Here is a 144,179-nt window from a genome sequence, read left to right as displayed (position 1 = left end):
TCACTAGCTGTTAAAAACACTTCTGTAAAGCTGAGTGTAACTGCAGTCAGGTGATATTTCATCACAAGCTGTCACATACACACAGGCATTTCATCAATAGTTAATATAAAAATATGGATTAGAGCAGCTTTAAAATGTCTGTCATTACAATGGAGGTGTAATTAACTTTGCAAAGACAGCATTCGAGTTCCTCTGGAAAACTTTACGGTCGATTTCTGCAGAGACATTTTTGATTTATCTCCAAAAAAAAACCCTCCCTAAAACCACAAACTGTTGTTTTTACATTTCTGTTTCCACACAAGTTAAACAAAATAGACACAACGTGCTAATCAGTCAGCTTCTGAGGTGCTGAGAAATACCGATATCAATCATCTCTGAGAGAAAGAAAGGTGGCAAATACAAGTGTGCGTGGATGGGACTGTCTTTTAAAGGTAACGAAGCAGATGTAAATCAAACACTGACCTCAATCCATGCTGTTCAGCCATTATCTGCTGTCAAAGGGGCCATATCCTGCTGGAGGACAGTGTATATGTGTGTGGCTCAGGGTCGAGGGGTACCAACATGCTACCGTGATGATTAAGCTCCTCTTTCAAACGTAGGTCTCATCTGAAGGTGGGCCTTCCCTTTGAAACACAGGCTCTTGGCTTGTGTCAAACCACTACAAGGGTCTCAGTGCTGGCTCAAACACCCACCGATGACAGTTGCTGTTAGGAGATGAGCCGTCCCGCTGCAGAGGACATTGACCCGACAGACCCAGCTCTCCCATGGGAACCTATGGAAGCCCTTTGTGTGCCCCTGAAACTCTTCCATCCAGTGAGTCCTTTGATGTCCTGGGATCTGGGCAGCCGTGGACATGGAGGCCTGCAGGAGGAGATAGCTTGGAAAACCACCAATGGACACATGGAGAGAGACAGTCCATATCTATGTATAATCCATTCATTCATTCATCTTCAACCGCTTGTCCCTGTCGGGGTTGCAGGGTACACCCTGGACAGGACGCCAGTCTATCACAGGGCACATAGAGACAAACAGAGACAGAAAACCATTCACACCTAGGGGCAATCCTAGAGTCATCAATGAACCGAACACCTGCACGTCTTTGGACTGTGGGAGGAAACCGGAGAACCCGGAGAAAACTCACGCAGACACGGGGAGAACATGCAAACTCCACACAGAAGGGCTCCAGTCAGGATTTGAACCAGGAACCCTCTTGCTGTGAGGCAACAGTGCTAACCACCTTTTAAATTAAAGGTCCAATATTATGCTTATTTTCAGGTTCATAGCTATACCACTGCTGTACTAGCACTACTACTACTACTACCAAGGCACTTCAACAAAAAGCTTTATTTTGTGAAAAAAAACAGTAACAACTGTGTCATAAGAGAAGGTTTCAACAGTGTTTTTTAGGGCTATAGGATGCAGAAATGAGCAGGAAGTGTAGAGGCCACAGCTTTGAATGACTTCAGCACGTCTGCGCCCACAGGACATCACTAGTATCTCACACTGCTCTGGTTTGATCTGCGTCCGTTCTTCTTCAGTCTCTTCCACAGTTCAGTAACTGTAGTGGGTTTCTTAGACATGACTTTGTTGACAAGGACTTTTCCAGAGATTCTCTGTGGGGTTTAGATCCTCTGGGAGTGATTGTAATGGCACTCTCTACCTATATATAGTATAGTTGTGACATCATAACTGTACAGAAGTCCTAACGGCTTGTTTAAATACACAGTTTCTGAATACAGGCTGTGTGCATTTCTCTGTGCATTGAGTGTTTTGATACTTTTACAGTATTTATACAGCACCTCGACCCGCTTTATAATAACAAAGCCATGGAAATCTCACTTTATATAACATAGGGCCTTTAAGGTACCAAGCACAGACAGAGAACAAAGAAATATCAGACATCAGACATGGAGGTAGACACAGAAATGGACATCCTGCGCAGTGATGGGAGACAGACAGAGTCAGACACACAGACAGTCGAAGATTATCAAAGGTTTCACCGGTCTGACCTGTAATATGGTTGAGATGGAGGGACAAGGACGCCGTTTGTTCTTTAATCTGCTTCTCATACTGAGTAACGGCGGCCCTCGTGGGAATCAGCTTCACCCCGTCACAGCCTGACTGTGGGACCCAACACACAACTCAGTCACAGAGACGCAAACACAGAGGGGAATATCAGCTTCAAGGTACAATTTCAGCTCCTCAGGACACACTGATTACTGTGAGATGCACAATCTTAGTCGTCATAGAAACACTCATGTGAATGCTGTGTTTTTATTCTGTCTATCAGGTCTTATATTGTATCCATCACAGCACTATGGTCACTTTATTTTTCAGTATTCATCCGTTACACAGAGCTAGCATAAACTTAGACTGCTGTTTTCCTGCCATGCACCACTATCACTTTATTATTCAGCTTATAGTTATATATTATATTTATACTCTATCACTGCACTATAGTTCTGTTTACGTCTGCTCATTACACACATGTATCATGTCTGACCCCATCTGAATCCGATCACTGTCCACTTATATCTTTTCTGCACTACAGTTCTGTTCATACCTGTTTTAACAGTCTACTGCATGTTTACATTGTTTACATCATATACACCCGTTCACATGTCTGCTTACATCTGATACACGCATGTCTTTCTACATCTCACGCCGACGATGTTCTCCGTATCTAACCTGTACTAACACACTAACATCCTGACACTTATTCTAACCTGTACAAACACACTAACATCCTGACACTTATTCTAACCTGTACAAACACACTAACATCCTGACACTTATTCTACCTGTACTAACACACTAACATCCTGACACTTACTCTACCTGTACTAACACACTAACATCCTGACACTTATTCTACCTGTACTAACACACTAACATCCTGACACTTATTCTAACCTGTACAAACACACTAACATCCTGACACTTATTCTACCTGTACTAACACACTAACATCCTGACACTTATTCTACCTGTACTAACACACTAACATCCTGACACTTATTCTACCTGTACTAACACACTAACATCCTGACACTTATTCTACCTGTACTAACACACTAACATCCTGACACTTATTCTAACCTGTACAAACACACTAACATCCTGACACTTATTCTACCTGTACTAACACACTAACATCCTGACACTTACTCTACCTGTACTAACACACTAACATCCTGACACTTATTCTACCTGTACTAACACACTAACATCCTGACACTTACTCTACCTGTACTAACACACTAACATCCTGACACTTACTCTACCTGTACTAACACACTAACATCCTGACACTTACTCTACCTGTACTAACACACTAACATCCTGACACTTATTCTACCTGTACTAACACACTAACATCCTGACACTTATTCTAAACTGTACTAACACACTAACATCCTGACACTTATTCTAACCTGTACTAACACACTAACATCCTGACTCTTATTCTACCTGTACTAACACACTAACATCCTGACACTTATTCTACCTGTACTAACACACTAACATCCTGACACTTATTCTAACCTGTACTAACACACTAACATCCTGACACTTATTCTACCTGTACTAACACACTAACATCCTGACACTTATTCTACCTGTACTAACACACTAACATCCTGACACTCTTCTTTTACACTTTATTCTTGTGTTAGGTTAAAATGTTTTTTGTATAGTTGCAGTGTCGTTATTTGTTGCTCTGTGTGCCCTGAATTGCCCCCCGGGGTCAAATAAAGTTTTTTGAATTTGAATTTGAATTTGTGTTCCCTTGTGACAAATCATTTAAATCAACATGGACACAATGACAAAGGTGACTCAGCAATAAAGAGACAGTTTTCACTTTCTTATGCTTTTATTATAATGAGAAACGTGCCATAACCATATTTAATTTAAAGACCCGTCAACAGTGTAGCGTTTATGTATATCCGTACAAAATTAAGTATTTTTAGGTAATAAAAGTAGTTGATTTGTCTGCCTTTAAAAGAAGATCTGCTTTTTGAAAAAGGAAATGTTTAAATAAGTGCAAAATCAGTGTTAAAATAATGCTTTTGAAGCTAAGAAGAATTACATGCTTCTTAATGAAATGTCATCAGGAAAAGGAAAAAAGGAAAAGTGCGCTTGGTTGTATTGTGCGTTTCTATCTGATGCATCCCTTCCACCCTCTAGTGGTAGTCGATGGCTATTGGAGGGGCAGTGGACGTGTTTGCGGAGCCATCACATGTGCTCTGGGTGGCTCTGCAGACAGGTGATGAACTCTTTCACCTCTTTGCCCTCAAAGCAGATCAGGTAGACTGCAGAGAACAACGGAAACCTGCAGAAGAAAACACACATTTCACTCAGATTTATAGGGTTAAATAATAATATTAATAATATTAATGTTGCCTCCTTGTCTTGGGCTTTATCGGGCTGCAGTTAAATCCTAATTATGAAAATAAGAGAGAGAGAGAAAGTGTATTTTATGGGGGGACACTAATGTTAACTAATACATATAACCATGAAACCTCCCCAGTTGATTACTTACATTACGACAATATTTGTTTCATTTATCAGTTTTCAGAAATGCAATGTTTAAATGTGCAAATGAGGCATTATCAAATAATAATTGACAGACTCAAACAGATGAAGTGTAACAAATGAAACACCTAAATGTGTATTTTGGATGTTTCCTTTCCACTAAAAAGAATTTTTTATGGAAACAAAAAAGCCCAAAATCTGAAACTTTGTCCCACATCACTGCGTAAGTATGAATTCTAGCTGAGTTTGAACTGGTCCAGTTTGAATTGTGTGGTTTTGTTAGCGTGATGGGTCTTTATTTAACAATATTTGGTTGCCTTAAAACCATAAAAGTTATTATAGAAGTGAATGGACTCACTTGTCGATCATGTCCTTCTTCTGTAGGAGCTTGTAGACTTCCGCTGAGGTCTGTGGGCCCTGCAGCTTCTGCCCGTTCAGCATTTCTGCCTCCAGCTCAGCAATGGACTGGATCAAAACACACACAAATTAGTCTGAATGTTTTTTTTAATATATACTGTATGTCTTCATTTCCTCATCAAATTGCCATATGTTCTCATATTGCTGTTAAAGGACTACACAAAGCATTCATTAGTGTGTCCTATTAAATGGAGGAAGGGATAATAAGGGATAATGTCAGACGAGGTGTTCATTATCAGGAATTAATGAATTAATAACGGACACCTTGTTGGACATTATCCCTAACTTGAGGTTTTCTGAAACAGTGAACAAGTAGAGGTGGATAGAGTTAACCCTAAGGTCGATGATGTGATGTTTCAATGTGACTCACCTTGGACGTTTTAACAAAGGCCTCCGCGACTTTGCGGTTTCGTCCTCCGTAGCACGTAGTGATGAGATCGGCGACGCCGCAGCTTTCCAGGAAAGTGTCAGAGATCACTTGGCCTTTGCAGAACAACTTGGCGAAGGCCACCATTTCCATCAGACCCAGCCTGATCACTGCCGCCTTGGTGTTGTCACCAAAACCCAGGCCGTCGCAGAATCCGGCACCTACCGCCACTATATTCTGTCATGCAACATTTTTTTCTTTCGATCAGCACCTTGAGAGAAGGTTTGAAATCTGGAACCTACAGGAATAATTACTTAATATTCACAAAATGCAGCATTTGTTACCTTTAGCGCGCCGCACAGCTCCACTGTGTCGCTCTCCTGTACAACGGTGATGCGGAAATTTGGAGTCTGCAGCAGCTCTTTGAAGACGTGGCCATGCGCTTCATTTTTCGCCCCTGTATTTTAAACAGTTCATTAACTAAGTATTCATAAAAGAAGGTGACATTTGGTGCAGCTGAATAAAAAAAAAAGTGTCTAACCGATGGTGGTTTCGCAGAACTTCTCATCTGCCACCTCGCTGGCGATGTTGGCCCCCATTAGCACGCTGACCTCAATCTCTAGCTTCTCTCGGATGATGTCGGAGATGAGCTTGAGTCCGTCTGGTCCCTCATCTATACCCTGGAGGACAATAACCGATAAGTGCGTGGTGGCCTTGAGGGTACTGTAGGTTTCACTGTGGTTTGTGTTGCTGAACTACCCGGTCCCGTGATGTCTTGGCCACAGAATATAAAGTTAAGTCCGGTGACAATATTGACTTATTTCCCCTTTTTGCGGTGAGGAAATGTGACACGAGGAACAATAACAGGATCTTACTTTGATGAGCGATATCCCGATGGTTCCCTCCGTGACGTGAGGTTTCATCTGATCGCAGAGTTTGCCAATGAACTGGTGTGGGATCACAAAGACCAGGATCTTTGCTCCTTTGACAGCTTCTGTGATGTCTGGAACGGCAACCTAGTGAGGCAAAGTTATTCCTTAAATAGTGTCGGATAAAAAGTTTCCCAGGTGATATATTCACCCCCATTTATTACATATGGATATAGGGGTGATTGCAGTTAAATGACTCAATGTCTAAGGCTGTTAAAAGGCAAGTCAAAATAAATAAAATGCATATTGTTTTAACTGTGTATTTGTTTGTTTGCTTGTTTATTCCTGAACAAAAATACTAGTAACTCACATGGTAAATGAACTTGAACTTATATAGCACCTTTCAAGTCTTCTAACTACTCAAGGCGCTTTCACAGTGCTTGTCACATTCACACTGATGGCAGTGGACATCTACAGACCATCTAATGTAACCATTCACACCACATTTACACACCCATGTGCAGCACGAGGAGCAATTTGGGGTTCAGTGTCTTGCCCAAGGACACTTCGACATGTGGACGGGGGAGGTGGGGATCGAAACGCCATTCTCTTGAATGGAGGACGACCCACTGAGCCACATTCAAATCACTTTCAAGTGATATGGTTCCAAGTATTGCGCAACTTCTGGAACGGCAAACTAGTGAGGCAAAGTTAGTACTCTTTACATTAGTCCGTAAATAGTGTCAGATAATAGAGTAGAGAGTTCTTTTGCACTTAAAAGTGATTTGATTTGATTGAGGTAAGCAAACTATGTCCAATGACATAGCCATGGTAGATAAACCTGACATATGTGTCAAAGTTATCTTATCAGTGTCACATCTCACTGTAAAATGAAAGCATGTTGCAGTACATTGCATCACCTGTTGACACAAGATGGGCCTCTTATAAAACAGTGGAGCACTTACCACATTCCTGGGCAGCTTATGACCTGGTAGATATTTGACATTTTGATGCTCTGTGTTGATGATCTCAGTCAGCTTCTTCCCATCGATCATTTCTTCATAAACCCACATGTTCACCATCGGGTCGAAGCGGTTGGACGCTTTGACATTGTGCCCGATTATTTTGGCAATCGAAGAGCCCCTGAAGAACAGCAGACAGTGTGAAAACAACATTCACCAGAGAGAGAGAAAGTCTCATCCATCAGCCTCCTAACACACTGCAGATCCAGACTCCTAACCCCCTCATGCACTAAAGTCTTAAACACAGAACACCTATGAAACAATGCAACTGAAATGAATTCAATCAGCTGCAAGTAACATGTAGGTAAAGCAAACACCAAAGGTCAATCCAGAAAAAAGGGCGTATTTGAAGTGCATTTCAGAATATACACATGGAACAGTGTGATCTGATCCCTCAGGATGGATTAAAGCAGGGGTGCCCAGTCCTGCTCCTGGAGAGCCACGGCCCTGCATGTTTAAGGTGTCCCCCTGCTCTAATGCTGCGTTCCAGTGCCGTGGGAGGTCAGAACTTCGGACCACTAACTCGGAAAAGTGCACTGTCAAATGGGAACCTCCAACTCGCGAACTCGGGGGAGCTCAACCCCGACCTCACCGAGATAAGTCGGAGAACAATGGAGGCGCCCGTGGAGACACAGTTAGTGAGAGATAACACGTCAAAGAACAGGCTATGGACGCTACTTCCCTGCATGTAGTGTTGTATTAGATACTGACATTTTAACACAACTTGTCGGAGTGGAACCTCCAACTCGCTAACTCGGGGGAATTGTTGGGTCTGTGTAAATCATAAATAAGTCATATAGTGTGGTCTTTACCTACTCTGTAAAGTGTCCTGAGATAACCTTTGTTAGGATTTGGCACTATAATTAAAATTGAATTGAATTGTTTTGAATATTCTGGCATGAAAATAATCTCTTAGCATATATATATTTATATTATAGGATACATTAGTTTGCAGACTCTTATAATTTACTATTACAGTATATTTTTTCTACACACATTAATGTTTCATTTTTAGGAAATAAAAATCTAAAGCTCAAGTGTCACAGCAAAACTGAGGCTCTTTGTAATAGTGTACCCAGGTCCATTTCATATCCATATACAGAGCTTTTACATAAACGGCTCCAGATCAGTGTATGAAGATGTTTTCGCTGAATACCGCTCTAATGTCAATCAATGTTATCCACTGCTGGACAATATGTTATGAACGCATTTGATGGCAGTCGTCCATGTTTCTGTTTACGTTCGACTTAAATGGTGGGGAACGCTCTGAAGTCCATGTAGGAGCAGTCTCATGTCCCAGTGCTTAGGAATGCAGCGTAACACACCTGACTTTAATGATTTAATGATTTTTAATGAAACCTGTGACGAGCTTCAGCTGCTTGATAACGAGCACATCATCAGGCTCAGGTGTGCTGGAGCAGGGAGAAACCTAAAACATGCAGCGCAGCAGCTCTCCAGGAGCAGGATCGGGCGCCCTGGATTAAAGGAACAGGTCTCAACAGGTCCAGACACAAACATATCAAACGTATTTCACTCCTAGCGCATACACAGGCGAAATAAAACAGGGCTTCTGATGCAATAAGATGCAGATAAAATGAAACTATGGGCACAATTCTGAAAAACTTGGCGCTTGTGTAGCCATATCAGGTACTCCAGACTAAATATGTAGAAATATATGAATTGTAACTCTATGTTGCACACCGCTAAAGCACAATTAAATTGTTTTTACTCACACAGAAAATCTAAAACAACCTGGATTGAAATCTTAAGGATCTGAAAACTGACCCTCTGGGGGCGGCACTATCTCAGTCTATAAGTGACTCGTCTGGGAACCGGAGGGTCGCCAGTTAGAGTCCCTGTGTGGACCATGAATGGAGTGTGGACTGGTGGCTGGAGAGGTGCCAGTTCATCTCCTGGGCACTGCCGAGGTGCTGTTGAGCAAGGCAGCGAACCCCCAACTGCTCGGGGCGCTGATCCATTGGCAGCCCCCTCGCTCTGACATCTCTATTAATTGCATGTATATAGGTCCTGTTTGTGCATGTGTGTGTATTTCGGGCCTGTGTGTGTGTAACATGTAAAATAACAGAGTGCAAAAATTTAATAAAGTAATTCTTCTTCTTCTGAGTACCACGGCCCCCAGAGGGGTCCCCGGACCTCACTTTGAGCATCCCTACTCTAATGAATCACGCAGATGAATGGGCAAATGTTTGTAACAGAGCTGAGCAGGCTGAAAAGCATGCATTCAACATTATAATCACACTAAAGACGCTTTTGACTTGCAGGAAAAGTGCGAACTTTCCTACACATGCGCAGTGAAAAACAACAACAATGTAAAGTAATAACGTTGGTACATTAGATCTTTGATAAAGTATCCAAGCATCATTGTCACTCGGGCACCAGAATAACCAGTTTGCTGTTTAACTGAGCCGGTTTGAACAAAGTGTCCATGATGCAGCTTCAGGTTGGCAGATGTGGTCCGCAGTCACAGGAGGAGGCGGGCTTTATCCTCACCCTAACCCGGCTGGATGTTTTTATTATAAACAGCTTTAATACACTGACACACCTATAGATCTAGGTGTGGTGTGCAAGCACCGTACTGGCGTCCATATGGGTCTAAATCTTAGGTTACAAAACCCGCGTTTAGTCTTTATTTTTTAACATTTTTAAAAGAGTGAATGGGTCTCACAAAGGAAGCTAGAAGAGCTCATAGGCGGGGACCCCATGGTTCAGGAAAAGTTAGTGGTACAGTCCAAAATATACACAGTTACCACCTGTGAGCAAAAGAATGAGTAAATGCACGCAAGAGCGCACCGGAACATACATGAATACATGACATGCACATACAACCACACGCATACATCCCAGCTGTCCGTGAGTTGCGCCCTTGCACGCCACTAAAGAACAAATAGGTGTTGTTTCTGAATGATGCACAGAAAGAGACAAGATGACAAAGTTACCAGTTGCCGGATCCGACGATGCACACTTTCTTTGCGGGCATTTTCAGGGTGGATACTGCTGCTGCTGCTCGGCTGAACTTAAAGCACCCTGTTGTGTCTCTTATTCACCGTCTATAACTTCCTCATACGCCCTGAAGCTTTCCCCCGCAGATCAGCCCTCCCCTCTTCTCTGTCTGCAGGATACACCTCTTTATTTTCAAAGGTGCAAAGCACGCAATTACGTTATTTATATATACATTATAATAATATAATTATGATATAAAATATAATACATATAACTTTTTGTGAATTTGTGTAACTTAATGTATTGTCAATGGAGCCATGTCGTTTTGAATATTTTTGTACAGTAAGTATTACAGTACTCATATACTATATACATTTTTACTGGTGTATCTGTATATTTACATTAAATATATATATATATATATATTTTTTAAATAATATAATTATAATAAAAAATAATATATATATTATTTTTTTATTATAATTATAGAATTATAATACTCACTCACTCATCTTCAACACCGCTTGTCCCTTTATTTTATTATAATAATATAATTTTAATTAAAATATTATATTTTTTTATTATAATTATTGTTTCGCAATCAGAGACATATATGTATTATATATATATATATATATATTAAAATAATACAATTATAACAAATATAATATAAATGTATATATATATATTAATTATAATTATATTATTATAATAATATAATTTTAATTAAAATATTATATTTTTTTATTATAATTATTGTTTCGGAATCAGAGACATATATGTATTATATATATATATATATATATATATATATATATATTAAAATAATACAATTATAACAAATATAATATAAATATATATATATTAATTATAATTATATTATTATAATAATATAATTATAATAAATATATACATTTTTTAAATTATAATTATAGTATAACAAATACATATATATATTATATTTTTTTAATTATTATTATTATTATTTCGGAATCAGAACCAAACTCCGAGTGTCTATTATTAATGTTTTTTCTATTTTTTATTAATATTACGCATCGATACACCGGAAGCTTGTGCCTGCGCTCGTGAGTCACGTGACCGGCTTCCTGCCAGCAGCAGTAAATATCAGGAGAGCTAGCAGCAGCCACAAGCTATCTGGCTACTCCTGCACTGTGTTAGCCAGCCTCAGCCCGCGTCTAAGGGAGGTTTCTCGTCGCCAGTGACTATGCAAGGGGAAACCGCGGCCGTACGGGCCCCGGAAAACGAAGGCAAGCTGGAGGTTTTACCCCAGAATAGGACCCCAAGCTCGGGGAGAGCCAGTGCCAAGAGCTGGCAGTATAGGTGGGTGGCTAAATGATGCTAACGCTCATGCATTTAAGCTGATTTAAGTCGTGTTTTGTTTACCTAGCCAATGAGCATTATGTTTGTATGATGTTTTTAATCAATGTGTGTACACTGCCGACTGGTTTGCTCTCACCATTATGATGAAATTATCTTTTTAATCAGGCAGCACCAGTGCCCTTTGAGCAAATCTGTCACCAGGCATTTGCTCTATGATTGATTTGTGCTTTCACCTTTGTGTGTTCATGGGTGTGTCCTCAAGTATGTTAACAACAAAGTGTCCTTTTGTCTTCTTTTGCCTGATAACCTCCCATTGCCAGTGACCACATGGAGAATATTGATGGCTACTTGATGAAATACACCAACCTTGTGACAGGCTGGCAATACAGGTGAGTTTAATACCTGTGTTTAATGTTATGCCAACTTAACAATGTCTAATCAGTATTCACCACCCACTTTGAACCGAGTTCGTTACTGTAATCCAGTCTAATCCAATCCAAGTAATGCCGTGGTGGTTCGTACAGGAGACTGACAGTGTTGTTTTCAGGTTCTTTGTCCTAAACAATGAGGCGGGCTTGCTGGAGTACTTTGTCAATGAGCAGTTGCGGCCCCAGAAGCCCCGTGGCATGCTTCCCCTGGCAGGGGCCGTCATCTCCCCCAGCGACGAGGATTCGCATACCTTCACTGTCAACGCCATCAGCGGGGAGCAGTACAAGCTCAGGGGTTGGTACCTGAATACACACGCTGACTTCTTGACGTTTATGTTTCACTGTCACCAGTTCATTTGGTTTCTTTTGGCGCTCGCTCAAGACCAAAGCGCATCACGTTAGCTTGTTGTTCAGCACTTTACTGTGAGCTTTCACTACCAGGAACCGGGCTGATCACCTTATCCATTTCTACCTCTAGGCCTAGTCATCACCATCCATCAGCTTCATAAAATATTGATCTGGATGTTTTCCATTTTCTGCTGTCAGTGGAGTAGAAGTGCACAGGAATCAATGCTGAGTAATCTCATCTCGTGGAGTAACTGTAACATAGTTCTGCTTTCTTCTTTTATGTGTCTCTCAGCCACTGACGCCAAAGAGAGACAGCACTGGGTGAGCCGACTGCAGATTTGCACACAACACCACACAGAGGCCATGGGGAAGGTAAGATGGCATGCGTAATATTGCCTGCACGCAAATAATGCAAAGATTTTTTAAACATAATTGCTTGATTGCTCCTTTGGCATAATTCCAACAAAGTCAGCAGCAGTGCAAAAATCTGGAGAGCTGTGAAATATTAATGTTTATCTAAAAATGTATCCTGTGTGTATGCACGGTAATCACTAGTATTGATCTGAATATTGATCTACGATGCTTCCCATATGCTATTTTAATGGTCTTGCGATAGACAAGGACAAAAAAACACAGAAGTCCCTGAGGCTCTCTTTGTAGCAGTGGTTGGAAGTAGTCAGGAGCTACGTGTAAAGGTTGTAAATTCTCTTTGAAAATGACAAAAATGAACATGTTTCACTGCACAGAGTAATCCCCCGCCCAAGTCCCGGAGCTACTCTATGGCATCTCAAGGCAGCGGCAGCTCACCCATGTCCATGCGCCGGCCCAGCCAAACCCCGGCCAATTTATTTGGCTGGTCCCAGATCAACAAGGGCTCGTCGCTCTACTCCAGCAAGAGGTCCCTGCTGACAGACCACCTGATGGACGCCAGAGAGGTACAGCAAGCTGCAGACACAAGTGTGTTGTCTTGTGTGTGTGTGTGTGTTTGGACACAAACCCTATGAAAATACTTTTATGTAATGGACGCAAGCAATTCAATTAAGGACATCCTGACAAGTATTTACTCTGCTGTTTGGCAGAAATTGACAGAAGCTGCATCTGATCCAATCAAACTTCTGTTAGATTTGGGAAGTTTGACGAGATGAGATAATCTTTTATTAGTCCCACAGCCCCAGAAAGATTTTCAAAATCCTGCCATGGTCGCTAGAAGTCCCCACCCCTGTAGCATAGATGCACACAAACATACAGAGGGAATTGAATAATACAGTTCTAAATGATAGATTATATTTCTACAAGACTTGCGATGCAAATGTAAAATCTTTAAGATTTACCTTGGGTATGTTTTTTTATGTCCACTTTAACCCATGTGTGTGATGCAGTTACTCCACAAGAGGGCGCTGTTGCCTAGAGACCACAACAGCACAGCTCAGCACAGTTTGCATCAATTGTGCATTTTGTTCGTCTCAGCTCCCTTATAACATGTATGTGTCCCATTAACTAATCAACTAACTAATTCAGGAGCAGTTAGTTCAAGGGATTTCTAATGCAACAGCTGACACGAGATGATGTGTTTTGTAACGTCGCCCTATGTGTTCGATGCGGCTCTTCTCAGTTCCAATTTATTTATTTTTAAAAAGTAGAAGATCCATCATGCAGTGTAAAATATCTCAACTAATTTCAACTAATTCAACATCTGTATCTGCACGTTTTTTGTTTTTTTTTAACCAAACAATCCTGATGACCTCTCTCCAGATGATGACCCAGGCCCAGGGCCAGCACAGAGACCTGATCCAGAGCATCGAAGGCCTGCCTGCAGCCCCCGGATTCTCCCCTCTGGACCAGGATCTGCTGATGTTAAAGGCCACTTCAATGGCCACCATGAACTGCCTCAATGAGTGCCTGCACATCCTGCACCTGCAGCAAGTGGCCAGGCAGAGAGGCTCTCTGGGAGGTCAGTGGGGGGGTTTGGTGTGTATATAATGGGTCTGAATATGGTGATCAATTATATGTCTTTGTCTCTGCTGCCTCTGTGCTGTAAGTGAAGCGCATTGTATGTTAAGTGAGGCTACATGCAGTCCTGATGACAAATCATAGTCTTGTACATGCAGGCCTGCACCCAATCTAACAGTTTGGCCCGACAGTGGAATTATTTTGCATTATTGATGGGGAACCGTACCTATTCTTACCACCTGCCTCAAAGGTAATGAGATCTCAGATGGTTAAAATATCAATCAGCAACACTTTGAGGACAGAATTCAGCTCTAAATCAGCTTCATATTGGAAAAAAACGTGCATTCCTGTTCCCAAAGAACCCAAAGTGAAGTTTCTCACTCGCTGATATCTCGACACTTTCTATTAAGGAAGATTTGAAATTGGGAAAGCGACCGGCTAATGCCCCACTTTTTCACAGCAGATCTCCTTACTTGATGTATATTTCATTAGGCCAGAGTTGTTGCAGCAGCCAATCAGATTAAGTTGTGCGACGACGCACAAGGTGAATTTGAATGAGATCTGCCCACCTCTAAACATGCATAAAAAAGATGCCCACGCCATACCGGGAGGGTGTAGCCAATCAGAGGGACGGGATGTTTCCTGTCAGCGGGGCCAAAGTATCCTGATACCTGGCTTGTTGGCAGGGTTTGGTTACACTCTCTTGGTCTACGGCAGCCGTCAAAGGAAAAGCCATCTGTCCAGGCAGCAGCCAGGCAGTCGCAGGGTGTTGTGTGGCGAACGGTAGAACAAGTGTAGAGCTACGCCTGTGTGTCTGCGGCTGTGAGTGTCAGGGGGATTTGGGTGGGAGGGGGTATAGTACCATGAGTACCTCTGACCCTGCGGCTGTGCACTCCCCATCCACGGCAGGACCCACCATCGAGTGGTTGGAGCCGAAGCTTCCCGACATCCTGAAGAACGGCAGCAGCTCCCTTGGCAGCTTCACGACAGGAGAGGGCCTGCTGGAGGGCAGCCGCCTGGAGCTCAGCAGCCCCGAGTCCTGCAGCTTCTCTGGGGTAAGCCAAAGGGGACGACACCCACTCTCACCCAGGTAGCAGCTAAGGTCTACTCTGGAAATCCTGTTGGTTATCAGGAGGTTGATTTGACTTAATTTATTTCCCTTAATGCTGACTAATCCAGCCATAAACCATACCGTATTATTAGTTTTTGTCTCCCACAACATAAACAAACCCTTACTTTCCACCTGTGCAGAGTCATGTAAGCCGGTTGTTGAATAAATCACATTCACCTCCCTTCCCTCTCAGGAACAGGAAGAAATCGATGCAGAGGATGAGGCGGAGGACTCCTTCACTGACAAGGAAGAGGACCTGGGTGCTGTGGAGGAGGAGCGCAGCGTCATCCTACACCTGCTGTCCCAGCTAAAGCTGGGCATGGACCTCACGCGGGTAGGTCGAGTTCCATGTACCTAACTCTTCCCACACTTTGCCTTTTCATACGTTTTTTGTGTCATTATTAGAAGAAGATTCTGGATTTCTTTGGCTTAGTGTAAGGTGGGAAACACATTTTCCAGATGTTAAGGATCCATACTGTGGGCTGACCATGACCATGGGGTTCATAGAATTTATTCCAGTTTGTAACACATTGTGTAGTCTATGGACCACAAAGGGGTTACTGGGATTATTAATTTTACCCTCATTTAATTTTTCATGTTTTATCTCTTTGTCAACGTCCACTTAAAAGTCAACCAAAGTCAGTTTTTCAATGAAATCTTGAAAAAGCATTGTGTTTGAGCCTGGAACAAGTTTATAGTGACCCTGATGAATGCACCCATCTTAGATCAGGTTGGTAGGTCTTTTTATTCAATATGCTGATTTGCAGTGGTGGAGAAAGTATTCAGATCCTTTACTTAAGTTAAAGTACTAACACCACACTAAAATACTCTGTTACATGTACAATTCATGAATTTGAAAATGGTGCTTAAGTAAATGCATGTATGTCTATGCACTGTGATGTATAATCAGAAAAATGTGCATATTGTAAACTATTAAAGTAAAAATACCCAATGCGGAAAAATCTAGAAAACTCAACTAATTATAGTTTAAATATGATTAAAATAAATAAATAAATCAAATGTTTTTTCTACTGTTTGCATAAAAAGTGACTTAAAAGTTGCCAATTCATTCAGTCGACTGCGTAAATGACTTCAGCTGTACTTGTGCCACATGTTGAGTAGTTTAATCAATGACAAAACATCAGATTTTCTAAGCTCTTCAAATGTTCTGTGTGCAAAAATGTTAATTTGTAAAGTAACCAAAGCTGTTAATTTAATGACGTAAAAAGTAGAATACATCCTTCTGAGATGTGCTGAAGTGAAAGTTTAAAAGACAACAGGCCCAGTTAAGCACTTCTTGCTTTGTAAATACAACTCCTTTCCTGGAAACACGCACGCTTAAAATCAGTCGAGTCCTAGATATCCTATCTCCTCGTGTCAGTTTGTTCCAGTGTTTGGATAGCGTCCTCTTGGGTTTCTGATTTATCACAGTCATCTGGTGGATCCACTGGCTCACCTCAGATGGAGATCTAGTAGACACTGTGTGCCCGGCGTACGTCACATCGTCACTTGCTTGATTAACTGATGGTAATTAGTGCGATAACGCATCAAATGGAGAAAAAAAAAGGCATTGAAACCTCCTGCAGCCTGTGTCATTCCAACTAAAACATTGATACCATATTTGCTTGGGCTCTTCCTCCAGGTGGTGCTCCCCACTTTCATCCTTGAGAAGCGCTCTCTGCTGGAGATGTACGCTGACTTCATGTCACACCCGGACCTCTTTGTGACCATCACCGACGGCAGCAGCCCGGAGGACCGCATGGTTCGGTTTGTGGAGTACTACCTCACTTCCTTCCATGAGGGCCGCAAGGGGGCCATTGCCAAGAAGCCCTACAACCCCATCATTGGTGAGACTTTCCACTGCTCCTGGAAGGTACCCAGGAAACCAGAGGCCCCCAAGGAGCCCTCGCAGGGAAGCCCAGACCCGGCTGCCTCCCAGGACCCTTACCAAGTGCGCTTTGTGGCGGAGCAGGTGTCCCACCACCCTCCTGTGTCTGGCTTCTACGCTGAGTGCCAGGAGAGGCGTATGTGTGTGAACACACATGTGTGGACCAAGAGCAAGTTCATGGGAATGTCGATTGGAGTGTCCATGATAGGAGAAGGTAAACAAGCACTATTTTGGTATGTTGTGTATTTATGTGATGCATCAGAAACAAAGGGGCAAGGTTTCTTCCTTCTGACCTTAATAGCCCGAATCACTAACAAGTATAAAGTATCTGCTACCTGACGGGACTCCACACTAATGAGCTTATTAATAAGGACAAAATGTCCAACAAGACAGTCTGGTAAATACGTGAGTTGCAATGAAAACTGTTTAAGTTACACTTGTTTCTGTTTCAGGTTGTCTGTATCTGCTAGAGCACGATGAAGAGTACACGTTCACGCTACCTTGTGCATATGCACGCTCCATCCTCACTGTTCCCTGGGTGGAGCTGGGCGGTAAAATCAATATCAACTGCGCAAAGTCGGGCTACTCGGCGGTCATAACTTTCCAGACTAAACCATTTTACGGTGGAAAATTACACAAGTGAGTTCCTCCCTGGGTACAGGTTGATATTAATGTTATGTTTGTTGCTCTGTTCTGAATCCTGCCTGTTCTTCTCATTGTCCTGCCTAAATGTAGGGTAACAGGAGAGGTGAAGCACAACGCCACCAACGTGGTAGTGTGTCGTGTGCAGGGCGAGTGGAACGGTGTTCTGGAGTTCAGCTACACCAGCGGAGAGACGAGGGTGGTCGACGTCACCAAGCTGCCTGTAACGAAGAAGAGCGTTCGGCCCGTTGAGAAGCAGGGACCAACTGAATCCAGGTCAGAAGAGAAGTCCAGCCCTCGGGCTCGTGCTCACTCAGAAGTTGCGTACATTTGCGCCGTCTTACTCATTTCACCCCATTTCAGGCGCCTGTGGCAGCACGTGACGGAGTCCTTACGGCAGAAGGACATCGAAAAAGCCACGGAGCACAAGAGGATTCTGGAGGAGAGGCAGAGGACGGAGGAGAGGCACCGGGTTGAGACTGAAACCGCTTGGAGGACCAGATACTTTGACAGAGAGGCAAGTTGACCACACGGGAAAACAACTTTGGTGTGATTTATTTTACTGTCTTGAAGGTTTGATGACACAGCAGACACCATTTATACATTTAAGACTGCAATTTAATGTTTTTGAGCTGAAATGAAAATGGATAGAGAAAAGGTAATCAGGAGGCTGCTTTATTAAACAAATACTTTATTAGAGAATATTTAACATATACATTGTCAACCAATGAAATAACTGAACACTGAGAAAATAAAGAATCAATAAAAAACAGAATAAATAGCTAGATAAACATCATGTTCAGAAGAAGAAGAAGAATTCCTTTATTAGTCCCGCGAATGGGGAAATTCAATTTTCACTCTGTTGTTATTCATGTTACACACACAGGCCCGAAATACACACACATGCACAGACAGGACCTACAGTATATACATGCAATTAAGGAGAGATGTCAGAGCAAGGGGGCTGCCAGTGACCGGCGCCCCGAGCAGTTGGGGGTTCGGTACCTTGCTCAACAGCACCGCTGCAGTGCTCAGGAGATGAACTGGCACCTCTCCAGCCTCCAGTCCACGCTCCATTCATGGTCCACACAGGGACTCGAATCAGCAACCCTCCGGTTCCCAGCACAGTCACCTACGGACTGAGCTACTACCGCAAATCACCCCAAGCACCGTTTCCTGCCTTCTATGTTTGGTTAAAAACAATATTATAGATATTTCATATCTTAACACATATACACCGATATGAAGGCCACTTGATATATCGATCTGTCTCTCCTAAACCCAATGTTATCCGTCAATCAGATAATATTCAATCTGCTCATCATATCACTCGCACACAAACTCTGGGTTAAAGTCAGGATTGTGCAAAGTGTTCCTTCTCTTCGACCTGTTTTAACCTCAAATTCCAACTCTGAACCCTTATGGGATTAAACAATGATGCTATGTCACTGCAGAAAATAACATGTGAAGACCTGAGTCATGAATGATCTTTTGACACTCGTCTCTTCTTCTCCCCCCAGGGTGAAGGATGGGTCTATCACAAACCGCTTTGGAAAAGCTCTGCATTCAAATCCTAGTTTCTTCAGGCCGTATCCTGGGTGTACATATTCTACATACAGTAATGTGAGCGTGTGTGCCTGAGCGTGTGTGTGTGGTTGTTTGTGAGAGTGTGTTTTTGTGTGTGTGTGTGTGTGGTCGTGTGTCAGAGCGCGCACGTAGTCGTGAGAGAACCTGCACTGACGTTCAGGTGAATGCAACGCGGGGGAGAAGGACTGAGAGACGGCACGACTGAAGGTGTTCACGGAGCCTCCGAGTACAAGCGTTTGTACTGCTGATCAGTTGTTTTTTTATGATCCAATGTCAATGAAAACATATTCTTGTACAGATAATGGTACTCTATTTACACAGCCTTAAGATAGTCTGATGAACGTTCGGGAGTCTGCCGATTCACCTGGATACGGTTCTTTTCTTCTTCTTTTTCCAAACCGTGCCGTCACACTACGGTCAAGTTACTTTAGGGGAGTTTCTAACTAAAATAAGAGAAGCAACGTTAATAATTGGAATAATGCCTGATAAATGTAACGCTGTGAAAATGGTGTAATTTGGATTTAGCTGGAGTGTAAAGTTGCCGTTTATGATCTTAACCGTAACCAAATTGACTTCAACTCATAATATTTAACATAATCATGACTAAATCAACAATCAAAGTTAAAAAACAAACCTTTTTAAGTACAGGCTTTTGAGTTTCATCGCATTTGATTGGCTAATCAAACAAACCAACTGTAATCAGTGAGTCAAATGTTGCGTAATCCTGATTGGTGCATGAAAGAATGTGACATAACCTTTTTCTAAATTCGACCCAAAATACACGGGTATTTTTTTAAAAAGCTTTTTCTTGTTTTGGCCTTTTGCATTTTCAGAAACAGTGTTGTTTTTGATTTTGACCATTCAGAGTCGACAAAGCTCCTCCAGAGCAACCAAGGTTAACTGGATGTTTTCACAGGGTTAGGTATGTGTGAAATTAGTGGAATGACCCTTTAACCGGTAGTGCTAGTGTTGTTCTAATTTGGTCCATAGCAGATGGATTGTGTGCATTCAGGTATACTTATTGATCTGAAATCATGCAGTTTGTCTCTCAATAGTCATTAATTCTGACTTAAACACAACGGCATGTTGTAGACTAGCTGACAATTCACCAAATTTTAAATACTGATCGAGTCCTATTGCTTCTCCTCTCTCTTCTTTTTAGTCCTGTGGTTTTGCAGAGAATGGAAAAAAAAATTCTACAAGCACGACGGCCAAGTCTCTCAGTGACTGCAGCACGCACACTACTCGTGTCTGCGTAACTTGCATTTAGAAACGTCTGTCGTGAAGCTTTTAAACCAAATTTGTTTTGTAACGCAAATAAAAATTCTATGAATGCGTCTTGATCCCCATCTTTGCGCTTTAATTGCTCTCATTTTTAGAGCCACTTTTTGTATAGAAACGTTAACATTTCAGTGTTTTTGTTGTGTTTTCTTTCCTCTTGGGAAGTCCCATCTAATATACTGTGATGTACATGTTGTGAACCTTACTTTGTCCCCCCCCCCTCCTCCCTTTTAGCATCACATCCTCAAAGCATCCCACTATCAAGTACAGTTCTTACTCTCTACAGAAAGAGGAGTCCACCCTGCCATTGATAAGCTACTCCCTCCACGTCTCGGTGCCTTAAGCAAACTATTTCTGTGTGTGTCTTCCAGCTGAGCAGCATTTTCATCAGTTAGTTACTGGACCTGTTTCTTTTTTTGAGTGGGGGTGTTCATTTTTCTTGTAATAACCAGTGCTTCATGTTGAGAGAAGATTAAGCACTTTTATTGTAGGTTTTGACTTTTTCTTATGTGTGTTTTGGGGTTTTTTTTTGGACTCTACCGGTTGTCTCGCTGTCCCATGAAATGCACTGACATTGAAGGAAACCGGATGTAGAAAAATGGACGATGTGTGGAAAAGAATCAAATAAATTGCTTATCAGTTGTATTCCGCATTATAAGTCTTTTTCTTTACCAAAGTTCAAACTCTTTTACGGGTGTAAATAATATTACATTAGTTATTAAAAGCTCAGAGATGCTGCATCTCACCACTGATTAAATAATACAGATTACACAGCCCACTATAATCCCATACATATTCACATGTTCATGAATATGTTCCCTCCCATTTTTAATAATAAATAAATAGGTTGTTGTTGGTGTAAATGAACAGCATGGAATGTCACTGTCAGGCTTTCAAAGTCGTAAATAAGGTTCCCCCAGAGCCATGACCAGACTTTTTGAAAAACCAGTTTTACCAATGGCATTTGTGAGCACAGGGGCGCAGGACTAAGCTGGGGATGAGTAGAGAGTCAGTCACAGTTTACTCAACGATGGCTCTCTACGTGGCCGGTCTGATAATGATGGTGGCCTTCTACTTGCTTGTCTTGGGGATTGGCATCTGGGCTTCTGTGAGATCTAAGAAGATGAAGAAAACCTCACAGGTGGAGGTCTCTTTTTTGGCCAATCGGAGTGTCAGCTTGGCAGTGGGAGTCTTCACAATGACAGGTGAGTTTTAATTTTAATACACAATAAGTCTATTAAAATTATATGTTTATTTTTATGCAATATGATTTGTCTTTTCTGCTGCAGCTACGTGGGTTGGAGGTGCCTTTATCATTGGGATTGCAGAGTCAGTTTATGACCCCACCAGGGGTCTGATCTGGGCTCTTGTTCCTCTGCAAATGTCCATTTCCTTCATCCTCGGTAAGTCTTTCTTCCGTCAAAATAATGTAACTATTAAGTAATGCTTTGGAGTTTGAGATGTTTTTTTTTCAGCAATATAGTCTGTGTCAACTGTCAGGGACCTTATAGAGCCATGAGCTCCTTTTAAATACATATTTGTATGGGAGCAGTTAGTGAACTTTGCACAATCCCACCTCACTTTGTCACTTCTGTGTCTTTCTTTTATCTACAAATGTATTTAACGCATGTGCTAATGCTTTGAGTCCTATATTTCATGGGGAAAAAAATAAAAACACAGCTGATAATTTAAATCACACTTAGAAAATGGATCATCAGAATATTTTTTTCTCAAACGGTTTTGTGAGTGACCAAAAATAGCATTAAATCAATAACAGCTGCAAGCAACAGCACACTGGAAGACAACTGTAAGTTCTAAGACGTGAAGGAATGTATGATTTATGCATTTGTTGGCCACAATTAGGTATTTTCAGAAGCCTCATAGTCCTTCACTCTTCAGCTCTTCTCTGCACTGGCTGCCTGTAAAATCTAGACTAGAATTTAAAATCCTTCTCCTCACCTACAAAGCTCTTATTGGTCAGGCTCCGTCGTCTCTTAAAGAGCTCATAGTACCGCATCACCCGACTAGATCGCTGCGCTCTGAGAATGCAGGGCTACTCGTCGTTCCTGGACGCTCCAAAAGTAGAAGTGGAGGCAGAGCCTTCAGCTACCAAGCTCCTCCCATCTGGAACCAACTCCCAAGTGTTATTGTGGAGGCAGACACTGTCCCCTTATATAAGAGTAAACTTAAAACTGTCCTCCTTGATAAAGCTTACAGCTAGGGCTTACGAGCCCTGAGCTATGTTGTTGTTATTGGCATTCAATTTCTCTTAGAACCTGCATGTACGGGGCCTAAGCTGATTTTTTATGTTTAATGATGCTGCTATAGATAATACTTTTCCTGATGCTCTGAGCTTCTACCCTCTCTACCTGTATCATCCATGTCTCACAGCCAGCAGTTCAACATCCGGGCTACAGAGCTGTTCTTTATTAGTGATATGACCAGGATTACACCATCTGCTGTTTACTAGAATGGCAAGTAAATGATAAATGGACTTGTACTTATAAAGCGCCTTTCTAGTCTCCTGACTCACTGACTTCACAGTGTTTGTCACATTCACAAGATTCGGTGTCTTGCCCAAGGACACTTTGACATGTGGACCTGGGGAGGTGGGGATTGAACCGCTGATCGAATGGAGGACGACCCACTCTTCAGCCACAGACCCCCTCCTTTCGGCTTACCACTCTCGATCCTTTCCCGGTCAGCCGGAATTGTGTGGAAGCCATCCACGGAGACGTTCTGGTCCGTAATGTCCCTGTGCAGCCATGTCTCCGTGAAACATACCAGACTGCACTCACTGTACTCCGGATGGCTTCACGTTAGTTAGCGCCGTCATAACAACAGAGGGGCGACACAGCTTAACCCCGTCTCGACCCTCCTCTATAGCCCCGACGTTGCTCCCCACTTCTGCGTCCCCGGTGTGTTTCTCCAGAGTTCGGGTCGAATCTGAGCAGGTCTGGCCGCTATGCCAGCCTGCATTAGCACGATCAGCTCAAAGACCGGAGCAGTAACAGGCAGCATGCATGCGCACTAACACGCAGTGTCATTTCTCCTCTACTCTTATTGAAGCCCCTCTTTCTCTAGGCTTCTTCTATCCTGACTGCTGTGAAGACAATGCATTCATCAAGCAGCTACTACCATTACTTTACAACTCGAAAGTCAAAAACAAGCAGAACAGCATGCCTGGACCTTGAGTCAACTTCAAAAATGCCTTACAGTATCATATTGCATATTGAAAGTGTTGAGTTTTCGCTCTTTTTTTTTTAAAGGTGGACTGTTCTTTGCGAAGCCAATGAGGGACAACAAATACATCAGTATGATGGATCCATTTCAGAGAAAGTATGGAAAAGCACTGACTGCGTTTTTGGCCATTGTTCCAGTCGTGACTGAACTCGTCTGGATCCCCACGTTATTCATTGCCTTGGGTAAACACATGCAAGACCACTCAAATGAACAGATTTACTTTCTGAGCCCCTCGCCTGTTTTCTCACTCTGACTTTTTCTCCATTCTTTGTGCTGTTTGCACGCTACAGGAGCCGCTATGAGGGTGGTTTTGAATATTCCCTTCAGCGTGTGCGTTTGGATCTCTGCTGTAGTGGCAATCGTGTACACCGTTCTTGGAGGTCTCTACTCAGTTGCTTACACTGATGTCATCCAGATATCACTGGTGTTGCTTAGCTTGGTGAGTTATGCACTTAAAGGGCCCTCATTTATCAATCTTGCGTGAAAACGGGCGCAGAGGTGAGCGCAGAATTGGTCGTAGGAAAGGACCCACGTTTGATTTATGAAACATTCGTATCTGACCAATCTCAGCGTACGAATGAGCGGGCCTTGATAAAAAAATAAAAAAAATAAATGCTGCGGCTGAATTTGATCGTCTTTAACATGTTACGCCCCTAAATATTCCTGGTTCGAGTCCTCGCCCACTGAGGTCAAACACGGAGAGAAGGAACGCTGATTAGAAAATAAACTTTTCCGACACACAGATCGGCATCCTGACATCCGACATGGAGCAAAATAAAGATGTGCTTTTTGTCTTATGAGTGGAATAAAAGGGGCCCATCATAAAAACGCTGTATGGTAAAGAATAACGTACGCAGTCAACCCGAAGCAGCGCTCCACTGTGACCCGTGTGCGTGTGTGCGCACTGCTGAACCTGCGCTCCTGCTCTGTAGCGGGGTTTGCCAGCGGGGTTATTAGGTATTCCGTTAGACCTTTGTCACCTAGAAGAACCATACCAAGATGTTAATCATCTGATACTTTGTTTGATTTAATGCAATTTATCGAGGGTAGCCGCCAACTGAGGAGATGACTTCGGCTCTGCAGTGCGCTTTCCTTTTCATTCATACATCTTCTTGCGATTGATGAATGCGTAATCATTCATGGATGGTGCCTTCAGACGCACATGAGTACAATCAATCGCTCCAACCACAATTTTTATTTTTTTTTGTCGTTTAAAGAATCTGTTTTGATCTGTTCTCAATATGTGACTGCTTATGCTTATTGACAGCTGAGGTTTGTTCATTATTTTCAGACAGGTTTTTCTGTGCTGCACTGTAAATACACAGGCTCAAATGTGCGACACGATCTCAGACCTGACGTGAGATTTGATCGTAGCTCCCGCCCACGTCCAAATTGATAAATGCCGAAGTTTGCCAGGAAATGGTCGTACGCACGTTTTTCTGCCGTACGTTTGTTTGATAAATGATAAGTGTGTTTCGGATGTGTTCTTTATTTAGATCGAGTGATTTCCTCTTTTCACAGTGGCTGTGCGTCCCCTTTGTTCTCACAAGTGACAGTTATACTGACATCACTCAAACAGTGTTCAACCACACGCATCAGGCCTCCTGGCTAGGCCATCTAAAGTCTGAAAGCGTGGGGCGATGGATTGATACTTTTCTAGTGATGGTAAGATGAAAACTTAAATGCTACTTAAATGGTCATTTAGATACCCATATGCAGATGAATGTGGCTTGGTTTGTCTCACGTGTTTCTTTTTCTAGTCTCTGGGCAATTTGGCCGTTCAGGACTTTCATCAGAGGACACTCTCCTCAAACTCCACAGCCACAGCCAGAATCATCTGTTTCATAGCGGCAGGATTAGTCATCATCGTTGGAATCCCGTCTATCATCATCGGAGCTGTTGCAGCTTCAATAGGTAACCTTGACTGTTCACCTGTTGGGTGTCTACATCGTCGTGGTGACCATGTTGTGCCGTCTCCGACAATCCAGGTTGGTAAATCAGCATCTAATGTTATCTGTTTTTGGCTCCTACACTTCAGACTGGAACGCCACCTCGTATGGCTCTCCTTCTCCGTATGAGCGAGGAGAGGCGGCCATGGTGCTGCCGATCGCCCTTCAGAATTTGACCCCAACCTACATTTCCGCTTTTGGTATCGGCGCTATTGCTGCTGCAGTGATGTCATCCGCTGACTCTGTCCTCCTGTCTGCAACCACCATCTTCACCACCAACATCTACCAGACCATCAGGAGCCAGGTACAGTACAATGAACTCAGGTGTCGTACATTATCATATACTACGTGAGCTACTCTAGTATTATGGTCTCTGCTTTCTAGGCATCAGATAGAGAGTTGCAGTGGGTGATTCGCCTCTCCATAGTGGTTGTTGGGCTTGTGGGAACTTCCCTCACCTACGTGGACAACAGCATCATGGGGTTCTGGATCCTGGGCTCAGACCTGACTTACACCATTTTATTTCCCCAACTGATCTGCGTTCTCTTCATTGAGGTTTCCAACGGCTACGGGTCGATCATGGGCTACATCGTTTCCGTGGTGATGAGACTGCTGTGTGGAGAGCCTGTGATAGGCCTCCCCATTGTCCTGCAATTCCCATGTTGCGTTTTAGAGGATGGAGTTTATATTCAGTGCTTTCCTGTCAAGACCTTTTGCATGCTGTGTGCTCAGGTCTCCATTCCCTTGTTTTCATATGTGGCTCTACTCCTGTTCAACAAGGAGATCCTCCCAGAGAGGTGGGATGTGTTCAAGGTGAAATCACAGAAAAGACCAGCAGATGGCGCCACAGAGGGCGAACATGATGAGACTGATGATAAATTGGCCTCTGAGCCAATGCTGGAGGCAAAATGTTAAGTTTTTTTCATGCTGTTTGGTAGATAGATAGATAGATAGATAGATAGATAGATAGATAGATAGATAGATAGATAGAGAGATAGATAATATGCTATGTGGTTAAAGCACTGTATTACAATACACTATGTGGATGTGAATATACTATGTGGTTTGATACTATTGTCGGGTTCCTCCTGCTGGTGTTGGCGTTGGTGCTTACATCTTTAGGTCACATGGATGGAAATTGTAAACGGTCATTCTAATGATATCTATTAATTCATACTTGCATAGGTAATATTTCTGATGATCTGTTTAACACATAATGTTTGGTGCTTGGGTTGTTTGTTCCTATGATTCTGCTGTGTTTCAGTCGTTCATGTCAGTTGTCTCTTTATTCGTCACACCTTTAGATTTGTCATTCTTATTTTTTGGGGTGTGTGTTTGAGTTTGTGCTCCGATGATACGTCTCCTGGTGAATGAGTTCAGAATTAAAATGTTTTTATTGTTAAACTTGGTCAAAGAAATTAAACATTTTAAAATGAGCTAATGTTTTCATGTCGTTCTTGAGACGTGTGTGTTGTGAAACCTGTGAAACCTCAGGGGTGCTTGTCCTCTGTGCTGGAAACGGTTAAAGTCCAGCATCAGTATTTGGATCAAAGGACAGCGTTGGTTCTCAGAGAAGGACGTTCAGAAGTCGCAACTTAGTTGCACAAAGGGCAGAAAGTGTGCCCCGGTTTGAATGACGACAAGGTAACTCCTTAGAAGAGATATGTCAAGGACACTTTAGTCTTTTGTAAGAAGTGCAAAGACTTGCTCTGGACTCTTGCCTCTAGTTTGTGTGTATATTCAGTCCAGATCATTAGCATTTGTAGTTTTTTGTTTTACAAGTTAGCTTCTTCATCCTCTTCTTCCTTTTTCAATTTGTACATCCCTTCTTCTTTATATCTGGACTTGAATGTATCCAGTTTAGTGCAAGAGCGAAACACTGACACTGACTGCAGCTCCCTGTTACACAGCACACTGAATCGCTCTGTTTATTCATGTACCAGATCTGATGATGATGGTGGTGCTGCTTGTTCGTGTTGGGAGTCGTGACATCTAATAAGATGGAGAGACACGCGCTGGGTGGTCAACTTGGCAGTGGGCGTGTTCACAACGGGTGAGTTTGGGTAAAGCAGATACATACTTGAACATTTCCCAAGCTTTGAATGGTTCATTGGTCTAGAAATTTGATTATATACAATACTCATCATATTAATCTGATGCTTACTACCTGAACCCAGTGCTACCAAGGTCAGTAAATATCCAACCATCTAACTTTAACTATTCTTGGTCAATGCCTCGGATGTGCTGAATGGTAGTTCGTTCTTTATCTCTGTGTTTGGAAATGATTCATATCAAAGCATCTGTGTTTGGATGGAAGCATGATAAAGGGCAGGACATATCAAGGGCAAGTCGCTTTATCAAAGGGAGAGTTGAATGTCCACTCTTGAATACGGGGACGGGGTCTGCCTCCGCAACAACAACTGGGAGTTGGTTCCATCAGAGAGGAGTTTGGTAGCTGAAGGCTCTGCCTCCCATTCTGCTCACGGCGACTCGAGGAACCACAAGTCGCCCTGTATTGTCAGAGTGCAGCGTTCTCGTCAGGTAATACGGATATATAAGCTTTTTAAGACAGGGAGCCTGACCAATGAGAGCTTTGCTGATGAGAAGAAGGATTTAAAATCTTTTCTGGATTTAAAGTTGACTGCAGCTTCCTGCTAGATTATGGATCTTTCATATGACACGGCATTGCTCTGTGTTATTGATTGTTTTGAGCTCGGCGTGTCCTGATAACTTGCATGTGTTTGTCCCTAACTAGAAAACCCTCCACAATGGCCGTGCATATACCAGGTCTGATAATGATGGTCGTGTTCTACATATTTGTGTTGGGAATCGGCATTTGGGCGTCCGTTAAATCTAAGAAGATGGAGAAAAATACACTGCGTGGACAGGTGGAAGTCTCTTTTTTGGCGAACAGGAGGGTCAACTTGGTAGTGGGTGTCTTCACCATGACAGGTGAGTTTGGATTAAGCAGATACGTAACGTAACATATCATTATATACAACACTCATGACATTTATCTGACACCAAGCAGTGCATTAATGTGTGCATATGTGTTCCCTGCTGCAGCCACGTGGGTCGGAGGGGCCTTCATCATTGGACTTGCAGAGACGGTTTATGACCCCACAAAGGGACTAATCTGGGCTCTTTTCCCTCTGCAAATGTCAGTTTCCTTCATTATTGGTAAGATCCCCTTTAAAAATCCTATGAGTATCGTATGAAATCTGTCCAAATGAATGTCTTGACCTTGACTTTACCAATCGCAGTTGTTCACCAAATATTATGCAACATAGTAAGCAAAAAAAAAAAGGAAAGGAACAAAATAAAGCGTGAGAAGCAAAGCCCTAAAAAGCTTGATGTTTGCCTCTGAACCCTGATACTTGAGTGTAAAGCATGCACCACTATGCTTTCTGGCTTTTTAAAGGTGGACTGTTTTTTGCGAAGCCAATGCGTGATGAAAACTACATCACCATGATGGATCCATTTCAGAGGAAGTATGGGAAAACGCTGACTGCGGCTCTTGCCATTGTTCCATTCATAAGTGAAGTGATGTGGGTTCCTGTCACACTGATTTCTCTGGGTAATACAAAGCACATTTTTCTCCTGAGGTGTTAAACAGACGTTAGTTATGGCATCTACTGTGTATTAAGTTCATGGGTGGCTGTGTTTGGTGTCCAACAGGGGTCACTGTTAGGGCCTTTTCTGATCTGCCCCTGAGTCTCTGCATCTGGATCTCGGCTGCAGTTACCGTCACCTACACTGTTCTTGGAGGTCTCTATTCAGTCATTTTCACCGATGTCGTCCAGCTAACACTGGTGTTTTGCAGCTTGGTGAGTTGGTTAAGCATGGTTGTATGAGATTCTTATCCGTAGTCAGTGTGTTACCTACAGTAGATGACGGTCAGTGGACACAGAAGCTAAGAAATGTACTGCTGTGGGTGGGGAGCAGCAGCTAAATGTCTTTTAAGCACCTTAAAACCCTTTATCACAGGGAAAAGAAGCTGTTCTGCTCTAGCCAAGCCACGACTCCACTGACAAAACCAGTCATTTTGCCAGTTGCTCGTCTCGTCTACTGCTGCCTCAATGATCGAAACACAACAATGTCACAATGTGTTGATTTCTGCATTTTCTTGTAAAGGTTTCACTGCGGTTTGCTCTTTTCACAGTGGCTGTGTGCCCCCTTCGTTCTGGCTAGTGACGTGTATACTGACATCTCTCAAACAGCATTCAACCACACACACGGGGCCGCCTGGCTCGGCCACCTGGAGTCTGATGAAGTGTGGAGATGGATTGATCATTTCTTAGCAATGGTAAGATGAGGTAGAATAACAAGTTTGAAAAGAGGGATCGTTTGCATATTCATTTTTCAATACAGGAGAAGAAATAGACATAATTTGAAGAATGTGTGGCCAAGTCTCTGAGTTTTTCACAAGCCATATAAATAGGTATTTTATTTACTGTTTCAGAAGTTGAATGAAAAAAGTAGTTTAAAGTCTTTTGTGGCTCCAAAGAGAGCTGTGTAAAGCACTGATGCTGCCTCAACTGATGGCACTTTGGATGAATTGCATTGTGGGTAATGTGGCGCCAGGTTTTGTTTTTTTTAAACTTATACATTGGTGAAGTATTCTTTTAAATGTAACACCAAAATATGGTTATGTTTTCCCAGAGTGTTGGAAATTTGGCATTTCAAGATTTCCACCAAAGGACCCTCTCCTCCAGCTCCACGTCTACAGCCAGAAGGATCTGTTTCATCGCAGCGGGTCTCGTCCTGGTCCTTGGAGTCCCACCCGTGCTGATCGGTGCTGTGGCAGCCTCAACAGGTGCGTCTGTTTCTGACAAACGTCACCTAATGTTCAGCAGCTACTGACCAATATCTGTCATAAGAGAAGCAAGAGAAATGAAAATATCATGGCAGATTAAAGGTAAACTAAGCATACATGGTAATAATTGGGGCGGCAGTTGTTCAGTCCATAGGTGACTCGGCTCGAGTCCCTGTGGGGACCATGAATGGAGAGTTGACTGGGGGCTGGAGAGGTGCCAGTTCATCTCCTGGGCACTGCTGAGGTGCTGTTGAGCAAGGCACCGAACCCCCAACTGCTCGGGGCGCCGGTCATTGGCTGCCCCCTCGCTCTGACATCTCTCCATTAATTGCATGTATATAGGTCCTGTCTGTGCATGTGTGTGTATTTCGGGCCTGTGTGTGTGTAACATGTATAATAACAGAGTGAAAAATTTAATTTCCCCTTCTTCTTCTTCTTCTTCTTAATAATGATACATGAAAGGGATGGCTCTGTTTTTTTAAGGTGGCGGTGTATGAGGTACTGATACATAGTCAGCATAGTCAGTGTGTTAGCCACAGCAGATGGTGGTCGCTGCACACATCCCCATCATTCACGGGGGGCTGGAGCCGATCCCAGCTGACATCGGGCGTGAGGCGGGGTCCACCCTGGACAGGACACCAGTCTATCACAGGACACATAGAGACGAACAGAGACAGACAACCATTCACACCTTCTCCATAAGAAATGAAGCCTAAATCACTTCACTTGTTAGTCAGTTGTGTTAGTTCCTAACCTTTTAAAGCACCAACGTCACTATGACATAATGACAGAAACAAACTGATCGAGGCAGCAGTAGACCAGCAGCCCCGGCGTGCTGTGATGTAAAATTACAGTTCTTCTCAATGGAGTCTGGTGGCTTTGACGAGAGCCTAGAACATCTTCAGTTCCCCTGTTTGTAAACTTGTAAACGTGGCTCATTCAGCAGCTTCCTCTGATGTTTCAGATTGGAACTTGACCTCATACGGGTTGCCTTCTCCGTATGAGCGAGGAGAGGCGGCTATGGTGCTGCCCATCATCCTTCTGAATCTCACCCCAACTGCCATTTTCGTCATCGGCATGGGAGCTATCGCCGGTGCTGCGATGTCGTCGACCGACTCGTGCATGTTGGCAGCCACCTCCATCTTCACCACCAATATCTACAACATCATTAGACGCCAGGTACAAAGAAATTTGGTGGCGAGGAAAATATGAACATTTTGACATTTCCACTGAAATAACTGTTTGCTCTCTACAGGCATCAGAGAGAGAGCTGCAGTGGTTGATCCGCGTCTGCATAGTGGTTATCGGGGTCGTGGGAACATCTCTCACCTACCTGGACAGCAGCATCTTGGCGTTCTGGATCCTGAGCTCGGACTTGACTTACACCATAATGCTCCCCCAGCTGATCTGCGTCCTCTTTATCAGGGTTTCCAACGGCTACGGGGCGGTCGCAGGCTACGCCGTTGCTTTTGTGATGAGAGTCTTGTGTGGAGAGCCGGTGTTCAATCTTCCCGTCATTCTACATTTCCCCGGTTGCACTTTAGAGGATGGTGTTTACGTCCAGCGCTGGCCTTTCAAGACCATATGCATGTTGTCTTCCCTGCTCTCCATTCTGGTGTTTTCCTGCGTGGCCTCGCTCCTGTTTAACAAGGGGATCCTTCCTGAGAGCTGGGACACGTTCAAGGTGAAATCACAGGGGGCGCCAGCACCGGTAGGGGGCGTCAGAAAGGCAGAGAGGGAAAAGGCTGACGCTACAAACGAAAGTGAACCGATGCTTGACACAGGCTGCTAATTCAGTTTCTATTGACTTTATGTCTTATCTTCTTTTTTACAATGATGTTCTAATGACAAAGCCAAGGAAACAGAAGAACTTGTAAGAAATGATTTTAGTATTTTTAATTTCTTCTTCTTCCACATGTGATTATCAATGAAGTTCATTATATATGCATACCAATTTTAATACACATTAATGATGCCAATGTGTCTGATTATAGAAAAAACATAGCAATCTAATTGTTTTATTGATTCTTTGAATAAATGTTGTGTTCCTTAAGCTGTGGAAAATGTCAAATTGCAGCTAATTGCAGTTCTTCAGACATCAAAAGGTGCACAACACCTGCATCAAGTGTTTTCATTGCAAGTCATCTCAAAAACTGCCCTTTTGTATGAAATGTGCTTTATGTTTTTATTTCATCTTTAAAAAAAAAAAAAAAACTTTTACGTACCTGCCTCGTCTCCCTTCTGATTCATTTCTGGTATTTATGCATTTATTTATTTATTATTGTATATATTTATTTAGACTTTTATTTATGAAATGTATTATTGTATATATTTATTTAGACATTTATTTATGTATTTATGGGTTAATTTCTATTCATAATATATTTCTTTTATATTTGTTTTATTGAGACTAAAGTCATTTTAGGCACATGTCAGGTTAGCAGGATTGCATTCAAGCAGTACTTCCGGTTACATCCTACAAAATAATATTCCTAAAACCTTTTCATAACGACATTATACTACGCTTTTGTCGGGCTTCATGGTACTGGCGTCAACTTGATGAAGAATTATAGAAACGTTTTTAATCTTCTTGTACTGGAGAAAAAGTAGATACGTGTTAATGCTTCCGTTAGCTTCGGCTAATGTTGCAAGCTAACTACGGTGGCCCTACGAGCTCAACGCACTGAAAACACACGCGGCTAATATTTAAGCTAACTAATTATAATCAATTTTAGTATATCATATATCAGTATAGAAGTATGTAGAATCTCCATTAAATACTATATTTAAAATAATAAAAATAAAAATAATAATACACCCACGGGGCGTTTTGAGGGGTTTGGCCATAGACATATAAAGAGTAGATGCCGCATCGAACGTTGGGCCGCGAGAAATGCGGCCGCCATCTTGGACCGGTCATCCTACCAGATAAGTTCTATGAGTGACTCGTTGAGCCTATGAGTTGAGCAGCAGAAGGAACAAGATGCCAGAGCACTGAGCAGCGTATTCCTGCTCTAATCTAATATTACAATATTACAATTCATAATCAGTACGGTACAGTACAATTTTAAACAATTATACATAAATCCATGCATTTTTGAATGTTATAGTGAGTCCCTCAGGCTGTGGCAGGTAGATACATATTTAGCTGCCAGAGGAGCTGCTGTCCCTTATTTTATTATTATTATCTTGTCACAGTAGAGGCATGGAGACTAGCCTCTGTGGGAATCTTAGTTAATTTACCCCCCGCCAGATGTGTGTGTGCAAGCCTGTGTAGATATGAAAGGAGAAGCAGGGAGGAGAGGGGTTGTCGTACATGTGGTCTAGTGTAAATGGATTGCACATTTCCAGCAGTAGGTCAGCGGAGGATGTGCTGTGGTTTCATGAGAGGAAGACACTTCAGAGACAGTTCATCTCAGGTCACCTCAGATATTCTCAGTTTTGTTTTTTTAAATATTGAACATGACATTGAGATGAATTATGAGATAATTTTTCATGTCATGTCACTTTTTTTTTTTTAAAGTTTAGACTATCAAAGGAGAAGTGGCAGAATCTGACCAATATCCTTTGCTGTTAAACTGTTTCATCAAACAGGAGCAACATGATGTGGGCTTTATTATAAAGAATGAATTAGAGATTTACGAGGCAAGCGTGAACATGTATTTCCACTCTGTGCCCGATATTCTCACAGCTGAACAAAATGTTCCATACATTTTTACTTGGTTCTCCACATCTCCACTTAAAGCAGGACCAACGTCACATGTTTGTAAAGCAGAACTGATGAGTCCAGGCTTTTTTAGTTCAGTTGTACCAGAGAAGTTGAAACAGTATGAAAAGAAAAAATCATACATTTATTTAATTAAGGAAAAATCTTAAATCGTTTGTATAATTTAAAATGGATATTACTGAACTATGCCCCGTGTTTTTGTTTGCACATTAAATACAATTACTACATAATTAAAATATGTAATAAAGAAGACATTCACATAATTAGACCTTGCCTAAAAACAAAGGACACAGTCATTTTAGATACTATACAAAGTACTCCTACAACATCACTTTCTTTACCAATTAGAGCTACACTCAAATTGGTAACTGTGCAAGAACAAAACAGTGTGAAAATGATCGATTTAACAAAATTTTATATATATTTTTATACCACACACACTCGCTCAAATGTGGACCCTCCCTCTCCTCTCCACTACCACGACTATGCGACTGGCAGAGCATGGATCATTTCTGAATATTTATAAACATATAGGGTTCGGCTCTTGGTTTTTTTAGTGCTTTAAATGAAAGTGTGTCTGTTTGACTTGTATTTAGATGTGTCCAAAATGTCATCTCTCTCTCTCTGACCTAATTGTATTGATACTCTTGATTTATATGTATTCTAATTTTCTCTGTGGGTGTGTGTGTGTGTGTGTGCATGCGTGTGTTTGTGTGTGTGTGTGTGTGTGTGTGTGTGTGTGTGAGAGAGAGAGAGAGAAAGAGAGAGGTGTATGTATTCATGTATGAAATATAGCCTATTAATACTCTATAAATGATTTCTATTGTTGTGTTTATATTTATAGTGTTTGCAAAACATCTATCATACATCACATATATCATATATCAGAATATTCTATTACTGTTAATCCCACTGTGAATATTAAAATACGCTGAACCGTGTCCTGTCCTTACACTGAGTGGAGCGGGCGACCGGGCCAAGATGGCGGCTCCACCGCTCGTCAGCGCCAATAGGCCCAACGTTCGATGAGGCGTCTACTCTTTATGTCTATGGGTTTGGCAATGACTTTCTGTGCCGTTGTGTTTCCATGGTAGCAGCCAATAGCGTTTGGAATGGCGGGTTGCCATGGTTGTGTGTTGTTTAGCGGTGCAGCTACTGTAAGCTGCACTGGGTGTAATGGAGTTTACCGATCCTGCAGCTGCTTTTTTGTCCCAGCAGCTGAGTGAGCGGAGACGGGCAACAACCAGAGTCGATGTAGGCCGAGCATTCACTCCATGGACTGAGAGAAAGGAGAGAAACGCCATTCAAACACACGCCCAAATGGCTACGCTTCTCCTTGATCGGTAAGCTAACTTCCATGTTTACTTAGCTGGTACGGCTAACGCTAACGGCTAACGCTAGCTGTCAGTCAAACTCCTCTGCAATACTTGTTTTTATGGAGTGATTTGCCGGACGGGAGTAGCTTTCTGGGACCTTTCTGTGGTGAGTAACGACAACGACCACTTACTATAGATGTTATTATAGTTACTGAAAGTGTGTCTGTCTCTGTCTTTGTGTCTGTCTTTGTCTCTCTCTGTCCATCTGTCCGTCTTTTCTCTCTCTCTCTCTCCTTTTCTTCCTCTCTCCGGTGCAGACAGATGTGCGTCCTCCACAGAGCTGGGTCTGTCTGACGTTCCTGTCTGTTATAGTGAAGGTTTTCGTCTCCACCGTACTCTACGGGGGAATTGTTGGGTCTATGTAAATCATAAATAAGTCATAGAGTGTGTTTTTTACCTACTCTGTAAAGTGTCCTGAGATCACTTCTGTTATGATTTGGCACTGTAAATAAAATTGGATTGAATTAAACTGCATCAACTTCAAGTTAGCGATACTTTCAGCGACATCCTTTCTAAGTTAGCTTGAGCGCCCTCGTGTGGTTACGGTGAGTTACTACAGCTGCTTTACCGTCAAGTTAGAGGAATTGCACATAAGCAATACTTCCGGCGATATCCTTCAAAATAATATATATCTAATGTAGTTTGAGCGCCCTCGTGTGGCCACGGTGAGTTACTACAACTACAGTAACGTCAAGTTAGAGGAATTTTATATAAACAATACTTCCGGCGACATTCTACAAAATAATACATATTTAAATTAATTTGAGCGCCCTCGTGTGGCCGCAGCGAGTTACTACAACTACGGTAACGTCAAGTTAGAGGTATTGCACATAAGCAATACTTCCGGCGATATCCTTCAAAATAATATATATTTAAAGTAGTCTGAGCGCCCTCGTGTGGCCGCAGCGAGTTACTACAACTACGGTAACGTCAAGTTAGAGGTATTGCACATAAGCAATACTTCCGGCGATATCCTTCAAAATAATATATATTTAAAGTAGTTTGAGCGCCCTCGTGTGGCCGCAGGAGTTATTACAATTACAGTTGCGCTAAATGAGAAGAATTGCATATAAGCAATACTTCCAACATTTACTTTCAGATAATATCATTTATTTTGACAGAAAATCTTCAAAAATGAATTGAAATAAAAATACTGAAATTTTGTACTCTATTCCCTTATTATCAAGGACTGATATGAGCACGTGGTGAAAACAACAATCAAATATCCCTAAAATGGGGGGACCCAGTGGTGTAGAGGTAGCACCGTCGCTTTCGATGCGAAGGTTGCAGGTTCGCATCCCTTGTCTGCATGGCCACAAAAGTTTGTCTTTATGTCCAGAGTGCACCCCGCCCGTCTCCAATCAGGCGGACCCAGCCCCCACCCGTCCCCCCCGACCAGGGTCCCGCACAAGACGAATGAGGATGAATGACTGGACCGTCCCTGTTCCTGACAGGCTCCCCGGCGACAGCCCCTCGCTTGTCCCCCCAACAGGGGGGCAAGCTTGGGGCTGGGGCCGCAACAAGATGAAGATGAATGAATGAACTAACATAAATGAGTAAAAAAAATGTATTTATTTGTTTTAAGATTTACATTTAGTGTTAGACACAGACAATAATATATATTGCAATATCAGACAGTGGGAAGCAACCAGGGAAAACCCACACAGAGACAAGGAGAACATGCAAGCTTCTCACAGAAGTGCCTCAGCCAGGAGTTGAACTTGTAGCCCTCATGTTGTGAGGCAACAGTGTTGACCACCACACCACTGTGTCACTGCAGAATTAACCCTGATCGACATATTCAAAGTTAGAAATGGACGGTGGTTGAAACACATTGTAAACGATCCATTTATTTCCAGAAATATTGCGATATGCTGTAATTTATTGTAACTTTACACACATAATTGGACAGACACATTACATTTAAAGGGAACAGTTCAATGAGCCACCGTTGCTTCTTCATAGTTCTTCACAGACTAAAACCTTGAGCTTGTGTTGTGTATTGGGTGCCTTTTATGAATTAGAAAGTTATATTTTGCACTGTGAAAAACTAAAGAAGATCTCAGGTGGACATGGATACAGAGTACTGGACAAGGATGCGTTACAGAAACATACGGTTCTAAATCAGGTAGAAAAGAAAGAGTAATGTGCGCTTTTATTAAATATGTGTTGACAAAAGTGCATAAAGACACCCCATCAAGCCTGCATCATTTCCTCTGTATTCACACTGCACAAGAACGTGTGTCAGTCAATTATGCAACAAATGTGACATAATACATAAACTATATACTGTATAAATATATGACATATAGTGGAGAGAAGCAGCCAGTGACAAAACACTCAGTGCATTGGTGTGAATTATGGCACATATTGATCCTGTATCATGTGATGAAACATCATTATTATTGAGGAAAAGGGGAAAGACTTATTTTCCATATAAAATGTGTTTAAAATTCACAATTTGCCCAGTTATGCAACTATACGATCTCCTCAAAAGTGGGCATTTAGGAGGTATGAGGTTTCACAATAAACACATTTTAAAACAGACGGACAGACATATTCATATTTCTCTGTTAAGGCATGAAATGAGCAGCAAGGTCACGGCCGTCATCGCAGTCGCAATAGAAGCATGTTTGCTGTTGCTGAGCATGAGAGCACGTCACAAAACAACAAACACAAAACATCAGGACAGGTGTCTTTCGTAAATGCTAGGTTCTGTTTTTCAGATTTGACAGTTTAAGAGAAAGATACCGTCTTTGGTCACAAATAAGATACTCTGCTGAGACACTGAGCAGCACGATAACACACTGTAGAAACAGGTTATGGGATATATGATGGACATGTAATGATGAGAGCTGTCAAAACATCGTTCTCACTGGATCGTATACCTCTGGCTTCATCTAACTAAAAGGCCCGTAGCTGTAGAATGGCTCTTAATATACTGTTTATACACGTCTCCTCCTGTATAGCCTTTGTAACACTTTGTACAATATAGCATCTCCTTAAGTTTATTTACAGTACATCTCTGCAATAAAGACATTCAAATCTAGAGTATTAGACGTTTGTTAAATATCAATCCTTTAAACATTTATGATAGATTAATAATCGAGTATTCATTTCAAATAAAATAAAAAAATTAATATTTATCTGGGGACAGAATGGACCACACGTAACAATCCAGCCTGATTTCTATGAAGGAGACGAGCGATAAGGTAGATATACATTCATCCCTCCGTAAGCCATAAGAACACAGAGTACAATAATGCTTTTCGTTTTGATATTTAACACTAACACAACAGGAGACCTACAGGGGGGGACCGGGGTTATAGGAGAGAGCAGGTTAGTTTCAGGGCACAGCTGAAGGGAGAACAGAAATGGCTTTTAGGATTCGGGACTACAGACGGGGTAGATCATGTCCTGAAGGTATGTTTCAGACACTTGAGATGGGGGTAAGTGTGGAAAAACAGAAGAAGCAACACATCTCTGTTCATTCCCTGTCTTTAAAACAGTGTACTTTGAGATCGTCAGTCAGTAAAATCCAAACTTACCCGTTCTGTTTTTTTAAAGTATGAGGCACAGCCTCCCTGTTATCCGTACCCTGCAGGTATTTGTATGGCATTTGGCTTGGGCTACAGATAGAAAAATACAGTCACCCCTCTTAAACGTGGGACTCATCCAGGTCCAGGTCGACAGGGGAGAGGGGAAGGGGCAACCGGCGGGGTGACCGGTGGGGTGAGGGAGGGGACAGCAGCGGGGTGAGGAGGGGGTTCACCGTGCCGTCGTCCTCACTGAGCTGCAGTAGGGTATCGCTGCGCGGCAGGAGCGCCGTTGTGTCCTCGTCCCCGGGGCTCTCTCTCATTCTGGGCGGATGCAGGAGAGCGGCTGGTGGCAGAGGTGGAGGCGGCGGGGGGCCCGGCGCCGGCGTGGAGCCCAGCACTGGGAGCGGTGGAGGGAGAGGAGAGGAGGTGCGAGACAAGGGGAGAGGGGAGCAGGTCCGGGAGAGGGGCAGCGGGGAGCGGGTTCGGGATGGGGGTGTTGGGGTGGAGGGGCGGGAGATGGAGGGGGGAGGGGAGAGGCTGCTGCGGAGGCCCCACTGCTCTCTCTTTTCCTTGCTGCTTACGACTGGAGGCACCTGCCGAGAATCCAAGTAGTTCATAACGTTATTTCTGTATTAAGTTTATACATTAATTCATTATATCTTTTTTATTGAGACCTGGGTCCTTCAACCCACCCCACCTGTGTTTTAGCAGGGCTGTGCAGGTCAGCAGTGACTGTGGCTGAGGAGACAGAGGGCACTTCCAGAGTCGGGGACTTGGAGAGGGAAGGACTGTCCGTAGTGCTGGGAGTCTGGGGCACGCTGGCCCCCTGCTGGCTTTGATTCTCTGTAAAGGTGACTGACCTCTTTTGGTCTCCATGTGCTGTGGGCACACACGCATGCGCACGTGGTCAAAACAGGGACAACAGCGCCAGCTAGCGACTCTCTCTTAACACATTAGCAGCGCCAAAAAGAGTGGAGGCAGGGATGGGACAGGGGGGGGGGAGGCAGGGGACTGGGAGGGGGATGCAAGACAGACATGCAGAGCGCCCTATTGGGTGAGGTTGCAGATAAGAGGGGCGAGCCGTTGCAGGGTGGAGAGGAAGGGTTAAGGGTTGTGTCTCACCTTCACAGTCCAATAAAGTTTCTTTATTTCGAAACATAAGGCATGAGACAGAACAGAGTGAGAAGAGTCAGTTTGGTGACAAGTGGAACAACAAACAGCATTGGAACAAAGACGGAGGGTCTGAATGAGGAGGATGGCTCAGTTCAAGTCAACACACAGATACACTATTTGAATTACTTCAGTTTAACCGTTTGGTCGTGTGTTGATCTGAAGTGCAGGGTGGGACTGGTTGTTCATTTTTCAGTGGGATTTTATTCCCCAGACAAACAGAAACATGCGTTCATCATCACTTAGCCTCAGACACATCCACATCCACATTCAGTCACCCACACCCACGCAGAATAAAGCGCGCAGCCGTTACCCAGAGGCTTGTTCTTGGGCTGGATGCTCCTGCGGGTCGTAGAAAGCCTTGCTCCCGATCGACTGCGTGGTTCATTCTTTGGAATTGAGAGCAGCGGGCGGCGCAGCTGCAGGGAAGTCACATTATGGAGTATTAGCTGACTTTCTATTTGTGCATTTTTATGCAAACTTTTAGAATATTTTTGATACAAAACCTCATAAAGATTGAACACACAGTATGATGAACAGTGCATATGTCAAAAATATTACATACATGCACTTGTCTATACATTAGGGGATAAAGAAAGGACAAATACATTAAAAGCTTTTAGAAAGCCTTCTAATGTCCTGTGCATACATTTTCATGATTCAACATTTGTAGCTGTTACAGTTGGAGGAATAGTGTTTCCTATAAAGTGCTAAAATCATCAAAAACATGTTTTTAATAATACTTTGAGTTTCTTCTTCCCATTTTTGAAAACTCCTCTCAGATAAAAATCACTTATTTTGTATTTCCCATGTCGTATTCATAATTTCATAACAAATGAAAGACACAGTTGACACCTGTCTGAGGCCTCTCTTCCTTCCTAACGGAGGCTGGATCAGGAGGTTCTGCTGGCCCGGTTCACTCTGCACACTGGCGACCCTGGTACAATCAATCAGACACACATGCAGACAAAAAACACGGAACTACATCCCCATGAGAAGACCAAAACGCCACAGCACCCCCAGCTGCGCTCGCTGACCTTAAACCACAAGAAGATAGTGCTGCTATTCTACCCATTCATTCACAAACAGCATGATAAAAGACACCCAGCAACAGTGCTGCCACGACCCATACACTGAAAACACAACAAGGGATAGTAGGGGCTGGAGTAGCAACGCTGACGGAAGAAAGTTAGGATTCTTCCCCTTCATACTTTAAACCCACCCCACCTGTTTTTGACATCATTCAATTATTATGGCATCCAAACAGATTTGAAGTTCTCAAAAGCAAAATTGGACAAAACTGGACAGAAAAAAACAATTACGCATTATGGTTGCCACGCCAGTTCCCCCTTGCCCCTACAGATTGGTATCATCCAGAGAAGGACGCCCAATTTGATCAGCGAGAAGCCTGATACACACGTAAACGGTATGAAACACCATGGCACCAATGGAGAGAGGCTGACGATAGTGATGGCACATCAACTGTAAAGACCCACAGCTAACACAGAAGAAACAGAGGCAGAGCTCCCTGGCCCCGGGGGCCCTCCTTAGTGGGTTTTTTTAGGGTATAGGGGCCCGGTTAGGAGAGCAGATGAGCTGAAAAGATGAGGGTCAGTGTGGAGCTCAAAAGGAAGTGGGGGAGGTAGGGGACAGAGACAAGGCACACTGGACCCACACAGAGAGAGATAGAGACAGGTAAGCGGGGAGGAGGTGCGGCGTGGTGGGCCAAGACGATTTGATTGGATGCGGATGAGTGATCAACGGCCAATAGAGGAGGCCGTCCCGAGGCAATGCCCCTCCCACTGGCAGACAGACGCAAGAACGCACCAACGGGACACAGAGACAGAGAGGGCCACTGTACCTAGAGAGGTTACCCTCCTGCAGAAGGCCCTGGGACTCATCTAGCACATTGGGTTCACTGTAAAAAGGGGCGGAGGGGGAGAACGGGAGTTTAGGGAGTGTAGTCGAGATCCGCCACCAGCCAAGTCCCTGTGCGCACACAGCCGGGTGGGAAGCCGGGGTTCTGACCACAACAAACGTTCTTACCAAGATACAGTCTTAGATACTTCAATATGCTGATCTGAGACTGTTGAACAAAAAACATCATAGTAGATCAACAGAGATATACACAGAAAAAAAATGGCTGTGGTTGTGGGTGATTCAACATATTTTCACACATTTTTTTAAGGCTGATCTGAAAACAGAAATAATCTCAGTGGCTGAGTTCGTAAATGCAGGAATACTTTGTGTGAATAATGTGTTTTTCTGTGCATCCAGGTGTGGACATAACCAAAACGTCCCATCTATAAAAGAAACTACCGATTCTTCTCGCTTGTCTCGCCAGTGTTTCAGTGTGTATTTGCGTGCATGCACGTGTGTCGGGAAGGCTACCTGTGGCTGGGCAGCATGGTGGCGCGGGGGGCCTCTGGCTGCGAGGGCGCTGAGCCGGTGGCGTGGCTGGAGAAACGGCGCTGCGTTATTATCCTGGGCAAAAAGGCTTCGTGCTCGCTCACCACACTGGGAATACTCATGGAGTCAACTGCAGGGAGGAGGACATGGGACGGTGAGTTCAGCTGGAATTTCTACAAATGTGAAATGTGAAGGAAACACAGGAACGGTTTCTGACTCTCTTCGTCATCCTCGTCAGTGCGGCTGAGTGTGTCTTGGGAGGGCTGGCGTGACGGTTGGCTGTCCTGCTCCCAAACTGTGCCCGTGCCCGTGTTGGAGCGCGACATTGTGGCCAAACTGAGGCGATATGCTGACGTAGAGGTGCCCACTGTGCTGATGGAAGTCTTGCCCTGGTAGGCTGTTGGGTGAGGCCAAACAGAAACACACAGGCTTAAATGTAAGTTCACAAAACGAGGAATCATCTGATAAATGAAGACATGTTTCGGTGTCTGACCGGAGCCGCTGTGCACAGCCTCCTTGAGGATCTTCAGCTCATTATTGAACTCTGCAAACAGGGAGCTCTTGCAGAGAGGTCGAGGGATGAATCGTCGCTCCAGCTGGTCGGCGATGTGGTGACGGGCTGTGATCTCCTCCTGGGAGTCGGCAGGCTGCGTCAACAGCTGGACAAACATACATGGACCAGTGAGGAAGACAAACAGTACACATGTGCAGGCACCATTAACGTGAATGAACAAATGAGCAGAAATCATTTCACTGGTTCTTTACCTTGCACTGTATGAAGGGTCTCAGCAGGACAAAGATAGGGATGCGGGTTCGGACAATGAAGTCGATGAAGTCCCAGAAGGCCAAGCCGCCCACCTTTCTCAGAGCCATCTCCTTCACCTGCAGGCTGAGACGGTACCACTGGTTTCCCAACGAGCGCTCGAAGCAAACCAACACCACCTTCAGAGCTGAAGAGGGAAAGAGAGAGGAGGATGAGATGTGGTCGGAACAAGAGAAGCTATTGAATGTTGTCATTCATACCCAGATACGCAGCCTGGCTGGTGGACTCTGCTAATCCCTCTCTGCGCAGATCCTTCCCTGTGTCTCCCGGGGTGGAGCAGTGAGCCGGGGAAGCGTCCAGCATGAAGTTCTTTGTGCGGGAGGTGGAGATGATCCGGGGGGGAAGGAGGATGTTGATGACCGTCTGGAGGAGCAGGAAGATCTCAGGCGGCTCCAGGTGGGGGCTGTCTGCAAGGGGAGAAACAAACATGAGAGACAAATATGGTTCATACAGATTTTTAAGGGGAAAAATTCAAACACTTTCAAACCTGAAATTTCCAGACTCCCCAAATCTCATCACAACTAAATTGTTACTATTAATGCAACAGCAAAGGAAATAAAGTTTATAGACACTTTGTTGTTGTTACCAGCTGTTCATATTAAGTTTGATTGATCATAATTATTAAATGCTTGCTAATTTCCAAAGTAAGGGTTCAACAGAGGACTAATCTATCCATGAATGACTAGGGAACAGGACGAAAGATTTTAGTGCTCAAACAACAAAATAAAAGAGTCGATAAGCTCTTACCTTTACTTCCGGAGCCCACAGTGAGCACAAAGGGAATGAGCAGGTTCAGCAGCATCCCCTCTCGCCTCTCCTGATTGGTGAACGGTGAGATCACATGGCTGAGAGGAAAGTCCTCCTTCAAGGCCTAGGGCGGGGGGGGAAACATAAAGTATAAAGAAATTAGACAATGGATGATGAACGGAAGTCCAGTGGAAGTTTAAGTGACGCCTACTTGGATCTGCAGGGCAACCAGTCGGACCACTGCTGTGCTGAAGGGCAGCGGAGGGGACAAGTAGGGGCTGAGGTGGAGAAGAGGAAGGCCGTCAGCAACACTGGAGGGACCAACCACGCCCATCACCTGGCAACACACAGGGAGAAATAAACGGCATCACTCAAAACACGATACAGAGGGATTTGTGCAGTCTTCTGTGTGCGTCTGTGTTTCCATACCAGGTTGACACACACGTTGATCAGCGAGCGAAGGTGTGGGAGGAAGGAGATGATTGGCTGTCGCTGCAGGGTCAGGCAGATCCCCTCAATCAGGCTGCTGGCCGCCTCCCACTCCACCTGTCTCCTGGAGAACACCCACCCATACAACACCACCCCGCACCCAGATAAAAGCACATTTCTATGAATTTAAAAATAGACTTAAACACAAATGCCAAATCCATGTTATGTTAACGAAGCCAATCATCTTATTTCTTTCTCATAGGCTTCTTATAAAATGAATTGAATGTGGCGTAAGATCAGTATTCAATGTACAAATCTTTAAATCAGAGGAGAAAACCATCAGAGCAACACTGGATAAAAGACTTTTAACATTATCACCTTCATGACTGTAGTAACGGCCATATTGACACCAAATATTGCAAAGCTCACAAACATAGCCAGCTTAACACTGCAGCAGCAGACCCTGGTGTGAAGTTCACTCCTGTGAGCGGCGTCCCCTCTCAGTCAGCAGAGCTCAGTCTTATGGCACGAGAGAGGACACAGGTGTTGCACTGGAGCTGCATTTGTGCTACAGTTGAATGTGTTGAAATATTTTATAATAAAAAGTTCCTGAATAGTTTTGCACCTTCATAAAAGTAAGTGTCTCTCCTTCTTTACTCTATTATCATGCTGCCTTCATGTGCTACGGAAAAGACGGCCCTTTCCATTGTGGACTGGAAATTACCCGTGCGTTGTGTTCAATGTGAATGTGAATGTCAAATCAAACATGCCGGACCCACAAATCCTGATCTGTAACTTGGGGTACGCCATTTTAGAGTGCCTAACTCATCAGATACAGTGAGTAACGATAAATAATAGGCTGCATTTTTTCATAGATCATAAATAGTAGATTTTTTTTAAAGGACAAAAGATCGCTAATATTTATCTTTTAGCTACATAAACGTGGTCTACCCTCATCTGAAGCACATAATCTTCCCTACCAGCTCAAAAACAGTGTTGTTGTAATAAAGCAGACTCTTGCGTTGTGTTCTGCCATGTTGAAAAGGTCAAAGGTTATCTCATCTCTGCAACTTTTGCATCAAAATAATCTACGAGCTTCCCAGTGGAAATGACCACATGAGGGGGCGTTCATGTGATATTTTCATGTCGGCTTTTGGTATTCACCATATTTTCCATAGAACGAAAAGGCTCCATTAGTATCACAGCATTTAAATATATAAAAGAGCGACAAAACATAGGATTGAGAGGCAGCCATGGACAAAAACTGTGCAATATTTTTTTAGTCTGACTAAACCAAGGGGTAGGACCAGAGCAGTGTACACTTCTTTCTACTCCTTCTTTTTTAATCTTGTTCACATAAATTGTTACGTTTTTCTTTCATTTTCACTTTCACTTTATTTGTTTAAACGTTAATTACATTTCAACTGATTAGATGAAATTAGCTAATCTGATGCATTAGATCTTAGTCACTCGCTATAAACTGCAAAACTTCCGTGTTGTAAAACTTTAAAAACAAGAATTAAAAGAACATTATTCAGTATCAACATCTCTGCATGAGTAAGGCGTTAATTAAGTGTGTTTGTTTGTGCGTTACATTACACAAACAAAGTTGGGTAAACAAATAAAAAAACACTAATACTACTTATAAAAGCAACACATTTAAGTGCATTACTCCAGTGACTTCCTGCAGACACCACCAGTCAAATCTGAGAGGGTTGTGTTTGAAATGAAAACCACCTGCATCATCGATCACGACACAAGACTGGGCGCTGGCTGAGAGGGACCACTGCTAGTGATCCATTGTAGTACACACATCCTCACGCACTCACATGTGCATTTAACTCCTCTCACACGGCCACAAGTACCTGCACGAAAACACGTCACAGCAGCACTTACGGTACAGCACCCACCAAGGCAGCGCTACAGAGGACAGTGCCAAGAAGCCGTCTATCTACTGTACACACCACGGCATCGGCACAGCACGATACAATCACAGGGAGACAGAAAGAAGAGGGATTGTATCCAACAGACCTGCTGCATAATGCCTGTGGGCGAGCGCACCTGAGCGTAGGCATCTTGTGGATCTTGTTGAACATGCGGTCCAGCCTCTTGAGGATGAGGATGAGGGCGGGGCGGACGGCCTCGGATGACCAGTCGGTGATGGGCAGCATCTCCATGATGTAGCGCCGCAGCCCGCGGCTCTCCATGGTCAGGGTGTCGTAGGGGGCTAACTTCAGCAGGGCATGAGCGATCTCTGCTAGCCTGGGAAAGAGGCAAAAGGCAAAAAGGGACCTTCCATCTGTATTTTTGATTACAGAACACAAACACAGTTGGATAGACACCATATACACCCCCCCTGTTTCTACTCAAATTAAGAATTCCCAGAGAAAAGCGTCTTTGAGTACTGAGCACTATATAAAATAGATCTATTATTATTATTATTATTATTATTGATTATATCCTCACCTCATGTGGGACTTGATGTCCAGCAGCTCCAGGGCCGTGACCCGCGGCTCACCAGCGACGTTTTGTAGGATTTTGAGTCGAGGCCCGCAGTGTTTGTAAAACTCGGTGCAGATGTTTAACAGGGACTCCCGGGGCCGGCGGAACTCCTCCCTGGCGATGCGCTCGTCCAGCTCCTCCCTCGGCATGCCCTGTCCCTCCTCCAACAGGTGGAGGTTGTCCCTGGGCACAAACAGTACACACAAGACCTCAGTGTTGTCTGTCAGACTGCAGAACGGCTGTCTATTCTTGGACAGACACAAGGTGACTTATTAATCGCCTACATTTAATCATGTTATAGTCAACGTCACCTAACCTGGTGTTGACCCCTCCTGACATGGCGTGGTTAGCTGTAGTGCCTCCCTTATGGCCCTGATCACAGCGAGACATCTGGGGTGCTGTCATGGGCCTGTGTGGGAGGTGTGGATAATGTTAAGAGGATTGTAAGCAGCTAGACAGATATCAAATCCCTATACACCCAAAAAAAAAAAAAAAACAAGAGCTCAGAATTGTTTTGTTGTTCTCTTTGTTGCATGGGTGAGAGTCAGACCTTGTGAGGGTCTCTGAGCTGTAGAGGAGGGCCTGCAGGGAAGTGGCCAGAGCGGCGATGGCTGCAATCTCGTCCCTGGCAGCAGAGGCCGACTCCATTATAACAGTGTTGCTCTTCAGCTTCTGGAGGTGGCAGGGCACCAAGGCCTCCAGCACCATCAGCATCTGGAGACTGGAGAGAAACATGCAGACCATAAGGAGGAAAAAAAACAAAAGCTGTAGAAAAGATGCAAGAAAAAGAGGAGGAAGAAGAAAAGATCATTGTTGAAGCCTCTTGTATTTTTCCATACCTCCGAAAGGATTCAGGGGCATAGGCAACCACAGTGACACAGAGCTTGATGGCCTCGCTGATGGAAAAGGCCAAGTCCTCGTTACCATAACAAAAATCTGAAACAAAAAAGTACAGTTTCTCTAAGGGCTCAGAGCTCCTGACACACTCACAGAATGTAGCTGAAACCCCCACAAATGATCACAAATCACCAAAAATGACCACAAAAACAGGCAAAATGAAAACCAACATTAAAAATGGCAAGTACAGTAGAGTTTTTGAGACTTTAGATTTTAGTTTGGGTGTCTTGTTCCTATAAATAGGTGTGTGAAAGTAAGTGACAGTTTACCTAAAGAGCGTAGAGGTTTCTCAGCCCTAACCAGCTCCAGAGCATCCAGGGCGTCCGGGGTTTCACCCTCCAGAGAGACCAGCAGGTCAAACAGACACTGAGCAGACACTCCTTTAGACAGACCAGTACTGGTGCTGGTCTGAGAGATGAAGACAGAGAAATTCACAAATTGCAGGTGTGCAGAAATATTAAAAAAAAAAAAAAAAAAGGTGTGTGTGTGTGTGTGTATTAAGGATGCAAAACTTAAAATGCCCATGAATTTGCATATGTGGATGTTTCAGTAATCTTACTGTGAATTCCAGCAGCGGAGCAACACTGGCAAACAGCTGCAGGATGAAGGGTTTGCGGTGAAGGATGTAGAACTGCCGGCAGCAGAACTCGATGCCCTGCCTCAGTAAAGGGTCGCTCTCATAGTCAGCATAGACCTGTCATAACAATACAGAGAGGACGCCTTAGGAAGGTAGGCAATCACCAATGTATGGTGTCGGACAGGACGTGGTTGCTTTGGGTGTGCGTGCTATGCAAGTTAAATAGCCTGTCATTACATTCTTTAATCAATACCAGCTGCTGCAGGACAAATGTATCCGTACCTGTAGCATGGTTGGCAGGATCCACTGGTAACCGCTCAGGGAGAACAGATGGTTGAAGTGAACGGCTGTGTTGATGGCGGTGGCTGTGTACTGCCTGAGGAGGGAGCTGTCCTCCGGGTGCAGCAGCAGAGCCCCATTGAAGACGTTGAGGAACAGCATCATCTCGTCGCCCCATGGGTACTCGCTGGGCATGCCCAGAAACATTTCCTCGAGCAGCTTGATCCACAGCACCTTGTGGAGGGTGTCCAATCCAAACAGCTCCTTTCCTGGGAGATGGCGGAGGAGGAGATGATGGTAAAAGAAAAAAGTATGTAAACTAGATATTTATTAAAGTGCCTGATGATACAGTTGGAGTCTGTCTCACCTTGTGGCTCATTGAACAAGGAGAACTCTGCATCGATGGCAGTTCTTGGGAACGACGGCAGGCGGAGTAGGTCTTCCTGCAGCAGGGAGACGTGGGACTGCTTGTGCACAGCCGGCATGTGCTGTGTGAGCGAGATGAGGAAAAGTACCCGACCAACTTCCTCTAGTTTACGGGAAAACACCTGCAAAGAGAACAGAGAAGGAAAATGAAATGGCATAGGGCTATTTTTAGTTTCAAGGAGCCTTAATTATCATATTTGAACTCTTCAATACCTGTTTCTGGATAAGCTCCTGTCCTTTGTCAGGCAGCATGTGGACCAGGTTGAGCTGGGGAGAGACTGATCTCCGGAAGGGGTAGATGTCTCTTACATATGTCTGGAGGAGGTAGACAACAACATTTTGTTGAGAGAGGAGACAGAAAATGTTCCAACCCAGCTCCTTCTCTGCTACTGTTGTTGGATCACATAACAACATACAGTATATCTTCTAACGACACTTATACAAAGATAAACCATTGTGTCCACCTTGCTATAATGGATGAGGTTCCATCGTTTGTCCATGAGGAAGTAGTGTGCGGACCTGGCCTCGGGAATGTTGAAGAATTCCAGGCACTCCTTGTTGGGGGGAGAGAAAAGATCATGAACATCTTCCAGAGGTTGTTTATCGATTTTCTGTAGAGTGAGTTCATTTTGCTGATTTACAGATAAAGATTAGGATACACCAATATTGGTGTTATATTGATTGTAGAATAAGAAAAGCGATGTTTGCGTAGAACTGTTCCCAACTCAAATTCATTGAAAAAGATTCAAGATCCAAAATTCACAACATGTTTTTATCTCATAAAATATTCTGCTTAAATCCTTATTTACTGCCGTTTACCCTCTCAAAAACACTTTTGCCTTGTTGTGCTGGTTCTTTTACTTAAAGGAATACTTTGTTCACTCAAATCCACCCCTGTGTGAGGAGTCAAACTCCTGACATCTGCACACACTGCCCACTGGTGTCCTGACCTTGAGCAGAGCTTCAAACTGAGTGTCTTCATGGACTGGAAGCTGTGTAGGGATGTCACATTCGTTCTGCCCGTGCACCACCAGTGTTTTGGTTCCTGCATCAACAGTGCACAAAGAAAATGTTTTTCATATATTGCACATATCATCGACATCATCTGTCTCAGCTGTGTCTCCATTATAAATGGATTTTAAACGAATCAAGTTCACCTGGCATGGATGCGGTGACCAGCAGTTTGACCTCACACTGCTCCTTCTTCATGGTCTGCTTGAGGTCTTTGAAGAAGAGCCCCTCTACATAGCCCACCACCTCCCACAGGAAGGTCAACGTGGCCGAGATGGCGTCCATTCCCCACTCACAAGGAGTCCGCACAAAATACATGATCAGTCCCACCTAGGAGGAGGACATTCGGTTGAGACAATTGAAGAGAGTTTAAAGAATGCAGTAGATAAAAAAAACAACAAACAAAGATAAAAGTAAAGGTCAAGTCTCATTGCTTCACCAGGTAGTTGAAGAGGATATGGGAGGTCTGGGCTGGCAGATCTCCAATGTTGAGCAGGAGCTTCCTCAGCATGTACATCAGCTCATCCTGACATAACACAGAGGATACAAGTCATGTCACATTTTACATTTCAAGCCTTGAGCGTCTGATTGATCTGAGGCTCTGTTTGTTCACCTACCTGTCGGTTGCTCACTGTGAGTTTTTCCAGGAAGTGGCGGAGAACCAGGGCCGGGTCTTCAATCAGACAGTTCCACAGGATTTGTTGGGCGACAGCACTCACTAAAGAAACATTGAAGGAAATGTTTGTACTTGCAAATACAGTAAGGGACCTGTAGGCCTCGTATTTGTAGAGGAGGCCCACGCAAATAACCTGCAAAAATGTTCATGTAAATGCGTTTTATGGAAACGTTTTGATGACATAATGCAAGAGAATCTATATTTTTTGTGTTGGTCCAACACTGTGCGTATAAAACATTTGAGAGTGCCATTAATAAAGAAAATGACACCTACCAGCCACGCCATCCTCTCTAACCTCCCCGTCCTCCATGAGATGAACTATCGGTAGGACTGCAGCACAGATGCATGCAGGGAAGACGGCTTGGGGCGGCTGTAACATGTGGTGAGTAGGAGTGTGTTCTGTTGTGTTCTCTTCATCTGGTACATAAAGGAAAGATAAGTTAAGTTGAATTTAAAAAGAACGAAAAAAGGACTGGGATTGTTTATTTTCATACCTTCAGCACTGGCCAACGAGCGCACAGACCACACGGAGCCCCGACGGAAAGAGTAGTTCCTGTGGGAGTTACTGGAGGCGCAGGATGGGCTGACAGACAGACGGCGTGATGCCAGGTTCACCACTTCTTCTGCTGGCGGGATCAATGCCCGTCATGACCAGTACAGACACAGGAAAAACAGTATACTATCAGGGCACAGAGCTGCCAGCAGATTGCCAATTCACACCAGATTTTTGTATTTCTACGTAAAGGCGAGGTAACTTTCCTCCTATTCTTGTGAACCACCAAGGGACCTTATTCTGTCGACGTCCACTAATGTACATACGGTATTTTTTTTTAAATAATGTCCCATGGTGGTCCACAGGAAGGGGTGGGTCTTCTCCTCTCTATATAATGTATGCTTGTGTTCCTGGCAGCCCCACCTTCTTCCTCCTGCTCAGGCGGAGGGCTGCACGTGGGCTCGTAGCAGGACTCCTGAGCCACCGGGATGGCGGTGATGATGCTGGCCTCGCGGCCCAGGCGCCGCTTCTCTTCCTCCTGCTGCAGGTTCTTCAGGATGTGCTCGGCTCGTTGGTGGGACCGCGACACCGCCCGTGCTGAGAAGGATTTCTGGAAAAAAGGGGCGGCATGGAGGGTGGCGTTGGATCAAACAGCGCGGAGGTAGAACAGCAGGTGCAGACATACAAAAGGTTCAGAATGAGGGTTGCACAAAATAACTAAATTGACAGTTTAAATCTTTCAGGAACGTGTGTGCACAGCTATTCTAGGCTCACTGTTACATCAGAGGAGCATTTTTGTAATGTAAAATGACCGGACAACACATTAATACAGTAACTCTCCTCCAGCACATTGATCTCATGCTCTAATGCCGTCCCGAGCATCATGAAGGAGACTGTTGAAGTATTGAATAGGAAAGATTTCAATCATGACAAATTGTGGCACAAATATTCAGACTGGAATTTGGAGAATTTACTGTATCTTGTGTACAGTAAATGCCTCACAGCATTCGCACGAGTGCTCATACACATCCAAATAGGCTGAACGCATGATATGAAAAACATACACGGCAAAGTCATTCTCATCCAATGACCATGCATAAACAGCACAACACACACAAAATGTCTGAATGTCTGATGCATGCTGTTATTTTTTTATTTTTTTCTGACACCTCCTTGAGTGTGTATCACTGATCAAGATGCAACTATCTGAAATGACCCATGAAACTGCCCCCAGCTTCTGATCCATGATGAAAACCTACAGCTGCCAATGGGCTAAAAACACTCAATGGGTAAAATTTGCCCTCCTGTCATTAATGATCTGAGGTAACAAGATGCATCAGCACAAACATCCGGACAGAAATACCAACTTACTATGGTATGGACTGACTGAATTAATGTGGAGTACTAAAAACAAAGACAGTCGATAGATAAATTATAGAACAGGTGCTCGCAGGTCGTCATCAAAATCTATTAAACATATTTTGAGAATCATGCTTTTCAACAAAAAATGACAAGAAAGTAAAAGGAAACACAGAGAAATCTGATTTTACTGCTTTAAATGGCCATTCTGACCTCAAAGGTGTATTTATACATAGGTGTTTTTCTTGGATCAGCAGATTTCTTGGTGCAGTTGTCCGCATTACACTTGCATAACAATAACAAATGTGTTTTAAAGCAGCCTAAAGTGCATTGTCTCTGCTTTGAGCTTAAGGAGTCCATACAAAATGTCAAAATAGAGTACCCACTATTAAAAACTGACATGTTTTTACAGGTTATTGGATTTTAAAAAGGGTCAGTTCACCTAAATTATGAACTAAAATATTTTCTCACTTACCAAGTTGTGTCTAATAATGCTGACATTTTGAGACACCAATTTTTAAGAGGTCTGCCTCTGCCCCAATACAATGGAGGGGATTTACGTCGAACTAGTGCCTAATGTTGACCATGCTCACCATCTTAGTTTGGCGTGAGCATGTAAACAGTTTCATATACACAAACCAAACTAAATGTATTTGTGCAAAAGTTTTAATTTCAAATTCACAAATGTCAACATTATGGAGGCACTAGTCCAGGGGTGGGCAATTCCGGTCCTGGAGGGTCACTGTCCTGCATGTTTTAGGTTTCTCCCTACCCTAACACGCCTGAGTCTAACAATAATCCAACTGTGACGAGCATCAGCCGCTTGATAACGAGCAGAGCATTAGAATCAGGTGTGTTAGAGCAGAGAGAAACCTAAAACATGCAGGACAGTGGCTCTCCAGGACCGGAAATGCCTACCCCTGCCCTAGAGCAAAAGTCAGGGGATTAAGGCTGGACTAAATATATCTAACTGTAATTATTTTTGACTGCTATTGTGATATGATATTTGTTCATCATTATTCTCTAAGCATGCATTTTTAGCATGTCTTAAAGCAATGTGTCTTTCCCCACTATTCCAGGTAATTATATCACATACTATTCTGCAAGGCTAGATACCATGAAAGGTAGGTGATAAACTATGAAATTAAATTAAATAGAATCTAAAGAAACCTGACGAGCCAACCCAGGTCAGTGTGTTTGTTATGTCACATCCACCCGAGGTCAGAATGATTTACATCAAATGTGTTTATTACGTATTAAAAGTGATTCAAAAGCATGTGCCTGCATTGCTAAAAAAATAAAATAGACTTGTTATACAACTTAAACATAGGCATATTAGGCAACCCACTTGAACAACGGCTCAGACTTACAGACTGGTCTTCATTGATCGGGTCCTGGACGCTGCCTGTGTTCTGGGGCACCCAGGGAGGGTCGAATATGGGGACACAGGGCATGCCCAGTATGGGGGAAGGCAGAGTGAAGTTGATGCTGGGCGGTGGGATCTAAAACAAAAGGTAAATATAACAGAAAGTGGGTCAAAGTAGCCTCGTTTTGTGGGACAACATAGTAAGAACCACTTGAACCTTTTGGAGGCACCTTAAAGATCTGCTGGGCTCCTTCCTCCATGCGAGGCCACACCTGGTAGCGAAAACGCCACAGTGTGTAAAACTTCAGGATGGAGTTAATGCGCTGGCAGGCCTCCTGGTGCTGGAACTCCGCCATCATCATTTCGGTCACTGCGTCGGGGACCTTTACCGCGCACAGAAGGAACATGGCAGCTGGAGGGGATTCAGAGAGGGCAGAGGAATGAGGAGAGGAAGGAATAAAAAAGCCATATGGAGTGAAGGGGGTAGGAGAGAACGAGGCAGAGATGGAAAGGGCGGGATAGAGGAAGGAAAAAGTGGTTGAAGCCAAAAGAAAGGAGGAATATTAAGATGAAGAAACATAGGAAGGAAAGAAAGAAAGTAATGGATATGGTCTAATCAAGCATCTGAATATCAAAGGCTTTAAGAGAGTAAAACAAAGTTAAAGTAAGTATTTTATACATCATTTCAGTGTGGGAACCACTCTCTGTGTGAACCTCTCCTTTGTGACCTTGCATTTCTTCTTCCCCCCTTTTATCATCTATTTACTCACACGTGAGAGCGAAGTGAGATGAGGAGTTTTAGCACCTTGTTCCCCTGCGTAGGATTAAACAAAAGTGCATTCCAGGCCCCCCCAGGTGTGTAAAACATCCAGACGCCCTATTCACATCTGACCGCTAACTGAACTGAAAGCCTGTCCCTTCCAAGGAGGCAAAGCGACCCCCAGTGGAGGGACTGCGTAATGACAAGGGAAAGACTTTTAATTAAGGAACGAATTCAAAAGGACTCCTGGTGAATTCAAAAACAGTTACGTTCCCTGTTTCATTGCAACTGGCTTCTCAAAGACACTCTCCTAAAATTGTAACTGTTTATGAGTTTGTATTATCTGTGTTTCCAGAACCACAAAGTCTATCTGTTAAACTGCATTTCTAAAGATTTGGGTTAAACTGGGTATGAGAAAGATGAATAATGTAAAATCGCCCAGAGGAGGTAAGATTTGTTAATACATTACCTTAAATTGCTAAAGGTATTCTTCTACATTAAAAGGTATTAAACCTTCACCAAGTTTAATAAACATCCTGTATCAGATGGTGTGGTGTCCTCGATGGTGTCGAGCTATGTTAAATTCTTAAAGTTAATTTATTTAAGCCATAATACGTGTAGATTTCCTGCAGAGGAGACCCACGCATCACTGACGCACAGCTGGGGACTCACCAGCAGCAGCAGCCATATGTTCATCCACACTGAGCAAGAGTTCCCAGGCTGCTGGCTGGATGTCTCCGTACATGTCGTCAGTCAAGATGGGAGCTGCCTTGATCAGCAGTGAAAGAGGAGCTGGAGACAGGCTCATCACCTGAGACAAGCACGAACCAATGATGAAATCTGATTAACAGCAGGTTTGGTTTATGGAGATTTATTTTAGTACCATTTGAACTCATACGTTACTTTTCAGATATCTGAATAATTCACTCAGAAAACGTCTTCACCTGGTTGCGGATGTACTTGAGCATGCCGGTGTCCTTCTTCCCTTCTGTGTTGGAGTCCGTGGGTCTTCTCTTCATGGACGGGGTCCTCAGGCAGGACTTGTCTGAACACTGAGGGCGCATAGATCTCCATAAACCACCACAAAAACCACAAGATTTAAACCAGATGGATCGTTTGTGAAACCCACCTCTTTAGTCTTCTTGGCGCGTGCCCCAATGTTACCGGAAGAGGCGCTGTCCTCCCTCAGGCTGTCCACCGTCTCACCGTACACAAGCTTGATGGCGCGGACCAAGCGGGCACAGGAGCGGCTGTGGTGCTGGTAGCAGCGTGGGTGGCAGAAGTCTATATGGGTACAGATGAAACTCTGCTGGTTGCATAGCAGGATCATTATCTGTGCCGAGAGAGAGGAGGGGAGGGTTATTCTCTAGGAAGGAAGACACAGACATGCACACATACTCTTCCACATATACTAAAGGGCCCTTACGTGGAGCCAGGACATGTTGCGGTGGTAATTGTCCTCTGCTCCTCCTGAGCCCTGGCCCTCTGGTTCTATGCTGGGTTCACTGGTGCTAAAGGGACTGCCTGCACCAGGAAACAAGAACATGCACATTTCTAAAACATACCATTTAATCTCTTACAACAGCGGGAAATGTATATTAAATGTAACTTTTGTACCTATGTCAGTAACCGTGTCCCTGCTGTGCGTTTGTGATAGCAGCCCTTCTTCATTCTCTGACTCAGAGTCCTGCCGGGACATCTTGGTGCTCTTGAGGCTCCCGGCTCGGCGTATGGACGACAGAGAGCCACCTTTCTTTACACGGAAACTGCGAGCCCCTTTGATCTGAAGCAGCCGGGAACCTCCAATGCGAATTTTACGGATAGGTGCTGGATGAGAGGGAAGTGGGGCGAGGTTATCTGATTTGTTTATAGTTATAAGCAGAAATAAACCAAATGGCCTCGTCTGTAGGACACCAGATCTTACCTTGAACTTCTTGGGGCTTCTTCTCATCGCAGGTGGTGTCAGACTTCAGCGTGTGGCTGCTGCTGTTGAGAGAATCGTGTCCATCCTCGTCATCAAGGATGCCTGCAAAGCTGATCTTCCTCTCATAGCGATGGCGGCCGAGCTCCGGGTCCAGGCGCAGGCGGCAGCTGTCCAGATCCTGCAGCCAACATGTTTCCAGTAAACCGTAAAATCAACAAACTTCCACAAAGAATCCCGAAATTTCATGATACAGAGAAAGAAAGAAAATGCACAGATTGATTGACGACTGACCACGAGGGGCTCGGTGCGCGGGCGAGGTAAGCAAGGGAAGGTCTCTCGCAGGAAAGTGGTGATTTCCAACAACAGCTGGCAGGCAGCCATCTTCAGAGCAAAGGGGCAGCCACATTTCGTTGGATTGACTGTGTCTTCAAAATAAAACACGGTGGTTAGAAAATTAAAATAATTCTTAGTGAGAAAAACTTAACTTAAGGTCCAATTACGAGCTTCTTCAACAGCTTTCAACTACATCTTTTGGTTATCCTTGAGCTCAAACAATCTGCTGAGGAAGACTGGTTGAAAGCACCAGAAAAAAGCTAATAAGTGGACCTTGAGTTGTGTCACAGCTCTTTACGAATGATCACATTTGGATGAAGCCGACACCACGTGTGTGCAAAATCTAATACTGAAAACTTGAGAATGCTGTTAAGGAATCAAACAGTCATCTGACTCACTGTCGTCTAAATAATCCTCTTCCTCGTCTTCTTTTCTCATCCTCCGTTTGGTCTCTTCATCAAAAATGTAACCCAGGATGTTTGCGGGGCTCTCGCTGTCAGAGTGACATAGTTCACTGAGCCTTGTGCCGATTGCCTGAGTAGATCAAACGCATAAAGAAACACATGTTTGCAGCCATAAAAGTGTCACTCTAGATAACTTATTGGCATGTAACTCACGTCTCCCCACTGGCAGAAATGTTTGGCAGCGTTCCACTGGAGTTTCTGGTTTCTTTTGTTGCCCACAATAGGTGATCGACCCCTGGACAGGCCTCTCTTGGTGATGTTCACGTGGTGGCCCTTCATCCACTCAGGCCAGTTGCCACGGTTACAGCGGTGGACAAATCGGGCACATTCAAGGAAGAGGGAGGCCCGAGCCACGACTGGAGCTTCCTGGAAGAACCAGAACATAGTCAGAGATTTAAAATTTCAGCAATTTACAAAAAAGAAAAAGGAGTGAATTCTAAAAAGGTACCAGGTCCAGAGCAGCAGCGAGGATGGAGGCGTCTGGGATGGTTCCCGGCTCGCAGCAGTTCAGCAGGAACTGGAAGCGTTTCATGCCCTGTCGAATCGCACCCAAATTCACCACGTTCTTGTTCTTCATGGCCTCCTGACTGGCTGCTAGGCGCTCTTGAAAACCGTGCGGTCCTGAAGGTGAGCATGAACAAATAACAAGAGGAGAGGAAGAGAAAGAGAAGAGGAAGAAAGGACAAGAAAAGAGAGAAAGAGAAAGTATGACAGGACAGTGAAGATAATTCCTTTGAAAACCACCATATTTGTGTGTAATGGTTTGTAAAGACTGCACTGAAGGTCAAATGTAGACATTGCATGAAGCAACATCACCATCCAGGACGTTTGACAAAAAGCACCGAAGAGCCACCGACAAATGAAGCTGAGTGAGAGATGGACACAGCCATCAGCGCTGGTTACACCTGGATTTCAATTTACTACAGTAAGAGAAGGGGGGGGATGCAGATTTGATGGCCTTTTTCAGGTCTTTTTCTCATGATGGGATCTCATAAATCACATTGAAGGGACAAGTGTAACCACAGCCGTACAGAGGAAAGCTGTATGTGGACCATTGTGTTTTATCACTTCATTGAAACTCAGGCATTGGAAAATACCCCCAGACACCACCACAGAAGAGACGGAGAGAGCACCGACGGCGTCATGCGTGAGCACAGAGATGCGCTCTACAGTAGAAAGATGGTTTGGTAGATATGAGTTACTCCCACACACCTCCTTTCCTCTCTTTCCGCCAGTAGGGAACAGAAAGAGGAGGGGGTTCGTTGTTGAAGAGAGCAGGACGTGCATAGTTGGAAAAAAGGGAATGTTGAAATTGTAATAGAAAACAGTTATGCCAATCATTCTGAAAAAACAACATGTACTTTAAAAAAAAAATAGACTGATGGGTTGAAAATTAGACATTCAGGCTAACAGAGTGTGGCAGGCAGCTGTCCGGGTGAGCTGACATGGAGGATGGCGGACTGGCAGAAGACAATAGACCACGACTTGTAAGGCGAGACAAGACACCACACCACACCACACGGACAAACAGAGGCAAGGGCAAAAAGAGTGAGAGGAATAGACAAGAGGACGATGTGGTGTGGGTGGGCAAGGGGCATCCCGGCTTGGGGGAGGTCTACCATCTTTCTCTTCTGTGTGGTGAAGCTTGGATGGATTCCTCCTGCCAGACCTCCATTTACCGAGCCGCTTGAAGAAATTCTCCTCCTCGTCCCTGGCGAATTCCGGCCCCACCGCGCCCCCTTCTGACAGCTTCACCGCGCTGGTGAACTTCACCTAAGACACACAAACACACACACGGAGACACACATCATATAGCCACGCTAAGAAAGACAGGCAGAGGCCAGTTCAATTGTCAACATATACATTTTCTTGTAGACAACCAACCGAAGGTTCTTTCATATTTTAGGGATTTTATTTTCTGTTATTTCAGTCTAAATGCTTTGTTGTGAGCCTTTTTCACACTTTTTTAATTTTATTTATAGGCTCAACCTGAGCTGTATGGTGTGGCTGGTTCAACATGCTACGTTAGCACCACTGTTGTTGAGCGGACAGTGTTATAGTATCTGTCAACCCCCCTGACCTTTGAACTCTGACGTATGAATGAGAGTCGATCGACTGAGCTGATATCCAGCAGGTCCTCCACACCGTCAGTCAGTCCAGAGAGAGAGGAGCGCTTCAGCCAGTTGCCTGGAGACACGTGAATTTAAAAAAGTGCATATGAACATCAAACATTCAAGACTAAAGGAAGGTATAGTATAATGTACACACTGGGTTATGAAGGCAGTTACACATGCACACACACACACAAACAGAGCATTCCCTCATCAGTCTGGGTACGACAAACAAATCACAGACTGAGGTTCATTCAAAAATGATACAAAAAAGGTACAAAACTAACTTTTTATAATGCTTTTTAAAGACACGTTAAACAAAAGACCTTGGACGAGTGGTATTTGCAAATACACTAAAGTATGTTCTGATGGTAAAGGTTTCAATTACTGATCATAGCTTTGGAAAAAGTAAACATTTAGCTTTAGTTAAGTCTGGCCACGGCTATCTCATCTGCTACTTTTCACCTGATCTAACACATTTATCTTCGCTGAGCCGTTGGCTGTTAGTGTTTGCTTTTGGAGGGCTGTATACGCCAGAGACAAAAGCCCATACGCTTCATCTGATACACTTTGCAAATACAAATTGACCCAGGCCTGTAACACTGTACACATTAGGAGAGATGACCAACACAAACAGACATGACAAAAAGTACTGTATGAAGATGGTTCCACATCCACATACGTAAGACAGAGAGAGTGAGTGGTAGGCGAACAGTCCCACGGCATGCTAAGACACAAAAAGGAACACAAAACAGACCAAAGAGATGAAGTGACTTGGCCTCGTGGCAGGCAGTGTTGCAATGTTAGACATACAAAACATATCATGTTAGAATAAATACCAAGGTGACAGCTGGGACAGAAAATGCAATGAGGTATGGTCAAGGGAAAACATCATTTTACCAGATCTGAAGAATGATTTGGAAGCTTTGTTAGGTACTGAAGTACATCAGTATTTTCCTGTCTGATTAAGAAAAGTCTAAAAGCAGAGGAGCACCTTCAACCCACTCAGTTTATTTTTATTGTCCAGCTGGGAGGAGGCCTCGGGGAAGTCCCAGGACCAGGTGGAGAGATTAGATCTCCACACTGGCCTGGGAACGCCTCAGGATCCCCCAGTTAGAGCTGGTTAATGTGGCTGGGGAAAGGGAAGTTTGGGGCCCCCTGCTAAAGCTGCTGCCCCCGAGACCTGACCCCGGATAAGAGGCTGAAGATGAGATGAGATGAATATGAAATTTGGTTTTATTGATGGTTGTGATCGTTTGTATTCCCAACCCGAAATAAAAAGCTGTTCTTAAAAGCCTTTTGATTACAGTCATGATCCTGTCCTCTGAAAGGAAACTCTTTAATTTTTATTGTCTAAAGACTTGTTGCATAACATCTGTTCTTACCAATTGGTAGCTTCAGTTTCTTGCGAAGTGAAATGCGCCGTGATCTGGAGCGGGAGCGCCGGTCAGTGGTGGTGCCAGAGTGGGCCGTGGTGCACTCCGAGGTGTCCTGCTCTGACTGGCTGCTCGTGTCACTGGCGGCACTCTGCGACTTGAACATCTTCCTCCAAAAGTCCTTCCTGCCCAGCAGAGCACCCGGGATCTGTTCTTCACTGGAGGGACAGAGAGGGAGTGAAGGAAGGTCAGACCTGAAGCTTTACAAAAGGATAAAAACTTCAGCTTATACAAAATTTGCAATTTTTTTTGTGTAACTTGAATGTTTAGCCCTGTGACTTGTTCTTTATTAAAGGGGGGGAGGGAGCAACCGGTGAGTTTGAAACATTTTGCTGTTTTGGGCAGAGAAATGGCAGCTGGGCTCGACATAGATGGTGCTATATGGAGATGCTGTGAGGTGCACACTCACTGTTCGGGTGTCTGGGGGGGTCTGCTGGAGATGTAGCTGCGACACTCATCTGCAGCACTGGACACCTGACCCTTCTCCCCGGACACACCCGCCTCTGACCTGTGCACACACACCCCAACACACAGACAGAGCGCTCAGGCCACCTGATTCAGACGCTGACTGAACTCTTGTGATGCGGTAAACCCTTTTTTTATTCATTGAAAAGAAGTTTAGCGTAGTTTCAATGGGACATGAAGGGCCTCACTGAAGCTTTACATGTTTAGCAACTGAGCAAATTTAGAATCCGTTCCAAATCGACCTTTAAAATAAAGAAGATTTGCAGATGTTATACTTTAATCATCCCTGGGGGGGAAATCAACCACTGCATATACATTTCTAATCGCTTACCATGGAAATCTTTTGTGCAGTAAAAAATAAAGTACAGGAAAAGTTTATTACATATACTAAATTAGTCCATTTAAATATTCCTTCCATCCATTACGTGGACTATTTCTTACGACTGCACTGTTATGATATTAACCCTACAAGTACATGTGCCAAAGCTGAATTAAATGTCCTCAAAGGATCATTCCCAACACCTGACATGCATGTCCTTCAGGAAGGACGATACTCCGGCTAAACATGCAAACCCTCACACATAAGCCATCATGCTGCCCAAATACTGGAATCTGCAATCATATCAGCGTCTCATCTCTAAACAAATACTTCACCCTCATATATATAGGTATATATATATACCTATATATATATTACTCACCCTGTGTTACCTTGAATTCTTGAAGATAAAGGAAAGAAGAAGAAAAAACAATGTGTTTTTCCTCCCAATTTTCTCAGTTTTTGGATTCTTTGTTCAGCGCGGAGGCATACGAGAAAAACACATTTTTCTTCAAGAATTCAGGCAAACAAGGAGCAAATAACTGAAATACAAGTGATAACTTTACGGGGTTCAGTATTAATTTAGCCCAGCGCTTTGAACTGGCTTCTAACTCACTACAGTGTCACACATGTCAGCCTTGTAACGCCGTCATGTGACTGTAATTTCTAGTTTGGTCGTCACATGATGAGGCGACAATGACAGGGCTGCCCCACGTGAAGGACATCAAATCAGTCACTCAAGCAGAAAAAAAACAGATGCAGACAGGACAGAAAAGAAACATTAAAATAAAATAAAATCGGCAAGCAGTGATGAGAAGCGTTGCTCTGATAGGTCATGAAAGGAAAAAGCAAGACCTTCTTATCAGACCTTATTTTGGAAAGGGGAGGGGCATTTAAGGTCTATGCTCAAGGTTGCTTCACCAGTAATCGACAAATGATCATTAAAAGATATTTTTAGTAGATTTAACTTGAATATATGATGTCATTAAGGCCATTTCTGGCCACTGATTAGCCAGTACCTCCTGGGTCCAGGCTGTTTAGTCTCTTCCTTCTCTTCGGGTTTCTTGGTGGTGGTGACCTTCTCGGCGCTGTCCAGGAGCGCGCTCAGTGCCACCCTGCGGAACACATTTCCATGGGCCTCCTTAATGAACTGCACCAGCTGGCGGATGTCACAGTACAGACCCTGAGAGGGAAGAAGGAGTGTGGCAAATAAGTGAGAGAGACGGATGTGTGAGCGGAATGGTGCGCGAACGAGAAAGTGTGAAGAGAAAGACAAAGAAATTCAAGTGTTAGGACCTAGAATCAGGCAGATATTACTGTGGAGTTGAAAACATCAAAACAGTGCACGTCTGCATGTATGAGTACATGTGTGAGCATTGCTCGGTTAAATCAAGACAACAGCTCCAGCTTGTGAGTGGGTGGCCTCTGATCCTGTGCCACAGTAAAGCCTGCCCCGAACACTGTGTCATCTACCGCCAACGTACAGCAGTCACGCAAGCCGCGAGGCTTTCTCGGCTCCATGAGCAGTCATGGTACCTCAGTGCTTGAGAGGAGGGATATGAAGATAGGGTTCATTTATTATCAAAATAAAAAATTGATTATAACACCACTTATAGAAGACTGTGGGCCAAAGACCTCTTTTATTTGCTTTATTAAATGTGTTATTGCTGCACTACAACTGCGATGACACTGTACACCTTGATTATTATTTTTGTGGTTAATTCCCCTCTTGATTATGTTTCAAATGTTGTCGTATAAAACACTTTGACTTGCCCCTGTGTTTGAAGGCTGCTGTACAAACGAGCTGGCTTTGGCTTTAAATACTAAAAAATAAGCTCTTTTGAAGGAAAACTCTAAGACACTCAGCAGCCATTATTATTATTGTTATTATTATTATTAGTATTACTCTATTATTACAGCCGAGCAGCTCAAAGGATCTTTAACACTCGGGCATACATCATGTTAAAAACAAGTAGAGCGTGCTAGCATCAGTCAGATGACTAATAAACAGTTGTCTGCTCAAGGTCAGTTACTATAGAGATCATTTTCCCATTCATTTATTCTTCATTTAAAATATCTGTTCTAGCAAAAGGGCTGAGAATAGGTCAAGTTAATGTCTTCAAGTCCCCCTCATTCATCGTGTATGACGAGACATTATTAACAAAGGCGACATAAGTGATTGTTCGTCTTTAGGCTCAACACAAAATGAGCCATTAATAATTCAACTACAGCATCCTGCAAAAGGAAACGCGAGTGTCTGGATCTAGTGGGAGTACAACTGATACGCGAGGTGCAGACTGAATCAAAGAGAAGCAACAGAGAGGGACGGGGAAAATGAAAGAGAGGCAGATGGACTGGTGATTTCACACAGCACTCACCAGGTTCTCGGGGCTGTGCAGCTCGTGAGTGGTCGAGGCGCAGCGGGTGATGAGAGACTTGAACATGCAGCCCACCACCACCGCCTCCATCGTCTGGGCCATGGACTTGTTGTCCCCTGTGGTGAAGTTGTTCCCGAAGCCCGCCTTGTCTGGAAGGAAGAGGGAGGCGGGAGAAACCACAGATCACACAGGGGGTGGTTTAGTCAGCGGGGGGGAGAACATTATTGACAGCTGACCAGCTCGAGTATAAAACAGTGAGACCGTACAACAGGGGGGGAGGGGGGGGGGGGGGGGGGGGGCAAAGGAAAGGTGTCCATAAAGCATATGGGGGAGAAGCAAACTGAAAAGGATTCTGGGTAGGGGATAAGGGATACATGCAAGTGACTAAGGCCTGCTATAATACCATAGAGTGTGGGCCTTATTCTCTTGGTCCAGTTAAACGTATTGTCTATGCAAAATACGTAAATAAGCTCTATAAGTATAATATAAATATCAGATTTAATCACACAAGTCTAAATGTTGTTGCAGGCGAGTTTCGGAGAGAGTGAAGGGTGCAGCAATGGAAGCGGTGCCTAGGGAAGGGTCGGATCGGGTGAGTGTATTAATCTTATTGCTATTATTAGGATTGACTGTTAATCATGTGTATCTACCGATGTTTCTTTTTTTCGCCCTCCTGGACCTCTCACCTGCACTGCCGTACTCTGCAAGAGAAAAGAGGCGGGGCACAAGTTGATTGACATCAGGCCAGCACAGACATGTATGCGGTGTCAGAAAGGACGCCGGCGCCCCACCTCTGGAAGGAGGTGAACTCGAGACGCACACACACACACACAGATTGCCACGCGCAAAAACAACGCGCGCACACACACATACACACACAGACATACACACACAGACACACACCAAAAAACTAAACAGGGTGCCCAATTCACTTTGAGAATCAAAACACTCATCGGTTCAGTAACTTGCCAATTGCACAGTTTTTTCTATATTATGATTTTGCTGATTGCATTTACAGTAAAACAACAAAAAGGCTTCAAATTTCAGTGCAAAACTGAATTGGCATGTACAATGTGTCTCAATGCTCAGCAATAAAGCCACTGATTGAGCAGACATGTAATGGGTAAAGCTTTGGCTTGGCAAGTGTACAGAATGGATGAGTGAGTAAGGAAAGGTAGGTAGGATTCAGCTCATTGGAGTGAATGAGGAAACAGAGGGAAGATGTAAGCAGAAGGAGGGCAGAAGGAGGACAAAAAGGGACACAGACAAGCAGAGACGAGTGGAAGGAGGAAGGGAAAAACACGGATATATAAACGGTGATAGCGCTGGAATGCGAGGTCGAAGTGCGGGGTGAGACAGTGGCAGTACAATTCAGCTTTGTCAACCACATTAGAACGTGCTTATAATGAACTTTTGAGTCTATACTGCTCCGTAATGTAGCACCCACGTTAGACCTTTGAGTGTGACATGGATTTGAATGGTTATAATATAATTGTATAATAAACATAACAAAGCTTGCTTGCGCGTACACGTCTGAACAGTAGTACTCAAACTATTAGTGCATTAATTGACAATTACAAAACTTCGGCTTGAGTTAAATGAAAAGTCGGCATAGCAACATGCTCACAATGAGAACGCTAACATGTTGATGTAACATTATAGTAATGTTACGATATTCAGTATTTTAGACGGTTTTGTTTAGCCTGCAGTTAGCCTCAGAGCTGCTAGCGTGGCTGTAGATGTCTTTATTCAAAAATGATTAAACACTTAATTGAAAATAATAATTGCCTGATAAACCTGTAAAAAAATAAACATTAGTTGCAGCCCTACTGCACAGAATATTGACTTTTTCCTGACCTAAATCATATCAGCATTCAAAACCAATGTCTGTCAAACTCCTGAAGCATCCTATTTAAGCATCAGCGCGTATGCAGCACCTGGTCCCACTCACACCAGCACACTTACTGTCAGTAATGGGCTCCATGCAGAAGCCCAGCAGTGCATGCAGGAAGTCCACAATGTTATTGAGAGAGTCTTTGTTGACGTACTCGCGCATTGTCTGTCGAAACTGCACCTTGTCCAGTTTATAAAGGCTGGTCAGGCAGTTCTGGGCCTGGAAGGAAACAATGTGGATTAGAAATAAAGTAGCCATCTTTGCAGAGTGCTCTACTTTCATCACTTTTCATTGATTCTCATGAAATATACAGTACATATATATATAATTCTATTCCCCCAAAACGTCTTTATCTATGATAAATAACTATTGATCCGCACTGAAACAGAACTGCTTCTCACTAGAGATAGAAACTCAGCTCAGGGCCCTTGCAGGATGAATTACGGTTTCACACAAATGGAGCAATACGGCATCAGCATCACAAACTGCACACGTGCACAAGGGAGGGTCAACTAAGGCAGAGGAAAGAGTCTGACCTGCATCCTGAGGCGATCTCCAGAAAGTCCGCGGTGACCCTCGCCACAGCCGTAAGCACAGCCTAGAGACTTGACTATCTTTATCAGCATGGTCAGAGCAAGGCGGTGAGCGCTGAAGCCAGAGCCCTCTTCCTGTTTCCATGGTGAAGAAGTGAAGGACACACACATTAACGTACAGGACTTTAATGATGATATAATAAGATATCCGGCGTACATACTCAGAACCTACCTTTTTATCATTATCCTTATTGTTCTTCACATCATCCTTGCTACCTTGCCCACTCCCTCCACCACTTCCCCCTCCTCCACCTCCGCCTCCATCTCCCCCTCCACCTGCTCCTGCACCTGGGGCTGCCCCACCTCCCTGGGCACCCCCTCCGAGGCCCTGTGCGGATGCGTCTTTGGCTCGTGCCTCCTGGTTCTCCTTGTTGTCGGGCTTGGACAGCTTCTTGCCCATGCCGGGCACCACGCCCAGCTGCAGCAGGCAGTCGATGATGTTGAGGGCAACATCGCAGATCCTGGAACTGATGTCACGGCTGAGGACAGCATAGAGAGCCCGGAGGACAGCCTGAAATACAAAAAGAAATCGCCTATTTTGTCCAATCAACGGTGGAAACCAGAGGAAAAAAAAGTACCAAAGCAACTGGAAAGCAATGTTGAGCTGGTAATAAGCTGGAATATTGTTATATCGTATTAAATCTGCAAAAATAATCAGAAAATTTGCAATTTTTTTACACTTTGTAGGACAAAGACTGAGAGAAGAAAGTATTAAATTCAGTTTGGACTCCCTTTGGTGTTGTTGTTGGTTGGTAGAACCATTCATTCATTACATCCATTATATGCATTTACCCACAGGGATCATTCACTGAAGGTTTCTTTGAATGCCCAAACACTCACAGTGAGGTCCAGCATGCCGTTCTTCAGCACAAAGTTGTTGGTCCCCTCGATGTTCTCCCCTTCCTCCAGACAGGAGTAGTTGATGCAGGAGTCGGTAAAGCTGCGAGGCAGGTTGGCGCAGGCCAGGGGCTCCACGGGCATCTCAGGGACAATGACAGGATTACAAAGTTTCTTCATGTGCTCTGTGAAGAAGTCGGCGTAGCCAACATTAAAGGACGCCACCGTGGTGTTGAACGCCGCCATCGTAATGGTGGAGATCTGAGATCGAACTGCGGGTGGCAAAGGAAAGCAGTGAGGTCCAGCTTGATGAATGTTTTCATGCATTGTTATTACAGGAGGCATCAAATGTTTTCTCTATTTTCACCTCCACAGCATCTTTCTCTCTACCTGTACTCAAAGTCTTTACATCGCTGACGGATTAAATAGTCAACCATGTCAGGACTCTTCTATAGTTATCTTTTGTTCTCAGTAAACCTAATAGCATGCATGTGCTGCAGTGTGGAGCAGGGCCTGAAGGCACCACTGTTATGTGTATGTAAATTAGCATTGTCACAGGAATATTACTGTTATATAATCCGGTCCTATTTTCGCTCAGCAGGTCTCAGTTGAGTCGGCAGCGTCTGCTGTTTGTTTTAGCTGATGGATGGGAATATAATTGTAGTTTTCATCTTTTTATGTTTTCATAAAACATGTTTGTTTACTTTACTTACCTCTATGAGCTTTAATAATAATAATAATAATAATAGTTATTATTATAATAACTTCCATTTCCTGTTGTTAGATATTGAAAGGTTGACAGATGAGTAAATAGTGCGTCTGCAAATCTGTTTAAGAAACCGATCATGGTCTTAAGATCAATTCAATTCAATTTTATTTATAGTGCCAAATCATAACAAAAGTTTCCCAGGACACTTTACAGAGTAGGTACAGACCACACTCAGCTCTGTCTTCTGCTTACCCTCTTTGACGGTGTTATCGCTGTGGCTGTTGGAGTGGTCGGGCATGTCTCTGAGCAGAGAGTGGTGGGAATGAGAATGTTTGGCGCCCAGGCTGTCGGCGTCTGTAGCTGTGTCTGAACTGCCCCTCCGTGTGAATCTGCCTAGAAAGTGATGCAGGCACAGATAGATGTATCAGGTTGAACTAAACACACACACACACTCATGACCGAAAGAACGAGGTCGCGGGTACAAGCGGCTGAAATGGGGTTTCAGAAGGGTGGCTGGAGTCTCCCTTAGAGAGAGGGGGAGAAGTTCAGCATCCGTGAGGAACTCGGAGTAGAGCCGCTGCTCCTTTGTGTTGAAAGGAGCCAGTTGAGGTGGTTCGGGCATCTAGGATGAACCCTGGGCGCCTCCCTAGGGAGGTGTTCCAGGCACGTCCAGCTGGGAGGGGGCCTCGGGGAAGACCCAGGACCAGGTGGAGAGATTAGATCTCCACACTGGCCTGGGAACGCCTCAGGATCGCCCAGTTAGAGCTGGTTAATGAGGCCCGGGAAAGGGAAGTTTGGGGTCCCGTGCTAAAGCTGCTGCCCCTGCGACCCGACCTCAGATAAGCGGTTGAAGATGAGATGAAACAAACACACACAAACAGATCCAAACTCACACACAGTAGCTAAGTGGATATATAACAGGCCTACAGCAAATTCTAATCACACTTCTCAACGAGAGTTAATAAGAAACACCAATGTTAATGAACTGACCTAATTCACTAGCTGACAGCCAGATCCAGACAGACTCATCTGACTCACCAAATGGGAGCTTAGGGGAGAGGAAGCAAGACTGCAAATGACGGTGACGTGCAATCTATTCTCATTATGAACTGCCTACCCATGATGGTGGCCTGCCAGCCCCCGCGATCCAGGGCCCGCCGATCGTCACCCAGGCCTGAGAAGCTCCCGAAGGAGAAGGTGCTGCGGGTAGGAGAGACGTCCAGATGGTCCTCGTGGAGCAGGAAAGGGACCCCCATACGGCGCTGGCGCTTCTTCCCTGCCTGATGGTAGGGGATGGAGCCCTTTCTCTCACGGTCATCACGCCGGTTCTTAAACTTAAACACATCAGATGGAAGAGATCCTCCCATCAGAACCACATCCCTCTAAGTCCTGATGCACATGTGTATCTTTAGTTTTTTCTTTTGCCTGGATCATAAAGTAAACTCACTCCTAACACAGTCGATAGCAGAACATCAAACACAAAATGAATGTAGGAAAGTGATACATGTTGCAGGTTTTGTATGCAATGACCTAGTGTGACATTGACGTTGTCAATCATGATGTCTCACCCCATTTTGATAGCATCAAAAAGCTGATCATAAACAAACTTAGCAGAAAAATGAATACTTGAACATCTAAATTGTCAGAAACTGAAATTATTTAAGATGTGGAGGGGGCGGGACTAGCCACCAGAGGATGATCGAGGTGTTTTGGCTTCACTTTAAGCGATGGAGGTGATTAACTCGCCCGGGTACGCATCGCTTACTCATATGTCTCCCATTTCTGATCATCGCTTCATCGCGTCTATCGCAAGTAGCAGCCGAGGCGGCTAGCTAACTGAAGCTAACCCCGGCTCAGCCTACTCTGCCGTTGTGCTAAATGAAAGTTATGCTAGCTCTAACCAGGGGTCTGAATGCTTTTAAAAGAACATAATGAGCTCTCAGAGGAAGTGTGTGGCTCTGTATTGTAGTGAGATCAGGCCGTCAGTGATTTAACCTCCGTAGGTGTACAGGTGCTGCCGGTCTCCGGTAGATCAGACCGGGGTACGCTTCACTCTGCACTAACGGCTTTCTTCTTCTTCTTCTTCTACTTCTGGATTTCCGGCAGACTAGACGCCTAAAGGCACGTCGCTGCCATCCACAGTTCATAGTTATATCCATTAGATTATATCCATTATATTACATCCATAGGAACAGTCTGGTTTACCCCAAGCACTGCGACATTGGCGGCTGTGGTGATCCCGGTGAGCCGCTGGATGTTTCACGGAAAACTTCGATGACGCTTACTGCGATCTCAACGCTGATTGGCTGTCGCGGCGCAGCATCACGCGATATCGCGATGTCGCAACGGACGCGATTTACGCTTCATCGCGTCATCGCGTCGCTCTTGTCGCTCAGAAGGCGTCGTCCGAAGCGACACCGCGTCTCATCGCGTCATTTACAGTGATGTTGAACGGCAGCTTGACGCTTTCATCGCCTCCATCGCTTCTGATGTGAATGCAGGGTCAGTTTTTATATACAATCTATGATTTTAATCTGTTTAAGATGAAATCAGCATGTTAGCATGAACAACATCTGAATGTCCGGCTCTAACCTTCTTGAAAATGTTCATGCCCAGGTCGGAGGCGAGGTCAGGGACTGCCTGTCGTCGGAGGTTGGTCAGAGACACCTTTGTAAACGTCTCTGTGCTAAGAGATTTCTCCTCCTCGTTGCATTTCAGACTCATATCCTGCAAAACAGAGCAGTGCATATGAATGCATTTCTGCATCTTTCAAATTTGTCAATTACAGTACCAACCAAAAAAAACAGCCTCTTCAATGAAATCCTCCGTCCTCCTGCCTTTACCTGAGTCTTGTGGGTGTTGACCAACGAAGGCGTGGTAGCCACCATGGAGCTGCTGCGTGGGCGTGGCAGAGGCGTGACCAAGGGTTCTGGTGTGCGTTCAGGTCTCTCTTCCAGGATCTGCCTCAGGCGCTGCAGGTAGTACATCAGGGCCCAGTGCACGCCTTCCTCCGTCCAGTGTGGCTGCAGCAAGCAGCGCAGCACTGCCACGTCAAAGTAAGTGGCGTAACGCGCTCGTTGGGCCAGGGAGGTTGGCAGGCCGGCAGGGGCTGATGTCCTTGAAGACAAGGGAAGACATAAGGCTGTTTATAAACATCAAATATGTGCTGCTAGAATCAGCAAATCTTCACTGATGGTCAGGCAACTGATAATAAATGCATCCCACAACTAACAGACAAAACACATGGGGCATGGACACGCCGCTGATCACTGTGTGCAGAGTTACCTGTTGGTAATGCAGGGTTTGGAAGCGTAGATTATATTAACTGGTACTGAATTTATTAATTGGATTGTTTCACTGATAAAAAATGAAGAGGTACGGAAAGAAAGTGACATTACAGAAATCTGGCAGTTGCCTTATCAATAGTTAAATAATGGATCATGAAAAATGCCAAAATTCAACACGAAGTTGAGAGTTTTGCACGTTTTTAGCCTTTTCCAGCAACGTCATAAAACTAACAAGATACACAACAATTACATTATGTCATGGACTTCCCAGTTATATTAGCCTGTCATCAACTCCCGCCACACTGCTTCATTAATTATGCATCAAAGGAGGATGGTAAACAAGGGCAGAGCCCCCCTTCAGCATCATTGGGAGAGCAGCGGGGAGAGAGGGAGCCTTAGCCTACGTGTTTCCACTATAAATAAGCTGGAATGAAGGTCAGCGGTTGGTGAGCGGCAGAGCCTATAGAGCGCCACACACTGTGGAGGAACATATTGATACAGTAAGGGAAGGAGAGAGAGAGACAGAGGACGGCATTTAATCTTTGCTGTTGTAATAAATGGAGCAGGAAGAGATAGTCGATATCTACATGAATCACTCTGAGAGCGGGCAGCAGAGGGAGGCTGTATCATGTTTCACTGTCTAGCCGACACACACACACACACACACACACACACACACGCACACACACACACTCTCTGCCTACTGCTGTTGTGTCAGGTTGTCATGGAGACCGAGTGACGACAGCCACCCCAGGCCCTCCGAGAGGCAGCGGGCCCAGCCCCCGACTCCATGCGGTAGGAGAGATGCAGTAGCCAGCAGTTGCCATGGAAACTGCCTCAGCATCAGCAGCAGTGCTCCAAGTGGAGCGCGATGCGGCTGCAGATGAGTAAGCTGCATTAATCACAGGGTGCTGATGGGGGGAATGATTTTAACAGGGCAGCGTGGTGCATGTGTGTGTGTGTACAAGAGGACTCTGACAGCGCCTCTGAGCCTACGGAGAAAAAGGAACGATTTGGATTCAGATTCGATCCTGGGATTAAAAATCTTCTGATGTGAGCCACACCCCTTTTGTAGGAATCCAACAACTTGAGGGCATGAAATAAATAACTTCTCACAATCAAACGTCGTATTTCTCTCTTGCAGTTTCTCTAATTTACATTCAACTCACTCTCCTCCATAACCTCGCTCTCATCCTGTTCAAGCACAACAGCTTAACATCCCCACTACCAACACTTAGAGAAAGCAATTAATCAGTCATTGTTGAGTGTGGGCTATGAAACAATAGGGGCAAATCTCCCCCTTCCTGCGTTGCCATGTGAGTGCTCAAAAATCCTTTGGTGTATGAGGATATAATTAGCTTGGGGGGGGGGCTTATTGTGACTTCCAGTCAGTTGCTGGCTGTCAGAGTGATCACAAGAAGCACTGGAGTGACTTATTTGGTTGTCAGAACGAGTTGAGTTGAGCAACGGGATGATGATAATATGATGATGGCCTCTCTGTGCCTTCTCCCACATCACTCTGTCAGCCCACTGGTTGGGTGATTCAGGATGATGACGGAGCAGCCACGATGAACTTCAAAACAGAAAACACCCACATAGGATGTGCTGAATGCAAATGTTCTCAAGTGTTTTTCTGGGGACTCTCTGCAGAGAAGATTTGGTGTTTTCTGGTCTCACAGTGCAGCATATCTATGTTTCCCCAAATTCAAACTAGCAATCATAGGTCACAAACACTGAATCTTGCTTTTTAAACTATTACGTCATTCAGCATTTGCATATGCACAACTAGTAGAGGCCAGCTTACTGGGTGTAATATATTGTTTGCCACAAAGAGTGCTACTCTTGGGGTAGGCTGTGAATGTATTGCGAGGGGACCCCTATTAACTGCATACCTCTCTTTAATAGGGCAGAACACCATGGCACAACAATTTGTGACAAACACTTTGTAATTATTGTACATTTACAAAATGACACTCTATGTCCTTCTGACAGCAGAATATGCCACTGTAAACCTATAATATATACAGTGAAACCACCATCTTTTGTCACCCAGCACCAAGCAAACTCTCATGATCTCAAGTTATCGTTTGCTGCCGGCCAAGCTGGTCAAACCTGCCTCGTCTGTGCCAAAGAAGGCACAGATTAAGCCTTAGTCTGGCAGAGAAAACCAAACAATGGCAGACTTGCCGTGGCCAGAGCCAGGCCATGTCATGCCGGGCCAGGGACACTGCCAGCATTAGACATGTAGCACATTACTTCAGCATAATTACCCTGTTTATGTGGACAAACGTCAGATGGGTCTGCTCATGCTCAAGCAAGACAAGGATCTGTGTGTGTGTGTGTGTGTGTGCGCGTGTGTGTGTGTGTGTGCTGACTGAGGAGACAGCACTGCTTAGAGCAACACATTACACAGGGGAAGGAGGAGCTATTCATATACGCTAGCTCTCACGAGCTAGTGAAGCGAGCTGTGCCGTGCAGTGTGTACGACCAGCGGCGCCGCAGGGCCAGATGTTTAGCCATCAACAAGATGATGGCACCAGCTCTGTGTCAGCGCGGCTCACTGCGCTGCTCCAACCCGTAACTGGCTTTTTGAGTACATCACAAATATCACACTATTCAGATATGAAAGCATACAGTATATTGATCATTATGAATCGGCACCCATGATTAATATATGGTTTAACTGCAGGATTTCACACATTTGAGAGTGTGCATGTGACATGAGAACACCTCTCAGTGTCTCATATCTGTGTTGTAGATAAATAGCACCAGAGTTTTTTCGCTCGGCCCTCTTCTGGACATTATTCTCAAACATCTACAGGGTCACCAAAACCAAATCACAAAGGTTTTCTGATGTCTGTGGACGGATGGTTGCTTTCTTTCATCGCTCATGCATCATTACCACCTTTGAGAAACAGAGGGAACATTACAGCAGAGGATGTTCTTATTTTAAATTGTGGTAGTTCTGCTTCCAGCTCTGCTACATACTGTTTTTTTTCTTGTATAATGTAGCGTTGCCCCTTCCTGTTGCTCTTGCTGAGGTTTAACCCAAAGTATTTGAATGAATGAATTCTTTATTTGAAACATGTGGAAAATACATTAAACTTGAAGCACTAGTCATTAAAACCCTTTGTATGTTTGAAAAGGAGCAGGAAGAAGCATTAGCTTATTAATTCCTACCCCTTCTCCTCTTAGTACCTAGCACTGTAGGTTTTCTTACTTCCTGTGTATCCTGTTTTTTTGTTGTTGTGTTTTTTGTTTTTTTAATACACTCAACAAAACAAACAATAACAACAACAACTTGCACATTAAAATCCACATAGCATATTGTAATACAGTGTTTATCTGCGATACTGTACTTTTATTTTATTGTTGTTCATATTTTATATTTTATCTTATTTTTAGTACTTCTGATTGTTTTGTACCGCTGCTACGATGACCTCATTTACCCTCGGGGATATATAAAATTATCTATCTATCTATCTATCTATCTATCTATCTATCTATCTATCTATCTATCTATCTATCTATCTATCTATCTATCTATCTATCTATCTATCTATCTATCTATCTATCTATCTATCTATCTATCTATCTATCTATCTATCTATCTATCTATCTATCTATCTATCTATCTATCTATCTATCTATCTATCTATCTATCTATCTATCTATCTATCCATCCATCCATCAATCCATCCATCCATCCATCCATCCATCCATCTATCTATCTAACACAATAACCGCTTGGGTAAAACTAAATAAATGACAAGTATGGTAAAATGTGAGAACCCTAGTGTTTGTCATAACCCTCTACTTCCCTCTACCTTGTGAACACTGCCCGTTTGTACTGTTGTTTGAATTTGCTCATGGTTGGACATCGTCTGAGCTCCTCCGCTCGTCTGTTCCACACTTTCACTCCACATATTGAAATGCAAAAGGTTTTTAAAGTTGAGCGTGCACACGGATGTTTTAGATTCAGTTCCCTCCTTCTCTTGGGAAAAACATGCTTGAATAATTACTGGAAACATGTTGTTTGTTGCTCTATACGTGACTTGTGCTGTTTGGAAACTCAGCAGATCAGTGAGCTTCAGTATTTTTGATTTAGAGAATAAGGCGTTAGTGTGTTCTCTGTACCCAGTGTGATGAATGATCCTGATTGTTGATTGATTATTTACCTGACATGATCTGAATTGAGGGTCTAGATGGATGGATTGTAAAGCCATCTGTGGGCTAAATGAATAAGCCTGACTAGAGTTATTGGGATTTGTTTTGAATCCCTCCGGTACATACTGTAACTACAGTTTGCCAACCCCCCAAGAGGCAAGCGTTTTGATAAGACATTGCAGCACGGTGGTGCATTTGCTTTCAAGTGAATCCAAGGCAAATGATAAATATCAAAGTTTCTCTTGTTCCCAGCACAAGCTCAGAAGAAAAACAATGGTAGAGGAAATGGTCTATCATGTCCACACTTCCCATGTGGGGCGACCTTGTTACATTTACCCTTTTTATGACACTTCTTCCTCCTCCTGCTTAACAACAAGCCATGAAGCTTCAACAACCTCTGAATCAAAAATCAATGAGACCCACATGACCAAATGCTCCCTATCTATCTGCTACTTGAGGTTAAACTGATTAACTGCGCTCACTTTTTCTTGGAAGGACCTTTCACCGGTGGGGGTTGTTGGGAAGGGCCGCCTTTCTCGACCGAGTTACCACGACGACAGCTCCTCTCTCCAGCTGCGGGGGAGGAGGAATCTGGTTGGGCGGCTTCGCAAACCACCTGGAAGCCCTGTGGGTGGGAGGAGAGATGGACAAATACTGTGGATGGGTGGGCAAACAGGCAAAAAGACAGAGACAGCTCCTGATAATTAAAGGCTCTGAGGTGGGAGGGAGGTTACTGTCGTGACCCTGGGCAACCACGCTAACGCTCCCGGATGGCTGGTGCTAATGAATATTAGCCGCCAGCCTCTGGGGATGTTGAAAGGGGGAGGGGAAAAGGCTCAGACGCTTGCCTGAACACATTCAATCAACTCGGTAGGCAGGATCAGACACAATCAGAGCTTAAAATGCACACTCACCATGGGACCCGGGTTGCCAGAGCCACAGGGGCTGCACTGGTTGTTGACTGGGGAGTTTCTCTTTGCTGTTGAGACAGGCGTAGCAGATTACATGTCAAAACAATACAAAACAATAGATTACATGGGATCTATAGGGTCGTAAGTTAGGATTTTTTCCCCCACCTGTCACAATGTTTCTGACAGGTTTGATGAGTGCAGTAAAGGCAGAGATGTCAGGCTGACGGTGCTCCCACATCGGCTGCCATATTACCAGACCACTCGCCAATCGGAAGGTCAGGTCCGACTCCTTAAATATAAGAAACATATTGAGAATGTCATCGACGGAGGAAACAGTTTTTGCACTACTTTCAATCAAAGCAAGAAGCAAAGATGCATAAAACTAGCTTTATTACTTGAATTGCTTATATATTATCATGTTGTTGGATTATTACCTGTACTGCTAATATGATATGCTAATATAATAATATATTGATAATATGATAACACCATGTCACACTTACAAGATACAGTAATTAATTGTTCATTTGGGGGAACACACGCACAGTGCAATCCCAAGAGTGTTGTAACCTGACCCCCCTATCTGTTTGCACACACAGATCAATAGCCATAGGGTGACCCTGTGTTGGAGGGATGATCTTTTTCTTCATATAATACAGAATATTAAAACTTCACAGTAACAATGGTCGTGACTGTTTGTGTCAACAGGTACAGACCTTAATCCGATGAATAAGCGGAGCAAACAGGAACACGAACAGCTCCACTGTGGCCATGCTCTTGTGGAACAGCTTGGTGCGAGCATTCTCGTCCTCCTCGGGCAGGGAGCCGCTGTGCTGGGGCCCTGACCCCCCTAGGGCAGAGCCGGAGCATGAGCCAGGAGCCCCTGGGGACGATCCCTGGTTGCCCATCGGCTGGAGGAAGGCGCTGCTGCTGCTGCCCCCAGACCAGCCGTGGCCCAGGCTGGGCTCGTGGTTGCACTCCTGGGCAGCATCCAGCAGCATCCAGTGCAGCGTGTGGAGCAGTTTGGTCTCAGCCACGCCCAGTTTGTCCTGGTGGCCTGTTGGAAATCAGAGGTCCTTAGTTAATGTTGAATGCTGCTTAGTGAGGCGATGAATGGGCAGCAAGACGTTGCTTTGGTGGGATCTGGTGTGTATGAAACATCTTAACCTCTGGGGATTTTCCGGCTCTGGGCCGTCACAAGACCTTTAGTAAAAATCATATCAAATCTGCCATATTTTTTGCTGATATTGTGAAGATCCAGTTTTTTCAACATGATCCAGCAGAAATAATAAAGGCAGAGAGGAAAATGATTGATAGTGTGAGTCATTTTCAAGCAAACTTCATTTGGCTGCTTTAAATAGTCTATATACCATATATAAATAGTATATATTAATTCCCGTAGATATTAATAATCCGGACCTGTGATGAACTGTAAAGTTACTCTGTCCTTTATCTGCCCTGTGGTTGATAGAACATCAGTGTTTTATTTTGTTGAATGAGGATAATCTGGATAAAGCTGTCAATTCAATAACTCAGTATCTAACGTGTGGGTAATTTGTGTGTTGCGTGTCCTCACCCAGCCTGTTCCTGTTCGACAGCAGGATGGAGGTGCAGTGGAGTACATGAGGCAGGGCTGCCTGGACCAGCTCCCAGCGGGAGATGCTCTGGATGGCCTCTGACAGGGCCGGTGACAGCCCATGGAGCTTATTTTCCACGAGCACTCGCTCAAAGGACTGGGGATACAGCCAAGAAAAAAAGAGGAGAGAGACATCAGCCAGGATCTTAAGCCTCTTTCTTTGACTATCGAAAAGGCCCTCATGGCCCCAGGCCTGGCAATGCCTGTGGGAGAGACAGTGGCAGCTCTGTTTAGATCCAGAGGGATCTGGAGAAGCGTCATTATGGATATGAGTTTCCGAAGGTCTGACTCCCGGGTAATAGGAGGAAGCAAGGGCAAAAACTAATTTGCTTAATGTAAAATCAAGAGCCCACTTGATTTGCAGGTGCATTAAGGTAAAAACAGATTACTGAGAAGGGAGCGATTATTCCCCCTCACCACGCACATGACATTACGAAATGACTTACCACACAAGATGCTTCATACTGCTTTCCCAACTTCGGACGCAGAAACGCACTGAAAACACACAGAAAACATGCTTGTATAAGATATTAAAAATGGTAAATGTAGGTTACACCATTAAACCTCCAATGTCAGAAACACACTGTGAATGACATGCTGCACACATGAGCAGTCACTTCACTGCAGCCGACACACACTTATTTTCTTTGGCCCACTTTGGGTATTTGCTGTACAGGTGTGACATCATGCAGCCTGCATCTATCTCCATTCACAGTTAACACCTCGCACAAACAGGCAGCCTCCCTCCCTCGTTTAACACCATTAAAAACATTCATTGAAACCAGTGAACGGACACACTCAGTGGCACTGGGATCCGTTCATGGGTTGAATTATAATGAGGCAATACATCTATTTTGACGCTGATCAGGGTAAAAAAAAAAATGCGGGTGCCTTTTCATGTGTCAAGCAGTGACTTTGACACGGCTGTCAAATCCCTGATCCTCCTTAATCTCACCAATGGCTGACACCTGTTATCAATTTCCACTGAAGCACGCACTGACCTGGTCTGCCTCCATAGGAAGGTCTGGATGGGGAACGGTATTCCTTTCCCGCACTCCGGCTCGTTGTCGTCCAGGCTTTTCCTCTTCACCATCTTGGCCGGACCTGCCTGCCTGCCTGCCTGCCTGCCCGGCTCTGTGCGACCACCGGGACGCGCGGCGGCTGCTGGCTCTGCCCAGGTGACCAGAGAGCCTCCCTCACGACATGATTGGGTTCGTCCTGCGTAAAATGGCTGCAAGTGTCGGTCGGTAGGCGGCAATAGAAATAGAGAGAGAGAGAGAGAGAGAGAGAGAGAGAGAGAGAGAGAGAGAGAGAGAGAGAGAGAGAGAGAGAGAGAGGGTGGGGGAGCAGGAGCAGGAGCAGGAGCGCGCTCTGATTTCAGCACCTCCCTCGCCGGACAGCGACAGTTGATCGACGTGCTAATGTCTCGGCGGCGCAGCTTAAAGACGCAGTGTGCAGCTGCGCCAGATGTTTCCCTTCTACACCCTCTTATCTGCCCTGTGCATCTTCATTACAGGAAATGACAATGAAACATCCTGTGACTGAGAACACAAACACACGGTGCATTCACACCGGGGATAATCCTCCAAGTGAATATCAACAGGTTGCTTGACAACCCAGGTGGACAAGAGTGGGCTGGGAAAGACGACGACGTACACACACACACACACACACACACACACACACACACACACACACACACACACACACACACACACACACACACACACACACACACACACACACACACACATCAGAATCAGGTTTATTGCCAGGCAATTTTCATTGCAAGGAATTTGACTTGATTTGACAGTGCCTACATAAATATAACCATGAACACAAGCAAACTAAACATATGGCATTGAATTATATACATGAAATATAAGTGACTGTATTTGTATGACCAGTGCAGGTGGTAGTGTGCAAGTTAAAGTGTCCAGTGAAAAAAAAGGGGGGCGTGTTAATATAACACTTGTGATATTTGGGAACGTATAACGTACATACTTACATTTATATATATATATACACTGTGTATATATACATATACTGTATATCATAACTAATATAAATAGAAATAATACAAAATGAATAAATGAATGAATGAATAAAATTGCATTAGCACCCCTCAATACATTATTTTTCACAAACCCAATCCAACATGTTTGCGTTTCTCTTCACCGGCTGAAGACCAGGCATGCTTGAGATAAATTGCTCACCAAATTTTGGAGAATTCATACAAGATACAAGAGTGAATCTGTTTTTATTTTCTTTATTTCTGTTGTCATCATCCTGTAGGAGCATTTGTCATCAGTACGTCTCAAACATCAGAAAGTGTGCACACATCTACATGGTCTTTTAAATACACTTACACAGGCAAAGAGGGGCCGGGGAGGAGAGAGGCGAGAATATAGGGAGCACAGAAAAACACTGGAGGGGTAACTGACACCAGGGGACGAGGCAAAAGGGGGTAGAGCAGTTTTACAATGGTGAGCAGAGAATATGCTAGAACAGTTTTGTTTTTTATTCCTTTTTTTTAATGACGTCTAACAGTTGCAAGTTGAGGGTTACTCCCATTCTTCTTCTTCTTCTTCCGTTCTGCTTTCATTTCCTCTGAAGTTACGGGTTCAATCGCACAAAAGGGCCGGGTAGCTGCTCTATTCATGGAATGTTTTCATGTAAAGCTTAATACTTTCCACTTCAGACGCAAACTTTTACCCAGTCAAAGACGTCGTACACCTCAGTCTCTGTGCAAAAAGGAGAAAGATCACAGGAGCACGAGGGGCCGTTTCAGGATCTGAGCTTCTGACCTCGAAGTGGAGACACGAGAATGCATCCTGGCCGTTTACGCTCACACTGAAAAGTTTAAGATTGCTCCAAACGGATCTGATTTATTTATCATTTGCCATGCCAGCATTAAAAGCATTGTTGAAGCCTGATAAAACCACAGAGCTAATATAAAACCAAACAATAAGAGCAGCCCGTTGGTTTGTGAAAAAGAAAAGATCTATTGGGAAGCTAGCCTTTTTAGCATTTGACTCGACATAACTGCAGTGGCTATCCACATTTACAGTAAGTGCTAATAAGCCAGTGCAGCCACAGGGAACATACACACACAACGGGAACAACTTCCACTACAGTGACATATATAAAAAAGAAAACAAGAGAACACAATTTGTCCAACGATTCAGCACATATCAGGAAATCATACAATTAAAATCAACCAACGGACAAACAAACGTCATGTCCTTCTGTTGCAGACATGCTCATCAGCCATTCTCTTGCAGGTTCAGTTACAAGCTTCTGTAAGTCTGTAAGTTACGTCTCTCACACGGTTGTCTTATCTTTTAGACTAGAATCTAGTAGCTATGTCTTGCATTCAGTACCCTATAAATTCTGAATGAACATTACGCATGAGTTCACCTCACCGTTCACCCCCATACAAGTGGAATGTGATGCTTTTCACGCTAAAACTCACTGTACAATCGAAAAAACGGTCAGTGCCTTCTTGAACAAACACATCCACTCAAACGTTAGCATTCAGCCTATCTAGAACACAACGGAGAAAATGTCCATATTTGAGTGACAATGAATGAGAAACAAATAAAGAGCGACAGGGTGAGTGAATGAAGAGTAATCGTATAATTCAGTTTTTAAAATCCCACTGAGAGGGCTGGAAGGGCGGTTGACAGACGAGACAGTCAATCAACTACAACTGTAAAACCTGTGGGGTCAAGTGTGTGGGCGGTCATGTCGCAGTGAAGGATCTCGGGAGAATGCTTATTAGTGAATGAGACTGAAGGGGAGAGGAGCAATGATACAGATTTTGGAGGGGTATCTGAAGAGGAGGCAGCCTGATCCTGCTTACAAGCCCTGCTTGGCCAGGGCAGCGGTGACATCCTGGGCCAGCGTGGAGAGCTGGGGCGACTCTACGTTGATGCTACCGGAGGAGGACAGGCGTGGGGACGTGCCTCCCGTCTCGACCCCGGGGGAGTGGGTGATGACTATTTCGGCGCCGTGATCCACCCGAGCTTTGGCGGATTCCCGGAAGGTCAGCTTGTGGCTCTCGATCTGACAGGTGCAAAACAAAAAAGCTCAGGGGTGTTTTCACTTCTTTTATTTTCACAGACGTGATGCTCGATTTGTGTGCTTCCTTTTTTTTACCATAATATTCCCCCCTCCAGGAGTGTGGCTGGTGTTGCCCATGGAGCCGATCTTGGCATGGGCCTTGTCTTTAAAGTCCAGCTTCACATTGTCGATGCGCACATTACCTCCCCCTGAGAACAAGACAGAAGGAGGAGAAAGGGATTAAACTAATGGGGCATCACTCGCATGCAGGCTTCTCCTGAGGACACTGCATTTAAAAAGAACAGCTTCATCCATTTACCGTATTGATACAGTATATGCTGATGATCTCTAGACAGATGTCAATGTATGTGTAGAAGACGTAGAGCAAGTCCATGTTAACCTCAAAAGTTCCTCAAATCAAAGCAAAACAACTGCAGTACCTGGTCTGTGGCGGATGTTGGACATGGAGCCACATTTGGAGGTGATGTGGCTAAGGTCGATCTTCTTGGTCTGGATTTGAATCTGCGGGAAGCAGCAGAAAGCACATATTAACATATGTTTAAAAAAACTACAAAGGTGAAAGCTGATATGATATTTTATGTGGTTACATGAAGTCAATCAAGAGTCACAGAGATGCTGTTGTCATTTCAACGAAATGAATGAAAACGAGCACAGACATCAAACAAACGCGCAACACAGGCACTATGTGACGCTACAGGGAGTAGGCGCTTCAATTAAACTTTATTGTCCATGGTTGAGATCAATTAGTGTGAGCACAAACATTACAGGTCGCGGGTACAAGGGGTCGAAATGGGTTTTCTCAGGAGGGGGGCTGGAGTCTCCCTTAGAGAGAGGGGGAGAAGTTCAGCATCCGTGAGGAACTCGGAGTAGAGCCGCTGCTCCTTTGCGTTGAAAGGAGCCAGTTGAGGTGGTTCAGGGTCATCTGGTAAGGATGAACCCTGGGCGCCTCCCTAGGGAGGTGTTCCAGGTACGTCCAGCTGGGAGGAGGCCTCGGGGAAGACCCAGGACCAGGTGGAGAGATTAGATCTCCACACTGGCCTGGGAACGCCTCAGGATCCCCCAGTTAGAGCTGGTTAATGTGGCCCGGGAAAGGGAAGTTTGGGGTCCCCTGCTAAAGCTGCTGCCCCCGCGACCCGACCCCGGATAAGCGGATGAAGACGAGATGAGATGAGGTGAGACAAACATTACACCAAGACAACAAGAGTACAACAAGACACAGAGCTAACCCTGCATGCTGTAAAGAGATGTTTGCAGTAAGACTGTATGCACTCTGCAGAGATACTGTGTGTGCTTGGTGCAAATATTAAATATGATGTTCAGAGGCACAAAAACACAGTTGATACAGATGAAGACTATGCTAAATGTATAGGTTGAATGTGTTTTTTCTGCAGAGTCACTCACGTTTCCACCGCCTGCTGCATGCTGGATTTTGTCCATGGAGCCACATTTAGCCTGAACGTGGCTAAAGTCCAGTTTAACACTTGGAATCATGACCTGAGAACGACAGGGGGACTTATTTTTATAAAAACAGCAAACACTGAGTGCAAACAGGATGGGGGGCTTAAAAATGCTCCCCTCCCTTCCTGCTCCAAATAATCCTGGGAAAAGTGTCCCAATTTTAAATCCACCAACTGTCGGTCTGTCGACACTCACTTCAGCGCCGGGGAATTGGATTTCCAGCTGATCTAAACCACAGACAACGAACCGAAGTCTTTTATTGATCGAGTTTACTTTTTATGGAGGGATAAAGGCTTTTTTCAGGGAGCAGAAGCTGCACTTTTAGTGCTGTAACCCATCAAGTCTTGAACTTGCGCCTGTTTTGAAGAGAGTTGTTACCGCAGAAGCACGTTTAAAGGGGTTTAGTGCAACAATCAATGTACTCCACAAATACTGAAGAAATACAAACCAAAAATATCACTTGAAAGTTGGGAACTTTACTTTTTGGTTAACAAAAGAGTAGAATGGATGTATTGCACTTTAGATGGATAGATTAGTCTCAGTATTCTCCGTCTGTAGATGTGTGTAATCTGTAAATACAGTAAATACAAATGTGTAAACTATATATTTATCTATATTTTTGGGGTAAATATAGATCTGCAAATACACAAAGTTTACAAATAAAAAATATCTTTCCAGTTCTTTCAAGTTTTCAATTTTTTTTGTCATGACCGAAAGAACGAGGTCGCGGGTCCAAGTGGCGGAAATGTGTTTCCTCAGGAGGGGGGCTGGAGTCTCCCTTAGAGAGAGGGGGAGAAGTTCAGCATCCGTGAGGAACTCGGAGTAGAGCCGCTGCTCCTTTGCGTTGAAAGGAGCCAGTTGAGGTGGTTCAGGATCATCTGGTAAGGATGAACCCTGGGCGCCTCCCTAGGGAGGTGTTCCAGGCAGGTCCAGCTGGGAGGAGGCCTCGGGGAAGACCCAGGACCAGCTGGAGAGATTAGATCTCCACACTGGCCTGGGAACGCCTCAGGATCCCCCAGTTAGAGCTGGTTAATGTGGCCTGGGAAAGGGAAGTTTGGGGTCCCCTGCTAAAGCTGCTGCCCCCACGACCCGACCCCGGATAAGAGGCTGAAGATGAGATGAGATTTACTGAAGGTGTTACGATTTTCCAAATTCTTTATTATTATTTTTTTTACATTTAGGGTAATGATTCGAATGTATTTTCCATTTAAACTTTAAAACTAAATAACTGACCTTCAAATCTCATTTCGATTGATTTCGATGTGGAACTGAAATTGTGCCCCTGATATTCACAGATTACACGTTCACCGCTCGTCAATTTGTTCACACAAACAATATCGAGACGTATCTATCTCCATATAAATCATGTTGACTGCAGCAAGCAAATGGCAGACAAACAGATACAAATAGCGTGAGAGTGCTACATCAACCCCAGCAGAAGAGAGAAAGAAAGGAAGGAGAAGTAGAGGAAGACAAAGAGAAAGGCATACGTACGTTGCCTCCTTTGGGCGCGTGCTTCAGATTGTCCATGGAGTGGCACTTTGACTGAACATGACTGAAGTCCAGCTTCTCGTGTGCAATTTGAACCTAAAACGAAAACCGAATAAAAAAAACAAACACTATATGTTCCTTATTTAGTTAAGTCAAGCGTGCAATGAGTGATCCATGTGAACAGATTGATTTTCTTAGTGTTACAAATATTTCTCAGAGCTGCTCTGGAGGTCAAATATTGTAATTGGCCAGTTAAACCCTGGATAAATGCTTTACTGACGCTAAATCAGAAATGCAAAAGGTAACAGAGGTGGTTATTGATATCACGAAGCACACAAAAGGACGAGCAATCAAATCAATAAACATAGATAGAAAGGAGCCAGTTGAGGTGGTTCAGGATCATCTGGTAAGGATGAACCCTGGGCGCCTCCCTAGGGAGGTGTTTCAGGCACGTCCAGCTGGGAGGAGGCCTCAGGGAAGACCCAGGACCAGGTGGAGAGATTAGATCTCCACACTGGCCTGGGAACGCCTCAGGATCCCCCAGTTAGAGCTGGTTAATGTGGCCCGGGAAAGGGAAGTTTGGGGTCCCTGCTAAAGCTGCTGCCCCCGCGACCCGACCCCGGATAAGAGGCTGAAGATGAGATGAGAGATAGATACATATACATATATAATATATAAAAATAATATGTATATATAGAACTTAATTGATTGTCAGTTGTGCTTTAATATAACCAATGACAGTATTTCTGCCCTGTGCTCCATTCTGTGTTGTTTTGTAAAATAGAACGAATGAAAGGAAAAAAACAATTCTGCGTTGTTCAAAGAGCCAAAAGTGAACAAAGGGAGAGGAAGGATGAGAGGAGAGAGGCGTTCAGGGACAACACGCAAGCGCCCCGACAGCAAGCCTCCGTCACCGGTCCACACTGGGCTGACCTGGATTCTCTTGACAGCTCTTCCTCACACTCTCACACGCACACACATGCACACACACGCACACACACACACACACACACACACACACGTATGCACGCAAGCAGGCACACACACACACGTACACTGTTGCATCACAAGACAGCTACAAGGTCAACCAATGACAATGCACCTGCACTAAATCCAACGCCAATCCAGTCAAACAAAGAACATTTATATTTTAAAATCTAATACACGAGAGCTCAAACAATTTGTCAATTAATGAAATCAATCATTTGAATGATCGATTATCAATGTTTATATGAAAATACCAAACTTCACTGGTCCAGCCTCTGAAATGTGGATATTTGCTGCTTTTCTTTATCTTCTATAATAGTAATAATAATAATAATAATAGTAATAATAATAATAATATTTGGGGGGTTTTGTATGATGTTCAGATGAAACAAGCAATACGAGCACGTCAGCTTGGGCTTCAAGAGACAATGATGGGCATTTAAGGGAAATATTATTACCAGAGAAAAATATTTCAATACTGAAAATATGATTAAAATAATTTGTGGCAGCCCTATTTAATACATTATGCTCTATTTAATGATTTAAATCTCTGTTAAGGTGGTGCAGAACTATCACAATTACACACAGTTACAGCCACATATAACCCAAACACCGAGGCTGCAGTCTTCATAATGAACATTTGTTTTTACTGGGAACATTAAGACTGTCTGTTGCCGGGGTGATGTGATTACACATTTGCAGTCTATGAGTCGACCAGACATCTGTTACATCACAGATAAAGATGAGAAGAGCGTGTGTGTGAGTGTGTGTGCATGTAACCATTTTCACAGCAAGTGTGTAAATGATAAAAGGTCATATTCATGAGAGTTTGAACGTTGCACCTCTTTTTTTTATTATTTTCTATTACGCAATTCTCATTTCAAGAGAATCAGAAATCACATTTTCATGATCTAGCGAGCGACTGCTGTGTCTGCTGGAAGTGATGCGAGGTGTTGTTTTCATTCTGTGTCTTGATGCAACTTCTCAATAAGTAATTCCGTACGCTTGCAATTATTAATACTCAGAGCCGGAGGGGAACTCCTGCACGGCGATGACGAAAGCAGACCCCAAGGGTAAAGGATTCTGTAGGTTGACTGCTCCTGGGACGCAGCTAGAGCACATTTTCACACGAGAATAGCTGATTTAAATACGCTCCTCAGATGAACAGCTAAAGCTGGTTTGCGTCCTACTGCAATATTGAGACATTTGACAGAGGTAAGGAAAAGGAAGACAAAGGGAAAGTCAGGGGAAGAGGCCGGAGGCAGCCGATGACGGAGAGGACAGCAGACAGGGAGAGGACAGTCGCAGGAAGTGATGGAAGGCGTTTAGAGGCGGTGAGTGATGAAGAAGATGTGGTGAGAGAGATTTAACGACATTTCAACAACTCGCAGAGACAAAGAAGAGGGAAAACACTAATAACTTAATATCCAGCAACAACGACTCTTTTTTAAAGCCAGATAAAGCCAGATGAATATGTGATTTCTCATAAGTTAAAAAAAATGATTTTTTGCATCTGTATTATTTAACCCTGTAACAGCTCATTGTATTACATCTTATATGTGTGGATATTCCTGTCCACAGCTACAACTTATATAAAGTGTAAACAGCATTTTCAAAATGTTATATAACTCTTAACCTTTACTGTCAGGAGTTAATTGTAACACAAGTATTAGTCTTGCCTTAATTGCAGCACATAGTGTTTTTGTTTGTTTGTTTTTTAACAGTGTATTTATTTTAAGGTTTACCTTTACTGCCCCCATGAGGCCGAAACTGGTAAATGCACGACTTTTGAAAGTTTCAAGGACTTCATCACCCAAAAATAGGATCAGATAAGGACGTCTTTTATGGATTTCTCTCTGCTGTTTATAGAATATGTCTTGTGTCTTTTGATTTTTGTTAAAGTCCCAAACACAGTAGAATTTGACACTTTTTTCAGATTCTGGGTGTGACTCGTTACTCGGTGTGTCATGTTCCAGCCAGGCCTGTTACCTGTCCGCCTTTCGGCTGGTGCTTGAGGTTGGAGGTGGAGCCGATCTTGGACTTTACATTCTTCAGGTCAGGCAGCGGCTGATTAAGGACCTTCAGCTGCCGCTGGACAGAGGATGGTGACTTGGGCGGGGTTCGGATCACTGCCACCTTCTTCTCCTGGAGGACGCTGAAGGACTTGGGCGTGTGGCTGCCGGGGGTACGTGAGCCAGGGGTGCGGCAGGAGTAGGTGGGCGGTGTGCCGGGCGTGACAGCAGTGGAGCCGGGGGTAGAGGCACCGCTACGGACTGATCGGGAACGGGCAGACTCTGTACCTTGAGAGAAGAAGCGATATCTCTGGATTACAATGATGAAGAGTAGAAAGAGGGTGGGACAGAGATATGAAATGAAAGAAATCTTCCTGGAGACACTTTGGACAAAAAGGGGAAAGCACAGACAAAACCATTAGAGCAACAGATGGATTGGAGTGTCTCCATCTGGTTCTGATGAAGATGATAAGGACACAACACTCATGGAGCTGTCAACACTGCCCTGTTGGTGCCAAATTTGCTCAGTTTCCACAAAACAAACAGCCCAGGTCAAACAAGAGTGTTGCACAAGGAAGCCGTGAAAGCACACGCAGGCAAATTTATCTGTTTGACGCTGGCAGCTTGTTGCTGGGATACTGGTGCAATAGGATTTTAGTGGACGGCATCCTGATTAGGGTCAAAAAGTAACAACCTGTTGTCATGGATCCCACCTCTGATAGGGTCACTGCAGGTTTGACAAAGCCAAAGTTAAAATCAAATACGGAATCATCCCAAATGTGGGAACAAAACTAAACAAGCTTTCAAATTCACCTTCTTTCAGACTGGAAAAAGAAGGTCGTGGGCAGGAAATAGAGGTTTGGGCAAATACAGTAAATACACGCATGCTTTGCATACTGCAAGGAGGGCATGGTGTTGCCTACAACATCCTAGTATGATATGTATCATGACACAGAGGCCATGATATGATACGTGCAATAGAGTTTAAATTTGAATGAGGACCATGAGGACAGAATTCACCACAGCATCAGCCGTGTGTATTGCCTTGGCTGCCACCTGTTGGCTGTATTGTGCACTGCACCATAGGTGATGTATCGACACAGTAGCACCTGCATTGGTATGTGTATCAGCAAAGAGTGCGTCACAATATACTGCCCTCTTGATACTTTGAGCGCAGCCCTAATTGCAACCCTGTTATGTATTAAAAGGGGAATGCAGTGCAAGAAGACGTGAATAATAAATGATTGAAAGGCTCTTTGAAACCTGCAGACATCCTCCAGAGTAATGTGTGACCACGATGGATGATGCTCGCTACTACACAGGTTACTTCTAAACAGAACAAGATGTCATATGTGGATGAGGAGGGTGTCGTGGGTCTAACAGGATCTACTAGGTGGTCTACCTGCCATACCAGGGGCTCTTCCAGACCTGGTGTCCGCTCTGGACTGGATCGCTTTGAGAGGGAAGAGGTAAAAGAACAAGGAGGAAAAAAGGACAAGTTTGAAGAAGGAGGTGAAGGGGAATAAGGAGAAGAGAAGAGCAGGAAAGGTAGTGTAAGGTGGTAGGAGTTAGAATTGTAAAAAGAAAGTAATTGAGGAGTCACAGGCATAAGTGCAAGAGATTAAACAGGCAATCTGCTGTGTGAGAGATGAGTTTCTTTGGGAGGCAAACAAGCTGGAACATATACTCTACGTGTGTGTGTGTTTTCTTACAGGTTGGCCTGGAGGGGGTGCTGTCGTCTTGTTCAGCAGCAGGGATGTGGCGTGTCAGAGACTTGGCAGGCCTGGGCAGAGACGACCTCTTCTCTGGGCTGCGGTATGCTCTCTCCTGTATGAACACACGGACACACACACACACACACACACACACACACACACGTGCACACACACGCACGCACACACACACACGCACACGCACACACACCAAAGAGTCAAAACACGGGTCTGATCACATGCAGTGTGCATGGACAAAGGATCCCTATCACTCCCTGTTTTCTTTTCGTTTTACCTTCTCTGCCCATTTTTTTGGCAGAGGGGACGGACGGGAACATGCGGAGGAAGGGCGAGCCTCATTGAGCTCTGCCTGCACCAGGGGGCTCCGTTTAAGGCTACAGGCAGAGCCAGGCCGGGGGGGCGGGTGATCAGATGCCCGGCGCTGAATTGCCATCTTTAACAGAAGGGCCCGTGTGGGGCTCTGGACCAATGCCCCGACAAGAGACAGGAAAGCATGCAGCATTGTGAGGATGATGTGCGGGTAGGGGTGACAAACAGATGGAGAGATGCAGAAGTCAAATGAGATGGAGTGGAGATGAAAGGAGTACATGCAAGGGTATTGTATGTCTTGTATTACACAGCATCTTTTTGATCTTCTCAGCTGAAATGAAGGTCTCAGAAACAACTTACAGTACAAAATAAGTTGCACAATGCTAAAGAAAATAAGGTAATTTATTCATAAATCAAGTAACTAACACACGTGATGCTTTGATTTTCTTTGAAGAAAAACCTTGCATGGATGAAGATGTTAATACAAAGGATAGGAGACAAAGTAAGACAGGTAGAAAATGCTTTTTGCAAGACTGGTTAGAGGTGACAGATTGAATTTTAAGATATTTGCGAGAGCCCCTTTGCTACTGTATTATAAGTGTTGTTGGTAAAACAGTAAAAGCTGCACATGACTTTCTGCCTACTAGTATTTGATATCTGTACTCACAGATGTTCTGTGTCGAGGCTGCTACAAGGACAGAGGCAGGCATGAAGGGCAAAACGAACATGCACACAGAGAGAATTAAAAAAGACATGCAGAAAATTTAGAAAAAGGAAGAAAATATGGAGTTTGTCATGCGAACAATCAGCCCCATGAATGTGAAACATACAAACACAACAAACAAACAATATAGCACAGGATGTGTGTTATTTGAGAGAAAATGATTAAAGAACTACTGGAAGTAACGTCATCCCATGAAATTGAATTAATGTGCACGTGTCCTTTTGATGATCACAGCCATTGCAAATGTGTGCGCATGTGACTGCGTGTGTGACATGATGGTACTTACAGTGGGCCTCTCCCTGGACTGGTGGGCCACGCTGAGAGGCTGATGGCTTTCCATGCCTGTAAAGAAAGAGTCGTGCTGTAATGATCAGCGTGAACCAGCGAGGGGAAGACATTTGCGAGTGTGAATTTTCACACACAACACACAAACACATCCATAAATGAGTCCAGACGCAATCGCAAACCATCATTGGGAGCAAATGGAGACCAGCGAAACACCCTACACATGTTAAGCAGTACATCACAGCATTTCAGTCACCCTACAGTCATAAACCTTTTCACACCAGCCGACCAAACACACAACCTCAGACATGCAGCCATTTACAGCAAACATATACAAGTGACATTTGATGATCAGAGAAAGAATGAAACCAGAGTTGCTATGATTATACATTCAATACATTTAGTGAGGAATCAGTGAGCAGAAATAAATATGAATATGAGGTCAAAGCAGGAGCAAATACTCCATTTTTGACAACATGAGAAAATAAAAGACAAAGCAGTTGAGCTTATAAAATAAAAGACCGCAGCACATGATGTTTGCCAGCTACATTGCACCTGCTTGATTCCTCAAAGGGCCATCAATAGAGAGAGAGCAAAGCTTCGACTGTCTCTGCAGTTGAAAAGGGCTGAATAATGAATTCAGCATCTGTCAGGTCTTGTGGAAATTAGTGAGCAATATTTACATATTTGTTATTGTTGATTGGAGACGGTATAAAAAATAATGTAGGGGAGATTGCAGAGTGTACATTAGGATTTGGTTGCACTCTCTCTATCCACAGCACTGATCCCCGGTGAAGAGTCTTCACCTGTGGCCTTGCGTCTAGCAGAGCCGTGAAGCGGAGCGGGCCTAGGATGTCTGGCTGCCGCTTTGGCTACACTCTTTCGAGATGGAGAGCGACTTTGGAGGGCTGACACCTTACTCTGGTCAGCCCTCCTCACCGCTACTAGCAAAGAGGAGAGATAGGATTATACCAACATGCAAACCTTGGTCAAATGTACTGCAGAGAGGCAAATCCGTGCTTAACATCAAGTTACACATTGCTATTGAATTTGCCAAGTATAAAAAGTGTAAATGCAAACGTACATATCTGTTTTTAGCTAAACAACACTTCTTGAATAGAGAATTGGAACCTTTTTTCTTCTTCATCTCGTCTCTTGTTGGATGGTGGCTGGTTACTTTGCGGGACACCTTACTCTCAGTGGTGCCAGGGTGGCCCCTTCCTCTGCCAGGGGCCCGTTTAGCGGGTCTGTCCACCACAGGTGTAGGCCTACTGGTAGGACTCTGGACCTGAGGAAGGGCTTCGATTTGCTCAGTCATGATACTTTTGTCATCATCTGCAGTGGAGAGGGATTAAAAGAGGGCTAAATCCCCACATGCTTAGCTAGCTGGAAGCTAGCTTAGTACAAAATACACATTAAAATGTACTTTCAAACATAGTGTAAGCTAATTTTTGGTATAAAAAATTTGTTAGCTGTTAATGAAGTGTCTTAAATATTTATTTTAAAAGTGATCAATTAATTAATTTCACAAGCTCTGGGTACCTTGTGAGTCCATCCAGCCACTGTCTGTCTCTAGGATGGAGACGTCCATGCAGGTTTCATCGTTAGCTGCCTGACTGATTTGGCAGAGCACATCAGAGGTCTCTTCCACCTCCTGACAAATTTCAATGTCTTTCTCCGCCGACTCCTCTACACCTATCCTCTTCTGCTCCTCACCCTCCATTGTTTTCTTCTCTTTCTCTTCACCTAACCCATCACCACCAACTTCCTCCACTTGCTCCTCCAATGTTAGGTCTTTCTTTTCAACTTTGTCCTCCTCTTTTGTCCCTTCGTTCCTATTTATTTGCGTTTCTTCTTTATCTTTATCCTCCCTTATCCCATCATCTCTGCCACCTTCATCTGGATGCTGTGGTAGATCGTGGTCAGAGCATGGAGATAAGTGTGAACTGTCCGTCGCAGGGTCCCCATCATCACTGTTTTGCGCACTGTGACTCCATTCTTCTGCTCCAGACTTGGGATCTTCCTCCACCATCTCATCGCCTACCATAAGCCTCACCTTAATTAGACTCTCAGGTACTTCAGCTTCCTCCATTACCTCTTGAGGCTCTTCAGCAATCTCAATATCATCCTCTTCATCTGCGTCTTCCTCTACTTGTGCTTGAGGTATAATGATGACTGGGGAGGATAATTGTGGCTTTGGTGCAACTGTATTCAAAGTCAGCTCCTGTGCCTGGATTTGGACATCTTTCTCAACTGAGGGCTTTTTAGTGCTTAAATCCTGAACAGCTTTTGAGGTATCTTGCTTTTCTATTATTTCTAATCTTGTAGTTGTCACATGCTCACTCTGAATCTTCTTGCCATCTTTTTCTGTGCTCTTTCCTGAAGACTGTGATGACTCTGAAGTTATGATTGTCATCTCTGGTTCATCCCTTCTTTCTTCTGATTCCTCCTGCTCAGATTTTTGGATTTCTTTGTCCGACGGTTTATGATCAATTCTCTCAGGCTCTGGATCATTCTCTGCCTTCTCTCCAGTGACTTGGGTTTCTGGGGGTGTATCATCTGGGGACTTGGGGGTGGTGGGAGTTGGGGGAACCTTGCTTCCAGGTATAGGAGAGAAAGTAAAGGAACTGTCAGGAGGTATTGGAGAAGCCTCTCTGGAAGGATCCTTTTCAATGTCTACCTCAGGGATTGCCTGGATCTTTAGGTCACCCGGAAGGCCACTCTCCAAACGAAACTCAGTCAGTCTGTCTTTTGAAGAAGTGATTGGGATTCTTAGGCGATCCGGTTTTACTCCACTTGTCACAGCTCTTTCAAGAATCAGGGTACTCTTTACTGGTGCGTCTTTCTTTTCAAACACTGTTTTTCGAGACATCTCAGGGATCTTTTCTTTATGATCTTGCTGTTGAGTTCCTTTTTCAAAACCTTCAATTTCTGTGGCACCAAGCTCCTCCTCAACTTCACTCTCCATAGAGGGGAAACGCTGGTGCGGAGAGTCCCCAGGACTCGGTACGTCAGCAGGAGAAGGCATGGGCCCTGGGTACTCACTGAAGACACAGTAGCCCAGTTCCTCCAGCTGGCTTTCCCCTCCCACCACTCTTGAGGTCTGATCTCCCAAGGCGAGCTTGGCCAAAGAACTCCCCACCAGAGCTGATACATTGGAGGGCACAGACCTTCGCCTCATGTGGTCAAGCTCTATTCTCTCTACTGATGGTCGAGGCAGGTCTCCAGCCAGGTCCAACATCTCAGAGAGGCTGCCTGAATGTTCAAAGCGTTTGTGCTTATCAGAGGGCAAAGGTGTGCCTGCCTCGGTGGGGGCTACTTCAGGTGATTCAGTGGTAGTTGGGATAACGGAGACAGCTGCAGGCAACTGGTGTTGGCTCTTCACAGATAGTGTCGAAGGGTAAACCTCAGATTCATCAAAGCTTCCACTAATTGGACACAAGGTCCTTGAATCCTCTCCCTTCACTATCTGGGCTGCCAAAGACCCAACAGTAATGTTTAGGGAGAGGCTTCGTTGTTCTAGTGACATCTTACCAGGAGATGCTCTGTCTTTTCTCTCTTGGTGTTCCTCGAGCTTCTGCACGATACTTTCTGTTTCCTCACTTAATTTTTTCTCCGCTGCCGTGCTGAGTTCATAATAACTCTGGGTTTGTGAGGACTCCTCTTCTTTGCTTTTTGAGGATGTCTCAAAGTAGGTTTTTGCTCCGGATTCATGTTCTACAAAAATATCTGATATTGCTTTCAACTCTGTGCCAGGTTCTAAACTTGACTTGACTGTTTCTTGCCTTTGGTCCCCTTTTTGAACGTCAGTCACTGTCGTCTCATCCACTCTAATGTCACTGCCACTATCTTGGTCCTCCTTATTTATCCCCTCAACCTGCCCTGGCTTTTCCTTACTTTCATTCTCAGGGGCTCCTGACTGGCTTGGTAAGATAACCTCCTCTTTGTCTTCCTTCTCTTTTTTTGCTTCTTTTTCTTCAGACTGTACAAGTTGGTGGCTCTCAGCAACCTCTTCCACTACATCCTTTCTGTTTTGGTTACCCTGCTCAATTGAGGAGGTGTCAGAAACCTTTTTCTCCTTCATACACGGAGGGTGAGGTACAATCGAGGCAAGTTCTGCACCTTCAGGTGTTGGTCCTTCAACTGCCAACTGCTCCTCATGTAGCGACGTCACTTGAGGTTCATCTTCTTTCATAGCAGACTCACAAGGTGCCTGACTGATACATTCTTCTGGCTGGGCTGTGAGTTTGAAGGATACTGTACAATTTGTGCCACTAATCATAGCTAAAAGCTTAAGTCGAAGCATCCACAAAAGCTAGCCAATACATTCAAGCCGAGGCCTTTCTGCACATAGATACAGTAGCTCTCCATCAAGCAAAACACACAGCACAGTGTATTTTGCAGCAGGCCACAACAGCACAGAGGGGGTCACAGCACCTAAGATAGCGTGCAGAACTGGAATGAAGGAATGAGTTGCATGATTTTAGATGACAAGAAATAAATGAAAACAAATATATTGAATTCCTATTGCAATGCACAAGGATTGACGAAAACGGTCAACCTGCTGATATAGACTTTTTTTTTAGACTGCTAGTACATGAATACTGGGGATGTGAAGGAGTCTCCATATTGCTTGGATCAAATGTTTAAATTTATTCGAGGTATGTTTGTCTTAATTCAATTAACCTTCTAGATAAGGATGATGATACATGTCCAATGAGGGTGGATTGTAACGCCCAAACTGTGTCCTCAGTGACAATAGGAAAACAGAATTATCCTTTGCATTGGGATGAAATGAAAACAACATTGAAACTCAAAGCAAGTGATAAACAACCTACTTAAAATACACTTAGGACTGATTCATGAAGAACCCATACGAGTGGGTGTTCTCAGAAGCACATTTGCACACAATATTCCAGCAAAACCCACATAAAAATATACAGACAACTAGTTCTAGCAACACTTGACATTATAGACAGTGATCGCATTTGCAATGTAGCTGGCAATACAACAGTACAGAAATGATCAACTGCAATATGGTTGATCAGGTGTTTTAATGTTGCTCCAATGAAAAGCAAAATGGTTATGTTTTGCATGAAAAAGCACGGAATCAAAATGCTACGTCACATAATTTTGCACAAGGCAACTTCAGGTACTGAAGCGGAAGCTTAAGGATTTGAGAGCAACAAAGCTGCAGGAAGGTTGGGAGCAAAGCCTGAGTTGCATCACAATTTATAAATCAAGGGCGGAAAACCTTGAGCACCCATTGACAGAGCACAAGAGGATCATGCAAAATAGGTAATGAATAGACATTCACTCCGACACGCTTTCATAAAAAGGGATGTACAGTTGCTCACACATACAGTGTACACTATGCACTCGAACTAAACCCCACAAAAACCAAACACACCTTTTTGTGACGGGCTGTGGTCACCTTGATGACTTCCTCCATTGAGGACCTCAGATGTCTGGGCTTGCTGGCAGCCCAAAGCCTGGGGCTCTGTTAAATAATCTGTCTGCTCTAAGAGCAAGTCTCCATGCTGCTCATATGCCACCTCCTCCTGGTAACTGTTGGGCTCTACTTTATCTTCTTTGAGCAGGGAAAGGAGACACATGGATGAGACATGGAGGACAACAAAACTGGGGTTACATGGGTTACTGTCAGCGTTGATGGGGATGCATGGGATGCAATTGACACACCTTCTAGCCTAGTCTTGACACATACATATCTAACATGAAAGTTTGAGCTTGCACATTTGGATTAGAAATAATAATCAGAGCACCCTGCATGTACAGTTTTAATAATTTAACCCTATCATGAATGCATTTAGTCTTGTTTTAGAATACATCCAATTTTAAAGGGAAATCTAAAAAAGTACGAGAAAAATACCTGTTCAAATGAGAGTTTGTTCTTTTTATTAATGAATAATTGACCTTAAACCATGCAGGGGGACTATATGGTTCTATACTTTGGTGACTGCATTCAACATGCAATAAGGACCTGATTAGAAAACCAAATGTGCTGCTCTCTGTTAGTAAAGAGCTGAAAACCAATCTGCAATATACTGTTTGAGAAAAACAATAGATACAATGAGCAAACGGACAGTGGAGCTGGTGTATGGGGTGAAAGCAGATAAGTGAGATAAAGGGCCCAAGTGGCAGGTTATGTAATAGCATGAAGGTAGGAAGAATGCTTGTGTGTGTGTGGCCAGTAACATACTGGTATATGTAGGAAAACTAATATTGAACTAACCAAAGTGTGAAGAGGACAGGACAGTGTGGCAAATGCTGCAGACTAAAGGTGATATGACGATTAGCTGGCATGCATGTCATGTGAGAACCCTGACATTAAAACACTAAAGGGATCAGAAGAAAGAGGAGTTTTTCTAATCATGCAAGTGGCCGCCACCTTTTGAGAACCCGAAATCCTCGAGACAGGTGTCTTCTTTTAGAGATATTTTGTTTAACCACTCCCACAACCATTCACACTTTCATCCTAAATGGTCTGAGCGGTTAGAGGTGTGAGGGGGTGTACCTTGTGCCACAGGCCCAATCTGCTCAGCGGATGGAGAGGGGGGAGGGGAGGGAGGCAAATTGGCTGAGTCATCCACTGTGAAGGGAGAGAGAGAGAGAGAGAAAGAGAGAGACAGACAGACAGACATTGGGAAGACAAGACGTGGGTGGAAGGAAGGAAATGAAAAACAAAGTGAAATAACTCAGCTGACCTTATCTCTGTGGGTGGCCCCCCTCTAGAGTTTGGAACAATGCTTGTTGTGTTTGTCTGATGAATCTCACGCTCCTCCTGGATTTGATTAGTGGCCAGTTGGGCCTTTGCTCATTGTCAAGTACAGACGGATGCATTCAAAGCATCAACTCACCTCAGATGTGTAAAACGTCATGTACTGAGTCACATTCTAGTAGCTCAAATATTTAGATTCAGCCATAAAATATCTTGTAATTTATCACTTTGCAGACAGATAGTCAAGATATTAGCATCTTGTAAATCCACCAGCTTTTGTTATTTCGAGTTCTAATATGATGCTTTATTTTATCAATGAGATTTAGTAACTTTATCCACAACCACATTATCATAATTAAGAGCTTTAATCTAATATATTTTATTGCAATGTGTAAAATCCTTAAAACAAACATGTTTCTGAAATGCATCTTCAACATGCCTATTAAAAAGTAAACTGGCTTTACTGCAGGACGCCTCCTGTCCTTCATTTTTTACTACAAAGCTTGGAGTTTTTCCAACTAGGAGTCATGGAGTTTTCTGGTCTACTTCCAGAAAAAGTGCAGAAGCCCTCTACAAAAGTGTGCTGAAGGACCACGGCAATGTCCTCCAACCTTTGTTCGCACGGCTGCAGCAGAATGTGAAGCATGTGCCTTTTGGGGATTGACTGCCTTTTCCTGGCACTGTGGAACCAATCACATTTACCCAGACCCATCTGGCAGTCCAATCAATGTCATTGACCTAGTGCTGCATGCACATGCCTACACACACACACACACGCACACAAACACACACAAACACACAAACGCACATGCACACGCACACGCACACACACACACACACGCACACAAACACACACAAACACACAAACGCGCACACACACGCAGACACACACACACTGCATTCCTACCTGTCGTTCCAGGATGTGCGGCTGCTGCACCGTGGTATCCGTTCTCCCTGTAGGCAGAGCTGTAGGAGGAGTAGCCATTCTCACCATTCTCCTGACCATTTGAGGCCCAGTGCTCGTCTGGCTGCCGACCGTCTGCCATGCCTGCCTGCTGGGACACCGGGGAGGGGACAGGTCACCTGTTGGAGCAAGTGGTGGAGAGAAATTAGAGAAAGATGATAGTGAGGTTTGCTCATGCAGAAGAAAGAGGGAGAGATGATTAAAATAACAAAGGAGTATACTGTAAATATCTAATTTCAGCTGACACAGATGCACACTGCATGGTGAAGCTCACACATCAGCCACCAGAGGGAGTAAGGTGCAACGCTGTTCCTGTACCGGCTGGTCTTTGTCTCAGCATCCACGTGCTGAGACAGGAAGGAGAGACTGACAAGATAGCTGTGTCTACTCTATTCCATTTCATTTTTTCTTATTTTAACAATGGATGTGACTCCAAAAATGTCTGTGAACAGGTGGAGCATGAAGCCCGCATGCTCTGTTCGATTAAATTCATGCTAAACATACACGCTCTCTGAAAGTATTAACCAAAGGGGATGTGTTTACTGCTTCAATACAAAATGCAACAATGAACAAATGCATCAAAATCATCTAAAATGAAGACGATTACGTTAAGCTGCACTGCAGCAGGCAGCTTCTAAAGCGGCGAGAATGAAAGCATGTGAACACACCCTTTATACCCTCTCACCGCCGATAAGGAGGTTGTTACCATGGCAACCAGAACAGGTCTTATGTGGGTCCAGCAGATGGGTTTGACAGGCTTGCCCCATTCAGACAAAAATGTGCTCCACATACACAGAAAGTGCCGCACCTATTAGCCCCCCCCCCCTGCCTGTACAGTTCAACAAGCTCCTTTCCACCTATTACAATAACAAAAGGTTTGTCCCAATCACGCAGGCACTACCAGAGTATCTACATTTGAATAAAACATGTGCCCTCATAAGAGCTCTTTTCCTTTTAGAAGGAAACCCATAATGCTGCTTTTTAAACAAGGTTAGCGGGGCCCTCCCTTGCCTGGCAGCACAGCTAAATTGCATCATTATCATCAGCTACAGATAATTTCATCATAAAACAATCATCACCCAGTCTCCTTTCTTCCACAGTCTCTATTCTCATGTCTCTTTCTTTCTTTCTGACCAAGTCCGTCAATCTTCTCATGCCAAGAAACTTTCAGCAAGAGGGCTGTTATCTTTGGTTTTTTTTCGAGGGCTGTGACGGATTCTTTGCTGCTTCAGTCCTAAAATATGTATACGCTTTTATGAAATAGTGTCTCGTTTGTCTCAACCTCTCTTCCCTCGTCATTCCTCTCTCAGTCTCTCTCCTCTCCTCCCCTGCAGAGCGCTGCATGACGACAGGCTCACGTGGCTAATGCCTGCTGCAGTGGGAATACGTGAGGAGAGAGAGAGAGGGAGAAGGAAAGAGAGGAGAGGAGGAGACCTACTGACACCTAAATATATTGGGCCAAACTGTCTGAGACTGAAAATCTCCGCCCAGGGCTCAGTCAGTCACAGGCGAGTCTAGTCTCAGCTGTTGCTTAGGAAGAAAACTGGTGCGCCGACAGCCACATTGAGCTGGTGGTGGTTTAGATTTGCATTGACCTGCTTTCAACTGCTGTTTTGGCAATGTTACGACACACACTTGGCATTCACACACTGTCCACGCAAAAAGGATGGCATAAACCTCTGCTGCTTACATAAATCCTTTATGTTCTCATTTGATAAAAATGCACCTTATTACAGAGATAAACTAGCACAGCACACCTTTTCTCACACATTCAAATGCACAACACCCCGGGTGTCCTTCAAAATACCTCTTTCATTTGTTGTTGGCTTGATGGCTGTGCTGATGTTTTTGTATTTGAATGCTTCCCCGACCATCAGACTGTAAAATACCCCAAATAACAATACCAGCATTACAATAGTTGGTTGCTGAATCAAAGCTAAAACCAGTCCTGTTGGAGAGTTTAGAGTTGCACTAACCGTATTAACAATTACTGACCTTGGTCAATGCTGAGGCCTTATTGTTGTTGTGCATGACTTCATTCTTGTAAGCACCTGTTCACCAGGTGTGCTTTAGACCTGTGGCTTCCAGCCACACACACTAAAAACCCTTTGAAATTCAGAATTTTTAACCTTGAGGCCTTTACACACCAGGAGCATGACGAGTAAACACGTGTAAAACCTAAATGTCTGCCTGTGAATATCCACCTTGTTGTAGAAACAAATGATGTTGCTTTATCGCTGCGTAATATTCGCGTTCTGTGTAAGAGTATGCACCCCAAATTGTTTATCGTTCCCCTGATGTCTGGGTTTACTACCCTCTGGACCATGCTCTCCAGGCACACTGTGTCATCCTCGTGCGGTTAACGTGATCTGACATTGTCCTCTCTTATTGCTCCCTTTGAGCTGTTTACCAGTCTTATTGTGTTAGGGAGTAGATGATAAAGTTTATAATGGGCATCTTTTCACATATTATACCACCCAAAAAAAAAAAGAGTGTTAATCAGACATATTCCACACAGACGGGGATCCATCCTCTCCTCTTTTTTCCACCACTGCAACAGCTCTCTCCTCTGAAGATACATTTTCTAATGATGCAATCACGCAATATGTTTTGTGGCCAGCCGAGAAGGTAAACTAAAATATTGCTTTCACGAGCAGGAACACCTAATTAAAAAAACTCAAGTGGCAATCATGTGTAGTCAGCAAACCTCCTCTTATGCATTAAAATAAACCATCTACTCTAAAGCTGTGACACGTTATCAGAAATGAGCTAATCATGTTTGACTATTATACTTTCAGAGAAGCCCAGCAGTTAGCCCACACCCACACAGCATGTGAACCATCATAGTGTCCTAATCCTCAAAGGGTTAAATCAACTGCACTGGGAGTCAAATAAAGGACTGTCAAATCCTATTACATCTTGGGACTGAATGTGCCAGAACGAGACAAGAGAGAAGGTGTGGCAGCAGGCGCGCTTTCTTCTCTTTTCTCCCTCTTTCTTTTGTCGTCCAGCGCCATCACGGCTCCCCCTGCACTCGCTCTACCTTCCAGCCCCAGCGTCCCTCTTCTCTACCAACTCCACCCCACCCCGTCCTTAATCCGACCTCACTTCCTTCCCTGTCTGCACCCCCCACACACCCCCCCCCTCCCCCCGCCAACTGCACCTCAATCTGGGTCACTCATCACGGCTCCACAGAGCGGCGCTCACATCGGAATGTCACCATCCATTTAGGAGGGAGGATGAGGAATCTGTGGCAGCCAGTCTCAGTAGGCCAACCTGCCCTTAATCCTCTGTGTGAGCTTGAGTGTGTGTGTGTCTGGGGCCTGGTCTATAATTTTAGGTGTAATTTTATATATATTATTTCTGCTTCCAAATGGGAAGGCTAAAAATCTCCTGAGCAATGTTGTGTTTGGTAGTTTTGAATTCATATTTCTCATAATAATCCATTATTTACTTCTTTGCCTCTCTCTCTCGTCTACTAAGGGGAGATTTTCAGGAAAAAATGAATACAATGATGTTAAAGTGATATTTCCTGTCATTAAATATTATTTGCACTACTGAAGGGCAAGCTTCATTAAAGAACTACATTATTTAAATTAGGGTCAGTGTCACAAGCCATGTAAACAGTCACTGTGAAGTGGGTCCTAGGTCCTGACTGTCAGACTAAACAGTAGCCCTGAGGAGGACAGTAGGACACTCAAGGTTGCAATGACCTGCAATCAACCCAGAATGCAGCGGGGTCCTCCTCAGCAGTAGCAGCGGCAGCAGCAGCAGCAGCATAAGGGCAGATTATGTTTCGTTGACTCAGCAAGACATGAGGGGGATTGACGCATAATGAGCGCTGCCAGTGAAGTGTGAATGAACTGTGAATACGGTGAACAGCAGCATGTCGAGAGGAGGCATGCGCACACACAAACACACGCCCATGTATAAGAGGTGTTGGGGCTGATTCCACTCCTTACAGATTAGGCTCAGTACCGTAATAACAGCAGTATAGGGGCATTGAAATCTACGGCTTTATCACTCCTTACCCTTATCATGCCAAAACTGACACTGTGACAATAACGATGACCTAGTATTAGAATACGTTTTATGAAATTCTGTCTTAGCTTGCGTGTTAAACAGACTTTCTTTATGCCACTGTAAACTATAACTTGCATTGCCTTTTAATCACAAGTCTTTCCGAGTGTTTACAAGTTCCCTATTGTGCAAATTTTCAGGTTCACATTCTGTGTGGAGTTTGCATGTTCTCCCCGTGTCTGCGTGGGTATTTCCGGGTTCTCCGGTTTCCTCCCACAGTCCAAAGACGTGCAGGTGTTCGGTTCATTGATTACTCTAATTGCCCGTAGGTGTGAATGGTTGTCTGTCTCTGTACGTCTCTATGTGCCCTGCGATAGACTTGCGTCCTGTCCAGGGTGAACCCCGCCTCACGCCCGATGTCAGCTGGGCTCGGCTCCAGCCCCCCCCCCCCCCCCCCCGCAACCCCGACCCCGGGATAAGCGGTTGAAAATGAATGAATAAACATAAATGACTGTAACTCTGGTAAAACACTTGAAACATTAAGGGATTAAGTAGCAATAGCCATCAGTGCTTTTTTGAGCTATGGGCAACCTGCTAATTAAATTCAGCTTGTAGTTTAAATGACATACTGTGATAAATAGATTTATTGGATTTGGATGCCTTAAGCGAGTTTTCAGAGTAAAGTCTGTCTGCAAACAGAATTTTCCTCCTTCATGACAATGACTGGATCTAAATCAAACTGACTGCTGTGTCTCTTCTGCATCCTAACTCAGATTCATTCCCCCCTCTCACTGCCTGCACGCTCACTTTCCCTTCTCTTTAGTTTCAGCCTCCGATCTCACCAGAGGAGTAGATGCTCCCTGGCACACATCAGCCCCACCCCACGGTGATGTCATTGTTCCCATGGTGATGGCAGCCGAAGGATGGGAGGGGCTGATGGTGGTGGTCAAGAGAGGATGCTGGCTGCGGAGAGCAGACTTTGACCATGTTATGGATCCTCAAATAGGTCACCAGATCCTCCAGGCGCAGCCCCGGGGGTCCTTCCTAACTGCACTGACACAAATGGCTGCCGAGCCATTTAAATCCATCAATACACTGATAGCTAGTTGCTGGTTGGGCTGCTGATGTCATTTTAAACTTAGCATATCACTGCAGCAACAGCAATTTGTTTGGAGGAAATGGGCCAATACCATGAGAAGTAACACACCACGGCTATGATAAAAGAGCACCAACTTCAGAAAATGCATCAACAAAATTCATTCATTAAACAGGTTCTCATTACCAACCTTAAAGAAGTACTGAAAGCTCATTTAAAGACAGTTTCTGAATCCAGGCTGTGTGCATTTCTCTGTGGATTGAGCGTTTTTATACTTTCCCAGTATTTATACAGCACCTCAACCTGCTTTATATGACAAAAGATATGGGAATCTTAATTATACTAACGTTAAAACACAGGCAATCAGAATAAAAAAACAAATAGGACTGCAATTCAAATTTCACCGGCTGTTTCTGCATAATAATTCCTATTATTAGGAATTATCTCAAACAAAAATATAGAGCAGCAACTGTGACATTTACACACAGCACTGAGCTGCTCCATTGTGTTTCCCAACAAACCCTCCCATCTGTCCGTCTCTTTGTCCCTCCCTCTCCAGCCATCTCACATTTTAACGCGCCCTTAACGGCTGAGGGGATTATGACGAGTGTCGGCAGCCCACACCCTGCACCCCCACGCTCTCATACACCTACACACACTCCCTTCCCAGATCGACCCGAACACATGAACACCCAATTACACAACCGCATGCAAACGCAAACAAACACACCCTCTCATTGACGCCCCTGGATGCATCCGCAAAGCTTAACCCACAACATTCTGCTGGGAGCAAACACATTGTTAACATCAGCTAAATATAGACACACACACACAAAAATAAGACCTCTCTGAATGTACGACCGAATATAAATTCAGCCACTCAAACTCAAACATGTTTATGGAGCGAAAGTTTCAAGCTTTTTGGTGGTCCAAAAATATCTTACATGACATCAACCTAAACAATCGCCCCTACTCCCTTCCAACATGTTGCTAAGCATAATTACCCCTCTATTATACATCCATGGACAGCCAAGCTAATCATTTGGCTGAGTGCAGCCACTTAGATCTGACCCCTGAGGCCCCGTGAGTCATGGGAAAAGTGAGTGTGAAATGTCATGGGGGGATATGAGTAGAAGTAGTGCATAGTTTACCCCCTGGCAGCGCTCCAGACATCTATGTTTTTGTTTTCACCTTTTTTAGGTGAGATGACTCTAGACTTGTTAGCTTACCTCACTTGAGCTGTCTTCACTGATGGGTAAAACAGACGAGCGCTGAGTCGAAGGGTCTGCTCAGACCTGCGTGGAAACAGAGGGAATACATGTTAGAACATCAATAACGTCTCCCTAAAAGTAAAACTGGGGCTTACAAAATCCTAAACCCCTTTAATTTACTGACAGCTTCAAGCTCTAACCTCTGAATCCAGCTTGGCTAGTCCAGAAAATTGAGGGACTTTTTACAAGACAGCTCTCGTCTTAGCCTTGTGTTAAACACAGCCGTGCATGAGCCGTGCACGCTCACAGCAGCTTAGCTCTGTCACCTCGAGTCGGCCGGCAACATTAAACCAAACCTCAGCGAAGCCTGAGCTGCCGCTGATGAACTGTACACAGCAAAGTCAAAGACAATCTAATATATTCAGTGTCCACACATGAGTGTTTGCACACACATGAATGAATTATCTGCCAAACAATTTCTTAGCTAGAGCAGCAACTTCGTGGCAATTTAAATTTTTACATTTCAGTGTTTGTATGGAAACATTTGTCATGTTTGGACAAAGCCAGGTTAACTATTCCCCCTTGTTTCCAGTATTTATGCTAAGCTAACTATGGCTATAGCCTTATGTTTATCAAACAAAATATGACACTAGTTTTCAATCTTCTCATCCGACTCCCAGCAAGAGGGTGATTACATGTATTTCACAAAATGTCGAACTATTTCTTTATAGCTACAGTTGGCAGATTTTAAATGTTTACAACTCTCACGCCCCTCCCCCACTATCACCGAGCTCCTCCGCTCCCTCCCATCGAGTGCTCGTAAGTGCACTAGATTCCTGTGAACGCGCCCGAGTCTTCTCTCATCGATAAACAGCATAGTTTGCACACTACGTGGAGGTAGGCTGGCTTACTTACTCATACGGTAGACAGCAATTGCTAACGTCATTTAGCGTATGCCTAGCTTGAAGCATGTGCCTGTGATATTGTATTGATATCTGTGAACTGTGAGTGGACAGGATGACACGGGCGCAACAACAACAGGCAGAGCAAAGTGTCGGTTCAGTGAATATGATCAAACAAATGGTGCCAACTGGGACTTTAAACAAAATGCAAAGATTTGTCATTAATGACAGAGACGATAGACAGCATGTTATAATAAAATAATAAACAGAGGTCAGTGGGATAGTTTCCAAGGCAACTGCAGGAATGATAAAGATCCAAAAAGAAATGAAAGTGATTATTTTGAAGTGATTACAAGTGATTACAAGTGTCATCTGTGTGCCAACAGATTCCACTCGTGAGTTGTTTTTTGACATTTGCCAAATTCTTGGATTGGTGCGTTTGGGCCCGAGCCAGAGGGTGAGTTAAGGCTTAGCGCCCGCCATGAAGCTAGTCTGACATGCACGTTTTGACTGTGAGGAGGTAGAAAACAGAGCATCCTGTTAACATTATAAGATTGTGAAGGGACCGTCGGGGGGGTTCTGGCACCAAAACGTGCAGTTGGACAGAGAAAGAAAGAGACAGAGGATGAAGTAGAGGGACGTAAAGAGAGCTGAGCAGAGATTCTCCAAACAGGAAGGAGGTTGATTTATTGGAGAGGAGAGAGAAAGAGGCCTGGAGTGAAAAAGAGATGGAAAGGGAATTCACAGAGGAGGAAACACAAGTATTTCTCCTAAAGGACTATTCAGGTTTATTGCATCTTAGTGGAGAGTCTGGGTCATTATTTTATCAACTGCCTGTGGGTCTGATCTTCTCACTAATCGTGTATATCCATCACATGGACGTGCAGTGTGCAAAAGCTCAAACACATGCAACTCATTTCTATACTGTAAACACATAATTATGTGGCCGTGCTTTTCATGTTAAATCATGTTCATAACTGCAATTGCATGTTGTAAACTTGACAGAATTGTTTTATTGAGTCTTGTTAACATTATCACTTGATACCTACAAACCCATAATTGATTGATTTTTCCTGTCATTTTTTTATTTTTTAGAAAAGACAGAAAACTAGAAAGTGTCTCTTACACAATCTAGATTAAGTGTTTCTGGTGAACTTTTAATGTTCTGCAAAGTAAATGTGAAAAATACTTTTTTTGCTTATGTCACTTCAGGGCTTCCGTATCTTCTTTGTAAAAAGCTTGGTAATAACAAAACATGCATTTTTGTATTCAGTGGACTAAAACATACAAAACCACTTTGAGTATGGTCTTTTAATTTGAAGGAACTGAACTGATGGATATAAAAAGGACCTCCAGAACAGACTGAATGGGGACTTTTTTATGTTACAACACACATTTATTAAAACTTCTTATATTGAGAGAAAGAGACGAAAAGGCATAAATCAGTCTCTAAAATACAGCAACTATGAAAGGAGAGAAAGAGACTGAGAAATATGTAAGAGAGAGCACGTCACACAGGAAGTAACTTCACTTCTGGGGGGAAGGCTGGTCATTGGGGGGAAAAAGAAAGAAAAAGAAAGTGATGAGGAGCAAGAGAGAAAAGGAAGCTTTGTTCTCCAAACCACCTTTTAACTGTCACAGGAAATGATCCCTCTCTCACACAGCTGCTGCCTGCTTATGACACCTAACCCCCCCCCCCCCCCCCTCGACATTATCCATTTATATCTGTTATTTTTTCTCCAAAAGTGCACCCCTGTTTCTAATGGATGATAGTTAACTGTAACTGGGCTAAGCCTCCATCCTTCTACTGCATCCGCCCTGTGATTGCCTCAGCCTGTCTTTAATATCTGCAGCATGTCATTCCTAATCTCATAAACTCATTTACAGCTTTTACAGGAAGAAATTCTGATAATTTTACATCTTCACAATCTTATCAGTCACCCGTCAACCTCCAGTGGCGCATCTTGTGGGTTGATATTTAACGGATGGGCACAAACATCGGGACTGTGACTACAAGGTTTAACAAACAAGCTATTTGTCTTGAGTCTCTGGGAAGGAAGAAAACAGTTGACGGCACATTTTTTCATCTTGACCTGCATGATCCTCTCAGGAGGGAGGCCAAAGACAGAAGAGATGGAGGAAGGGAAGAGTCAAGGAAAGAGGAAGGAGGGGAAGGAGGTCAGGAGCTGACCTAATCCACAGATTTGACTTCATCATTAGAGACGAGGCAAACAGGAAATGAATCCTAATCTCAGCGGTGTGCTAAAGGCCTGATAAACCTGGCTGAACTTGAGCTGAGAAGATAACGGGAGCATCACAGGAAGATATTTCCACAATTATCTGGGTCACATTTAATGAGCGGCGATTTCTCCGTTACAGGAACGTCTAACTTCTTATCCTGCAGGACCTTCATTATCCAAATCTCAACTATAGGCCAACAATAGGTAAATAAATACCATTTGCTCAGCTATAACTCACAAAGACAACCTCCTTCTCCCTAAAGACAGACATGCATGCACGCTCTTTCGGACTGATGCACGCCCCACAAGACAGACATGCAAACACGTGCATGTTTAATACATCAAAGCCACAAGGAGTTGTAGTCAAGGTGAGGACTATCCACATGTCCAAAAAGAAAAGTTTCAAAACAATCTTCATTGAAAAACTTCTCATTATTCTTCCACCTCTGATATCCATTTCAGATATGGCGTTTACGACTCCTCATTATCATCTCATCACTGACTTCAATCACTGTTAGCCGCTGAGTCATTGCATCTATGATTCACTTGCCCTTTTCGAATAATATCCCTGCACGTAGTCCTGAACAGCTCTGTTCAACAAGGGGCTCTGTTTACTCAGTAAAATCTTACAGATGTAAAGACAGAGGGGAGGCCGCTCTCTACACCTCCACACACTCTGTACTGAGTACAGAGGGGCCTGTGTGGCTAATGAGCCAAACTCTGCAGGGAAAGAGGCTCATTAATTAATCCAAAGGAAGAATAGAGAAGAGATGAGCATGAGTGCAGAGTCAGTTGGAAGAGGGCACTGAGCAGTGAGCAGTGAGCAGTGAGCTGTGGAGCAGAAAAAGTAGTCCCTAAGTCTATAGTTTTATTGTCATAGTACCAAATTACAAAGTTATTTTCAGGAAATGATTTGGAAGCAACAGACCTGCACAAATAATGCGTTATACAAATGACTTACAATCTAAGCCGTAAGCTTAAGTAAATCTTAGGGGGTCACAAAGAGCTACATCATTGTGGTATTCTTGTGTTTTACTTGTCCTTGAAGTATCGTCACATCCTATCGAACAAAAAAAAAAGTCAGACAGGATGTGACATCACTCTGACAGCAGAGAAGACCTTGGATCCACATATGAACACAAACGTGTCATACCGTAGATGTAAAAACTAGACACGCCTGTCCCGTAATCTACAAGCTCAAACACATGCAGGCAGCACTTTCCCTCGTTACTTTATGTAAACCACAGGCAGGACCAGGTGCAGGTCTTTGTGCCCCTGAGGTGACAGCTGCACTTCAGGGTGAAGACAGGTGGGAGAACTGCTCTATATTCATATGTATGTAGGTTTCTTAGTGGCCTAAGAGCATCACACACACATTCATCAATCAACATGACGGCACAAGGCGGGCCAAAATGGGGCCTGCAGGCTGTGATTCAACTACTCTGGAGCACTTTCTCCCTCAAGAATGTGAAGATGCTGGAAATGTGCAAAGCACTCATTTTCAGGGAGAGACTGCAGCTGTTAAATGGTCTGTTTTGGTAAATCATGGTACGTTTTTACGGTTGAATTGTGTCCCTATATCACAGTTATAGTCTGTTGATCTCAGATGTGGACTGAGCTAAAAAAAAGTTTTGTATATACAGCACATTTTTTCAAACACCAAAAGTGTTGCAAGTGTTGCTTTGTGGATTATCTGAAAGGAAGCTCTCTTCTTCACTAATCCGTACGTTCTGTTATGCAGCATCATCACGTATTCCTCAACAACGCTACATTCAAGCTTCACCAACTTTTCCTGCAGTCCGCCCGGAAAAACATGCTGTTTACTTTATTCAGCTGCATGTGTCTGTAAGGATCACCATCAAGTATCACTTGTCAACAACAGACACTTAAGGGCGTTCTGTCAAAGTCAAGGGTGGTGTTGCCTCCACTGCAATGCCACTTTGTCATCTGAAGAAAATAACAAACATCACATATCAATGTCTGATGGGAATCAAATGCCTTGATGGTTAAACAACATTGCAGCATGTGAAGTTGATGTCAGAGATACAGTCATAATCCCTGGATGACTAAAACATTTCATATGACAGCTGGATAATCCACATGGTTAGTTTTTAAAGGAAACAATCATAACTCAAGCTTTCTAATAAGAGTTTTCATTCATTGCTCTGTATTTACACTATAAGCTAACTAAGCTAACATCTTATACGCATGTACACCATGAGATGTGGTTGTAAGCACCCAAAAGCATACAGTACATATCACACGATCTCTCTGAGAATACAAAACCTACAGTCACGTCCCATCTCCAAAAAACAATGAATCCTACATTTCCCTCAATGCAACGTGATATTTGGGTATTCCAGGATGCAACTACAATTCCTATTCCTCTTCAACCGCTTGTCCCTGTCCGCTGACATCAGGCGTGAGGCGGGGTCCACCCTGGACAGGACGCCAGTCTATCACAGGACACATAGAGACGAACAGAGACAGACAACCATTCACACCTACGGGTGATTTAGAGTCATCAATGAACCGAACACCTGCACGTCTTTGGACTGTGGGAGGAAACCGGAGAACCCGGAGAAAACCCACACAGAAGGGCCCCAGCGGGTATTCGAGCCCTCTTGTTGTGAGGCGAGAGTTCTGACCACCACACCACCGTGTCGCCCTTATTTCTAACTGAAAAAATGGAGAAGTGAAAAAGAGATACAATGCCTTCTCTTTCACACTTGGCATCTCTGCACCACCTACATTTAGCTCATTACATTTCAAATGCCTTGCTGAGGAATAGCTGTTGGAGCCAGAGGAGATGTTGACTCTGAAACAATGTCCCTATCTCCCACTGGTTTTTCCTTGCAAGCGCGGAAACAGTTGGTTAACCAACCGCGACAGCAGCCTCCATGCCAAACAACGACCTCGCTCAGAGGGCAGAAGAGGGATGCAGGGAAAAATGGGGAGAGGAGGGGAAGAGGATTGTGGAGACAAGGTTCCATTTGTGACCCCAAAGAGGAGGACAGAGAGAGGGAGTGCTCGCTCCCATGGTGTGTCAGCCGAAGTGGGTTCCAGAAAAGGACAGCTCGCCTCAAAGCTGCTAAGCAATCATGCAGACAGTGATACATAGAGAGAGGGGAAACGGGGGGCACATCACTGTGGATACGGCAGACATCCTGGTGACTTCTGGCACACAGTCATAGATAGAACAGAGATTGACCCAGAATGTCCCACTGCAACGACATCCCCCTTAAGACATACAATGTCCAGTCACTACAACTTGGAAAGGGGAAAGAGGATGAGAGAAAGAGATAAAACGGGGGGACAGGGTGAGTGGGAGAGAGAGATCAAAACAGACATGCGGAGGGAGGAGTAAACAGAATGGGAGGGAAGAAGCAAAGAAAAGGTGGGATAAAAAGGGCACTCTCATCACTCCATCACCACCTGCTCACATCAAAACCACCCGTCAGCCCCCAAACTCCTCCTCAACGAACTGTCAGCCAAACTAGTGACAGCCAGCCTCTGCTGACGCTGAAAGGCAGAGTAACGTGTCCTGCGGTCTCGCTCGGCTTGGTGTCACTCCCACGGAGAAACCACCAACAATCTGTTGGCTATGAGTCGCCAAACCGCCAACGGCCACATGCCATCACAGCCTCTAAACATATCACAATCTCAATTGTTACTCATCGTTTTGACCCAAATTGATCGGGGTTTTATATCTCTTGGTAAACATGTGTTTACACACACACATGCACACACAGCAGCAACATACTCGAGATGAACTGTCCTGCCGGCTGAATAATCAACGATGTCTAGACGGGGTACGTCACAAAGACTATGGGTCACCAAAACACAGACACAGCCCCTGGCTTATCACGACATCAGCTCTTTCGCTCGTTGTTTTATAATGTCAGTGGTTTATATCCTGAATAATTAGAATCTCTGCAAACAAAGGGGAGGTGAAACGCAAGGAGACATTGAGTAAAGATCACAGGCATGCTTGGGGGAGAAGAAGACACTGAAAGATAGCCAAATGTATTCTTCACGTCTGCTGCTTTGGTTGTGATTATTTAAGCAGTAAAGCCATGAAAAGATTCCTCTGCAAAGGAAAAATATAATGTCTTACCTGATGAGGTAGGGCAGCTTTTTGTCTGCAAAGAGGGCTCAAGGGGGGCAAGGCAGCGGCTTCTGCAGACAGAGGAGAGAAAAAGACAGGATGAGAGACGTAAAAAAAGGTGCAAACAGGAGTCACAGGGGCAGCGCCACACTGACTGAGATGGCTGATGCTTTTTCACCGGCGAGTGGAGCTGGCAAGCACACACACACACACACACACCAAGCCAACCGGCATGCTGTCTCACGTAGGTCTCCCCCTCCCTGACTTCCCCTTCACCAGCACACACTCTGCAACCAAACCAGTCTCCATAGCACTGAGGAGGAATGGATAGGGGGGATGGGCACAAGAAATGTGTGTATGTTTGTCAGTTACATTAATTCATGTTTGAAAGAGATATGAAGCTCATCCACCCCTGAGGGAATTGGGTTCTAAGATAAATCCCTATCCAAGAAATTCCCAGCAGCATATTTTATTCTCCTCTCAGTGTGTATCTTGTCTGTGAATTTCGCTCAAAGACGTCCACATTATAATGCGTGCAGCATCAAAACATGACAGTGAATGCAGCATGACTGTCTGTTTAAAAGAAGGGGTGCGAGGCTTGCCCCCGTGCTGAATAATTGCTCTGTCCTGGTGCTCATTTGCAGGCATGGCCGACTGCAGCAGCAGCACTGAAACAAAGGCGTAGAGGGGGAACGAGGGGGGAAAGAGGGTCTGAGTGCGAGGCAGAGAGACTGCAGAGGCCAGGCAAGCAGAGCAAGAGAATACAGCTCCGTAGCACAGAGCACTGACTGCTGAAAGCCTCATTCCCTGTCCATTACTTCAACCTCAAACCACATGAAATGAAATATATATATATATATATATAGTCCAGAGGCTCACATCGGCCCCAGTATTTAGCTATACATCACAGTATTGCAGTACTAGAGGTGTCAAAGTTTCAGCTCGAGAGTCCATGAATCATAACAATGAATGAGTGCATATTTGACAATTGGATAAAACGTTTTCCTAAGTTGGAAATCAACCGGGTACCTTCCAAAGTTACAGCCTGTTAGTACAAGATCCCTTACTGAGCCACAGAGGAGGGAGACGTCCAGGTTTGTTAGCAGAACACCAGGAATAAACCTGCTCTCCATAGCCAGGATGAAGACGCCCACTCAGTTTGGCTAGACTTATGTGAGCTTTGGCTAAACTTTGGAGGGATGTTGAGTTTGTCCCACGTCTTTAATAATATGGCTGTGCTGTAAAGCATGTGTGGGCAGCGCCACAAAATCATGTTTGGATCCAATGACAATTAATACAAGGGCCAGCATCACTAATGTATCGATAACTATTATTATTAAAAGGGGCTTAATCATGTCGTGTAGATAATTGTGTTGTGACTTATGAGGTGATAGCAACATTAATAGGCTAGTTTTTAAAATGACATTTCCACTTTCCAACAGTAAAAGGTCTGCCATACTCTAACGTGGCTGTAATTCAATTTTTCATTTTTACAATGAACCTTGAGTCTCGGGGATTTCCAGCCTGCGACCTCACTGTTTTGGTTACAGCTCTATATTGGTACTGACCCTGGTGAGGCTAGTGTTGACACTCAAAATAAGACATGTTAGTATTGTATTAAAATCCTGAACCTATCCTTTAAGAAGGAAATAAATTAATCCACTAAAGCAAAGCAGTGTGACCACACTGACTCAGGAGACATTGCTGACATGATCGCCAAACCTCACAGAGACCACTGAGGTTGACTCATAAAGGACACGGTCATATGGTTCCCTAAACCACTTAAAAAATTAGAGGAACAGAGGGAATAGAGCGAGCCAGCCCCGTTCCTTCCATCCCACATCACATGCTCCCAGTCCCATCATTAGCTTGTCTTGTAACAGGGAGAGTTAAAAGAGCCATCAGCGGAAGACTGTAATCAACCTATCAGCATTGGGCGCTGAATCAGGTTTTAAAGAAAAGAAGCAAATGAGACATTTGAAATGGCAGCTGACAAATAACCCTGCTGTCAAACTGAATGATGAGATGATTTCGTGTTATTTCAGTTCAGGGTTGAGTAAAGATGGCGTTGCTTTTGGGAGTTTGGAAGGCAAAAGAGAGGAGAGATAAGAGATACGGAGGGAGGAGGATAAAGGGATCTTTGGGTGGCATGGGTTGGAGAGAGAGGGAATCAAAGCTCAGAGAGGCGCAGACGGTCCTGTCAACGCCAGTCGCCTTTAGCCTCTGGCAAGGCCTTTTGCCAGCACTGATTACAGAGCGAGGACTGGACCGTAGCTAACAGGCTAGCATAGCCACTAACATCTAATCTCCCCTCAGCCGCCGCTGTCAGAGAGCAGATGCTGGTCACGCTGACGGCAATCTTCCTCTACCAACTATCAACAAAGACGGCGTCAACCTGAACTCGCCTTCACCAGATTAAACACTCTGTTTACCCTGCGTTTGAGCAGGACGTACGGGCGGTTAAACATCAGTTGCACTTGTTAAACAGGTGCAAACAGGACGTGCAGCACACAGGAGCGCACAGTGTTTAGAAGAATACTTAAAGCATGTTGTGAGACATTAAGGATAGTGAAACCACCTTAGATGGAGCAATGGTGTCATTATATACATTTAAAGATAGTTTATAGTTTTGAATATGACTTGAAGAAACCACAAAAGGGCAAACATGTCCATTTACACTCCTAACAACAAGTAAAACATGTATATAGTGAGGTGATTCCACTATGGTTGAGAAACAAGCATCCATATTTTTGACAGGGATGACTTTGCAAAAAGCAGATTTTCACTGGACCAAAATCCAATTTGTCTTTCCTGTATCAGTTTCTAACACTTTCTCCAATCACCTAGGTGCATACGGATATCACAGGATGTGTTATCATGGGTCACAATAAAACCCGATGTCTAATCCCAAATTAAAAGGTAGGTCAATCGCGTATTGGATGCGGGGTTGATCGCCTGATTCCCCAGCACCGACAACTCACAATGATCGGGATTAGCCGAATGGATCATCGTAGGCTTGTGCTTAATCGGACTGGACCCCTTCATCCAGATTTGGACGGCAGATTTCATAACTGGTCAGAAAGGTCTGGCGCACTCCTGTTTGATACGTTATTATAGAGAGGGGACTGAGTTTGCATCCCCAAGCCCACCAAATCAACCACAACTAAAAGGAAAAAGAAGCCTGTTTAATGTGTTCTCTTAATGCTTCTTTAGCCTATAAATTCATGCTGGTGCATCATCATCACACACACACACACACACACACACACACACACATATATATATATATATATATATATATATATATATATATATATATATATATAAAGCTGTCTCCCAAGCTGTCACCTCACCACACCGAAAGCATGACTCAAGGATTTTTAAAAAGCAGCAGCTTTAGCATAAGCTGGCTTTCACTGAGCGAGCGAACTTCATTGCAGGTGCTTGGGAACACAACGACGGTGGCTTCAGTAGTTCTGTGTCATCAAACACGAGTGTCAGTAAAGCTGTAACTCCAGCTCTGTTTAAGTGTGAGGCCATATAACTTTAACTGCTGTATTTACTTTATTTACGAGAGAGCAGAGAGCAGTCGACATGAATGCAGATATTGATTAAAGATCAGGGTTATTGCTCCGGGACACAAAGGAAAGGAGGCCGAGGGAAGTTGAGATAAAGAGGGAATATTATTATTATTATTAATATCATTATAATAATAATTATTATTATTTCTCTCACCTCTGCCTGACAGAGAACTCTGGTCTCTCTACTGTTTTGTTGTATAGATTATTAGTTATAGTATATTTTGCATATTTTGTTGTATATATTATTATTGTTAATGTTTATAGCACACTGTGCAATGTACATATACACTATGTATGTATTGGATTCTATGTATGTTATGTACAAAGTGTTTTATTTGCTGACCCACTGCTGCTGTTACAAAATCATTTCCCCGTCTGGGATCATTAACGTCATTATATTCTATTCTATTATTTATATATCTGGTTTTGAATGAATAAACAAGTGAGTTGAACCAATTAATCCAGAGAATAAATGCCAAGTATGACTGCACTTCCATAAGAGTGTGTAACAGTGGGTGACAGAATGGACAAAATCGATGCAGCAGAGAGAAAGTTTTATATCTTCGTGTCAATAGCTCCATAAACGTTAAGCTTCCAATAATGCAACTCCGAACATCCCTCACTGGACACTCCTGATCTGGTAAACACCTAGAGTACAACTCCCTTGAACTGGTTCAACCTTGTTCAAGCCCTGTGCAAAACCTGGGAATTGTTGGGTCTCTGTAAATCATAAATAAGTCATAGAGTGTGGTCTTTACCTACTCTGTAAAGTGTCCTGAGATAACTTTTGTTATGATTTGGCACTATAGATAAAATCGAATTGAATTGGTTTGTAACATGTGTCATAGGTGAAGCTTCTCCAGAGCTACAGAAGAAGTGTTAGTACTTCTTTTACAGGCTGAGGAGCATTTTTACAACGAGTAAATTGAACTTTAGGAGTAAAAATGGTGGTTTTGGAGTTTAAACTGATAATGACATAATGCTAATAACCAGTAGTTTTGTCCCCTGACTGCAACAGTACACACATACCTGTAAGCCTTACAGCCAGGGCCATGTTAATACTTTCACCCAGACATGGAGCTGGTAATCACTCGTTCTGGCAGATGCATGTTAATGACTGACGATTGATCGATCCCACTCTGTTTCCATGGAATTATCCTTTCCGTGAAGTGGTAGATAATACAGTGGCATCTGCTTGTTTTGTTGTTTGCGTTCAAAACAAATAGTGAATTAGATTTAAGACCTTGGTAAATCTAATTACCCAAATCCTCGCTGATCTGTCTGTCTGTTCAAGGGTTACCACCCCTCATGTCTCAGGCTCAGTCAGCCAGTCAGGCCAATCATTATAACATTTATTATTTCATTTAATCAGTGAAGGTTATTCACGAGTATTAGATCAAGTCATGTGCAGCTATATGAGCTCAGTTTGATCCACTGGGTCCAAAGCTCCCTTTTCCTGCATTTCATTTTCCCCCCAAAGCTTTCAATTTACTCAATAACAAAAAGTTTCCAAAGATGTATGAAGCTGTCAAACTCGTTTGTGTTGCTGTTTGATCAAAAGCCGTTTGAGGACTCGGATGTCAGAGGTCAAAGGTGAGTGTGTTCACAGCGGCTAGACCAGACACAGAAGCTGATCCTCTCCATCCCCTGAGATCCCTCTGCATATAGACACTACAGTGTGACTCGCACCACGGCCAAAGAACTACACCTTGTCCAAGCCCTGTGCAAAACCTGCTGAGCATGTCACTCTGTTAGGGATTCAAACTTTCAAAACGTGCAGTACAAAGCTATATAAGATCTGGTTATACTGTCAAGCACTTAACTGCATCAGAATTAGCGTGAGTCCTTCAGTAAACTTTGAACCAGGACGCAGCTGACTGTATAATCACTGCTGTACTGACGATGGTGTTTTCAGAGCTACGATGCTAAAAGCTACTTATTCTGCCAGTGACACTGATGATTCAGTAGTCTCAGCTTGAGGACTCTGTGTTTCAGATTAGTTCACAGTCTGCTGAACCCATGAACAAATTTAGAAAGCAGTCGCTTCAGTCTCAAAATGTGTCCGTATTCAGAAACCGTAAGGGCTTCTGTAGGGTTGTGATGTCACAACTATACTGTATAAAGGTAGAAAGTGGCCCTACAGTGTTGTAACAGTCATTCCCTGGCTGCAGTGACGGTGCAGAGCGCAGATGCAAAAGACCCAGAAATGTTTTTAATGTTAAATTATAAACCCAAGATACAAGTGTGAACCTGAGAGTCAGCATAATATGGGACATTTAAAGGTAAAAAGAAAAATCTGAACAGTTGTCTACTGCTTCTTTCAGACCTCAGCGCTGACCAATATTATAGTATTATAATATAGTACCCTCTCCAGAAAGAGGGCGACAAAGCAAGATACCTTATTCACAGTCACACTAGAAGAACATACCAGGTGAACTCATCTCCATTCATGCTTTGGGAGAAAGAAACAGTTTACTATGATATTGACACAATCACCAGACACCCAGCTACCTGTCAGTGTCATTATTCAGAGTGCGACTGCATCGAGGCTGGTGAAAAGCACTTCAGTGCATAAAAACCTAAGTGGTTTGTGAAAGTGCAGCTTGTTTGCAACCACCGAGAGCAAATAGCAGGCTGCTCATTTGCCAAGAGTCAGCATCACACAGATTGAGTGACTAGCTTGCAATTCATAACATAACTGAAAACACAAGCAATGACACATGGGAATGTCCAATGCACTTCTCATGCAACAGTTGGACCACCACCGGATACAATATTGACTGTGATGGATGGAAAGTCATCCTTCCTCTCTACCACCCAGCAAGATGGCCTCTCAGGGGCGCATATTGCCTCATCACTCACATTCATATGCATGTATACAATATGGAGCATACGCGCACACACACACACACACACACACACACACACACACACACATGCTAAAGATTGCCTGTGTGTGTGTGTGTGTGTGCTACTCTTGGACTGTCATCCGTCTCTGATAAAAGCAGGCCACAGGAAATTCCTCAAATGTGAAATATGCCTCAAAGAGGCCCGTTTACAACAGAGACGTGATTTGAGGAGAAAGAAAATAGACAGGAAGTGGAGAGACTGTGTGTGTGTGTGTGTGTGTGTGTGTGTGTGTGTGTGTTTGTGTTTTACAGCAGGAGAAGGGGGGCGCATGGAGGGGACTGATGCTGCGACTGTGAGGGAATTCAGGGGTGAGAACGCAGTCAACTGCTTTTATGGACTTAACTAAATTTGTGCCTGTCTGAGGGCGTGTGGTGTGTATCATGGTGTATGTATCAACTCCATGCCATGCTGTGTGTATTTGTGTGAAGGCTCCAGCTCGCGTGTGCCCGGCTTTACACACTAACCACAGGGTGTAGCCACGGGCTTTGAAGTCGTCCATACACCCTGGGCTGAACTCAAACATAGACTACTGTACACGATCCCTGTTACTTCATGGAAAAATCACAACATGCATTTTACTCACAGGGAACACAGCCCTCTCTATCCCCCTGAAAAAATCACTGGGTAGAAGAAGCAGGAGAGGCTCAGCGTAGGGCTGCATCATACATACAACTCTTTTTATTAATAGATTCGTCATTTAGTGTTTAAAAAGAAGAACGTCAGTCTGATCAGCACACACACCCATACATGTTTAGGTCACATTATGAAACTAGCAAATGTTTGCAAATGACACAAATAATTATCAAAAAAAAAAATCAGCCCTGTCTTTTAAGAAGAAGAAGAAGAATTACTTTATATATCCCGCAACGGGGAAATTGAATTTTTTCATTCTTATTATTAATCATGTTACACACACAAAGGCCCGAAATACACACACATGCACAGACAGGATCTATATACATGCAATTAAGGAGAGATGTCAGAGCGAGGGGGCTGCCAGTGACCGGCGCCCCGAGCAGTTGGGGGTTCGGTGCCTTGCTCAGCAACAGCACCTCAGCAGTGCCCAGGAGATGAACTGGCACCTCTCCAGCCACCAGTCCACGCTCCATACATGGTCCATACAGGGACTTGAACCTTGAACCAGCGACCCTACAGTTCCCAGGCAAGTCACCTATGGACTGAGCTACTGCCGCCTGTTTTGACACCATTAATAGTATCCCAAAGTATCTATTAGCAGTTGTTTGTAATGTAGCAATGGATGTACGGACAAATATCATCGGATTACTTTGATTCTGAAGAAAACCTAAAAATATAACTATTCTCAGGAGTTTCTTCTAATCCAGAGCATCTTTCTTTATAAGCACATTCCTCACATTTTACCATAATTGCTGCAATCAGGCAATAACAGTCAACTATAATTGATAAAATCAGCATGCACCTACCAGCATGCACCTACCCCTTTAACCATGCAGTATCTCTGCCCTCCCAGACTCCTCTGCTCCTCTCCTGCGCCCCTCCCTTACAATCTGTTCGAGAACTTTGGCCTCAGGTGCTCATTTTCTAATTCAGAAGCTGTCTCGCTCTTCTGTTTGGATTGTATGACCCTTGTCTGCACCTGCAGGTGTCTGAATCTAGCAAAGCAAACAAATAATTCATCAAGTGGAAGAGAGACTCCAAAGGTCAGAGATGATGCGCTCACACGTACAGAGTGCACAGAAACAGCAAGTCAAATTAAAATGAGAATAAAATAATGGAAAATGCTCAAATAGAAATACATAAATCACATTAGGGCTTTCAATTGGTGTTTGGGTTGAGCTAGAGTGTTACTCTCATAATATAATTTTTCCGTTGGATCACTGAAAGGGCAGCTTCCCAGCGAGGAAAGGTAAATGGCTATAATTTGTAGCAGGGATGTCCCTGTTTTTAAGCCATTTCCTGTTCATGGGAGTCCTGAGCCTCTGCGTCCACATGCCATCTGCTCTAAATTAGCACCTACACAGGGAGCACTGAGATCTGGGCACCAGTGGTCAGACGCTGGGGTTTAGACTCATGAAGCTGCAGCAGGAGGAGATCATCTTAACGTAGACAGCCGTAGACAGGTGAATAAGGTGATCTCCGTCATTTAGATGGAGGTTTTGAAAAGCAGAATGTTAAATAATTCCCAGTGCTAGCTCTGGCCTAACAGTATGTGAGGGAGAGTAAGCGAGAAACGTTTTCTCAATGACACAGGACTGTTAGCGAGGCGTTTGCTCAATGAAATGATATTTCAGCGCAGATGTTGGATCGTTTCTCCAGAGACAAGTGTGAGAAGCAGCTGATGAGCCCTGTCGAGTAGCTGTGGTGTTCGGGCTTGGAAGAGAGAGGACACACGTGTCACTGAGACGGAGCGAAGAGCGGAAGTTTCTGGAAGTCATCAGAGAAAGGCAAGGAGGAGGGGAGGGGGGGCAGCTGCACAGGACTTGTACCGCAGCGGAGGATGTCATAACTCGCATGCACACACACACCCACACACAACGCAAGAAACAAATACAGTATGCATTCAAATATAGTAAACTTGAGGACACACGCAAGACACAAAAAGACGTCAGCAAACACCCACATCCTGGGCTGGCAGGTCACTGGTCTGGCATGCAGACAGGCAGCTTGATCCCGCAGATTGTAAACACCAATAAATGACAAACAAACACAGACAAACACATCCCAGAGTTGGAGTCAACATCTGTCAAGTCTTATGGGGTAACTCTGTCATTCAGGCTAGGCATGGGAAACCACCTGACAGTAAAGCATCCAAAACAAGCACTTTTTTTCCTCCTTCTTCCATCCCCCCCAGAAAAGAGTGAGTCATGGTAGGAGGCTCGGGAATAGAGATGTGGATTTCTGGCTGCTCTGAACGGGGAAACACTGCGAGCACTACCCTCAAGAGAAATGCATAACAATGTGTCGACATCTTTTTTAACTTGAAAACCAATTTTCAGGCTGCTCCTAAAGGACCATACAAATACAAATAGTCTTGCATGTTTTAGCCAGTTCATAAATACAAATTATACTTTTTATCTTTTGTAGAACACAATGTTTTCCACATTTTCATTCATTTCTGCACCAGCTCTTCTCTTTCCAAAGAGAAATGTTGCATCAAACACTTTAAGTGTTTATTTAAGTCTTCTAGTTTAAGAAATGCCAGCTTTACTCTCTTGATAATGAGAAAAATGTTAAATTCTATACATAAAATGTACTTACTTATGCCGTTGTGTGTGGATGGTGTGAAAAATCTGTTCAAGCTAAGCTAACTAGCCACTTCATGAGTGGAGGTTCGTTAGCTCAGCATCCTAGCTTCTTCCACTCTGAGCAGAATAAAAGCTTAAAAACACGATGTACAAATATAAAACTCTAATATTTTCAATGTCATAAAACAGACAGATATCAGAAACATTAGAGATTATTTAAAAAAACAGGTGTGGAAAATGTCCTCGATGAGCATTCATAGACAAACATGCAGAGCTTTGATATGATGCAGTCAGTAGTTACCACCGTTGCCTAGCAACACTAGCTCTCAAATGTTCACAAGGGAGGAGAATTTAACTTGACTTTAAAAGTCTGCCAATAAATAACCTGTACCAGCTTAATAAAAAACAATGGCTGCTTCAAATCATACATGTGAAACTGACAACAAGCAGTTAACAAAAACACAATGGGTCCTCCTATATTTTTCGCGTTATAAACGGAGAGATAGTCGGCGTATCTTCCTTTAAAAACGGACTACAGCAAAACAGGAGAGGAATAAAACGCATACACCCCCAAAGAGGCCGATCCAGCTGACAGCTGTGTGATAATGTAGTCGAAAACTACTCAATCAACTCAAACAGACTGCCTTTAAAACTATGTTTTAACAGCAAAAACAACGTGCGATCACACCGCATCTTTCCTCCAGCGACAGGAAGCAACGCTTTCACGTTCAGGTACCCTAAGTGCAGGCTATTAGTGTAAGTGATACAGCAATATTGTGGTTAGAGGGAGAGGAGAGCCTGGATGGCATGCAGGGGGGAGGCAATAATATGAGCAGGCCCTAAAGGCAGATGAGGGAGGTTTGGTGGGGAGGGGTTCGATGCCTGGGAATCACTTGCCAGGACCCATTAACAAAAGAGGAAGGAGTGAAGGATGAAGCTGGACTTATTAAAGAGGAGCGTCCCAGGTATAATGCGCTGACGTGGGTTTGGAGCGGCAACGCGATAATGACTTTATGCACTTTAGGGACTTAAGGGTGAGGTCATTCTTCATGAACTTATTTAACATTTACATAATTGCAGCTCCGGATATGTCAATCTGATCGTTTCTGTGGCCTCTATAAAAATCCTATTTGCCATTATGTCCCATTACAAAAATTTTAATGAAAGATCATGCCCAGCAAAAGTGTAGGGCTATTGTCTGGATCATTGTATGAAGTCAAATGTATTCATTCAGGCCTCAGATTGAATCATAACTGAAAGTTTGCTTATATATAGAAATACTCAAAATTGTGCACTTCTATTTAACTGCACAGTCAGCGATGTTGTGTGGGCTACAGGTTTCTGAGGGGTTTTGGAGGCTGCTGTTATTGCTGCAGTGATAGTACTTTGTTTCCATGACACTGAGATGAGTCACTTTAGCTACAGCTCCATTGGGAAGCAGGGTTAAATGAAAGAGCAAGACCCAGTGACTGCAGTGGCGGAGCTTTATTGTCAGACAGGGGATGTAGAGGGAAATAAAAAGCTCGGTGAACTATAATTTCTGATGAACACTTTGACATTAAAAAGGTAGTATTTCATATATTTTTGTGTGTGTGTGTGTGTGTGTGTGTTTATTAGCCTGCATGATCCTGCTTCCCCTGAAAACAACAATTATTAGCAAGGAACTGGAATGTGGATTTGATCAGCTAGCGTTTAATCCAGTTAACACCGGAGCCCCCCAGGGCTGTGTGTTGAGCCCCCTGCTGTACTCACTGTAGACACACAACTGCTACTTTTAACTCCACCACTTTTATCTGTTTGCTGACCTCTGTATTTTATATGATTTCAAATGACAAATAAATAGATTGATGATGGATTGATTAAGTTACATAAATAAGGAATACTGAATTATAAATCCAGGAAAGGTCAAGAGACAAAAACGATTAAATTAAGACAATAAGTGAAATCAAAATTTGAATTCTTTGGGCTAAAGTCAGACTTCCTCAGTCATGAGTAATTGGTTATTCATACCCAGTGGCAATGATGAGACAGCCAGAGTGACACAAAGACAAACTGAACCTGAGCGCAGGTAGTTCATCCGTCAAAAAGGGACACCTAGCAGTGCCGGTGTCAGTACATCATCAGCCTTCAGGAGGCCGGCGTCACCAGATCTGCGGCTGAGTGACATTGTCTGCAATGCAACTGACTGAGTGTCACTTTGGCTTTACGGCACGCATATACGCAAACCCACACAGAGGAAAAATAGAGCCACATGTAGACACAGTCACATGCAGACAGAGTGATGCGGTGCAGGCTAAAACCAGACAGAGCTTTGTGTTTTCATTACTCAGATGTGGATGCAGATTAAAGCGTCTTGAGTCTGAAGCTCCGTCCCTTTGTGGTTTAGATCACAACTGGTTCACATGTCTGTTGATGGGAATGCCGCCCGGTGCAGGAAATAGCTGGTCTTGAGAACATACGAGCCTCTGCAGATAAAATGCACTCCGTGTCTCCGGGTTTGAAACGCATGGAGCTGTGCTGAATTAGTGGGAGATAAAGGCTGGTGGGAGTGGGACTTTATTTTCCTGTTAGCATCAGCGCTCTGTTGAGTTTGCATCTGATCTGCGATGGGAGAAGCACACAAGTGGTGGGTGAACTTTGGGGACGTTTGTACCAACAATCATCAGGGGAGTACTGTTTTCATTACAGAGCTATTTGCTCATTTTTCATTATTATCTTAGCCTTGATTTAAGCTTCCTGACAATGCATTTTCATGTATAATCCAATGGGCTTTTAAAGGGTTTTGTGACCCTTAAGGGCTCAGTAAGCTTCAAACAAAATGCTGGTTGGGAACCCAAACAGCAACAGAACCTCTGCAGCCATTTTACTGAATTTTTTTTAACTACATCATCCATGAGAGGGATTGTTTTACACCAAACCTGATATATAATATTCACCAAATTACTTATTTCTAAATACATGCTACAAGCATGAAGAGGAACTTCCAGCAGTGACTGCCGAAATATACTCTATTATGTCATCCCAGAGCTGCTGAAATCTAAGCACAATCCCACACACCCACACCTGTTGATGTGCAACCACTCGGAAAAACAAGCATGAGAAGCGCTCCCACTCAATAAATCTGAAGTTACGTGTAAATCACGTCTGCTTCATTTGATCAGCGGGAAGTCTTGAACAGCCTATGCCTTTGCACCGGCAGTGATTAACTCATCTGCCTCTTTGACCAGGCGATGTGAGGGGTCATGCAGAAAAGGGGTCTATTATGCTAAGGTCCATTGCCCCTGGATAAAGAGGAAACTTCTTTAGCCTTCTCTGCAGATGACCCCAGTTCGGAGAAAGACATGGTGTGAGGGGGGGGGGGGGGGGGGGGGGCGGGCTAAAGGGGGATGTAGTGTGCCTCTATTAGGGTGTTAAGGTGGCAATCAGCCTGGCAAGCCCTCAGGGCACAAAGAGCTCAGGGATTTTCCTCCCTACCCCGTAGATGTGACCATCGTCACATGCAGCCTTCTCCTGAGGTAGAAAGCAGATGGCAGGGGATTAGCATCTGAATGTGGACATGCAGATCCACGGGGGGTCTCCCTCTCCTCCTGCTTCCCTACAGGGAATAGGTGAGCTGTGGAAAAGACGGCTTGGAATAGACAAAATCGATAATTGGCGACCCACGGCGTGTGGACAAAAGAACGAGCTGGTGGCTTTAAACTGCTTTTTTATGAGAAACAGCTAATTACAGACAGACTATGCTCCTCAGAGATCTTTAGAGAGCTTTCTATACAGATTTTTGTGCATGCAAAATCTAAATGTAATACAACAGAAACATTCCTGCATAGACAGTAGTAGGAGATAGCCATCAGGCTCCTGTGGAAATGACAGCAGCACAGATAACATCAGCACACAGAGCTTTGAAGCTCATGTCTGTGATGTCTGGAATCATGCTACGTGCTTCTCCAACAGTGTGTTTATACCTTAGGATTTACACCCTTTCTGCTTCATAAAATGCTAAAAAGAGTACAATTAATCAAATCAGCTTTGTACGCTTATGAGCTCAAGTTTATCACCAGCCATTGTCAGCATTAAAACGAGACGCTCTGTCCCCAGAGGCCATTCACAAACATCTGTTGATGCCACTGAAATAAAGCCAATGGCTCCTTTTTCTACCAGGATTTATGATCTGTGGAGGCCTCAGGCAGTGCAGTCTCCCACCGTAACTCCACTAGACGCTGCCCTGTCGTACACTTTAACACTGTTTTGTTGCATTTGACTCAACGCGGTCGGTCCCTTGAATGCTCCAAGAGAATGGGAATAAACAAACAAACAAACAAGGAGAGGAAAGGAAAAGAAGGGAACATGGTAGATAAAAGAGAACAGAAAACGCTGTTCCCTAGCCTCCTGCTTGTATCCTCTTACTACAGAGTGAGGTAGAGCACACACTCTCTACACGCTGGTACTCAAAAGGGTCATTCCTTTGAGGGGCTGGTTTCCATGGCAGGGGTTGCCGTGGTGAGGGGGGCCCTTGATAGTCCCAATGGGGGCATTAGGCCCAGTTAACACTTGAAAACAACACAGTCCAGAATAGAAATATACTATACAGTGCAGTATGAGGGTGCAAAAAGCATTTTTAAGCTTTATTTAAGAATATTTTAATTCTATTTATTCCACGGCTTTGCTGAATACTAGACTGGTCGATTACAGCGTTGAAAATGTAAGCCATTGACTTTCTGTCATTTGACTAATTCAGTAATCAATCATGTCCAGGGTAAAAATGTGAGCAAACACAACTGTACAAAGCCAAAGTGGGTACCCTGAGTTTATTGGTGGATTTAAACCAATCGCTAAATTACATCCTTCATCTCCCTTCATCTTTTTCTCTGTCCGTTACAAGTCTAAAAGAGGATGTTAGATTTGCTGGTAAGTCCCTCTTCAGACATTTTCAGGGGCAGTCGCAGTAAAAACCCTTCCTGGAAGCTGGCCAGGAGGTCCACTATGCACACTCAGCTGCTGTGTTCCTGCAGTCCAGTTAAAAACAGACTCAGAGAGGAACGTGATGTTCCATCAATGTCCATCTGTTTCTACGTTTCACGCTGGGTTTACAGAGCTGCTGTGTGTGAAGTTATGAATCGGGGGTTTCCATTCATCCAAAACGTGGCCCTGACAAGCAGATGCACACAGGAACAGAGATGCACACTTATGAACTAAATATGTTCTGGTTTCGTTTAGGACGCTCCAGACACACAGAGACTTACTTCCATGACATTAGATTCCTTAATGGATGAACTGAAGAATTCACTTGCATAAATGTTCACAAAAGCATAAAGAAACCTGATATAGAGGCTGTATGTTCCAACAGTGCATGGATTCAACACTGAGGCTCATTGATTCTTCCAGTACACCCGGTGTTACAGCCTACAACCACTGCCAGTACGCTGTTTGCAAAAGGATGGGAGAACACAATCTCGCTGTTTAGCTTGAACATCTGGAAATCATAAAAGGTCTGACGCTACATAGCTTAGCTGCTACGCTAGGCTAACTGTAGGTCCCTGATCCATTCAGGAAGACGCTAAGGCTCATTAGTGGTTTCTTTCCAATGTTGGCACGGGTCAGGGTCCAAAAAAACCTGAACAGCCTACAGTCTGACTGCTGTATGCGTGTACTGCTGCTGCATTAAGGCTGATATTAAGTTTTTAAATAGCTCTGGCTTTGGTGGACATTTGAAAGAGGGACATTTTTCTCCTTCATGTGTTTTCAAGAACTCATGCACTCATCTGTAACACTCAATAATGTTGTAGTGACCGGTAGTTTAAAGGGGACATGTGCTTATTTTCACTGTAGCAGCACTTTCTGCCTATATATAGCATACTTGTGACATCATAACTGTACAGAAGTCCTGATGACTAGTTTAAAGACACCGTTTCTGAATATAGGCTGTGTGCATTTGTCTGTGGACTGAGGGTTTTGATAGTTTCACAGTATCATACAGCACCGAGACCTGCATTATAAGGAAAAAGACATGGAAATACTGCTTTCTACAACATGGGATATTTAAAGAAATGTATCTTGGGAAACCAGACTATCAAAAACAGATTGTTGTCTGTCAATAATAATGCATTTAATTGAGATTTTCCTCGACACAAGGCCAATAAAATGGAGCCAAGCTCTGGTGCTTTGCTAACATTGAAACAGATGCAGGACACAGCTGGCTACATATAGAAACAGGCAGAGCCATAATATTATCCAGGACATGTCAACAGTCCAGTTGCCTGCATTTTCGAGTGCCAATTAAGGGTGTGAAACCCCAAACATTACGTTAAAGATGGACCATATATCATAACCCTACTTAGACAGAGACGCATAAACTTCCTGTCACAGCTCCGTGTGAACATTTTTTCTTTGGAATGTGCTTTTGGGCAATCGTCCACGCAAAGCGATCTAAATAAAGAAAGCTTTCTGGAGGAGGGAAATAAGTTTGAGGCACATGGATCAACATGCCGTGGATTTACTGTACTCAAGCCAAGTCAACCTGTACAAACCGGGGTAGGCGGTGCTGTATTCAAAATAAACTTCTTTCCCACTCACTCCCGGTCTTCTACAGCCTCTCATGTACAAACGCGCCATTATTGGGCTGACCTCGTGGATTAGCTAACATGGTTACGACACAACATTGGAAGCAAGGGCAGCAGAGAAATATTATAGATGCCAATATCTGAGGGGGTAAGAATGCCTTGAATGAGTGGCTTCTCTGTTGCGGGGCATCGTCCGTGAGGAATGAAATGTGACACTGGCTGTCAGGGCTTGTTTGGGAGACTGGGTGCTAGTCAGCCGTAGATGAAGATTGCACAAGGGCAAGCGAGCTCTTTGAATGGTTAGAGACTGTCCTGTACCAAGGAGGTCACAGGATGGATCTTAGCGCTGGATAAAAGGTGTTCCTCAAACTCAATAGCCTACACACCTGCGTCCTTGACAATGAACTCGCAGGTCTGCATTTTAACAGCTGTTGCAACATCTGGACTGCAGACTGTTGCTTGAGTGTAATGCACTACAAATAACCGCAATGTTTTTAAAGGTAGGAGGTTTTTCCACCTTAGCTGATACCCAACAGCTTTCTCTGCTGTCAAATAAATATCCATCCGCCCTCTGTTGTTTGACCCAATGTCCTTTTAAGAGCCAGCATTTCACAAAGAGCCCTTGAGTAGTGCATTGACACCTGGCCTGTTCAGTCTGTGTAAAAAGCACTGGAGAAGTGCGTAATAAACTTGATTCATTCTTTAAAAAGGATGACATGATGGAAGCAAAGATCTCAAACTCATTTTTTATAGTTTCCTTTCATTTATTTACACCCCATCGAAAATTTCATTCCTCTCTGCCCAACTAAAAGCACTCAAATGTGCCAAAAAGCCGCGTGTGTCTGCTCCAAATGCAGGTCAATGGGCCGTTTGGCTCCTCTGAGGTCTGTGAATTAGATTAGGTCCTTCTCACAGTCAGGACTTAATCATGCACTAAAGCACAGTTCTGCCAGCTCCCATTAGACACCTGTAGAGCAAAAGGCCTCGAATGGGAGGAGCAGCAGGGGACAAAGACGTATCCTGAGTCCTCAAACACCTGTGACTGTGGAACTGAGACCTCACCTACTTTTCAGACATAAAAAAAAGATCCACACGGCCACTTGAATGCCTCCAAAACCCACCACGGCACGCATTTAACCACACTCTCCTCTGCAAACAAGCAAAAGTGAGTCAGACCATCAACCCACAAACAAATCTAGAAACTGATCTTTACTCCAAACACTGTTCCAATACAATTCCTTCCCAGGAGGAAGGAAGCAGCAGCCAATACGGCATGTCTTAATTTCAGTGGAGCGCGGAGTGGTTCTGCGGTTCCAGGATTTTGACGGTGCACCTAACCAGAATTGACGTTGGGAAATATACTTAGCGTTCCCGCGTGGTGCAGGGAGATGGATTGGGTTTCCTGGTGGTTTGAAAAGCAAGAAGTGGCTCAATGTATGCACACACGCACACACACACACACACACACACACACACACACACACACACACACACACACACACACACACACACACACACACACACACACACACACACACACACACACACACACACACACACACACACACACACACACACACACACACACACACACACACACACACACACACACACACACACACACACACACACACACACACACACACACACTCATAACTCACATGAACAAAGACGGAGTCGACTAGAATTAAATTTGATATTTAAATACGTCACATTTGTATAGGAAAGTAAACAGACACAACCTGTTACGTGATTAAGGTCATTTCAATTACTCCATCAGTGATTAGACACAGCCCCATCAGTGATTAGACACAGCCCAGTCTGACCTGATGGAGGTTACAGGAGATGTAACCTGACACACATCTCAACTGTAATGCACTTTGTCAACCTCCGACGGGCCTGAGCCAAGAAACACATAATCTACATTCAAATGGGCAAGGCATTAATGATTCCAGCTCATAATAAGAATTATATGTGAATATATGAAAGGTCCTATGTATATCAATCTGCCCGTTCTTTACATTGTATGAGAAGTATTGACCCACAAACCTCCAAGTTCTGCCTTAAATCAATGATAAATTAAAGCCACGTCACACAGCCCCATCCATGTATTTCCTCCTGTCTCTTACAGGGAAAGCATTGGGACAAAGGTATGGAGACACATTTTAAAGGTAACATAAGTTATTGTTCTCTTCACTCATACCTTTAAAACTAATTCCTGCACATTTATTGTACTTTGTAATCTAATTAAATCTGACTAAATAAGCAAATGGTACGTATAAGGCTTTAATCTAACAGCTTCTCAGGTTTACTTCACCTCAAGAAGACGGCTAATGCAGCCATGAGACACAAACATACTAGTCCTCAAGAGTTGCAACACTTCAACACTTTAATCTCATCTGATTTGAGTGGAAACTGACCCCATCATGAACCAAAGAGACCAGCATGAGAAGGTTTTTCATTATATATCTTCCATACCCGGGGTCTTATGAGACAGCAGTCGGAATGTGCCAATAGAAAATCTGGAGCGCGGTTTCATGCGAGCGTTAATTCCTTTTCATAAAAGGAATGTTTTCACATCCAGACGAGGGAAATCTACGGCTCCTGCTTCTCCTCAGCATGTGGAGGCGACACTGAAGGGAGGCATCGCAGATCCATACTTAATGGAGGTCTGGACATTTCTAGATCTGTATCTATGGCTGATGTATAAAAGACATTACAAGCCATCATGGCAGGCTTACACTGTAGCCTGCAGGCATGGGGGATTAAGATTTGGTTGCTTTCTGCTCTCATAAGATAATTATTGCAACTTAATTCAATTAATTAACATTAATGGTATTAAAATGCATGTTTGGATATATACATCAAAGGCAAGACATGCTACCTTTTGCTGATGCAAGCCAGCAGTGACTGCAAGGGGACCTGGCTATGGCAGAGAAGATGCCAATAAAAGCTGCAATACTCCCATATTCAAAAGCCATGGCCATGGGTAAGACATGAGTTAGTATACTGTATGTGTAGAGAACAGTCATCTGCACCATTACATGTTAAATGTCCTGCCTTTCTTCACACTCTGCCCTCTGTGCTGCAGTGACTGGCTGGGGGCAGCGCCGGTTTCAGCACCATGCAGGCGTGGACCAGAACAAAAGGCGCAGGCTGCTGCTGCCGCTGCTGCTGCTGCTGCGGCGGGGAGACGCGCGTCAGGACGCAGCAAGACAGCGACAAATACAGCAAATAAAACACTATTTCCCACATTTCAACACCAGGATAGTCCCCCGTCTTCACTGGAAAAACGACTTTAAGACCCAAACTCCCTGTCGATATTCTACTGCATTGCTTTACATCTCTAAATCCATGCATAGCTGTACATCACACCATGACGCGCTCACTCACACACACACAACAGCTGAGGATTAGTGCACAGCAACGCCAACATTAATATACACTTTTATACAAACTTTCACAGCTGCCGGTGTCACATCACATAGTTGAAACGCTAAATGAATGCCGGTGTTAGCATTAAGAAATGCGCATTTGCCAGTAAATGATAAACAAAGAGCTTCAGCTCTTACCTGGAGGCTCAGGCTGCTGATCGGCACTAATACCCCGGTGTGTGAAGACAGAGCTGTGGTGACAATGAGAGCGGTATGGGGCCCTCTGATCCCTCCCATTGCAAATTAAGATACCGTAAATACAGCAGCAGAGGCGCAACAGAATTATGTGGGTGCAATATGCAATCCTTGTGATTGTATGAGATTTGTGCAACATCTTTGGAGTGCAAATATACAACCAAAGCATAGAGAGTTTGTCATGGATACACACTGAGACAGAACACTCGGGAGGTGCAAAGACAGTGAAATGTCGAGTCACTGTGAAAGGGCTTCTGCATCTCTATAATGGGCTGCTTTGCTGAAACGGGGAAGCACGGTGTCCGCAGTGGAAATGAGTGCAGAGCAGAGCTGAAGCACTGGGGTGTGGCTGTTGCTGAGGAAACATGGGGGTGGGGGGTGGTGGAGAGAAGGGGATAACATGGATGTGATGCCAAGGGAAGAGTGGGAAGGAGGAGGGGAGAGAATATAAGAGAGAGGAGAGGGAATGGAGGGATGGAAGATGCTTCAGTGAGCAGTAGCTGCACATCTGTCCCCCCCAGGTGAGGCGTGGTGGGGCTGCTGTCTGCCTCTCCCACTGGCACTGATGTGGGTTGTTTGGGGAATTTGAGCATTAGTCAGACTGGCATGGTGTGCATCTACAGGCACCAGATCCACACAGGTGCAAATGCATGGGGATGTAATGGATAAACTGGTATTTTCCATTCAAAGATATTGGTACGTGTTACCATTTAATGTATCAAACTGAGAAATATGCTCTGAATGATGGAGTCACATTCAACAGCTTTCCCCTGCTACAATAGAAACAAATGGTCATTTTTCATTTGTGCACCAGCTCTGTCCGTGCGTTTACTGCCACCTGCTGGTGGAAATGAGACAATGCACAGAGGATGCTGATGCAGTTTTCCCTTCAATTTAATGAATCTTTATTCACAGCATTTCATCAATAACTCTATCATCACATGCCTCGACTCAATCACACCCTGACACCACCCACCTCCAGGACCTCCACCCTACCTCCAACAATCTTTCATGTGATCTACAAAAATAACTCATTTGTAATATCTGTCTCAGTCATGCTGAAACACTGCATTGCTGACAAAATTGCTTGAATTATTAAAGGATGCAGAAACTTTAAAGGTCCCCCTCCTGAAAAAGCCCAGTCTGCTCTGATTGCTCAGCGTTTCCGCGTCTTCCGCATCTTCCATATCTATGCTTATGCTCCCAACGTCTCCGCATTGCCACCGCAGTTGGGGAATGACTGACTTTTTACAATATGGGACCTTTAAATTAAATATTCTGTTGATTCTGAATATCACTGGCCACATAGACATTGTGTTAACTGTTTTAAGTGCACAGCCAATTCAATTCAATTCAATTCAATTCATTTATAGTGCCAAATCATAACAAAAGTTACTCAGGACACTTTACAGACAAGTAGTGTTTATGTAGTGCAAAAAACTGGAACCATAATTCACGCCATGTGGTCAACTAGTTGAGCATTTCTAAATCAGGGTGCAGGTGAAAATACTATCAAGACAAACCGACAGATCTTGCAGTGGCTGACTACACCCCGTCCTTGGTCTAAAAAAGGAGGAACTTCCCTACCCGGAGAACCGGTCAGGTCACTTGACAACATGAACTTCACCTTACTTCTTAGGTCAGAAGTTACACATGTGGCATTGTATATGTGTGATGTAAAGTGGCAACAGTAGGACATTTTTTGTGTTGCCATTAAGGCAAACAGATCAACACAATCTCTACATACACACACAACTTACATTACAGAGAGTGGCAAATGGACAAAACGGATATATAAAAATATATAATATATATGTTTTGTTCAACCTCTAAATCAATGAATTTCACTTTGTCACATAAACAGTTACATCTTCTTTCAAAAGTTGCTTATTACTATCATTATGTTTTGTCTTCAAGTGTCTTTGAACACCATGAAAAGTGCTTTACACATTTTATGTATTATTATTATTATTATTATTATTAGAAATTGTCTACGAATAAAAACACCTGTGCAAACCACCCTGCTTTACCTATCGCATCATGAAAACACCCACATTTCTCACTTCTGGCTGACAATGGTGCGGGCAATGAGCTCTTTCATGATCTCGTTGGTGCCTCCATAGATGGGCTGAATACGGGAGTCAACAAACGCTCTGGAGAGACAGAAGAGAGAGACCAGCTCAGCAACTTGTGGATGGACTCGCATACAAAAACAGTGCATTCCTCCTCCCCTCCCTGTTACACTTACTTAGCGATGGGGTACTCCCACATGTAACCCCAGCCTCCGTGGAGCTGCAGGCACTGAGTGGCCACTTTGTTCTGGAGGTCAGAAGCCCTGAGAGAAAACAGAGGACATCAGCACATGGCCTGTTTTTGAATTTAGAAGCTACCTAATATAAAAACACATTCTCACCAGTACTTGGCCATGGAGGCCGTGGCAGCATCCAGGCGTTTCTCAGAGTGGAGCTGAAGGCAGTTATCTACGAAGGCTCGGCCCACGCAGATCTCCGTCTTCAGCTCTGCCAGCTTGTGTTGCACAGTCTGTGGAGCAGAAATAGAAGCAATGATATTTGTTCTCCTTACAAAATGTGATTCTAAGGCCAGGACATTCATTCATTCATTCATCTTCAACCGCTTGTCCCTGTCATAGTCGCGGGGTCGTTGGAGCCGATCCCAGCTGACATCGGGCGTGAGGCGGGGTACACCCTGGACAGGAAGCCAGTCTCATAGAGAGGGCACATAGAGACGAACAGAGACAGACAACCATTCACACCTAAGGGTGATTTAGAGTCATCAATGAACCGAACACCTGCACGTCTTTGGTCTGTGGGAGGAAACCAGAGAACCCGGAGCAAACCCACACAGACACGGGGAGAACATGCAAACTCCACACAGGAGGGCCCCAGCCGGGATTCAAACCAGGATATTAGCAGGAAAGAAGAACAGAGCAGATCTTATCAGTCTTGAGTGGTTTGGTGTGTGTGCTGAAGAGAAGTCTAAAACAGTAGCTGAATAAAATGAGGACCTGGACTTCTGAAAAACATGGCTGCCAGTCAGAGCTAAGACAGAACCTTACACACAGACAAGACTTCTCAAAAACCTTAATGTACAGACCTGAAGATGAGCGATCGTCTTGCCGAAAGCCTTCCTCTGCATCACGTAGTTCCTGGTTTCCTCAAACATGAACTCACAGCTCGCTATGGCCATGCCAGCAATGGCCAGACGCTCCTTTGCCCCAAAATGAAAAAATAATTTACCGTGAAACTAACCGCAACGAAACAATGAATTCATTTGATCAACTGAAATGAAACAAAGTAACTACAAAGGGAATTATGCAAGTTACTAAACACACTTGCTTACACTCTGATGCTTCTGTTTTGGGGATAATCATGCCTTAAGTTTTTGTTGCCATTGCTGTTCGTCCACCAAAGTATTTGCTGTATTTGCAATTTTATACATCCATAATATTCAACAGCAGAGTAATGTTGGACACCTCCTCTTTACACTGGCACACATGACCCAGTATACACGATAGTGGACAGGTGATATACACATTCAGGCATGTTAATAATTTCTGATACCCAGCTAAAACCCTGTGGACAGAGGTTGTTTTTGTTTTGAAACCCCATTAAAAACGTATCTCTGTGGAAGTAGCCTTTGGTAATTGAGTTCAACATTTTTCCCATGCTCCCTTTCACCTGAGGCAGTTCGTTCATCAGGTAGTAGAAACCCTTGTTGACTCCCCCCAAGAGGGCGTCAGCTGGAAGACGCACATCCTCAAAAAACAGCTCAGCCGTGTCCTTTGGAAGAAGAAGAATAAAATAAGAGAGAGTAGAGCCACAGTATCTGCTATAACCCAGCGAGAGGTCATGCAAAAGACTGGTGGGACTGCTATCATCCCAGGCCGTTGAGCTCCAGTACCTGGGCCTTTAGACCAATCTTCTCCAACTTGCGCCCTTTCTGGAAGCCCTTCATGCCATTCTCCACCAGGAACAGACTGATGCCATGAGCCGCTGTCTTTGCCTCGCGGTTTGTCACGGCCACCACCACCACCAGGTCAGCCATCCAACCATTTGTGATAAACACCTGGAGAGTTGAGACGGAAAAGACTTTAAGGTGATGTGGAGACCCAGTGGCAGTTTATTTAGCTTTTATGACTCATTACCTTGTTGCCATTGAGGATCCAGTCGCTGCCATCCTTCTTAGCGTACGTCTTCACACCTTGAAGATCACTGAAAACATAATGATGCCTCATCATCAAAGCTACACCGCATTAGTGCTATGCATGCTGATGTTACATCTTGAGTCCCGACCTGCCCGCTCCTGGCTCTGTCATGGCGATAGCGCTGATGCATTTCCCAGCGGTCATCTCGGGGATGAAGCGTTCAATCTGTTCCTTGCTGCCATAGTTGGAGATGTAAGGCATGACAATGTCGGAGTGCAGGCTGAAACCTGGGCCTGTGCAGTTGGAATACATTCTGTGGGTAAAAAAACATCATTAAAACCAGTTTGTGTCTGATCTTATATCAGTTAGACCAGGGGTCTGCAACCTTTACTATCAAAAGAGCCAGTTTGCCCCCTCTTCCACCAGATACAATTACTCTGGAGCCAAAAACACATATTTGGATGTCACAGCTTATTAAGGTTTACAAATAGTTCTATAATAGTTCTATGCTATACATGAAATTATAGGATTTCTCACCACGTATCGAGCATACCGGTAAGACATCATCATGTCAAAGCAAATTAGAGTCCACCGACACTATTTTGCTCTGATTATTCTTTGGGGGGTATTTACTGTATCTACGGTTAGCCTACGGACAGCGCGGGTCAGAAACTCAAGATTAGCCTCCTGCAGTGAAAGGCGCTGGGCCATAGACGTAGGATGCGAAGCATATTTTAGTTTCACTTAATATTTTTTTTAAATCGCCTTGAACTCCAAGAGAACAGGTGCTTCCTTTGAAAGACTGTCTACTGTGCTAAAAACCCAAACATGTTATTTATTTCCATTTTAGTTTTTGGCAAAGCTACAGGGAGCCACTGAGAGGGGGCTGAAGAGCCACGGGTTGCAGACCCCTGAGTGAGACTAATACAATGTTGACAACTCACTGCTCCTCCCACGTGACAGCCACAGAAAACAGGTCTGCTCCAATGCCACCATGCTCCTCTGGTATCATGACTCCAAGCAGGCCCTGGTTACCAGCCTTCTCCCACAGCTCCCTGCTCACCTGACCGGCCTTCTCCCACCTGGAACAAAGAAAAAGAGACTGCAGAGAGGTGCGGAGAGACTGACAATGAAGGTTTTAATTCTCTGTGCTCTCTGCGACAAGAAACGTCAACAGTGCCAAGCCTACACCTACTCCTTGTGGTATGGGATCACTTCCTCTTGATAGAAGCGCCGGACGCTCTGTCTGAAGATATCGTGGTCCTCGTTGAAGATCCGACGGGTCCCGATGTCCATCAGGCTCTTGGCGCTGGAGGTCTCGGGACGGGTTGAGGGGGCAGGCTGTCCGTGCTCCTGGGCCTCATTGTGCTGCAGCCTGTGGAAGGAGTTCAAAATGTTAAAACACAGGAAGTGGCTGATAAACAAAAAGGGTTAAGTTTGATATTAAGAAACATGAAAGTAGGACTGAAACAAATATTATATATCATAACATGAAAGCTGAATATTCTCATTATCAGTTGTTATTGAGGTTATTCTCATATAAGACAAAAAAGCAGCAATATTTTCCTTGAGAAATGACAAAAAACAATCATTACTAAAACAATTTAAAACACATGGATTAATCGACTAATTGTTTGAGAGTCCAGGATTCGTGTTTTTACGTAATTGTACCAGAATAAAGTCTTAAATCTCTATTCTACAAAATGTATATTATATTTTACAGTATATTTAGAGTGTTTTTTAAAGATATATTAATATAGCATTAATAAAAATAAATAAATAAAGCTGCCACTATATATTTGTATGTTGACACTATTAGTACACTAACTATAGTACCTTTACTTTGTTGTTTTTCAAAGAGCAGTTGATTTGCACTTATTAATGTGGATTTTCAAAGTAAAGCTCTGTCTGCTAACAGGTGTAAAGTGTGTCAAAGGTTGTCACGTCCACAGGCGTTGCTGCAATTTCAGTTTCCGCCTTAAAACTAATACATTATTCATATATTTCACCTCGCAGCAGTCACAGAGAGCACCTGTCCGCGCCCGGAGACCCTCCTCAGCCCATAAACACAGGCTTTACTAAGTTTTTTAACAAACATCCTCGACAAAAACAAACAAACTCAGACGGGAGAAGGTAGAAAGCACACAGGGCGAAGATCGTTTGAGCGGGAATCCAAAATGGCGACGTATCACCCTGTGATCGGTCACTGGCTCCTTCTTTCGGCTATAAAACTACATTTTAACCCTTAACGTATGTTCTGTGTAGCAGAGTGAATACGTTTTGAATTCATTATGTCGATATTTATTTAATTTGTGTGCCATTTATTTCAAATAAACGTAAAATGTGACTTTGAATCCCGTTTTCACACTCGAGGAAAAAGGTCGTGTCCATGACAACAGCAGCAGAGTGAGACGTCACGCTATTAACTGATCTCAGCGCACGGATTTCTTCTTCTACGAATCCCTGTAGGCGCAACATACTGTGTACGTGCTCAGCACTGACACCTAGTGGTAGCATGAAAGCGTTACAGGAAATATATGTTTTTTTATTATTTATTATTATTATTATATTACAAATGATCACATACCCTTTAATGTTAACCCAGTTATTTCCTCTCTCACCTCTGCCTGACAGAGAACTCTGCTCTCTCTACTGTTATTTTTGTTTTGTATATATTATTATTGTTATAGTGTATTTTGCATATTTTGTTGTATATATTAGTATTGATTATTGTTTATAGCACACTGTGCACTGTATATATACACTAAGTATGTATTGGATTCTATGTATGTTATGTACAAAGTGTTTATTTGCTGACCCACTACTGCTGTTACAAAATCATTTCCCAGTCTGGGATCATTAAAGTCATTCTATTCTATATGTAATAATATAAATATACTATATATAAATATATAATATATACTTTAAATGTGACTTTGTATCGCCCTTTTACACTCCTTTCATTATATGAAAAAAAATGATTATGTATTCTAGTTTTTTCTATTTTTTTAGTTTAGATAGTTTATTTTGAATATGTGAAAAAACAAAATGATCATACATTAATGGGCAGTCATAAAGAAAAGGAGAGAAAAATAAATGTACAATAACAAAGTAAAACAAAGTAAACTGAAAAAGACATAAATTCTGTTTCCATATCCGAAAAGAAGTGGGAAGAAGTATAAACTTATTTAATTCCGCCCCTTTTTAATAAATATTACTGAAATAACACTTATTTATCTATAAAGTAATAATAACAATAATAATAACTTCCATGTGTCATTCTTCAATTAACCTTGTTCTGTATCTAACAAAGCATAATTCTATTACAAAGATATCTATCTGAATAAAATATTATATTATTCTCTATATTATTATAATATATAACACACACTCACACATACTGACGATGACACAGAGTACAACATAGCCACCTAGATAAACACACACACACACACACACAAGGACGCACACACACACATACTGAAGATGACAGAGTACAACATAGCCACCTATATAAACACACACACATACACACGGACGCACACACACACACACATTCAGCAGACATGGGAGAAATCAGGGTGAAATAGGAAATCATTAAGGCGTAGTGACGTAGTATTTTATGCAGCCAAAATAAGATTCACCCTGTTATTTTGGCACATGGTAGAGATCTAATATGTGTAACAAAATTAAACATGTAATTAAAATAGAGAGCAGCATCTCAGGCTCAGAGAAACACCGTTCCCTCTATCACAGGGACATTCCTTTCCACACACCGTCACCCTGTAGCACTAGAGTTTAAAATACACACCGGGGCCTATAAATCATCCGTATGTGTCAAATATAAATCCTGCACATTGCGTATACCGTACAGAGACATGTACACATGCATATATACTATACATAACTCCGACCAGCATTGACGTAGTGTAATACAATATGTCACCTGCCTTTCAAGGGCGAACCTACGGATCTGATGCACTAATTACGTTCATACTAGTGTAAGAAATACATTATTTCATAGTGCAATAATTGCATGTGTTATACTGCAATAAATACTCCTATTCTAGTACAAAATAACAGTGAATTTATCTATTTTTTAAACCTTTTTAGAACCTGTTTTGTTGTGGTTCAGGTTGTTTTTCTGTGGTATCTTCCTGTTGGTATTGCACTGATCAGGAGTAGTGTTTGTCAATTGTGCACTGTCCTGTAGACACCTGTGTATATGAATTCTACCTCAACGTCTCATTTATGAGAGAATAAATGGGCTATTTTGGTCTTGCTTTATCTTTAAAATCTATATTTTACTGTTGTTCTATACTAAATCGCATCTATGTGGGCAATAAGAGAACAAGAATCAAACCAGATGGGATGTACGTTGGAAAAGTTTATTCTGAAATGAACATGAGTGACAATAAATAAAACTTTTCGGGGAGGTGGGAGACGTTTGGCGGTCTATCCACAACCATTCTCCAGCACCTTTGGCATTGCTGGGCTCAGCGATGGCGTGACTGAATGAGGTGGCGGTGGGAAGGGAGGGATCTACCCTCACTTGATGAGCGGTCATCCCTTCTCCCCCGTTCCTCACCCCATGCGGCGTGTGGAGACGTGCCCCGGGTGGAGAAAGAGGCCGAGTGATGGTGGTCTACAATGGAGAGGTGATGTCCAGAGAGAGGAGGGCTTGAGACGAAATGGTAAGAAAAACAAAATAAACAACAAGATGGGTTCGCTTCAGCATCCCTTGTACATAGTCCTTGTCTTTCCTTGGTTGGTCTTTGATACAGTGTAGATGTCCTGAACACCGACGGGCTGTCTGTAGGTGAGCTACAGTTTCTTCAGCAATCCTACTGCTGGCCTCTTACACAGACATGATGTGCTTGACGAAAGCTGGAGAAAGACAAACGTGTTAAAATCTTTGGCATTATAAAGTTATAAAGAAGAAAAAGAGGCTAATGCATGCTGGGAAATCAGAGCTTACCCTCATAGTGGATACTGCCGTTCTCGTCCTCCTGGCCGGTCATAAGAGCCTCAATCTCTGACTCGTTCATCTTCTCTCCTGTAGACGTACAAAGATCCATGTCAGGGACTCCATTACACACACACACACACGCGCATGCTCACAGGCTCAGCAGGCTATATTTGTGTGCTTCTATATTTGGGGAGACTCACCCAGGGTGGACAGCACAATACGCAGCTCAGCGCCCATGACTGTGCCGTTTCCCTCCTTGTCGAAGACACGCAGGCCCTCAACGTAGTCGTCATAGCTACCCTTGGGGATGGCGTCAACCTCCTTCAGCATGGGCAGGAAGGCTTCAAAGTTGAGCCTCTTGTTGGCCATGTCTGTGGAAGAATCACACACGGAGGGCACCGTCAACCACCGTGCGTTTTGGGTCTTCGTTTGCATTTTTGCACGCGTGTAATGGGTTCTCACCGTCAGCGGATGGGTTGCCAAGAATCTTCACAACGTCCTTGTTGGTGGGGTTCTGGCCCAGGGCGCGCATGATGTCAGCCACCTGGTTGTAGGCCACCTGGCTGTCACCGACTCTGTCGAAGAGGCCAAAAGCCTCCTTGAAGTCTGGTCAGGAGAAGGAAGAGAGAACTTAGAGTTAGACACCAAAAAATACAAAGTGCTCACAATACTGAAGTGGCTCCACACGCTGTAGATGTGTGGGCTCACAGCAGGGAAAAAAGACCTGACTGTCTAATGGTTATACATTAGCCAAGGCTATTGGACATGAAAAAGAACCATTATCATGTTGCCATTAAAAGGTTATATTTAATTCTCCTGGTACGATGTCAATGCTAGTAATGTTCTCCTTTTGAGCCCATTAAATCCATCGCCTTTGGGTTTTCTATTCTTAATTTTGCTTCTCAGTCAGCGATGATAGCTATGCGATGCCCCACTGTCGGAGGATCAAAGTCTGTAGAAGCCACACACTTCTGTCATTGTTCCCAAAGAATTGGAAGTGACAGCTGTGCCCGAGCAGAAAGAGGAAGGTACGGCGGGACAAAGCTTTGCTATTTCTATGAATCCTCCCAGGAAGCCAATTCAAAGTGACCTTTTTGACAGATTAATGGTCTGAACAGCAGCAGGAACAGCTGTACCAGCCCCCCCCCAACCCCCCTACCCCCCTCCTATCTGACCCCTCTCCATTCCTGCCTCCCCTTGCATTTGGGAGGCATTTAGGGAGCAAACTGATCCACCCTGACAGTAACCCAGTCCTTATAGAGGCATGCCCCCCATGGCCCAGGCTCGAGTTGACCCTAAGAATGCTGAATGCGTTGTAATCAACACCTCGTCTTGCATTGCCTGCATGTATTACACTGTCGTATAAATGTACCAGAATGTGCAGAAGCTGCACTTTTCTCTACTTCCTGTGTGCAAAGCTCGCCACATTAAAAGTCCAGGCAAACTTGACAGGAAGCATGTTTGCCCTCCAATTGGGACATTTTGAACTTTGTCCCTTTAAGATGATTTTTAAGAAAATTTCCAGACAACAAAAAACCTTTATTTGGACACATTCCACATTGGCAGAGCCACACTAAATGCCTTCCACCAAATATATATAGTAATGTTTATAGAGGACACATCTTTCAGCATTGGGAAATAAAAGCACTTGTGTAACGGGATGCCGCTGGCCGGGCCTGCATCTTAGACCTTGACCTGAGAATTTAACACGTCTGCTGTAAGGGCCACAAGACAAGGCTAGGGCGGCTTAGAATAGACATATCTCAAATTCTCCTCGACAACTGGACGAGTCCGCAGAATGAAATGTCCTACGGCGGTCTTCAGGAGCTTTCTTCATGCCTACATCTACTTTTCAGGGGGCGTACGGAGGAGTTTTACCAATTAATACGGACTACACTAGGTAAAAGCCTGCAGCTGCTCTGAGTTTGGGGGGCTGCAACATAACCTCTTAAATGTCACCCCGCAATCCTGATCTCCCCTAAGATGGCGGGAG

General features: G+C 43.9%; 7 protein-coding genes across 8 annotated transcripts in view; 2 read left to right on the top strand and 5 right to left on the bottom strand.

Annotated features, from left to right (window-relative positions):
- Window positions 1-3,867: 3,867 nt before the first annotated feature.
- On the bottom strand, window positions 3,868-10,293 carry gpd1c (glycerol-3-phosphate dehydrogenase 1c). The gene is made up of 8 exons (XM_083938047.1): window positions 10,169-10,293; window positions 7,155-7,332; window positions 6,196-6,336; window positions 5,862-6,000; window positions 5,665-5,777; window positions 5,324-5,557; window positions 4,895-5,001; window positions 3,868-4,333 (listed from the first exon to the last, which is right to left on the bottom strand). The coding sequence occupies exons 1-8, from the start codon at window positions 10,207-10,209 to the stop codon at window positions 4,237-4,239; spliced, it is 1,050 nt and encodes a 349-aa protein (XP_083794173.1). The 5' UTR covers window positions 10,210-10,293; the 3' UTR covers window positions 3,868-4,236.
- A 1,011-nt stretch (window positions 10,294-11,304) lies between these two features.
- On the top strand, window positions 11,305-21,930 carry LOC310964938 (oxysterol-binding protein-related protein 11-like). Of its 2 annotated transcripts, XM_083938269.1 has the most exons (14): window positions 11,305-11,513; window positions 11,834-11,902; window positions 12,061-12,236; window positions 12,582-12,661; window positions 13,036-13,224; window positions 14,042-14,240; window positions 15,149-15,294; window positions 15,544-15,684; window positions 16,993-17,452; window positions 17,691-17,877; window positions 17,974-18,156; window positions 18,244-18,397; window positions 19,401-19,503; window positions 21,869-21,930. In XM_083938269.1, exons 1-13 carry the CDS (start codon window positions 11,398-11,400, stop codon window positions 19,455-19,457), a joined length of 2,157 nt encoding a protein of 718 aa, XP_083794395.1. In that variant the 5' UTR covers window positions 11,305-11,397; the 3' UTR covers window positions 19,458-19,503; window positions 21,869-21,930. The 2 variants fall into 2 exon arrangements, with proteins under 2 accessions (XP_083794395.1, XP_083794394.1); XM_083938268.1 differs by lacking the exon at window positions 21,869-21,930 and having other exon boundaries at window positions 19,401-21,346.
- On the top strand, window positions 21,779-32,548 carry LOC310964726 (uncharacterized protein; the record flags this gene model as incomplete). The annotated part of the gene is made up of 17 exons (XM_083937982.1): window positions 21,779-21,953; window positions 22,038-22,151; window positions 24,018-24,173; window positions 24,282-24,430; window positions 25,513-25,656; window positions 25,752-25,905; window positions 26,030-26,244; window positions 26,325-26,843; window positions 27,205-27,212; window positions 28,696-28,892; window positions 29,007-29,120; window positions 29,362-29,517; window positions 29,619-29,767; window positions 30,103-30,246; window positions 30,603-30,756; window positions 31,721-31,935; window positions 32,012-32,548. 17 exons carry the CDS (start codon window positions 21,779-21,781, stop codon window positions 32,546-32,548), a joined length of 3,300 nt encoding a protein of 1,099 aa, XP_083794108.1.
- Window positions 32,549-39,358: 6,810 nt separating this feature from the next.
- On the bottom strand, window positions 39,359-79,879 carry unc80 (unc-80 homolog (C. elegans); the record flags this gene model as incomplete). The annotated part of the gene is made up of 66 exons (XM_083937735.1): window positions 39,359-39,991; window positions 40,096-40,277; window positions 40,521-40,541; window positions 40,882-40,987; window positions 41,424-41,505; window positions 42,430-42,486; window positions 42,960-43,107; window positions 43,195-43,374; window positions 43,471-43,636; window positions 43,743-43,927; window positions 44,001-44,207; window positions 44,548-44,671; window positions 44,759-44,884; window positions 44,977-45,100; window positions 47,008-47,238; window positions 47,443-47,661; window positions 47,795-47,887; window positions 48,029-48,199; window positions 48,318-48,414; window positions 48,645-48,783; window positions 48,935-49,069; window positions 49,235-49,500; window positions 49,599-49,779; window positions 49,871-49,972; window positions 50,122-50,211; window positions 50,608-50,702; window positions 50,815-50,998; window positions 51,108-51,194; window positions 51,286-51,386; window positions 51,618-51,761; window positions 51,839-51,970; window positions 52,261-52,447; window positions 54,567-54,698; window positions 54,793-54,974; window positions 55,995-56,133; window positions 56,267-56,374; window positions 56,452-56,655; window positions 56,749-56,846; window positions 56,940-57,149; window positions 57,247-57,424; window positions 57,538-57,671; window positions 57,978-58,113; window positions 58,197-58,409; window positions 58,492-58,664; window positions 59,663-59,816; window positions 60,124-60,230; window positions 61,540-61,748; window positions 62,000-62,098; window positions 63,394-63,557; window positions 64,753-64,901; window positions 65,403-65,453; window positions 66,718-66,865; window positions 67,183-67,314; window positions 67,412-67,750; window positions 68,080-68,348; window positions 69,038-69,178; window positions 69,903-70,119; window positions 71,378-71,512; window positions 71,629-71,902; window positions 76,722-76,864; window positions 77,154-77,218; window positions 77,316-77,439; window positions 77,867-78,207; window positions 78,727-78,883; window positions 79,233-79,281; window positions 79,788-79,879. 66 exons carry the CDS (start codon window positions 79,877-79,879, stop codon window positions 39,518-39,520), a joined length of 10,302 nt encoding a protein of 3,433 aa, XP_083793861.1. The 3' UTR covers window positions 39,359-39,517.
- A 1,265-nt stretch (window positions 79,880-81,144) lies between these two features.
- Window positions 81,145-113,225, bottom strand: LOC310964724 (uncharacterized protein). Its single transcript, XM_083937980.1, has 17 exons — window positions 113,161-113,225; window positions 105,920-105,985; window positions 99,518-99,693; window positions 98,407-98,481; window positions 97,282-97,461; window positions 93,414-96,110; window positions 93,003-93,206; window positions 92,678-92,815; window positions 91,873-91,928; window positions 90,533-90,647; window positions 90,223-90,273; window positions 88,798-89,108; window positions 85,825-85,917; window positions 84,274-84,366; window positions 83,292-83,373; window positions 82,948-83,060; window positions 81,145-82,854 (listed from the first exon to the last, which is right to left on the bottom strand). Exons 3-17 carry the CDS (start codon window positions 99,654-99,656, stop codon window positions 82,648-82,650), a joined length of 4,554 nt encoding a protein of 1,517 aa, XP_083794106.1. The 5' UTR covers window positions 99,657-99,693; window positions 105,920-105,985; window positions 113,161-113,225; the 3' UTR covers window positions 81,145-82,647.
- Window positions 113,226-133,946: 20,721 nt separating this feature from the next.
- Window positions 133,947-139,368, bottom strand: acadl (acyl-CoA dehydrogenase long chain). Its single transcript, XM_083937663.1, has 11 exons — window positions 139,227-139,368; window positions 138,413-138,592; window positions 138,162-138,299; window positions 137,366-137,530; window positions 137,218-137,284; window positions 136,974-137,138; window positions 136,751-136,852; window positions 136,167-136,280; window positions 135,466-135,593; window positions 135,301-135,387; window positions 133,947-135,205 (listed from the first exon to the last, which is right to left on the bottom strand). The coding sequence occupies exons 1-11, from the start codon at window positions 139,313-139,315 to the stop codon at window positions 135,112-135,114; spliced, it is 1,329 nt and encodes a 442-aa protein (XP_083793789.1). The 5' UTR covers window positions 139,316-139,368; the 3' UTR covers window positions 133,947-135,111.
- Window positions 139,369-141,584: 2,216 nt separating this feature from the next.
- mylz3 (myosin, light polypeptide 3, skeletal muscle) overlaps window positions 141,585-144,179 on the bottom strand; it is a 3,293-nt gene continuing 698 nt past the window's right edge. Inside the window, exons 3-6 of the mRNA XM_083938115.1 lie at window positions 142,649-142,792; window positions 142,387-142,557; window positions 142,196-142,273; window positions 141,585-142,104 (exon numbers count right to left, since the gene is read on the bottom strand). Coding sequence (XP_083794241.1) covers window positions 142,076-142,104; window positions 142,196-142,273; window positions 142,387-142,557; window positions 142,649-142,792 — 422 coding nt within the window. The 3' untranslated portion in view covers window positions 141,585-142,075. The remainder of the gene's footprint in view (window positions 142,105-142,195; window positions 142,274-142,386; window positions 142,558-142,648; window positions 142,793-144,179) is intronic.

The sequence above is a fragment of the Echiichthys vipera genome (genome assembly GCF_963691815.1).
Source record: "Echiichthys vipera genome assembly, chromosome: 23".
NCBI lineage: Eukaryota > Metazoa > Chordata > Actinopteri > Perciformes > Trachinidae > Echiichthys > Echiichthys vipera.
This window is presented reverse-complemented; position numbering and strand designations above follow the sequence as displayed.

Coding starts and splice junctions, on each gene's coding strand:
- gpd1c (XM_083938047.1), bottom strand. CDS start 10,209: ATGCCCGCAAAGAAAGTGTGCATCGTCGGATCCGGCAACTG. Junction 6,337..7,154: donor ATAAGCTGCCCAGGAATGTG/GTAAGTGCTCCA, acceptor TTGCCTCACTAG/GTTGCCGTTCCAGACATCAC. Junction 6,001..6,195: donor TCGGGATATCGCTCATCAAA/GTAAGATCCTGT, acceptor ATTGTCCTCCAG/GGTATAGATGAGGGACCAGA.
- LOC310964938 (XM_083938269.1), top strand. CDS start 11,398: ATGCAAGGGGAAACCGCGGCCGTACGGGCCCCGGAAAACGAAGGCAAG. Junction 11,514..11,833: donor GCCAAGAGCTGGCAGTATAG/GTGGGTGGCTAA, acceptor TCCCATTGCCAG/TGACCACATGGAGAATATTG. Junction 15,685..16,992: donor TGGGCATGGACCTCACGCGG/GTAGGTCGAGTT, acceptor CTCTTCCTCCAG/GTGGTGCTCCCCACTTTCAT.
- LOC310964724 (XM_083937980.1), bottom strand. CDS start 99,656: ATGGCAGACGGTCGGCAGCCAGACGAGCACTGGGCCTCAAATGGTCAG. Junction 91,929..92,677: donor TGCTAGACGCAAGGCCACAG/GTGAAGACTCTT, acceptor CTTTCTTTACAG/GCATGGAAAGCCATCAGCCT. Junction 85,918..88,797: donor ACCAGCCGAAAGGCGGACAG/GTAACAGGCCTG, acceptor TTTTCGTTTTAG/GTTCAAATTGCACACGAGAA.
- acadl (XM_083937663.1), bottom strand. CDS start 139,315: ATGTTTGTTAAAAAACTTAGTAAAGCCTGTGTTTATGGGCTGAGGAGG. Junction 137,531..138,161: donor GCTGTCACGTGGGAGGAGCA/GTGAGTTGTCAA, acceptor TTTTACCCACAG/AATGTATTCCAACTGCACAG. Junction 135,388..135,465: donor GCCTCCATGGCCAAGTACTG/GTGAGAATGTGT, acceptor GTTTTCTCTCAG/GGCTTCTGACCTCCAGAACA.